This window comes from Microtus pennsylvanicus, chromosome 5 (assembly GCF_037038515.1).
Source record: "Microtus pennsylvanicus isolate mMicPen1 chromosome 5, mMicPen1.hap1, whole genome shotgun sequence".
NCBI lineage: Eukaryota > Metazoa > Chordata > Mammalia > Rodentia > Cricetidae > Microtus > Microtus pennsylvanicus.
Window position 1 is genome coordinate 62,800,283 of NC_134583.1, and position 121,896 is coordinate 62,922,178.

Here is a 121,896-nt window from a genome sequence, read left to right on the forward strand (position 1 = left end):
ACCAAGTCCACTTCACCTCCCTGAGAAGGGGAAGGAAAGGAAGTAGAAAACAAGTTTTACTCTGAAATAAGTGACCTGTTACCTCTGCTCACATTCCATTGGCAAAACGATGGCCACACTAGCTGCAAGGGAGGCTGGGAAATGTAGTTGCCTCTAGTAGCCTACAGAGTCCTTGTTTTAGTTTAGATATGAGGTATCCCTCACAGGGGCCTATCTATGTAGTGAAGGGTTGACTACTCAACTTGTGCCATGGGAGGTACTGGAAATTTTTCAGATGAAGTAGGCTACGAGGGGCTGTTTCAGTTAGGGTCCCTTTTCTGTCTTTCTATATCCTAGCCATGGCAATATGCCCTCCTGCTATAATGGACTTAAAGGCCTCAAACTAAAACAAGTTCTTCATCTCCTTTGTAGGCCATGTGTTTTGATCTCTTTGACAAAAACATGACTAACGTGGTCCTATTACTCAGAAAAAGGAAAGAGAAGATTTTAGGGTAATTAAGGAGTCTCTGCCAAACACAGCAGAGTCCACTACACTACAAGGGAGTCTCTGAGCGATGCTCCATGTGTGCTTCGATAGCTCCAAGGTAACATGGGCCCGGAAAGGAAAGAGACAAAAGGAAGAAAAGTCAATGAATCATGTGTAATTGACATTAGTCTATTTTCTGTTGCTGTAACAGAATACCTGAGACTAGGTAATTGGTAGAAAAATAGAGATTTGTTGAGCTCATAATTTGAAAAGCTGTGTAATCCAAGAGCGTGGTTCTGGCATCTGCTCAGTGTTTGGCAAGAGTCTGTTTCTCATATCCTAAGGTGCTGAGGCAGAGCAACTGAATTCGCTTGACTCTGGTAATGCTAAGTGCTCATTGTCACCTGGACAAGAATCTAGACTCACCTGGGAACTGGGTCTCTGGGCATACCTCTGGGGGTTATCCTGATTGTGCTACGTGAAGTGGGAAGACCAGGCCATTGTGGGTGGTACCGTATCCTAGGCTGGAGATCTTAGACTACATAAACACAGAACAGGGTGCTGACCCCCAGCACCCGTGCATTTGTTGCTCTGCCCTTCTGACCTCAGATGTAACGTGGCCAATTCCTTCGAGCGCCTGCTGCCTTGAATTCCCTAACAGAATGAGTTGTGTCTTGAACTGTGAGCTAAAAATAAGCGTGCTGTCTCTTGGGCTGTTCTGCTCTGCATATTCTAACACAAGAAAGAGAATTAAGACAGGTCTCCTGTGCTCTTCTCCTGAAGCCACTGCTGCCAAGGAGGGAGGAGCCCAGCCCCAGGGTTTCCTCTAGCCCTGACCTCTCAGAGGCCCAAGTTGAAACACCATGAACACCAACACTGGAGCGTGCCCAACTGTGGACTTTTGAGGGACACATTCAGACCACAGCATGACAGATTGCCAGTTTGGGCAAAAAGGACCCAAATACTCAGGGACACTTTGTGTCCTTCTGAAAAACTAAAGACTGAGAAATTTATCAACAATAAATACACCCTACTGCTTAAGGGAGTGCCTGGGCACTCTGACTGCTTCCTGCCTGAGAGTGGAGACAGAAAGACAGAGAAACAAGGCGGGCACTTGAGGTGGGATGCTGTCGGCCAGTATAAGGACCACCCAGCATTTCTGCTGCTAAAATCTGACAAGGGCCAAGGGGATGCAGCATGAAGCACCAAAAGTAACATGGAGAATCATGCATAGAACCAAAATGATGGAAATGGGAAGAGTTTCCTTCACATTCACACATGCCCAGACTATGGGCTGGGAATAAATTATCCTTTCTCTAATCCTAGCAATGATTCATAAAATGAATGATTTTATCAGAGCCAATGAGGCAGCTCAGTGAGAAAGGGTGTTTGCTACCAAACTTGACAACCTGAGTTCACATGTAGGAGAACCAGCTCTCCAAAATTCTCTTCTGAATTCCATACTCCTTGTGTGTACACACACATATCCACACTTACCTACACGAATAAAAACTGTGTGTGAGGGGAAATGACCTCCCCACAGTTCTCTTGCTCTGATGCAACCCACGCACAAAGCAACGTGGGAGTTCCCAGATTCCGTGTCTAACCTTAGCTGAGCACTCACTACTCAGCCCCCAAGTTAAGTTACCCTTTAATGGTCTTGTGGAGTCTAGCAACCTAAGCCAGAAATAATAGGAACCCTGGATAAATATTAACCAGAATTATTTTTCACTTGAGTGTTTATGACCTTTCCTGGCTACCACAAAGGAAGGGGTGTATCACACAAAAGCTACTCTTGGGAGCCACAGGTGTAGCTCAGAAGTAGAACATGTGCTTAGCAGGTGTGAGGCCTGGGGTTCCGTTCATGTCACACACATACACACACACACACACATATATAAAGCTAACATTATTTTGGACTGAGGCCCAAGATTTTGTTTATCAAGTGGTGGAGCCAAAATTTAACCCCCAATTTAGGCAAACCGATTCCCAGTCGACAGACTAAGCTGCCATGAACTACACCCCTCTAGGGATGTTAACTGGAGGCTTCTGTCTTATCATAATGGGATTGTGGGCACAACCATAAAATGCAGCACTAGGAAGGACACTTGGGAGTGCCACGGCCCCTGCAGGCATCCACAACCAAAAACAAACAAACACAACCCTCTGGGGCAACCCATTATCCTCTATCCCAAGTCAAAGTGAATCCTTAGCACTGAAGACACCACCTTGTCAGTTACCACAGCCAAGTGCTCCCAGCAGATGGGGAGGGCTGAGTGGCAGGGATGAGGCCAGGCCTCTGCAAACACTGAATAATGGTGCCGGAGTTTGAGAACCTCGGAATGAGCTGTTTCAGCTTGGTTAGCTTTTTAGGGCATTGCAAAGAAATTAGATGTGGAGGGGGGCAGGTGCAGCAGGGAGCAGCCGCTGGGGCTGGAAGGCTGCCACACCACCTGCTATGGGAGAGAGCCGAGGAGGAAGCTCATTAACCATCCCCGGATCATTACCTCCTGCTCCCCAGGGGCACAATCACTGAGTGTGGACTTTCAGTTCTAGAGGTCTCTCTTCAAGGGTCTCTATGGGCTGGAAGCAGGGCTCTCTGCCCAAGAAGGGATGGTACAAGCAAATCTTCCAGAAAGAGCCATCTGTAATTACTGTTTGGAACATAACAAAACCTGGTGTTTCCTGAAAATATTGTCTGCCCAGCTGGGGAAACTGAGGCTGGGGCTCAGAGAGGTAAATTAATTTTTCTAGAGCATACAGTTTGAAAGTGGCAAAGGCAGAGATCCAAGAAATCTTTCTGCGTCCCCAGATCAGAGTCTCAACTGTTACACTGCCTGGAATCTTATATAATAGATTACAATAATTCCTGTAGCCAATGAGGGCATCCAGGAGTGGGCAGAATCGCCCTCCACTGCAGGCAGAGACAGGAGGATGAGTGGCCTGGAAAAGCTGGTCAGCGTGCAGGGCTTATTGCAGGGGGCACTGGTGGTTTTTATTAAATAGGTAAATCTATTCATCTTTATTCACAGAGTGTCTCTACTTGCCAGGCCCTGGAGATGGAGAGTTGACGGAGGGCAACTGAGTCCCGGCTCTTGTGGAGAAGACAGGAAGGAGACAGTGTTAAATTCTGTGTCAACAACCTCAGAGGGTGCTGGGGAGGAAAGAGACAAGCAAGATGACATGCCCTGGGAAGTTCCTGCAAGTGGGTGACAATTGTCTGGAGGTTATATGGTGAGTGGTCACCCCAGGAAAGATCCAGGGAACTGGACCTCAAGACAGGGAACAGCCAGAGATCCAAAGCAAGAACAAACTGGATACTTTGAGATCTGCACAGAAGCTGGGGAGTCTGAAATATCGAGTGTATGGGAAGTCTTTGTCACTGCCCCACACCAAGGCCAGATGTCCCTTCTCGGTCTCCTCTGCCCGTCTCCCTCCCATCCCAGGGGTGGAATGCAGAGCTCTCTTAGGCAAGTTCTCTACCACTGAGCTACATCCCAGTCCTGGTTCTGACGTTCTATTCTGAGTCAGAGTCCCCGAGTTGCCTGCCTGGGCTTTGAACTCATTGTAGTACAGGAAGTGCTTGAACTTCCTGCCTCAGCCTCCTGAGTGGCTGGGATCGTAGGCCTGAGCCACCAGGCCTGGCTGTAGTTCTAAGTTTCTTTACCAGGTTTGCTGAGTAGTCTCTGAACTTCAGGTGCCCTGCATAGATCTGGACACAATACTGATGCTTAACTGAACTATCTTTCCTGCTCATCCTTCAGTTGGCAATGTGGCAACTGTTGGCAGAGTTTGGTTGCCAGCCCCTCTGGTCCCTGGAGTCAAAAAGTTACACTTAGCTTCCAACAAGATGAGCGCCACAGTCTTCCTAGGCTTTGCTCTGGGTAGCAGGTTGTTGAAGTCCTCTTCTTGCCTACAGGTCAAGAAAACAGCAAAATTCTGGACCTTCATCTGCCTAGACCATTGTTCTCAACCTGTGGGTCAGGACCCCTTTGTCAATATTTACATTATGATTTATGACAGTTGCAACATTACAGTTATGAAGTAGCAACGAAGTAAATTTTTGACTGGGGGTCACCACAACATGAGGAGCTGTATCAAAGGGTCACAGCATTAGGAAGGTTGAGAACCACTGCTCTAGAGCCTTCTCCCGGAGCCATGTGGCTCACTGACACACCTCTCTTAAATCCTGGGCTCTGGGCATTCTTCCCTGATTGCTCTACCTTTCACTCCAGCGACTTCTACTCCCTCCTGCTTCACTTTTCTGCAGGGTGTTCATCCCACCTCACTGTTCCATCGTGGTTACACATTTACCTTGCTGGCTGCCTCTCTCTGCATCACAAGAACACACACTCCACAAGCTATGGTGTTTGTTGCAGACACAAATGAATGGATGATAACAGATGTAACTTCTCAAGGGGCATGAGCTAAATCATACTGTGCCCCCCCAATAAAACTGCTTTCATTTCAATAATCATATCCAACATTTGCTGGCCAGCATTTCTAGAAGAAAGCCATTTCAAGAAGTAGGCTAAGTATTTAAGCTTTTGCCTTGTTATCATTTTGAATTCCTGTTGGCAGGTTTAGGGACATGCTGATCTTTCCGAGTTCACAGCCTTAAATGTTGCTGCAGCTTTCTGTGCTGTAGGCTTCATCTATGGAACAGAGCCATCTAGTGAAAAACCTCAACTCCCATTGCTTTTGTATTTGTAGCTTTCCTTTTAAGGCTGAATTTAAATGAAATCTCAGTCTTTTTGTGTGAAAATGACTGGCGTGTAGATGCCTGAGCTTGGGCCACAGATCCCACAGTGAGAAGCACTGGGCTCCTTTTTATGAAGTTCAATTGATTTAAAGTTGGTTTCCATCTGGAAACTTTAGCTGAGGGGCTCGAGGGCCACATGCATGGTATCTTTCAGATTTTCTCAGCAGGGCTTTAAAATTCTGAAATGATGGGTAGTCGAGTATGAGAAGATAGGGGACACCCCCGCCACATGCAGCATGCTGCCTGTTCCTTCGCTCCGTGATAACACCCTGCCCCTATACCCCCTCCACTCAGTAATAGTGACTCAGACTAGTAGACTAAAGGCCCAAGACTCTTAGACAGTACATTATCCTGTAGCCTCCTTTTCTTCACAATGATTGGTTCAAAACTGAGCACATGACCCATACCTGACCAATCAACAGACAGTATTCCACTGGGCAGTGAGTAGGAGCCCCTCAAAAGTCCCAAATCAAATCTCATGGAACTGACTTGTGTCTAGGGTCTGTGACTAAATTAGTCATTGTGGCCAGGAGCATTCGGGTCCTGTTTGGATAGACTTGATCTATGCCCTCCTCGAGAGTCAAAGGGACGTGGTTCCACTTGGCTTCCAGATCTCCTAGACTTGTGGAACTGGTGTGCACTCGTGTGGCCACGCACCCCACCCTGACTGTGAGTGGCAGCATAGGTTAGTAATCTTGTGTTGGGTGCCCCCATGGAGCACACTAGACCATGGCACTAGATTCATCCAAGCAGCCCAAGCTCCAGAAGTCAAGGTCATTGAGTTCTCTCTCAGATAGGGGAAGACAGGGATTAAAGTATGAGCTCAGGCAAGAGCCTTGCCTCCTCCCCTCCTCTCCCTCCACTCCCCCAACCACTGACACTCAAAGAACCTTTTCACACATGCTTTAGAAGCAACAGAGTTCACAGACCGTTTCCCCCTGTGATAACACTGCACAAATACACACAATATGAAAACCAAGAGCTGGGCATGGGCACAATTCTCCATTCTTTGTAGGTATCACAGTTTCATGTTTTGGTGTGTCCTGTGAACGCAAGTCTACAACATACATTGATTGTGTGACCATCAGTATAGTTGATATCTATCAGCACAGAGCCCCGGTGAGACCTTTTGCATCCATAGGCTCCTGCCTCCTCCTGAGCTCTCCTCTCAGCAGCCACCATTCCTCCGTTCTCCATCCCTGACATATCAAAACCATAGAATAAGAATGATGTACCATGAAGCCTCCCTGAATTGGCATGGGGGTTTTGCACTTAGCATAGCTTCCTGGAAACTCAACCTAGTGGTTAAACACATTGGCACTTTGCTCCTTATTCGTTTAGATTGCTGACGGGGAATTCACAGTACTGACGACACTTACGGGTGGCCCACAGTCTGTTTAACTGTTTGCCAATGGAGACCATTTGGGTTGTCTCCTATGAGGAGTGCTTATCAATGAAACTGCTATGAACAATCTTGCAGTGCTCATCAGTCTCCACCTCTCTGGGGAAAACGGGACCCTTGTAATTTTGTAGGAAATTGTCCTCCCCTTTTGGAGAACATGTCATTCTATTTTGCCACCAGCAATGACCAAGATTCCTAGGCCCTCCGCACCCTCAACAGCCGTTAGTGTTCCACTGTCTTGTATTTAGACCATGACAATAGATGTGTGGTGTCATCTCATGGAGAGCTATTTGCATTTCCAAATGGCTGATGGTGTTGAATATCTTCTCACAAACTTTTGCAAGGAAATTAACCTTGGTATCATATTCTCACCTAATAGGTGGAGGGTTAAAAATTAGGACAATAATTTATTATAATATTTGCTGTATTGAAGTTTTTGGGTGAGTTCTAGAGACGAACCCACTGGATGATTCTCCAAGAAACACTAGGAGCTGAGGAGATGCTCGGCAGGGAAAGTGCTGACCATGCAAGCACAAGGATCTACACTCAAATCCTCAGAACCCGCAGAAGAGCCAGGTGCAGCTGCACATGCTGATAATTGCAGGGCTGGGGATCAGGGACACAAGGATCCTTGGGGCTCATGAGCAAGCCGGCCAATCAGAAACTGAGCTTCAGGTTCAGAGGGAGGAAAGACATGCTGACATCACCCTTGGCCTCCACATGCACCTACACAGACAGGCAGAGACGGGTGAAGAGGTATAAGCTGTAACTAGTTTGGGGATGGTGGACACACCTATTATCCCAGCCTTAACAAGAGGATTGTGAGTATCTTGTGGGAGGGGGCCTTATAAGAAACATTAACCATTTTTATTCTGTAGAGAAAGGTAAGAAAAAAAATCTAACAGAATCCCACCCCATTAATGTTGAGAATCCTCTCCCTATACCTCACTGTGTTCTCACTACAATAAAAGAGACTATCATGCTTAATATTACAGGGTGGCCACAAGGACGAGACAGGTGAGACTTGGGAGGAATTAACACTGGTGTGTGCTCAGTTCTCTATTCCCTGGCATTTAGCCTGTCAGAGGCTCCAAGTAATCATTATTCTCTGTATTAGTTACTTTTCAGACAGAAGCAGCTAATGCAAGGAAGCACTTACTCTGGCTCATGCTTCAGGGGATAAGGCCCATCTTGGCAGAAAGGGTGTGGTGCTGAGTGGCTGAGTATGCAGTGACAGGAGCTTGCTGTGTAGCAGATGAAGAAATGATGAACTCGGACCAGAAGTGGGTCAGGCTATCACCACGTCAGGTAGCCACGCCTCTCATCCCAAAGGTTCCATCCACAACCTCCCAGAGCACCACCAGCTGGGGAACAAGTGTTCAAACACACGCCATTTTCACACCCAAACTATAGCTTTGTCCAGCTGACATTTTCTGCCTCTCTAGCCATCCCCCTCCAGTCATGAGAACCTCTGCTGGGACAGAGCGTGGGACCTCAGGGAGGACTGTTCCTTCGAGAATCGCTGTTGCATCGGGGTGGCCCACTGTTCCCGGAGAAGAAACAAAGGGCTTGCCTGTGGAGTAGCGTGAGATCACATTTATCTGAGAAGCTTCCAAATGAAAACTAGCATTTGTACTTATTGCATTTCACCTCCAAATTTGATTACACTTCTCTCCTGCTGTAAATCTGCCTTCCTCTCTGCCAGCTTATTATTAAAGCCAGGACGGAATTGGTAGAGTGATACGTAAAATTTCCATCTTGGCTTTGACATCCCAGGAAGTTACGAAGCAATTACAGCTGCTGAGCCGAGGGCTCTGATGGATCACGGAGCACAGCAAGGGAGGTAAGAGGCCAGGACCTGGAGGGAGGGAGACAGTGAGTTAAGAAACAAAGACCAATTAAATAAGACCATCCATTTTAATCTGCATGTTTTGCTTTATACTCCCTGTAAACAGAAATGTGAATGGGTCCTGTTCACTGGCATGAGTGTGGTGTGGGAGTCTTGAAGACAATGCCGACCTTTAAAATGGTTTCAGAAGCTGAAAATTCTGAAATTTGAAATGTCCCAGGAAAGAAACAAACAAGATGATGACCTGCTCAAGTGTCAGAAGTTCTCTTGTAGATGTCAACAAAAAGCCACCGACACATACTTTGGGGGTTGTGGATCTAGTAATACCAGTTCCAGCTCTGGGAGCAGGCACCTCTATGGCTGAAGCCTCATGTCACCCATCAGAAGGGACCTGAGCTTGACCAAAGTGTGAGGAACTTTGTCATACCTTCATCATCAGGCAACAAGCATAACAGCCTGCCTGTGCTGACTACAGATAGAAATACATAGTGTCAAGATGCCAAGCTTGGGACCCAGCCAGGAGTTCAGTGGTGTTTGGACAGAGACACTCCCCACCCCAGTTGTATAGATGACCCAAGATACCTAGTTCAAATAGACTCAATTTAATCGTGCCTGTCTTTCTGGAGAGGTCTTAGCTTCCAAAACAGTTGAATTTTACTTTCCCTCTTGGGCTTGCTGGTGTTCCTCTCCTATAGGCAAATGAATGGAATTCAGTACCATGGACAGTAAGGGTCCTGCCTGCCTGATTACTGACTGACATATGGATGCCTTCCCTGAGCACTGCTGCACCTGGTTCAAAGACATCCTACAAGCTGTAAATTTGATTTAGTAGCAGGCCACCATCTTATAGCTCTCACTCCCATCATAGAGGTCCTTTGATTCCTAGTTCTTATTTCATTTCTTCAGTTTGAGGCAGGACTTCCTCCAGAAGCAATTCCTCATCTTCTCCTTTGAGGTCTGCTCGGTCTGTAGGTGAGATGAGGAAAGAGTGAGGCCATGAATGGAAAACTAACACAATTTCTGAGAGCAGCCATGTTGGATGAGGCAAGAGACATGTGGTAGAACGCCTAGCACATTCAACCGCCAGGAAAGTTAGGACCAGAAAGCGGCAACTTGCAGTGAGTGAATCAGTGTGGTTCAAGAATAAGACCATGAGCAGTGAGGGGACACAGCACATCCTCATCCTCCCTGGGACGAGAGGCATGCAGCAGGAGGTAGGTCACTTCAAAAGATCTGAGCCAAACCACCAGCACGCTCATCTAGGAAACAGGAGTAAGAAATAGAAGAATGCTCAGGTTAGTGGGTAAGGAGGGGTGTGTCCAAAAAGGCAAACATTTGTTTACCTCTCCCCCGCCCCCCTGCATCAATATGGCCTGGGATCTGGGGAGTGGAATTCTAGCAAAGGTAGCTGTGATAAGCACCAGGGGGTTCCCAAAAGAGGGGAAAGCCTCTGGGCATTCTCTCGCTCCATTCTTCCATTCCTCTACAACAACAGCTGGGAAACTATATGCCTAGGGGACAGATCGCTAATGAGACACAGAATGTACCTGGGAGAGTCTCAAAAGATGTGCTAGCTGGGGTGGGAGGACGGGAGGTCGGGTCTTGGCCTTCAATCCAAAGGAAGGCAGAAAGCAAGAGCTAAGCACAGCATAGCTCCGCTTGGCAGCGATCAACACCTGCTAATTCGTTTGCCACGTCTGACTCCTAGGAACACCTGCTCCTCTGGTCCCTGTGCATCTGATGTTGTCCTTGAAACCAGAATCCCAGCTTCCCAGGGAGGAGGCGGCAACAAAAGCAGCTGGCAGAAGTCCCAACTGACCCTCCCTCCCCCTTCCAGCTTGATATCTTTGCTGGAGAAGGCCAGTGAATAAGCTGCTTCCTCCTTCCCTCCACACCTGAGGTTCTATGTGGCCTGTGTTCTGAGTGATCAGACTGGGGCTTCAGACCAGAGGAAGGAATTGCTGCTTATTTCTCTGATTCTTTACACTATGCTTCTAAATCTAGACTAAATCATACTGCAGAAGGTTTCCTAATTGTCCCTCTATCTCTGTTTCTCAAAGTATGGCCTGGGAGAAGCAGTCTCTGAGATCTTCCTTGAAATGCCAGCTGTTAGGTTCCACTCCCATCCTACTAAAACTGAGCTGGTGTTAGGGCCAGTCTGTGAGCAAACCATTGTGAACTGAAGCTCCATGGAAAAAGCTATATCTGTGTGAAAGGATCTCCAGACTGATGGACTTATCAGAACATAGTGAGTTTAAAGACTGGGGAGCTGGCTCAGTTAAGTACTTACTGTGCAAGCATGAGGACCTGAGATGGCTACCCAGAACCAACATTAGAAGTCAGATGTGATGGCGTGCACTTGTAATCCAGTGACTGGGAAGTCATACCAGCCTAGTCCAATTGATGAGCCCCAATGTCTAATAAGAGCCTATCTCAAAAAAAAATTAAATAAAGTGGTCAGCTCCTGAGGACTGACACCAAGGCTTACCTCTGACACCCACCCCCTCCCCTACAGTAATACCCACGCCCACACCTCACAGTAACAGGCTTGTTACTTAGTAATTATGGAAAGTCTGGATGCTGGATGCTATAGATCAAGAAACAAAATTATCCTGGGCTATCTTTGATTTTCTGAAATGCCACTTATCATTCACATTTTCTCAGAAAGTTCTGAGAATCTCAGACAATGTGTTTTGATCATAGTTACCCCTCCCCCAACTCCTCCAAAATCCACTCATCCCCTCCTTTAACAGCCCAACTTTATGTCCTCTTTTTCTTGTTTTTTTTTTTAAGACTCATCAAGTCCAATGAGTGCTGCCCACATATTGGCATGCCACTGGAATGTGGTTGACCTATCACCGGCCATTAAAGAAAACTGACTCTCACCCTCATAGCAACTATCAAAACCCAACCGATCCTCAGGTGGGACTCTATGCTGGATCTTGTTCAAGTTTTGCACATGCAACCACAACCACAACACTAACATATGTGTGCAGCTGCCCTGGTGTGCCTGGAAAAGAGTGTTTCTCTCCGTATAGTCATTCGCAGCTTCCGGCTCTTACGTTCTTCAGAAATGATCCCTAAACATTGGTGGGAGGGGGTGGTGGCGATACAAGTGTCCCATTTAGAGCTGGACACTCCACAGTCTCTTATTCTCGGTACCTTTCGCCAGCTGTGACTCTGTGTTAATCACTCTACTGTAAAACGATGCTTTCCTGATGAGGAAATGGGCAGAGTGCTGAGTAGTCGGGATTTGGTTTAGTACTATGTCCATATTAGTCAGGGTTCTCTAAAGGGACAAAACTGATAGAATGGATGGATGGATAGATAGATAGATAGATAGATAGATAGATAGATAGATAGATAGATAGATAGATGATAGATAGATAGATAGATGATAGATAGATCGATGATAGATAGAGATAGATATATAGATAGATGATAGATACATAGATAGATAGATAGATAGATAGATAGATAGATAGATAGATAATAGATAGATAGATAGATAGATAGATAGATAGATAGATAGATAGATAGATAGATATGGATTTTTTTATTTTGGCTTACAGGATGTGGTCCAACAATGACCATCTCACATTAAAAAAGCCAAGAATTCAGTTGCTGTTCAGCCTATGAGACTGAATGTCTCAGCAGTTCCCATCTGATCCTGGAGGCCTTGAGGATTCTTAAAGAGCTGCTGGTCTTCAGTCTGTGCTGGAGTCCTGAGGAAGCTGGTGAAGAAAAATGCAGAAATAGGGTAAATGAACTTGCCAGCAGGAGTAAGGGCAACTGGGCACAAAGGAAAGAGTCCTTATTCCGCATCCTCTTATCTAGGCTGCACCAGAAGGTGTGGTTCAAACTGAGGGTGGGTCTTCCTGCTGCAAATAATCTAACCAAGAAAATCCCTCCCAGGAATGTCCAGTAGCTTGGATGAGTTGAGTCCAGCTGCAGTCAAGTTTGCCACCAAGATTATCCATCATAGTACATTTAGTAGAACAATCGTGGTAGGTGCTTCCCTAGGACTTAGGAGATGTCTAGCCACATGGTTTTGGCCCTGATAACAGCTCTAAGCATGAATTCCATCTTGGAAGTCTTAAACCCCACCAGAAAGTGGTTGATCACTCCCAAAACATATTGTACCAGTGGACAAGTCTTGCCAGACCAGTCATTGCTGTTGCTCATGGGTTCACAGTTGATCATGGTTAATGATTAATTTCTCCACGAGTAGCATGCATAGCCCCTTCCAGCACTATGACATCTGACTAGTAGGAACAAAGCTTCCAGGTTGGTACCAACTTGATTTCTCCATGTTCCATCATTCAAGTAGGTGATACCTTCAGGATGGGTCTTCTACACACACACTATAGGATTCCACTTTAAATATAGATATAGATATGGAAGCTTCTTGTAATGGCTACTCTTGGTTATCAAATTAACTACATCTGGAATTTACTAAAACCCAAGGCACTGGGCATACCTGTGAGGATTTTTCTTTTTTCATTTATTTATTTATTTATTTTTATTGAAAATTTCCACCTCCTCCCCTCTTCCCACTTCACTCCACTCCCCCCTTCCTCCTCCTTCCCCCTCCCTCTCCAGTCCAAGAAGCAGTCAGGGTTCCCTATCCTATGGAGCAGGGAAGTAGATATCTTAATTAAGGGAGCCATTTTAGGGTTGGCAAGAGACTTGACTCTGGAGGGGTTTCCAGGTGTCCAAGGAGATGTCCCCAGCTTGTTCCTTGGGCAGCAGAGGAGAGGGTGCCTGAACTGGCCTTATCCTATAGCCATACTGATGAATATTTTGCATATCACCATAGAACCTTCATCTGGCGAGGGATTTTTCTTGATCAAATAATTTGAGACGGAAGATTCATCTTAAATTGGTGTGACACCTTTTGGTGGCAGCTTATATAAAGGACATGAAGAAGAAAGTACTTGCTGTTTTTCTATTTGCCCTCACTCTCATGGGCAAGTTTTCTTCACTGGTATTATTAGATCCTACTTCTTTGGGATTCCAGCATATACTGGAGACCAGCAGATAAATCCAGTCTTGTTGTTAGATTAGTTGGATGACTTATAAGTCATTCTAATAAATCCCGTTTCTATATAGAAAGTGATTCGTCCTATAAGTTCAATTTCTCTAGAAAACCCTGGCTAATATACTTCTATAGTAGTAGATTTTCATAAGATTTTTTTGAAAGATCTTTTTTTGTAAGATTTTACTTTGAGCCACCATCTCACACACACACACACACACACACACACACACACACACACACACACACACACAAATATTGTGGAGACTTATTATGGGTTATGAAAATTTGGCCACAGCTTAGGCTTGTTCCTAACTAGTTCTTATAACTTAAACCATATTTTTTTAATTTACATTCTTCTATGTGACCCAGTTACCTTTACTCTGTCCCCATCCTTCTTCCTCTGCATGTGGCTGGCAATAACCTTTTCTTCTTCCCAGGGCTCTCTGTCTCCAAAAGTGCTGCCTCTTCCTGCCTAGCTAATGGCCATTTGGCTCCTTATTAAACCAATCACAGTGACACATCTTCACAAAATGTAAAGGAATATTCACAACATTTCCCCCTTTTTGTCTAAATAAAAAGGAAAGGTTTTAATTCTAACATAATAAAACAAAACGATAAGAATAATTAAATTTACAATGTCCAGTCCATTTGCATTTGGCAAATTTAAAGAAAATATTTATTATCTATACTATGGCAAATTTAGAGAAAATACTTATTATCTATCTTACCTTAGTCCAAAGTTCTATATCTAAACCATTTTCATCATAACATGTATTACCATCCTAAAAATATCTTTTGAGATCTTAAAACATCTTTTCAGATAAACTTAAGCTTTTATGTTTTCCAACCTTATAAACTTTACATCTCTTACATAAGTTTATTTTCTGAATTTGGTAACACGGGAAACTAGCTCAGTCAGTAGAGTATGAAACTCTTAATCTTAGGGTTGTGGGTTCAAGTCCTATATTGGATGCCATGTGTAGGCATATTTTTCTTTTGGGCTGCCAGATCACAAAAAACAAGAAGAAGATTTATTATTAACTATGAAAGCCCGGCCTTAGCTTAGGCTTGTCTCTAACTAGCTCCTATAACTTAAATTAACCCATATTTTTAGATCTATGTTCTTCCACATGCTCATTACCTCATCTCCATTTTGTCCATTCTGCTTCTTCTGCATCTGATTGGCAACTCCACCTTTCTTCTTCCCAGAGCTCTCTCTGTCCAGAAGTCTCCCTATACCCCTGCCTAGTTATTGGCCATTCAGCTTTTTATTAAACCAATCACAGTGACATATCTTTACAGAGTGTAATCAAATATCTCATAATATTTATTATTAGTTATCCCTTCCTTTATTCCTTTGTCTGTCCTACCCTTCAATCTTCCACCGAACCCTTTCTCTTCCATTATTACCCTTTACCTCTTTTTTATTCATATAATTTTATTGATTCTTTGAGAATTTCATATCATGAACCCCAATTCCACTCATTCCCTGTCCCTCCATATCTGCTCTTCACCCATATAGTGTTTCACACAAAGGAAAACTGCAAAATAAAAAGTTAATTAATTAATTAATTAAAACCACAAATAAGAATATTAATTTAAAAACAAACAGTTAAAGACATAAAACCAAGAAAGCAAACAAATAAACAAAAACCCCACTTGGATACTCTGTCTTTCTCACCTCTCCATCACCTCTTCATTCATCTTGGTGGCACTGGGAGCTGCTGTGTATCCTGAAGTTGACCCTTTTGTCCACATAGCTTTACTTGCAAATGTTAATTGTTTACTGTGTTCTTGGTCAGGTGGGTTCAAGGTCTCTGGCTTCTGGTATACCATCAAATACTGGACCCTCATGGAAACTCCCTCAGATATCCTGCAGTTGCCCCAAGTTGTGGAGATCCTGTGGCTATAGTTCTGTGGGCCAGTTCCTTCACACATTCAAGCTGGTCACAGATGGGTAGATGTTGGGAAGTGCCCACTCAAGTTCTGGCTGTGTGTCTAGGTAGTAGCTGGGTTGTTTTGACCGGGCCACAGGGACCACCCTTCTTAGGTGAGGGGTAGAGCTAGCTCTTCACACCTGTAGTAGGAGGTTAGACCAACTTTCCCAAGGGGTGGCATGGCTCTCCTATTAGGGTCAGCTTTCCCCTGCCAGGATCATTGGGGTCCATTATCCCAGGGACCATAAGAAGTGGGGTCAGCTTTCTGATGAGAAGGGGGCAGCTCTTCCCAGGCCAGTGAGAGACAGGGCAGTTTCGTGAAGCCCTCATACTATAACACATGGTTCGCATGGGCCCCTGTGGTAACACAGACAATGAACATCAACTCAGACACCAGCTGTGGCAGGACCACAGACCCAGATGTGGTCATTGGCAACAGCCCGGGGCCTGATGTCACCATGATTCTGGGTGGCAGCACAAGTCAATCAGATCAGCATCACCCCAGGTGCAGGGTGGCCCTCAAATACCAACATGACCCCAGGTGGCAGCCCAAACCCCAAGCATCTACATCGCTTTGGTGCTAACAGGAGCCATGGACATTAACACAGACCTTGGCTGCATTAGGGCCAGGAACCCTTAGACATGGCTCTCAGTTGCAACTCAAGCCCTGATGTCTCCATGACCCTGGGTGTGGCAGCTCAGGCTGCTCAGATAGGGATGGCCCTTGCAGTAGCATGGCCCTTGGGCACTAATATGACCTCATGCAGTGGCCCAGACCCTGGCATCCTTGCTGCCTTTGGTGGTAACAGGAGCCATGGACATCAACAAAGACCATGACCGCAGCAGGGTCATGTACCAGACATGGCCCTTGGCAGAAGCCCAGGCAGGACCAGACATCACCATGGCCCCAGGTGGTAAACAGGCCTTCCACCTCAGCCTGTTCCTTGCCATCTTCAAATCTGCCTCTCTCCACAGGACACCAACCTCTCTGCCTCTCTCTCCTATGCCTGCTGTACATTTGCTCACCGCAATGGCACCTGACTGCCCATCATCCTTGCCTAGGGCAAATGGCTCTGGGCGTGTCTGCATTTTCACCTGCTTGGTTCTTACGTTACTGAGCAGGCTCATGGTTTCTTCTCCCCACCTAGGGCAAAACCCTCATTTTACCTCTTCCTACCACTGCATTCTATCTCCTCTTTCTTGAAAGCCCTGGCTCCTCTGTCCCCTGACTAATTTCCTGAGCTCCATAGGAATCCCAAACGAAACACACGTATCTAAAGATTCAAAATTAGCGTCTCCAGATGAGGAGAACATGTGATATTCGTCTTTCTGGGTTTGGGTAACCTCACTCAGAATAATTGTTTCCAGCTCCATCCACTTACCTGTGAATTGCCTATTTTCACTTTCTAGACAGCGGAATGGTGCTCCGTTGTGTAGAGGCACCACACTGTCGGCACCCGCTCATCAGCTGGCTGACCTCTGTTTGCATTTCCTGGCTGTTGTGAACACAGCAGCAGTGAGCGTGGCTGAGTCACCTCTGTTGTAGGAGAGAGTCCTTTGGGTGTGGCCCCAGAGTGCTGTAACTAGACCACATGATGGTCTTTCTGGTCTCCTGAGGAACCTGCACACTGATGTCCACACTGGCCTCACCGGTCTACAATCCCACTAACAGCTAATAAGTCTTCCACTTTTGCCACCATGGGAGAACCAGCATTTGCTGTCTTTTGGGTTTGTTCTTGTTTATCTTAGCCATTTTGAGTGGGGCAAGATGAAATCCCAAAGCAGTTTTAATTTGCATTTCCCTGCTGACCAAGGATGTTTGATCATTTTAACACTGTTGCTCGTCATTCGTATTACACTTTTGGAGAACTCCCTGTTTAGTTCCATGCCCCAGTTTTTAAATGTGTTCTTTGTTTTCTTGATGCTTAGTTTTCCTTTTGGCTATCAGATAAAAGAAAGAAAAAAAAAAAACCCTTTCAATGTATTCACTCAGCAAACCTCTAGCTTCCACCATCGCCAAAGTAAGAATGTCTCCAGATAGCATCTGAGACCCATAGAGAAAGCTCCCTGCTTGGCTGTGACTTACCTGTCTGAGGCCCCGGACCAAGGGCTTCTGGTAAATGCATTGATGTATAACTTTATTTTCTTCTGTGACTAGGGAAGCTGCATGTAATCTCCCACAGCAGAATAGGTCAGGAGGGCAAAGTGAATCCATTTCCTGGATGGATTCACTCACATGAGGCTCAAAATAAACTCTCTTCTTCCCTTCAGAGCAAGCACTGTGCTTGCAAGGACATCCTCTGCAGCCGGTCTGGAAGCACACTACAACATGAGAACATCTTTCTACAGGAGTGACAGAAGGAGAAGAGCTAGGCCACCATTCCAATTGGTCTCCCTGGCTGGTAGTCCACTCTAAAGCAGTGTACCCAACCTTCCTAATGCTGTGACCCTTTAACACAGTTCCTCATGTTACGGCGATCCCCAAACATAAAATTATTTTCATTGCTACTTCATAACTGGAATTTTGATACTGTTATTAATTGTAATGTAAATATCTTATATGCAGATGGTCTTAGGTGGCCCCTGTAAAAGGGTTGTTCTACCCCCTCCAAGAGTCGCAACCTGTTGGTTGAGAACCCCGGAACTTGCCCAGTTGGTCAGTCTAGCTGGCAGGGTCCTAGATTACGTCCATATTTTTCCTACAACAGAAAATGTATATTTGAACAATCTTTCACGTGCATCTTCATCGTCCCACACAAGGATTTCTCTGAGCACGCTCTTAGAAATAGAATCACTAGAGTGGATAATGTACACAGCGAGATGTTAATACACATGCAGAATGGACTTGCTGAAAGGGTGCGTTCCCAGCCTAGATAAAGAGCCATGCCCCACCTGCCAGCCTCTCTAGCATAAACCAAGTCTTCTCGGTGTTCTCATTTGCTCTTCCACTCTGAAAGATGGAGATGATGCTGCGTGCTGATTTGCATTTCTTTCAGCGGGGCACCGAGCACCTTTTCTCATGGATATCAGCTATTTTGGCGCTACTGCTTTCTGATTATCTCTGTTTGCAACAATCAAGGTGCCTGACTCCGTAATTCTGAAAAGAGAGAAAGGGGCAGAAAACACTAGGCCCCTTCTCTCCTGGGAAATACAATCTATCTAAGGGCACAGAGGTTTGAGTGTCACATGTAGGGTGAGAGGTTTGCACAGGGTAATGACATTGCAGACCAGGGGACACAGACTGCTACAACCGCAGAAGTCTCCAGACAAACCCTAGTGAGGTGTCACTGCACTGAATGATTTGCTCATGCTGAGGCTCCCAAACCACTGACTCCCAGCCCAGCCTTCCCTCTTCTATCAGGCACCTGTCCTGTGAAAACAGAGATGCTGGGTTTGGGTAGTCGCTGCCTCAGTCTCTCCCAGCTAGATAAGAAGCTCCTGTGCTTGTGGCCTTCTGCACACAGCCTTGTCATTGACCCTGGAAGAGGTGGTACCCAGATTTGGACCAAATGTGTTATCACAAGGTTGAGGAGGGAGCAGAGCCAACACTGCGGCAGCCACAGGTTCCTAATTCACAGGAAATGGAAACTTATCTAATAATAAACCTCCACACACAAACCTGACATACCCACACATTCATACACCTCAGACTAAATATACTAGTGTCCACTCATCCCATGACAACGGCTCTTCCAGGGCAATCTACTTTCAACTACCATGGATTATCTCTGTCGCATTACCTTTGAGTCCTATTACCTTGGAAAATAGGTCTTTTTGACCAGTATTCTTCCCCGCCCGTGTGTGTGTGTGCATGTGTGCGTGTGTATGTGTGTGTAAATGCATATGAGTGTGAGTGTACGGATACACACACCATGTTGAAGCCAGAGGAGGGTGATGGATATCTTATATCACTCTTATTCCCTCCAGACAGGGTTTCCCACTGAACTGGAAGCTACCTGGTTTGCCTACACTGGCTGGCCAGCAAGCATCCAGGGTCTGTCTCTACCACAGACTGCTGGGGTTACAGTCATTTTCAGCCACGCCTGGCTTCTTTACATAGATTCTGGGATTTAAGCTCGGTGCTTATGGTTGCACAGTGAGTACTCTTGCCCACTGAACCATCTGCCAGCCCCATTCTCGTTTCATAAGTGGAGCCAACACCACAGCAGATCAGTCGGGACATGTCAAGAACATGACAAAGGACAGCAAAGAAGGCTGATTACCCTTCCTCTCGTGAGGGGAAGAGTCAGAACCTAGACAGAATGGCACAATTGCCACGAGAAACAGAATTCCATCCACTTCTAGGCTGTAGACCATCACCATGGCATCCAGTGGAAGCCAAAAAGTACCACATGCTCCCTCCCACCAGCCCCTGGCCCTAGCCCAAGGCTGAATGTACTGAGACAGAATCCCATGTCCTGTGTGATAATGGCCGTGTCTACCTACAGTGTGAAAATTCATACAAAGACACTGTAGTGGCTGGCTATACTGCTGTTATATGGCCCTTCTGGTCTCTCCTATCCCCTAGGACACAGAGACTAAGGACTTCGCACAGGCTTACTCCAACAGGGCATCTGAAGAGCAGATCTTTTGCCTTATGAATCATAAGTCCCTCACAACATTCAAAGTTGCTTCCTGATGGTGTGAGCTCTCTGTGAGTTGGGATACAAAGCAGATAGACTACCAGTTTAAAGTGTTTGGCCATCATAGTGAATTCAGGAGCACCCAGATAGCGTTATTCACAAGCCCAGTTTTGGCCCCCAAAACTGAACACCTTTGCCCTGCTTTGGCCTCTTGCCTTTAGAGATCCCCAGGAGCTCAGCTGTGGGATGCTCAGGGAGGTTCCCAGGCCAGGTACCAATCCTCTCTCAGCCCACCTCTGCTTAACTGGGAAGAATAAAAGATGCCTGCCAAGTGCCTGCTTTACTCCCAACCCTACAAATATCCAACCCAAAGGAGAGCCCGTCTAATTTATTCTGAGATGATTTAAATCTATTTAAATTAAAAAAAACATTTCTGCAGCTTTTGAGCTGTAGAGAGAAATGAGAGGTGTGAATGACTCCGTAGAAGAAGATAAATCTATGGCTCAGGAAAGGGAGGAGATCAAAGGGGGCTTGAATTCTGGCTACTCAGCTGGCTGGATAGCCATTAAACAGGCAAGGACCGGAAGAGAGATCTCCGAGGTCAAGTGACAAAGAAGGAATGCTCTTGTTTGTATTGCTTGTTTATGTTTTCTGTGTTGAAGTGAATGAGGGATTCTGGAGGAAGAAGAGCTGCTAGCAATGAAACTGCAATATGAGGACACGGAGCTCCATGATAGGTTGGTGAGCTCTCACCAAAAAGCCTGAAGACCTAAGTTTGATCCTTGGAACCTACACGGTGGCAGGAGATAACTGACTGCTACGAGTTGTTTTCTTACCTCCACAAATATCAGAGAGAGAGAGAGAGAGGGAGGGAGGGAGGGAGGGAGGGAGGGAGGGAGGGAGGGAGGGAGGGAGAGAGCACTACACCAGTGACTACTCACCCAATGAGACTGTGGAGTAATTCCACAGCTTTCATGATATGGACTGATCACTTCAGGAAAGTATCAGCCCCAAAAGACCAGTGTGGCCCTTTAACCTCACCCACAGTGCCATAAATATAGCTCTGCCCCACCCCACCCCAAAATGTAAAGGTCTTATGAGCTCCTGGGACTCCAGGTTGACCATTCTGCAAGCTGGTACGTGGGATCTCTACCAGGACAAGTGATCCAGGAATGATCCACCTGTCTTTGTCCTCTGGAAATCCCACTTGCTTTGTTCCCTGAAGCAGCAGGTCACAAACAGGGACAGGGGACAAGAGCCAGATTCCAGATATCTACAGGCTGTTGGTGGCAGAGGAGGTTTGATTCATCTGGACATGAGTTTTGTGCGTGGTGATAGATGTAGATCTATTTTCATTCTTCTACATGTTGATATTCAGTTATGACAGTACAATTTGTTAAATATCCTTTCTTTTTTCCATTTTATATTTTTTGCTTCTTTGTCAAAAATCAGGTGTTCATAGGTGTGTGGATTAATATCTGGGTCTCTGATTTGGTTCCATTGGTCCTCCTGTTTGTTCTTATGCCAATACCAGGCTGTTTTCAGTACCATAGCTCTAGTAGAAGTTGAAGTCAGGGATTGTGATGCCTCCAGAAGTTTTTTTTTATTACAGATTATTTTGGCTATCCTGGGTATTTTGCTTTTTCATATGAAGTTGAGTACCGTTCTTCCGAGGTCTGTGAAGAATTTTGCTGGGATTTTGATGGGCATTGCATTGAATCTGTAGGTTATTTTGGTAAGATTGCCATTTTTACTATGTTAATTCTACCTACTCAAGACCATGGGATCTTTCCATTTTCTGGTGTCTTCTTCAATTTCTTTCTTCAAAGATTTAAAGTTCTTGCCATACAAGTCTTTCACTTGTTTGGTTAGAATTACTCCAAGATATTATATGCTATTTGTGGTTACTGTAAAGGGTGATACTTTTCTAATTTCTTTCTCAGTCCATTTATCATCTGTGTAAAGGAGGGATACTGATTTTTATTTTTAGTTAATCTTGTATCCTGCTATGTTACTGAAAGTGTCTATGAGTTGTAGAAGTTCCTTGGTGGAATTTTTTGGGTCACTTATGTAAACTATCATATCATCAGCAAATAGTGATAGTTTGACTTCTTCTTTTCCGATTTGTATCGTCTTGATCTCCTTTTGTTGTCTTATTACTCTAGTTAGGACCTCAAGAACTATATTGAATAGATATGAAGAGAGTGGACAACCTTGTCTTGTTCCTGATTTCAGTGGGATCACTGTGAGTTTCTCTCCATTTCATTTGATGTTGGTTGTTGGCTTGTTGTATATTGCCTTTATTATGTTTAGGTATATTCCTTGTATCCCTGCTCTCTCCAAGACCTTTATCATAAAGGGATGTTGTATTTTGTTGAAAGCTTTTTCCGCATCTAATGAGATGATCACGTGGTTTTTCTTTTTCAGTTTGTTTATATGGTGGATTATGTTGACAGATTTTTATATGTTGAACCATCCCTGCATCTCTGGGATGAAGCCAACTTGATCATGGTGGATGATAGTTCTGATGTGTTCTTGGATTTTATTTGCCAGTATTTTATTTAGTATTTTTGCATCAATGCTTATGAGTGAGATTGGTCTGTAATTCTCTTTCTTAGTAATGTCTTTATGTTGTTTGGGTATCAGGGTAATTGTAGCCTCATAAAAAGAGTTTGGCAATATTCCTTCTGTTTCTATTGTGTGGAACAATTTGAGGAGTATCGGTATTAGTTCTTTGGATTCTGAGCTGAAACCTTCTGGTCCTGGGCTTTTTTGGTTGGGAGATTTTTGATGACTGTATCTATTTCTTTAGCAGTTATAGATCTATTTAATTTGCTTATCTGGTCTGGATTTAATTTTGGTAAGTGATATTTATCCAGAAAGTTGTCCATTGCCTTTAAGTTTTCCAATTTTGTGGAGTACAGGTTTTCAAAATATGACATGATGATTCTCTGGATTTCCTCCATTTCTGTTGTTATGTCCCCCTTTTCATTTCTGATTTTGTTAATTTAAATAATCTGTCTTTTGGTTAGTTTGGATAAAGGTTTGTCTATTTTGCTGATTTTCTTGAAGAACCAGCTCTTTGTTTCATTGATTCTTTGTATTGTATTCTTTGTTTCTATTTTGTTGATTTCAGCTCTCAGTTTGATTATTTTCTGCCATCTAGTTTTCTTGGGTGAGTTTGCTTCTTTTTGTTCTAAAGTTTCCAAATGTTCTTTTAATTCACTAGTGTGGATTTTTTTTTTCAGCTTCTTTATGATATAGGCATTTAGTGCTATGGACTTTCCTCTTAACAATGCTTTCATTGTGTCCTATAAATTTGGGTATGTTGTGTGGTCATTGTCATTGAATTTTAGGAAGTCTTTAATTTTTCCCTTTATTTCTTCCTTGACCCATTGATAATTCAAGTGAATATTGTTTAATTTCCATGTATTTGTGGGCTTTCTGGAATTAGTATTGCTGTTGAATTCTAATTTTAAGCCATGCTGATCCAATAAGATACATGGGGTTATTCCAATTTTTTTCTATCTGTTGAGGTTTGTTTTGTTACTTAGTATGTGGTACATTTTTTTAGAAGGTTCCATGAGGCACTAAGAAGAAGATATATTCTTTTATGTTTGGATGGAATATTCTATAGATGCCTGTTAAGTCCATTTGAGTCATAACATCTGTTACTTCCCTTATTTCTCTATTAATTTTTTTGTCTGAATGATCTGTCCTTTGGTGAGAGTGGAGTGTTGAAGTCTCCCACTATTAGTGTGTGGGGTTTAATGTATGATTTAAGAAGTATATCTTTTACACATGAGGGTCCCCTTGTATTTGGGGCATAGATGTTCAGTATTGAGATTTCCTCTTGATGAATTTTTCCTGTGATTAATATGAAATGTCCTGCTTTGTCTCTTTTGATTGATTTTAGTTTGAAGTCTATTTTGTTAGATATTAGGATAGCTACACTGGCTTGTTTCTTGGGTCCATTTGATTGGAATTTTTTTTCAGCCCTTTACTCTGAGGTGATGTCTGTCTTTGAAGTTGAGGTATGTTTCTTGTATGCAGCAGAAGGATGGATTCTGTTTTTGTATCCAATCTGTTAGTCTGTGTCTTTTTATAGATGAGTTGAGTCCACTTATATTAAGGAATATTAATGACCAGTGATTACTATCTCCTGTTAATTTAGTTTTCATTGTTGGTGATGTTATTTTGTGTTTTCCCCTTCTTTGGGATTTACTACTATGAGATCATCAATTTTCTGTGTTTTTGTTGATGTAGCCAAGTTCCTTGGGTTGGGGTTTTCCTCTTAATACTTTGTGTAGGGCTGGGTTTGTGGCTAGGTATTGGTTAAATCTGGTTTTGTCATGGAATATTTTAATTTATCCTTCTATGGTGACTGAAAGTTTTGCTGGGTATAGTAGTCTGGGCTGGCATCTGTGGTCTCTAAATGTCTGCATAAAGCTTGACCAGGACCTTCTGGCTTTCATTGTTTCCATTGAGAAGTCAGGTGTAATTCTGATAGGTCTGCCTTTATATGTTACTTGGCCTTTTTCCTTTGCAGCTCTTAATATTCTTTCTTTATTCTGTATGCTTTGTGTTTTGATTATTATGTGGTGAGAGGATTTTTGTTTGATCCAGTCAATTGGTGTTCTGTAAGCTTCTTGTATCTTCATAGGTATAGCTTTCTTTAGGTTAGGAAAATTTTCTTCAATGATTTTTTGTTAAATATATTTTCTGTGCTTTTGAGTTGAACTTCTCCTTCTTCTATACCTATTATTCTCAGAATTGGTCTTTTCATGGTGTCCCATATTTCCTGGATATTTTGTGCTAAACTTTTGTTAGATTTAATGTTTTCTTTGACTGATAAAGTTGAAGGAGAGAGGGCCTGCTTTTCATCCCAGCTGCCCGGCTAGCTTACACCCAAAATAACCACACAGAAATTGTAATAATTAAATCACTGCTTGGCCCATTATCTCTAGCCTCTTATCGGCTAACTCCCACATCTTGATTTAACCCATTTCTATTAATCTGTGTATCACCACGAGGTTGTGGCTTACCGGGAAAATTTCAGCATGTCTGATTCTGGTGGTTCTATGGTGGTTCTCTGATTCTTGCTTTCTTCCTCCCAGAATTCAGTTCTGTCTCCTCTGCCTACCTAAGTTCTGCCCTATCAACTAGGCCAAGGCAGTTTCTTTATTCATTATCCAATGAAAGCAACACACAAACAGAAGGAACTCCTACACCATGATGAGTCTATTTCCTCTATTGTATGTTCAGCACTTGAGATTCTTTCATCTCTTGTATTCGCTGCTTATGCTTGCATTTGTGGTTCCTGATCATTTCCTCATGATTTTTGTTTCTATAATTCCCTCAGCTTTTGTTTTCTTTATTATCTCTATTTCAGTTTTTAAGTCTTGAATAGTTTCTTTCATATGTTTGATTGCTTTTTCTTGGTTTTCTTTAAGGGATTTGCTGATGTCTTCCAATCTTTGTCTTTTCCTCCATTTCCTTGAGGGAATTTTTCATTTCCTCTTTAAGGGCCTCAAACATTCTCCAAAAGTTATTTTATTAGATCATTTTCTTCTGCTTCATCTATATTTGGCTTTTCAAGTCTTGCTGTTGTAGGGTCACTAGTTTTTACTGGTGCCATGTTGTTTTTTGTGGTGTTGTGTGTGATCTTACCTTGTCCACCCATCTTTTCCTCTGATAGGTGTAGTTGGGACTGTCTGTGACTCTGGCGACCAATCTTCCAGGTGCCAGTGGATCCAAGGCTCAGATAGTTGCTCCTTGTGGTGCAGTCAGAGCCACAGTTCCAGTCACCTTATTGGTCACTCCATGTTTCTGGAGGTCACTCAGCACTCCCAGGATTTGCTCTGTTCCTGTGGAGTTTGCTGTCTCAGGCCTGCTCCGTAAATGTCCATGGTCTGGATCCACTCTCGCAGAGGTCCCTGGCTTGGTGTTGGTCCCACAAAGGTCTCTGTCTGCAGTGTACTCCCTTGGAGGTCCCAGACTTATGCCCGGACCAGCAGAGTTCCTGGATCAGGCCTGGTTCCTTGGAGGTCCCAGACTCACACCCAGACCTGCAGAGGTCCTGGCTCATGTGTGGCCACTCAGCTTTTTATTAGACCAATCAGGTGCCTTAGACAGGCAAGACAACACATCTTTATATAGTTAAACAATTGCAGCTTTAAAAAATGTAACACATCCTTGCCTAGTTAATGTAATATTCCACAATACTAAGTAGTATTTCAAAAATGGTGAAAATTCTTTATTCTTATCCCAAATGATGAGTATTTAAGTAAATGGACTTACTCTAATTTGAAGATTATACAATGTATAAAAACATCCCATGGCACTATATAATAAGCATGCACAATCACTATAGGCTAATTAAAAAGATAACTAAATAGAACATTTTAAAAACAACATGGTTGACCTGATAGTAATGGTGCACACCTTTAATCCCAGCACTTGAGAGACAGAGGCAGGCAAATCTCTGTGAGTTCAAGGCCAGCCTGGTCTACAGAGCTAGTTCCAGGACAGCCAGGGCTACACATAAAAACCCTATCTCAAAAAAAAATGGTTAAAAAAACCAAGCCTAGTGGTGTGTACTTATAATCCCCATGCTGTGGAGGCAGAGACAGGAGGACCCCTGGGGCTCACTGGCCAGCCGGTATAGCTACTTGGTGGGCACCAAAACAATGAGGGACCCTGTGTCAAAATAACAAGCTTGGCCTCTGCCCTCTACATTCATTCCCACATGCAAGAACATGTCCCCACATAGACATGTGCACACATAAATGCACACATACATACACATGCTCCACCTGATGACAGGTTGGGAAGTTTCTAAGAAAGGCAGCTGCCCTGAGTTCAAAAGTGCTTTATAGGTTAGCATGTCTGTGGGGAACCCCCAAGGCCTCAGTCTAGCACCCCATTGGTCGGGCTGAGCTCTCACTTTTACCTAAAACAAGGACTCACTTTTCTAGAGGCAGACTCCCATAAAACTGAAGCTGGTGCTTCCGTCATGGCTCTGAACTATCCACTGACCGTGAGGAATACAATTGCTTAGTCAGTTTGTCCTTGCTATCAAGCAAGTCATGTGAGAGGTCCCATGATGATACGTTTGCTGATGAAAAGCAAAACAGAACAAAATGAGTTGGATTACCTCCAAATATGGTGTCCATGATGAGCTCCACCAATGTCAGGGCTCTGACTTTACACTCAGCTGCTGATGTTACTGAGGCTTAGGAGAGAAAAGATGCTCCAGGCAAAACCCACTGTCGTTCTACTGAAAGAACTTCGACCTCAACTCTAGGCTCATTCTAGAGACAGTCCAAAGCCCTGCTCTAAAGCAAGGCGCCCTCCTCCCTCTATTACGCCTTGCTCTTGTGAAGGTATGGAGGTTATAACTGTTACCTTTGTCACTTGACAGGGCTTAGGTAGCCTAAGAGACAAACATCTGGACATGTTTGTAAGATGAGAAGGTACACTCTAAAGGAACTGGCTTTGTCCCGGGGGCTGGGTGCCTGGACTGAATCAAAAGAAGAAAGCTGAGTACCAGTACTCAAGCCTGCTCCTGACTATACTCGATGTAGCCAGCTGACTCAGGTTCCCAACAAGGCTCAAGAACTTAGCGCCTGAATGATCCTAGAAGAGCCAGGAAGTGTGTCACCTGGCTCTGTCCAGGATGGTTCCACCCATGGACCACAGCCTTCATGGTGAATCAGTACCAACAAGCCTGTGCATCTGAACGCAAAGGGCTTTATAAACCTTTGACCATGACCATGACGATCAGGCAGCAAGACTGGGGTACCACGGCTGTCACCAAAAGCACCATGCTTTAGTCTCAGCACTTGGGCCTCCTTTAAGAGGACAATTCTCCTCTGCTCATAGTCCTGTGTTCTGTGTCAGGGTTAATCTCACCTGCGGATCAAGGATCAGCACACAATCGTGCTCTGTTGATCCAAACAGACCATCTTGCTAGCCACCAACACTGGGAGGAGAATGTATACATTACCTTTGCTGTGTCTGCCTAGAGTCACGGGGAAGAGGAGCAACTTCTTGACTACCACCATGAACGGGATGTCATAGAGGCATGGGGCCTCTAAGATCCTGGGACTGCTGCAGAGGGAGAATTCTCTGAGAGTGAGGCCAACACAGGAAATCAAGTCAAAGGTGAAGGTGACAAATTCCTCTGCATAGAATTTCAGCTCCTCCATCTAGACACACCCTGCAGTAGATCCATCCAGCCTAGACTTTTCTATTACATAAACTTCATGATTCTCATCTCGCTCAAGCCAGACTAAGATGGGTTCTCTGATCCTTGAAACTCCAAAGACCTGCTTACAGTGCAAGTCGGTCCAGACTCTCCCCCATGACACTTCCCATTCCATGTCTGCTTGGCTGGTTTTGTTTTTTAAGACAGGATCTTGCTATAGCCAGGCAGGTTCAAAATCACAATCTTCCTACCTCAGCCTCTTGGGGCCGAGATTACAGGTGTGTGCCACTCCTCATGGCTACGTCACTGTCCCAGGTGGCAGAAGGGACTCTCCTTAAATAGAGGAGAAGGCATAAGAGGAAGTAAGGAAAAAGGAACCCGAGTTGGCACCTGCACATCCGAAGGGTCATGGGCAGGGGTCCTGGCTACAGGAATTTAGCAACGGATGATATCTTTATCCCTGAGCCCCATGTGTGACTACAGTGCCCCAGCAGGTATTTAAGCAGTTGCAGCAAAGCAATGCCTTCCCCCAAAGAGTCTGAAGTTATTTGCAAAGCCTCAAAGCTGAGCCAGCAGGGGGATTTTATTAGACATATTTACTCTGTAATCCAGCATCTCACAAGACATTCCGAAGTTTCATTTAAGCTGCTTTTCCCTCCCAGGCAGAATTCTCATGGTGGCTCTTAGACATAAAAAGATAAAACAGAGAATAAATAAATAACACCCCCAATTCCCTGTCACTACTGTCCTAACAAGCTTAGCAAACAGGCTCCTGTCTGAGCTCCATCTCACCCTCTTCATCTAGCTGATGAACACACCTGCCTCCCGCCTCCTTCCTCCTGGCTGAGCTGAGCCTTCTTGGGACTGAGAATCTCCATCCACCGCAGTCAAACCTTTAGATCATCATGGTCCCAGGTCTTCAGTTCAGGGCCAAAGGGCACTCCTATATTCCCGTCTTTTTGGACCCTTTTAATGGTTCCTTACCGGACTGCAGCTTAAATGGCTCATGGCATATCCAATCACAATAGAACCTTTCACTGTTTGCTTCCCTAACTCTCCCAGTTCTAATTAAACACTGCTTTTCATTGAGTGGGTGATTCAGTGATGCTTTGTGGCTGTCACTGAGGGTCTCCTGTAAGCAAACACAGGTGCTATGAGCTCATGAATGCTGTGGCTGGGTCCTATCCAGAAGACACTGTTTCAGTCTGGTCCTCCCAACCTCTCGTTCCTACCATCTTCCTACTTCTCCTTCTGCAATGGTCCCTAGGCCTTGGTGCATGTGTTAGATGTCGCATTTGTAGTTGAGCACTCCACTGATACCCTACTCTCTGAACTTTAACCAGTTACAAGTTTCTGCACTTGTCGTCATCCATGGCACAAAAAGACCTCTCTGATGAGGTCTGGGAGCTACACTAGTTTGTGGCTATAAATTCAGAAGGTGGTTTGACATTATGTCCATTTAGCCTGTGAGCTCACCAATCATTTGCCTTGGCCAGATTAATAGTAGCAGGCATACATTTCCTCCAGGGGAGTAGGTCTCAAATCCAATCAGAAAGCAATTGGTTATCCCCATAACATGTGTGCTACTATTGATCTGCGGACATATCTCCCCATGCTGGTCATTACTGTAAGTCCCACGGGGTTCATAGCTGAGTAAGGCTGCTGATGGCTTCTCCCCCAGCGGTCCTTGGTTAAGGCCTCTACATTCCAGTGGACAGCTGTACATCCATGAGCATACGGATGGATAGAACAAAGTGGACTCAGTGGGTTATTTTGTTTTTTAGAGAGGACACAAAGTTGTGAAGATGTGTGGAAGGGGGTGAAAGAAGGGGAGAAAGAGGAGAAAGAATAGGAGGAGGAAGAAAAGGAGAGGGATGAGGAGGGGGAGGAGGAAGAGAACCTTCCCTTTTGGGGATGGAGTTGGTAAGAGCAGAACATAGAATGAGCCTCAGCTCTTTCCTAACTGCTGGATCCTCTAAACGCCAAAATCGTGAAAGAGGAGGGCATTTACACCAGCATTCTGAAAGGGCCCTGCTTTACAGCACCAGAAAAGAAAGCTGAGCCAAGTGCTATCTCTAACAGAAGCGGAGGGGGGGGGGAGCACAGTGAATGACCAGGGTGTCACTGGCCTCAGTCAGCTTGAAAATTCTCTAGGATTCTGGGGATACCTTTGACTTTGTGAATTTGGCAACAATCCAGGAGACATTCTTGGGAGAAGGAGAGGGAATAGAGGGGAGAAAGGATTATAGCATTAGTTGGGTTGGGCAAGGTCATATGGTTCACCCACAGGCCAGACAAGCAGGAAGCACCCTCCAGCAAGCCCCCTGCAGATATTCCATCTTGAACCTGTTCCATCGTCTACATTTCTCACAGAAAAGTCGTTGTTTATCGTTAGCCTTCACATTGGAGAGCCTCATTTGATTCTAATATTTATGCATTCACCACAGTTTCGAGGCACACATATTTTATGCTTTGAGGGTTGTGTCAAACCACCCACTAGAAGACAATTTACCCCGCCCTGTTCTCATGCCTTATATTGAATCTGTGTGTTTTCTCCCCCACTTCAGGGGAGTTAAACTTTCCAGAGACGCATCTATTTTATTTTATTGATTTAAAGTTCTGCTTCTTGATTTGATTAATCAATCCTGCTGGCTTTTTGCTTCATGATTAATGTGCAACTCTTATCTGCATTAATTGCTTCCTCCCTCTGTACTTTTATTCTGCGGTTCATTTTCTACTTATTCTGACTTCTTAATTCAATTATTTTCCATTTAAACAAGTAAGTATGTTTATTTTAGTAACAACACCTTTAGAGTATAGATTTTAAATACCACACGTTTTATATAGGGTCCCATTGTCTTAAATATCTAAATTGTCTACCATGGAAGTATTGATTTCCACTTTAATAAAAAGCATATTTTATGTTATTTAATTTCCAAGCAGCTATTGTCTGTTTTTAGCCATGCTCTTGCTATTTAATGCGATCAGAAGTAACATGTATACATTCTTTTCTGGACCTTTTTTTTTAATTTTTGAGATTATAATATAATTATAACATTTCTCCCTTTGCTTTCCTCCCTCCAAACCCTCACACAAACCCCTCCTTGCTTTCTTTCACATTTATGGCCTATTTTTCATTCATTGTCATGGTATACATATGTATATATCCTAAATAGAAGCTGCTCAGTCTCTGTGTTACTCGTATGTATGCTTTCAGGGTTGACCATTTAGCACCAGATCAACCAACCAACGGGTGTGCTCTTCCCTGAGGAAGACTGCCCCTCCTACTCTCAGCATTTCTTAGTTTCCTGTGGTTCTTTAGATTGGGCTGAGACCGGCTTTCCCCCATCCACAGGGCACGTCTACTGTCCTTGTTCAGAGCATGTTTGGGCAGTTACATTGGTGAGACATTATGGGTGTAGCTTCTGACATTGCTAGGAGACACAGTCTCACAGCAAACTCCCTGATTCGCTGTCTCTTAAAATCTTCCCACCTCCTCCCTCTTCTGCTTTGCTCCCTGGGCCTTAGAAGCAGGAGCTGTTTTGCAGGTGTAGCCACTGGAACTGGGTGGGCATTTGTAACCATTCTTCATTGGGAGAATTGCTATGGATTTCTGTGTAAATGGTCCAGACACTGAATTAGTCAGAACAGGGAAGCAAAGCTGAAACAACAACCAACTTAAAAAAATGACAGGGGCTTAAATAACAAAGAATCTTTCAGCTATTTACCCTGACTTGTTGAGCTTCTAAACCAACACTGAAAGTGTCGACTCCCAGATCCTCATAAGAAGAAAAACTAAACTCATGTTTGCACAAAGCAGTGTGACTGGGCCTCTCATTTTCATCTGAAAGCATTTCTGCCTGATAAAAGAACTCAGTGTGTAAACAAGACATACAATTCCCATCTTCAGTGGATAACAATGCTTTGAAGGTATTTTGTGGATGACTGAAAGGAATACCAAATACACACCTGTAACTACAGAGCAGACGGTCAATGCTTCCAGCTTACCACTGATGGATTAAAAACATGAAACAAGGCTCCTAAAATGTAACAGTTGTTGAATTGAGTGACTGGTAAATAATAATCCACTGCACTTTCTATTTATATATGAAATTTTCTATAAAATACATCATTCATTCTCTTTACAAAAACAGTTTTCCAGTAAAACATTTTATCAAAGCTGTATCTATACCAACACTATTCTAGCCACCTTTCTGCATTACTATTGGTTCGTTACTGTTTTTTAAAACACCTTTTAACAATTGAGGTCTATAATTCACCCATTTAAAGCGTACAGTTTGTTACGGTTTCTGGTGCAGTCAAAAAGTCGTGAAGATGCCTCTTGTCTTAGGCACGGTTTCTATCACTGTGATGAAGCACCATGACCAAAGCAACGTAGGGAGGAGAGGGTTTATTCCGCTCACACATCCACATTGCTGTTCAGCACTAAAGGATGTGAGGACAGGAACTCAGAAACAGGGCAGGAACCTGCAGGCAGGAGCTGATGCAGAGGCCATGGAGGAGTGCTGCTTACTGGCTTGCTCCTCATGGCTTGCTCAGCCTGCTTTCTTATGGAACTCAGGATCACCATCTCAGGGATGGCACCACCCACCAAAGGCTGGACTTGTCCTCATTGATCACTAATTGAGAAAATGCCCTACAGGCTTGCCTACAGCCCTATGTTATAGAAGCATTTCCTCAGCTGAGGCTCCCTCCTCTCTGATGACCCTAGCTTGTGTCAAGCTGACATAAAACTGATCCCTCGTCAACTTGACACACAAACACATTACTATTAAGTCACAACCCTTCCTTTCTTGTTCATCCCCAAGATGACACAGCAATATCAGTATTAGAAAACATTCTACAAACTTAAAAAGACCCACAGTCTTTACAAATTAAACACTTTAAAATTCAATCTTTTTAAAATTCAAAGTCTCTTTTAAAACCTAAACTCTCTTTTAAAATTCAGTCTCTCAACTGTGGGATTCCGTAAAATAAAAAATAAATTAATTAATTAAATACATCCTTACTTTAAGAGAGAAGAATCAGAGCAGAGTCACAATCTGAACAAAGCAAACCCGAACTCCAACAGTGTAAATGACCCAATGTCCACTACCTGGAATCCTCTCACCATCTTCTAGGCTCCTCCCAGGGGGCGTGGGTCACTTGTCTGGCTCCGCCCTCTGTAGCGCACACAGTTTGTCTTCTGGACTCCGCTGGCTCCACTCCACTGCTGCTGCTGTTCTTGGCGGTCATCCCACAACACTGGCATCTCCGAAACATCAGGGTCTTCTGCCATAGCTGGGCTGCACTTTAACCAACAGTCTGCTATGCTCTCTTCATAATGCCAAGCCTCAACTTCTCTACATGACCCCTTTGATCCTGGATCGTCAACTGCCTCTGAGGCTGCACCTTCATGACTGGACTTTCCTGGCCTCTCATAGGGCCAAGCCTCAGCTGCTCTTCATGACCCCATCATGCCTTCAAAAGCAATATCACCTGAGTCGCTCAGACGCTACCAAGTTTGGTTGCCAACTCAAGGTTCAACCTTGGTTGCCTCTGGGACACAATTTCTGTATGCTGGCTCTTGGGAAACACTCCCCAGAAGATTTCACGTCAGTGATGCTGGCCTTGTAATCTCTGCTAATTTCTTGGTTCCAGCTAACCATCATCAGTTGTCACAGTAACTCAAAGGCTTCATTTCAATGGCGCCAGTCTCTTGTTCATCGCTACCGACTCGTCAGCCCCAGCTGGCCAGAATTGTCATTCTGTCGAATCTACACTCAAAACAGCAAACAGCCATGATAGAGCCTTGAAATTTCCCTCTGAAACTTCACAAGCCAAGGTTCCATCTTCTGCACTGCTTATCTTCCAAGCTCCTACAGAACATTCCACTGAGCTCTCGACACTCAATAGCTTTTCTATCCCGAAGTCCCAAAGTCCTTCCCCAATCCTCCCTAAAACATGGTCAGGTCTGTCACAGCAATACTCCCACTACACTGGAACCAAATTGTTTTTGGCAGAGTTTCTATTGCTGTGAAAAAACACCATGACCAAAGCAACTCAGGGAGGAAAAGTTTATGCCCCATATGTTTCAAATCATAGTTCACCATCAAAGGAAGTCAGAACCAGAGCTCAAGCAGGGCAGGAACCTGGAGGCAGGAGCTGATGCAGAGGCCATGGAGGATGCTGCCTGCTGGCTTGTTCTCCATGCCTGCTTTCTTATAGATCCCAAGACACCAGCCCAGCGATGGCACCACCCTTCATGGGCTGGACCCTCCCCCATAAGTCGCTAATTAGGAAAAAAAATGCCTTATCCTGTTCCTTGCTAGGTAGCACAGCAGAGGTGATGTCATTGACAACACACAGGTGTGATAGCCCTAGGTGTGTGAGAATAGGAAAGCAGCCACACCCCCTCATATGCCACCACAGCCTTCTGTGACCACCAACACCTTGACTCTGGGTCTGCCTGGCTTCCAACTCGCCGGTTTGTAGGGCTTTCCCCGTCTTTCCAGGTGGTTGACCTTTCTCCACCGGTCTCCCTTTCTTGGCTTCACTAATTTCTAACATCTGCTGTTCGCCTCTGCTTGCTTTCGACTTAGCGTGTTGTTTCCTAATCCTGGATGAGAGATCGTGATTTTGACATGAGGTTCTTTTTGGTTTATATGTTACATTCATATTTAGTTATTGTTTTACTTCTTTTGTCATTGCTGATGCTAATTTGAGACAGGATCTCATCTGACCCACGGCAATCCTCCTGCCTCGGTCTCCAAAGTGCTGAGATGAAGGTGTGATCTACCACATGCAGCTTTCTTCTTAAAACATAGGTGTCAGTAGGCAAAGTTTCTGTTTTGGATCCACTTCATATATTCTGTATGTTGCCCCAGCGTTTCACTGGTCTTGAAGCAACTTCCTGTGGTCTTGTGATTGGTTCATTCGTTGTTGAGGAGGAGTGTGCCATGTAATTCCCACATATTTGTGAATTCTCAAAATTTCTGTTATAGATTTAAATTTTTTTTAATTATATGGGAAGTCAGGGTGCACTGGCCGTGACTGTGGAGGTCAGAAGATGACTTTCAGGGGTCAGTTCTCTGCTTCCACCGTATGGGTCTCCAAGATTGAACTCAGACTGTAAGGCTTCGAAGCAAAAACTTTTTAGCTTTGGAACCAGCCCCTAGATACAATTTTTTACTTTTTTGTTTTGTTTTTTTGTTGTTTATTTGTACTTTTGGCCAGGGTCTCACTAACAGCTCTTGCTCTCCTGGAAGTTTTTCCTGTCTTGTTCTCACGGGGGCGCAGAGATGACAGCTGTCACCAATTCATTCACTCCACTTTAATGAGAATATATCCTGAGTCCAACACCTTTAAACACATTAAGGTTCGCTGTACAGGGTGCTGTGTGGTCTCCACTAGAGAACACCCCCGCGTGACCAGGAGAGTGTGTGCCCTGCTGTTGCTGGGTGGGGTGTTTCACAACTAGTAGAGACAAACCCCAGGAGACTTGCTCTAAATCTAATGATCTAGATCAGCAGCGTTCTCAGACTTCAGTTTCCATATTGATCTTCTATCTGTTTGTTCCATCCATCCAGAAAGTGGGGTATTGATGGTGTCCGTATTACCCTGATTTTGGCAGGACACAATGCCTACCGACCTATATTGAAATGTCACACTGGACCCCAAGGGGAAAAGCGCAACTCTTGTCAATCAAAATAAAACTTTTTAAAAGACAGGGTACTGAAGTCCCCAAACCATTTCTGGTAGATGACCTATTTCACTCTCATTTGGGTCCACGTCTAGTTCATATACTTGGGGGCTCTCTGGACAGATGACTACAGGATTGGCGCACCTTAGATGGGTCAGTCCTCTCCCGATACTGCTTTTTGTCTGAAAGTCTATAGCAATGACGTCCACCTCACATCCATCTTGAAGTCCAAAGCACCTCCTGTCAGCATAGAGTGCCATATGTTTCTCAGCCCAGCCTTACAATCTGGGTCGTTTCGCTCCTCTTGGATCGTCTAATCCGCTAACATTTATGGACACAGCTAAAGCCACAGATTCCTTAATGGAACGCTAACTTCCTTGTTTTGTTTCATTTTCCTGGAAAAGTTGCCTCAAAGACGCTACTCAGATGTAGGTGGCATTTGCTCTTGAAGGTCTGAGAGCATTTGTCTTTCATCTTCATGCAAAGCATGCAGCTTGAAAGCTATACGCCCTCGGGTCATTATTCTCCTTCTCGAAACCCGGAGCCTTTTGGTAGTCAGCTCTGCTGGGAGCGACACGGCACCGCGCCATCACTGGTCTGCCACATCTTACCTAATCGACTTTGGTTTGCCCTGGCTTAGTTTTTGAGGCAGTCTTGTGTAGCCCAGGCTGGCCTCACATTTGCTGAAGACAACCTCGATTTTCTGTCTCCCTACTTCTCCTTCCCAAGTACTGGAGTTACAGGCGCACGTATATATCATCTGTGTTCTGCAGTTCTGGGGACCAGATCCCGGGCGTCACGTATGCTCCAACTATGCCACATCCCTAGCCCCTTGCTTTATCTTTTGGTACAGGGTCTTGGTGTGTACCTCACGCTGGCCTCAAGCCTGAGATGTTCCTGTTCCCACCATCAACACACTGGGATCACAGGCCGTGCTCTGCTTGGCCACCTAAACATTTATATCAACCATCGTTGACTTAAACACTAACTGTACTTATCTAACTCTAATGCTCATTTGGTTTAATGGTGTATTTAGAACTTATAACATTCTACACAGAATGTCCACACAGAACTGAAGGTTTTCACAAAAATAAAGTCAAGAGAGGTCAATGCCAACCACCAAAAAAAAAAAAAGGGGGCTTTATTAGCCGTCCCTCACGCCGATGGACTATGAGTCCAAAAGAGAACAGATGCCGTGTGTCAGACCATGGAACTGTTTGTTTAACTGACTTCAGTCCCAGAAAAATGAGGGACATATGTCCTTTGGACTACAGCCTATTCTCCCTGTCAGTCTCTGAAAAAAAAGCCTTTCCTGCTCTATTCATAACACCCTGTCCAGTTAGCTACCTGGAAGGACAGGTGGACGTTCTCTACAGCTCTCTAGAATATCCGTCCATGCTTGAAAGTTCAGGGCACGTCCCTCTGGCTGCGCTGCCCTTCACAGGTTTAACAGGGAGTAGGTGTAGCCTTGTTGGAAGAAGTGTGTCCCTTGGGGAGGGCTTTGGGGTTTCACATGTCCAACCCAGGCTCAGTGGGTATCTCTCTTCCTGCTGCCTTTGGATCTGGATATAGAACTCTCAGCTCCTTCTCCAGCACCACATCTGCCTGCATGCAGCCTTGCTCCCCACCATGATGGTGCTGGATTATAAGCCAGTAACAATTAAAGGCTTTCCTTTATAAGAAAGCGGTCATGCTGTGGTCATGGTGTCTCTTCACAGCAATAGAAGCCCTAAGACATGTTTGATGGGGGGACTCCTTTCACCAAACCTTTGGCCAGTACCCTCTCAAGGCTCTGTCTCAGTGGGCTGCTGGCTCCCTGACAACGAATTCTCTTCCAGTTGATGCCTAAGAAGTCTGAGTGTGGCTGTGTCTCTTGCTTAGAGCTTTCCCTTTCATTAGAACAGTTCAGTGAGCTACTGGAGGGGAAGCATCAGTCATGTGAAGAAAAGCCATCATGTGGCCTCTGAGGCCTTTCCTCCAGTCACTTCTTTGCAGTTCCATCAGGACAAAAAGTCAAAAATAAGATTCAAAATGATGTTGGAGATCATTACATGAAGAACAGATACTGAGAGCTGGTTCTCTCTCTCTCTCTCTCTCTAATAAACCTAAACAAGGTAGAAAAAATACAATTATTTCTCTGCTAATCATGTGGATCAAGGTGGTTACTCGATTAGTATCTTTCTCTCCACTTGACTGTAAGCTACAACAACCCTAGTTAGTTCTGACTGTCGACTTGACACAACCTACAGTCACCTGAGAAAGGAGTCTCAACTGAGGGATTGCCCAGATTAGGCTGACTTGTGAGTCTATCCTGATTGCTAGTTGATGTAGGGGCCTAGCCCACCGCGGGCAGCACCATTCCCTGGGCTGGTGGTCATGGGCTGTAAAGAAAACTAGCTGAGCAAGAAGCAAGCCACCAAGCAGCATTCCTCCGTGGTTTCTACTTCAAGTTTCTACCCCAACTTCCCTCAGTGAGGCACTATGAACTGGATCAAGTTGAAGCCAAATAAACTTTTCCCTCTTCCTGCTTTTGGTCCAAGTGCTTTATCACATCAACAGAAAGGAAACGAGAAAAGCTCTGTAAAGGCAAAGAACGTACCTGCTCTGCCATGTCCTCCTATCCTTTACCATGGCCTTGGTGTCCAGGATACAGCGGGTAGTCCATAAATACCTGTGGAATGAATGAGAAACTCTGGGAAATACTGGTTGCCAGGTGGCATCTACAACAAAATGAAGGGTTTACTGGCACTGTAGTTCTGTGTTCTGTCCACAAGAGTTTCGCCTGGAAGATCATTAACTCCCAACATGGAAAGCAAGGGACCAAGGGCTCACCTTCTGTGTCTCGATCCTGGTGACACACTGAAAGCTGGAGCCAGAAGGGAAAAAAACCCGCGGGTACCCTCGAGTCAACAGAATATGTAAAGCCACGGCTATAGGAAACGCCTTAAGTCAGAGGTGCCTGAGATTTACGGTTCGGATCTGAAATGTCTCCACAGCCTTCATTTGAATGCTTGATCCACAGGGAAAGGTGTCCAGCCTGTGTCCCAGAGACCACATGCAGCCCCGGATAGCAATGAATACAGCCCAACATGAAATTATCAATCGTGAAGATTCATCTGTGATTTGCTTTATTTTATTTTACTTGTAATTCAATTGCATGGTTCTTGAGACGACAGCATCCCGTTACAATGTCAACAGGTTGAACACCCCAACTAGCAGGACCATGTGTGGCTTTTAGGAGGTGGGGGAAATAGGTCACCATGAGAAGACCTGTCATGGTTCTATCAACCCCTGGCTCCTATTCCGCATGAGTTACCTTTCACCACATGCTCCCTACACTGTGAGCTCCTCCGTGCTCCCCTCATTATGGGCAGACACTCCTCTGAAACCATGAGCCAAAACAAACTGTTCTTCCTTTCCACCATCTCTATCTGGTGATTTGGTCACAGTGGAGTAAAAGTGACTAACGCAGGACTTAAGAGACATTTGACAGTGGAGGCGAAAGGGCAGGAGGGCTGACCTGGTTACAGGATCAGAAAACACCTTAACAGAATCTAAGATGCAAAGGGTAGCAACATTTCTCCTATCCATTCCTCCCTCTTCCTCCTGTCACCCCCCACCTCCTTTCCCCTCTTCTTCCTATAATTCTGGAAGGTAAGGAAATCAGTGTCAAAAGAAGTATAGGTGAGACAGGGCACAGGCTGTACTACAAAACAGCCAGTGACATGGTAACTTAAAGAATTAGCTTTTAGTTTTCCTCCCCTGTCCAGAGCTGCAAGGCTGCACTGCCCGCCCACCCCTGACAGGTGCCTTCCATTGCTGCCCTAGGCAGTTTCCCCAGGAATCAAGAACTGGGGAAGAGAAGAGGTGGAGGGTAAACTGCTTCCCTCTTAACGATGCAATTTGGAAGTTGCACAGAGAACTTCCTCTTACATCACACTGGCCAGAATTTATGGGTGACCCTACTGACCTGAGACAAGGAACTGGGGCTTTGGTTGGGTAAAGAAGAATGAAAGGTGGAAGATGAAGTCATTAATCCAGAGGAATCAATGTGCTCCCTAGTGCCTCTTTCACACTTTCGTAGGCTAGAGGAAGAAGCAGGTTGGCCCACCCTGCCCTTCTGCACAGACCCTCTGGATCCAACATCACTGTCCTCCAGCCTACATCACTGCCCTCCACGCCTTCTGTGAGTACCTGACTCGATCATCACCTCCTCATGTACTTAATGGGACTGCGTTCCAAAGTTAAAGAGTGCTGTCATCAGAGAGAGCAGGGATTTTCAGCCTTACCTGCTCACTGGAACCACAGCATCATTTAAGGCCAATTTGATTAGTCTCCAAATTAAGTTCTGTGATTTAGAATTTGTATTTATCTTTATTTGTGTATGTGTGCACCTGCTTGTCTATATGTGTACCACATACATGCAAGAGCCCTTGGAAGCAAGAAGAGGGCGCTGGATCCCCATGGCCTGGACTTACAGGACTGTGAGACACTGGCGTGGTGCCTGGGTCTTCTGCAAGTGTAGCCAAGTGCTCAAAACTGTGGACCTTCTTCTCCAGCCCCAAAGGTCTGTCAGTTTGCATTCCCAAGAGGGAAATCTAATGTGTCAGAGGAAAGAGACCTGGGGAATTAATGTTTAAAAAATACAACTAAATTTCCACCAAGGACATAAAAGAGTTGTTCCTTTCTACTTCATGAGGGAGTGCCTTGCTTCTCACTGGTGGAACGAGAGCTGATCATCTTATAAACTTTGAATCATATGTACTATGTTCATCCTTGATAAGGGAGGGGTGGGAAGGCTTTGTGTTTCTGGGTATGTCTTTGGAAGAGGTGTGTGTGTGTGTGTGTGTGTGTGTGTGTGTGTGTGTGTGTGTGTAAAATCCAGATGTAAGGTGTCTTCAATCTATCTCCACCTTATTGTCTCCACCAAGACAGGCCCCTCGCTGAACCTGGAACTCCTCCGTTCAGCTAGACCGGATTGCCAGTTAAGCACCTGTCATGTCTCCCAGCGCCGTGATTGCAGGCACATGCCTATATCCATACTGTGCTCCATACTGTGCTTTTGTTTTTCTGTGAGTGTGGTGTCCTCATGCTCGCAGGGCAACACTTTGCTACCTGATCCATCTTCCTAGCCAGATGGCGTAGACTTCCCAAACCTTTCCCAAGTCAACAAAACCCTAATTCTCTTCTCAAAGCTTCAGCCTTAGGACTTTTCAAAACAGCAGTAAGCTAAGTTTCTGTGTTTTATGTCCCTTCTTTAACCTTTCCTCTTGAATAAAAACCAATGGTAGTAGCTAATCCAATGAATACATTTGTCTTGGTATTCTACGTAATGAAACAGAGCCACAAAACTGATAAAAAAAAAATATATTGTTCCAGATCACAAAATGATATGGCTGGGGTTTGAACACAGAACTCCAGGCTTCATGCTCCATGACTCCTGCCTCCATGCCTGAGTGTTCCTGAGGAAAGAATGGGGTGGTTCCTTCAAATTCTATGAAATTCGAAGGAGGGTGCAAAACTGCGTTATTTGGGACAATGGCTCGTGGGGACTCTAAAGACGCTGACAAGTTTGGGCTTGACATCCCAAGGTCTGAGCTTAGCTCCACCCAGTTCTACCTGTTTCCCCAGGTGAGTCTACTCTGGAGCCTGTGCTAGGTGATATCTGAGAAGGGGCTTCCTTCCTCCTTCTCTGTACCCAGACAGCTCGGCAAACACAAGCCACCTATCTGTGACAACAAGGTTTTGGCTCTCACCTGGCTGGCAGCCAGAGAGGTCCCGGCACACAGGCGGAGACTCTGCCCTCAGCCCAAAGGGCGAGGCTAGCTGCCAAGGCCCATTAACCCCAACACAAGGGCCCAGGGAGGTCTGTTTATGGGACGCAAGGGTAGCTGTTAAGTAGGAAGCGCTGTGGGCTTCACCCTTTTGTTGTTCCCTGTCCGGCATTGTCACTCTGACAGGCTTTGTCTGACACAGGGGCATTAATTTTTTATGCTGTCCTACTACAGACACAGCGATTAGACTGTGCTATGATGAAGGAAATTCGGGTGCAATTGGAATTCCGGAGATGCCGGGCTACGGGTCACATCATGCTCCACCTCAGCCTCTTGTCCCCACGACACTGCTGGCTGCTGCTTTACATGCGGTCCTGTGGCTCCACAGAGCCAGAGGTGACTGCTGAGGAGAGGGAATACAATATTCTCCGCCAGTAACAGGAAAGTTGATTAAGAAAAATTCACTCCCTCTATCTGGTTGCTGATCTCCTGTTTATCTTCATTTGAACCATCCTGGGTAGATGTGTTTTAATTGCAAGGCACTTCCATTCTTTTTCCGGAAGCAGGCAGGGCATACATTATAAAATAAATAAATGATTAAGAAACATCTAATTATTGTTATTAGTTTCTTACTTGGAGGGACTTCCAAGCTGCTGCTTATTAAAGTCATTCATCAAGGAGCCACCGTGCCCTTTCCAGAGGCACTGCTCCCAGGACCAACATGGGACTGGCTGTCTCCTGCTGCACGTGGGGCTTAATAAACATGGGCAATATTGATGGCTGCAAATTCCTCCCTCGGCCTAAGCTCCAGCATGATGGATTGATGCTTCCCAAACATGGAGACTATTTCTCCGGCCATTCATCAACCCCACCACAAACACAGGTGTCAGCCCGAGCCGACGTCAGACTCTAACCACCTCCCCCGAGCAGAGGGAAGGAAGCCTGCATTTCCCACCCAGGGACCTCATCAATTTTTCATGCACTGCAGTCCCTTGACTTGTTAAATATTTATAACAATGTCATTATTTACCAAACAAGCTACCCGGCTGTGTCAGAGCCCCCCAGAGAAAAACTCAGGAGTATAGAGAAAGGGCCCTCCTCTGAAGAAGCTTCAGGGCAAGGGTGGTTTGGCCCAGCAGGCAGATCTCTCGGCCTTTCTCTTGGTATGTGTCCTGAGGCATCTCTAAGGCTTTTGACAGGTGGCTGTAGGGTGGAGGTTAGCCCCCCTCCCCACTGGAGACCACAGCACTAGGAAACCAAGGAGAGAGCATTGTGTCAGGGTTGTTCCTACCAGGGACCCACCTGGCTGCTGGGGCTTCCGCGCTGACCTTTCTGGTCCCCTTCAGTCACTCCTCCGCATGACTGCACAGTCAAGAGAAAAGCTGTATGAGCCTTCCTGGCTGTGGAAGAAGAGAAGCCTGAAGACAGCAAAGAGCCTCAGTCATTCCGCAAGGCTCTCCTGAGTCTGACAGGGGCAGGAATTGGAGGGACACCATGTGGCCGCCTCCGAAGAAAAGTGCCCCCCCGCCCCCCCCCCCGTGCATTTTGTGACAAATCCCATGCCCTCAGGGGGAATGCCAGACGCTCCCTCCTCCACCTTGCTTGCTATTCTGTTCTAGGTGCTAGACCCAATGGTTCTAGCAATAGTCAAATAACCTTTCACAGGGGCCATCTAAGACCATCCTGCATACCAAATGTCTACATTACAATTCATAACAATATTGAAATTACAGTTATGAAATAGCAACAAAGATGGTTTTATGGTCGGGGATCACCACAATGTGAGGAATGGTATTAAAATGTTGCTGCCTTAGGAAAGTGGAGAACCAATGAGCTAGACCCAGATCTATTCAGTGGGAAGGGAGGAAGGGTTCTTAGGAAGCAGTGCCATCCTGAGAAACATTTTATTTCCTTGCGGGTGGGGAGGTCCGGAGGCTCTGGAAGGAGTTGGGGAGGGAAAGCTGTGATCAGTATATATTGTGTGAAAAAAAAAAACAGGTCTTTTTATCCAAGAGAAAAAGAACAGTGAGGAACTTGGCTGAAAAAAGGCCCTACTTTTCTCACCTGGGTGTTGTCACATTCTCAGAACTATGGCAGTCACTAAGGACAACTTTGAAAACAAAGCCACTAGGAAGAGCAGAGAGAAAAACAAATCCCTCCATTCTTGATGACACAGGTGAGGGAAGATGCTTCCTGGTATCCACCATGCCTCTGGACTTTGAATGAAGAGAGGTTTTGTTTTGTTTCTTTTATTGAAAACCCATTTTTTATACACTATTTTCCCCACCGTTAACTCCTCCCAGTTCTTCCTTCCCTCCCCTCCCATCCAGGTCCACACCCTTTCTGTCTCTCCTTTAAAAAAAAAGAAATAATAATAAGATACAATAAGATAAATTTTAAAAAAGACAAATCAGAATAGGACAAAACAACCAAACAAGAAAAAAAAAGACCCAAAGAAAAAGCACAAGAAACACATAAAGATGAAGAATTACACATTCTTGCACCAACAGGAATCCCTTAAAAACAAAACATGAAGCCATAAAAAATTTGCAAAGGAACTGTAAGGTGTGAAAAAAATCCCTAGTTTAACATTATGAAACAAAGAACCTCCAAAGATAATGTTGAGTTCACTTTGTGTTCGCAGTCTACAGCTGGGCATGGAGTCTACCCTTAAGAGAGGTTTGTTTCTCCAGTGAGACCAGACTCCTTTGGAGAAAACTAATTTTTCTTTTTCTTTTCTTTCTTATTATTTTATTTTTGTTTTTTCAAGACAAGGTTTCTCTGTGTAGCTCTGGCTGTCCTGGAATTCACTCTGTAGAGTAGGCTGGCCTTGAACTCAGAGATATGCCTGACTGTCTCCTGAGTGCCTGGATTAAAGGTGCATGCCACCACTGCCTGTCTGGAAAAAGAAAAAAACACCCTAAGTTTTCATTTGTGAGTGGTTATTAATTGGAGATAGTTTCCTGGTTAGGGATGAGGACATGTGTCCACTTCTCCTTCATCTCTAGGACTCCATCTGGTGCAGACCTGTGCAAACCCATGCATGCTGCCTCAGTCTGTGAGTTCGTGTGTGTGTGTGTGTGTGTGTGTGTACCAGCCCCATTGTGTCTAGAGGGCCTTGATTCCTTGGTATCCTCCATTCCCTCTGGCCCTTCCTACCTCCTCTTCTGTGGAGTTCCCTGAGCCCTGAGTGAAGGTATTTGATGGAGACGTCCCTTTAGGGCTAAGTGTTTGAAGAGAGGTTTTTAAGCTTGCCCTTACCCTTTGGAATGCCATGGCAATATAAAAGCTTCATAGACAAGACACACATGACGGATGGTGGGTCCAAGATCTGAGGAGAAATGGGATGTTTGCATGGCCAACATGCTGATGAAAGAGTGGCTGACCATTTCATAACGGTGAGCATTACTAAGTGGTCATGGTCATGATAAATGCCATGTTATGACTTCAGAAGCATCAAGCAAAGCACTCTGTTTCAATGGGATTCTCCCCGCAAAATGCAGAACCTTAATCAGCTCAGGAGATGATAGGAGACAAACCCTAGTTTGAAGGAGATCCTGTACAAGTGGCTCAAACACTTCAAATGTCAAGGTCATGAAAGGCTGAGGAACCACAAGACAACTAGATATGACATGGTATCAGAGATATGTTCCTAGATAGCAAAAAAAAAAAAAGAAGAAGAAGCAAAGATGCAGATATGTTGTGGAATATTACTGTAGCTGGGCAAAGATGTGTTACATTTGTTTATGCTGCAGAATATTGCTTTAACTGTGTAAAAATGTGTTACATTTATTCCTGCTGACTTTGTTAGTAGTGTAAAGATGTGTTACATTTGTTTAACAATGTAAGGGTGTGTGCTTAATTATGTAAAGATGTGTTGCTGTTTCACTTTGCCTGCCTAAGGCACCTGATTGGTCTAATAAAAAGCCCAAATGGCCAATAGCTAGGCAGGAGAGGGATAGGTGGAGCTAGCAGGCAGAGAGAATAAACAGGAGTTGAAATCTAGGCTCTTAAGCAAGAAGAAGACACGGAGAAAGAGAGGGACACAGCCAAGGTCAGAAGAGAGGCAGTCACTAGTCAGCTATGGAGAAGCAGTGAAAGTAAGATGTACAGAAGGAAACACAGGTAAAAAGCCCTGAGGCAAAATGTGGATGAGGGTAAATAGATTAAGTTATAAGAGCAAGCAAGAAACAAGTGTAAGCTAAGGCTGAGCATTCAAAACTAATAAGTACCCATGTCATGATTTGGGAGCTGGTTGGTGACCCAAAAGAAAAGGCTTGGTAGGCAGGTGAAATCCACCTGGAGTCTGTATTATGACAATGTTAGTGTCTGGCTTTGACCTTTGTACTGTGGTTATGTAGGCTGCCCCTAGGAGAAGCATAGCAAAGGATATGAGAAATCATGGAATAATTTTTACAACTTTTGTGTAAATCTGAATGTTTCTTTACCATTTAAAAAAATTATGAAAGAACACCCTCTAAATTCTGCTACCAAATTGTACAAATTTTATCAACTTCTGGATTTGCTGTAGTAGAGATTCCTCAAGGCTTACATAGAAGAGGACTGACTGTCTGGAGTCTTGAAGGAATCTTCTTCACATAACATCACGTACACTTGTCTATGTTACTACATCTTATTTGTCAAGTGCTGGTGTGTTAGAAGAGTAAAACCACAAATTTTGAAATAAAACAATTCAAATTTGGTTCCTATCCAAGATCTACCTTGTCCCTGTGAGTTACCATGATTTACTCTCTCTGGGCCTCTGCATAAAATTAAAATAGTGGCACCTACTTTGGTTACCTGCTGTTTAAAACCTCTGCAACGGCACTTAGCACGGAACAGACAAACAAAAGATCCATTTTCTGTGGTAACTGCATCCCACTCTTAAAGTCAGTGGTCAAATCCACAACCTTCTAGCCCACTAAGTCCTCTAAAATAAAATGCAGTGATGAGCTGAAAAACCCTGCAGATTAGAGGTTTGGTGGCCCAAGGACTTAGAGGTTCCTTTTGAGATGAGGAAGAACTTGCCCTGTAAGCATCAGAGAGAAAAGTTTCCTAGCAGAGAAAGCATCAAGACCTGAGCCCCAGAAGTAAAAAGCAGATTCTATCAGGACTGACAAAAGGTGATTCTAGCATCTGAATCTTGGTGCTCCCCTATCTGCCCCACCCTCTCATAATAAAGTCTAGTTCTACATGCAGTGGTATTAAGGGGTGGGGCCTTCGGGGGCGACCATCCCATGAAGGGAGGGTCCTTATTAATGAGATCTAGTGTTGTTAGATTATTTTGTAATTAATGCATTTAAGAAAACTGTCCTTATAAAAAGTGACTAGCTTAGCTGGCCAGTGGTGGCACATGCCTTTAATTCCAGCACTCAGGAGGCAGAGGCAGTTGGATTTCTTTGGGTCTGAGGACAGCCTGGTCTACAGAGCAAGTTTTAGAACAGAGGGCTACACAGAGAAAGCCTGTCTCAAAGAAAAAAAATCAAAACAAAAAAAAAAAGAGGAAAGAGAGAAAGGAAGTGACATAGCCTCTTTGCCCTTTCCACCACAAGAGGACAGGTCACAGGTATTACCCACTGGTGTGGGAAGTCCTTCTATCTATGAGTTGTTTTTATTGGTCAATGGATAAATCTGTTTGGGCTAGTGGCCTAGCAGAAATAGAATTTGGTGGGAAAAGTAAACTGAATGCTGGCAAAAAGAAGGCGGAGTCAGGGAGACTCCATGGAGCTGCCAGAGGAGAAAGATGTAAGTCTCCAGTTGGAACCTTGCCGGTAGGCCACGAACCTCATGGTAAAATATAAAAAAATAGAAATGGGTTAACCAAAGATAAAATAGCTAGTTAGCAATATGCTTAAGTGATTGGCCAAGCAGTGATTTAAATAATATAATTTCTGTGGGATTATTTCCTGACCCTGAGCAGCTGGGAAATGAAAAAGCGGCCTCACACAACAACCTACAAACAGGTTCCTACCACTGCATCTGCTGATGTCTGGGTCTTCCCAACATCTAGAACTAGAAGTGAAACATTTCCAGTGTTTATAAATTACTCAGCTTAAAGCATTTTGTTATAGCATCAGGGATGGACTGAGCCAGATGGGGCTGAGTGAGTGGATGGAGATGGAGGCACAAGAATGTGGGCTAGAGACCATGACAACTGGAATACAGGTTCATCGGTGGAGACAGAGGATAGGCTTAGCACACACCTAGGGAAGAGGAGCTGGATGGAGCCCACACAGAGCTTAGCAGTAAGGAATAGATTTCGAGGAAGGGCAGCATCAAGGATTGTCAGGATGGGGAATGTAGTGGGTGTGGCATTTTGGTATAGACAGCCACACTTTTAAAATAACTTACCTGGACTCTCATTTCCTCAGGAAGCAGGTCCCAAGTAAAATCAACTATTAGCATTTTCTAGGTCTCCTAGAGAGGTGACTAGAAGTTAAACTCCACTAAGTAAGGTTTACTTTATGGTGAGGTTTCTGGCTTGCTCACGGACACACTTGGCAGTACTCGATGTGTTCTTGCTGAATAAGCAGTGGAATGAAAATTTCGTCTATGGTCAACAGCCCGGAAGTAAATGGAGTCTTTTAAAAGTCAGTTTAGCTCCCGTTTTCCAGCCTAGGAACGGTGTAAGTTTTCCTTGGAGGGAAACATCAACACTGGCCAGAGCCTCTGTGGTATTCTCTTACACACTGCTTAGCATCAAATTAAAAAATGTCTCAGTGAGTAAAGTTCTGGCCACCAAGCCTGAGGACCTGCAAGAACACACAGCTGAAACCTGTCCTGACCTCAAACACGTAGGATCATGTCCCTGCCGCCACAAAATAAATAAGATGTAATATAAGAAAAACATTAAAGGATGCCGAGAAGTGGAACGAAGGTTATAACAGAAGGAAACGCACATGTGACTAGATACTAGTGCCACAGACGTAGGCTTTCATAACTATGTCGCCTATGAAAACCGACAGCCGAGTGGGGAACAGCACCAGATACCTAGCCTCCATAAATAACCCATGGAAATTCTAGAACTGAAAAAAAAAAGCAATCACCTAAATTAAATTGAAAACATAATGAGATATGTTTAACAGCAAATCAGACATAGCTAGAAGTTGACAGGTTTTGCAAATGAAATAGAGGATGCTCGGTTTAACTTTAGTTTCGGAAAAATAAGAGAAGCTGGGTATAAATATGCCCCATTCAAAACTTGAAACATCCTAAGATGTATCCAGTGTGTATGTGAAACTCCTATTTAATAGGATGCTCCTTCTTTTACCTGGAAAAATCAAACCCAGCTGAAGATGACTCATTTTGCTGGAAATGTCCAGAATAAAAAATAATGAAGATTTAAAAAGAATGAAAAAAATTCCCAAGAAGAAAACAAGTCAGATTCTTGTTATGGGGAATAAAAGACAAGGAACCCAAACCTTTGTCCATCAGAAGGAAGCTGGTGGAAAAGGAACCCTTTCAAAGAATCCAGGAAGAAGCACCCTGTCCAAGCAGTGAGACTGCTCACAGACTCACCAATGAAAGAAGCCCATGGAATGGATATCAAAGAACTTAATCTCCAACCCAGAGTTCCATTCTCAATGACAATCTTCTTCAAAACTGAAGGCGGGGTGTGGATGTAGCTTATCTGTAGAGTGTCTCACACCTGAAAAGTTGGAAGTCCCACCCCCTACACATGGGGAGGGGACTGGAACCCAAACAATACACAGTCCAAATTGCTGATAAACCAGGCAGAGGGAGAAAGAGGACAGTAGATAGCATGCAGAAAAGTGGCCATGTCTGGTGTGCTGGAAAGAGAGGAAGCTAAGTCGTACTCTGGAGAGGATGGCCGGGATTGGAGAGGAGAGGTGAGGCCCAGCTCAGACAGTGCCCTGGGGGGCAATAAGGAGAGGGCTGGGGTAAGCAGAGATGGTTCTGTGAGGACAAACAGGGCTGTAGCAGAATTGGTTTACATGTTGTCTATTAGTGTGCCTGTTGCTGTGATAAAACATCATGACCAAAGCAACTTGGGGAGTTAAGAGTTTATTTCATTTTACAGTCTAGGGAAATCATCGTAGAAACTCAAAGCAGGAACCTGGAGGCAAAAGCTGATGCAGAGACCATGTAGGGGCGTTGCTTACTGGCTTGCTCATCCTGCTTTCTTATAAAACCCAGAACCATCAGCCCAGGAATGGCACCACCCACAATGGGCTTGACCCTAGGGAATCAATTATTAAGAAAATGCTCTGCAGACTTTTACCTACAGGTCATTATGGTAGAAGTATTTTCTTTCTTTTTTTTAAAGATTTATTTATTATATAGAAAGTGATCTGCCCATATGTCTACCTGCAGGTCAGAAGAGGGCACCAGATCTCATTACAGATGGTTGTGAGCCATCATATGGTTGCTGGGAATTGAACTCAGAACCTCTAGAAGAGTAACCAGTGCTCTTAACCACTGAGCCATCTCTCCAGCCTCAGAAGTATTTCCTCAATCAAGATTTTCTCTTCCAAAATGAAACCTGTGTTAAGTTGACATAAAATTTAGCCAGAACATGTCAGTAATCAGGAGAAGTACCAACTAAACTTTTTCCTTCTTTTTATTTTATTTTATTGGTGCTGGGGGTAGAACCTAGGGCCCTGAGCATGCTAGTCACACACTCTTCCACTGAGCTACATCCCTAATCTCCAGACTGAAGTATTTACTTCCCAAAATAACAATTTTATCTCTAATTTGTTTCTCTTTCTTTCTTCTTCTTTTTTTAACTATAGAGAAACATTTTCAATTAGAAAATAGAAGACTATTGCTGCTGTTTGATCCTCGTCATGCCTAACGCAGATACCCCTCAGTCAAAAGCTTAACAGTCTTTTAATGAAAAAACATACATGGATCAATAAACACAAATGATTTCTTCCTTAAAAATATAAAGATATTTCTAATCAAATAAGAACTGAGAGAATGCACCATTAACACAAACTTAAAACACTAGCAGGAATTCTTCAGGCAAAGGGAAAGGTTGGAAGAGCAATGAAAGTAAGTATCCTGGTGAATCTAAGTGAACAGTGACTATGTAATGTTAACATTGTTAGATGCACACGGAATTAGATGCATGAGAACAGCAAAAGGTCAGGAAGGGCAAGAGGATGAAAGTGCTCTGAAGCCCTGAGCACTAAGGTGACGTTTCTCAGGCTCTCATAAATCCAGACGGTAATGCTAAAGGCCAGCACACACCTGTCACCTGCGGTGATATTTCATTTGTATTTTAATAAATATAGCTTGTCTGAAGATCAGAGAGTAAAACAACCACACTGATCAGCCTTACAAACCATGCAGTGGTGACACACTCCTTTAATCCCAGTAGCCACAGCTGTTTGCCATAGAAACCAGGCAGTAGTGGTGCACACCTTTAATCCCAGCACTAGAGAGGAATATAAGACAGGAAGAGACAGCTCTCACACAGTCTCATTCTGAGGATTCCTGGAGGCAGGATCACCATTTTGGACTGAGGTAGAGATAAGAGCCAGAGGCTGGCTGTTTTACTTTTCTGACCTTCAGGTTGAACCCTAATTTCTGTTTCTGGGTTTTTATTAATCGTGCTCCAGTCACCTCAGCACTCGGGGTTGCAGTGGCGAGTGGGAAGTCAGCATCAAGTACATGGTGAGAGCCTACCTTTAAGAAAGAAATGGCAGCTGAAGTCAAACGAGGAGATAGGTTTTGAGTATGAGTCCAGTTTGGGGCAGAGTAAGAACAAGGTCAAGTGAACCATCTGCAGCACAAACCAGAGGACATGAACTCATATCCATAATATCCAAGTGAAATCCCATGCGGGGTGGGGCATATCTGGAACCCCAGCATTGAAAAGCCAGAGACAGAAAGATCCCTAGAGCTTGGTGCCAGCTAACCTAGCCAAACCTGTGAGACAGTCTCAAAAAATCAAAGTGGAGAGCAACTGAGAAGGAAACCCGATGTCAATCAACCTCTGGTCCCCCTCATACAGGACACACATCCATCCACATGCACATGTACACTGACACACGCACACACCTTATACATGCACAAAGGCTTGGTGTTTGAAAAGAGTAAGGAAAGAGAGACAGATAGAAAGCAGGTGGTATAGAAGGAAGGTAGAAGGCGATCAAGTCACATAAAAACTAAAGTTAAAAAAGTGGGTGATACAAAGATCAAAGAAACAGAAAGATAATAGATAAAACCAAATACTTATATAACACCCCATCAACTAAATACCTCCTCATGTAGACACCACAATCTGCATTCCACAGGGGAAGACTCCCAGGCACAGAGAAGTTGAGTAACTTGTCCTGACTGTCCAACCCTTAAGTCACAGTCACAGGGACTAAGCCCAGCAGTCAGCCTTCCCTGTACAGAACCTCCCTACCCTCCTGCACCTCCACCACTCTAGGTCACCCAGATTCCTGCAGCAAACTCCTAACTTACTTCTCAGGTACCACATTGTTGTCATGGTGATTGTGCAAAGGCACAAACTGGGTCTCATCTCTTCTCCCAAATTAAACTGTTCGTGATTGTTATTTACTTTGGTACAAATGTAAGTCATATGAGGTTCCTTTAGATGGTCACTCCTCCCTTCTTTCACCGCTTCTTGTCCTACATGCCAGGAAGGGCCTCCTGGAGCTTCAAGAAAGTGGTTTCCCTTAGGTGGAATGAGAGCTATCCTGCAAGGCCTCCAGGGTTAGCCCCTCCTCTGTCACTATGGTCACGATGGCAACTACTCACTGAATCTTTTCTCTATGTCTGGTACAGCAGGGCAGGCTTAAAAAGCACCATTCCCCTTTAACTCCACCTCTAGACAAGAAAGTTGACTCAGACAAATCAGTTAGCTCAGTAATTCAGGGAAACACCACCATGTGCCCTCAAGAGGAAAAAGAGAGCAAATGGAAAAGGCTACCTCTCTGCATCTCCTTCAAACAGGCATAGCACTAGCTGATTGAATGCATGCAGAACATAAGGTAGGGAGGAGGTAGACTGGAGCACGGCCTGCAAGCTTGGAGAGGGTGGTCCAGGAGAGCTCTGAAGCAAGCTCATATTAGAGAGATGATGGAAGGGTAAGGAAATGGACCTTCTGCGTGCCTCAAAGCTAGTAGGCAGAATGCCTTGAGGAAGAGCAAGGAGGGAGTGCTGAAATGTCACATTCACTACTTTGACCCTGTGACTATATCCTAGTGTTGGGCTACAGAAACAGTGCTACAAGAAGGGGCTTGGGGGCCGGGCGGTGTTGGGGCACGCCTTTAATCCCAGCACTCGGGAGGCAGAGACAGGCGGATCTCTGTGAGTTCGAGGCCAGCCTGGTCTACAAGAGCTAGTTCCAGGACAGGCTCCAAAGCCACAGAGAAACCCTGTCTCGAAAAACCAAAAAATAAATAAATAAAAAAGAAGGGACTTGGTCTCTGCCTTGGAATGATATAAGTGTCATTCTTCTTCATGGGACCTTGTATGAATCAGAGGCTGGCAAAGCCCATCTGCATTTGGTATAATGTCTTGAGGTCTACTCTAGGAGACAGACCGAGTCCTTGGAACTGGAAACTGGATCTGAGTCTCCATGGGTTTTTCATAAACAAAGGGGAGACCTAGGAAATACCACCTGCCTGGTCTTGATGTGGGATTCCCCTCTGTATGCTGTGAATACCATTGGTTAATAAAGAAACTGTCTTGGGCCTGCGCAGGGAACAGAGGTAGGCAGGGAAAACTAAACTGAATGTTGGGAGAAGGAAGGATGAGTTAGAGAAGCCATGTAGCTCTGCTGGAGCCAGACAGAATGTTAGCTGGTAAGCCACAGCCATGTGGCAATACACAGATGAATAAAAATGGGTTAAATTAGTATGTAAGAGTTAACCAATAAGAAGCTAGAGCTAATGGGCCAAGCAGTGATTTAATCATACAGTTTCTGTGTGATTTTTTGGGGGATGGGGTGACAGGGAAATGAACAAGCGGCCAAGCAGCCTGCTGCTACATGGTCTTAATTACATATTGAAGTCTTGTACTACCAGCGACTCAGTTGCTCTTACAGAGGGCGAGTTCAATTTCCAGCACCCACATGGTGGCTCACAACCATCTGTCACTCCAGTTCCAGGAGGAATCTTCCTATCTGGGTGGGCACCAGGCATGCACAAACATACGTGTAGGAAAACATTCATACACACAAAACAGTAAATTCAAATAAAAAAAAGAAAAGTGGAGCTGTTTAAACCAGAAGAGCAAGCCAAATTAATGATATAGCTCTGATAACCATACAGGGTGATACCCACTGGACTACACATGCAGAATCTGTCAGGGAGGAGGTCCCTGTTCTCCCTGTGTAGTGAATGTTGACAAGGACAGGAAAAATGTGATGGTGAGCCAAGATCTCAAGAGACTGCCAAAGGCTTTGCATAAGGTAGACCCTATCCACCAGATCAATTCCTGGACAATCCACATGGAGATGCCTAAAAAGGAGGAAGAGCCAAACCCAACATCTGCTGCAGTCTGGAGCCCACCTGGGGAAGGGGCACTGGCTTGGGGTGACATGTTTTCAACCACTTTCTGCTGGCTTAGACCTCAAGTCTCTCATGGGGGCTTTAATACAAAGGAGACATGGAACAGGTCAAGGGGCTTTGCCACACTTTTGCTTTCTTCATGAAGATTTCAGAGCTAAAATGTGTTTGCAGACACTGAGCATTCAAGTATTTGAAAATAATCCTCCAAATTCACTGGCAACAAAGTGGCCTTTAGATATTTCTGTAAATATTGAAGTTATATATTTTATGGTATGTGAACATGTGCATGCATAATCAAACCTCTTTAGTAAACAGAGTGCTGTGCTAAGCTAAAGGAAAACCTTACCACTCCAACTTAGAGGAGGAAGTGCTGTTTTGGATGATCCAGAGTGGTCTACCCAACTCTGCCACGATGGTGCTGTGCTCCCATGGTACTCACTTCTCTGGGAGAAATGGCTAGCTGGAATATTTACACAATGAGCAAGGCCAGCTCAGAGATGCTATTCTCAGCTTAGCTCAGGCATTTCCACCCTCAGATAAGACATTAAAAACTGGTAAGCTGGACTTTTAAAATACACTGGAGAACACTGAGCTCTGTTGCCCCCAAGTGGTCATAAGTGATACAACATCACACTAGAGAATTGTCTTTGTAGGCAAGATAGCTAGAAAATAAAACAAAAACCTCAGAAGAAGATGGTTAAAAGCCAGGTTCTGGGAGGCTGGAGAGATGGCTCAGTGATTAAGAGCATTGGCTACTCTTCCAGAAGACGTGGATTCAGTTCCCAGCAGCCAGACAATAGATCAGTCATTAGAAACTCTAAACTCCAGGGGATCCAAGAGTCATTTCTAGCCTCCCCCTGGGGACTAGGCTCAGGCACAAATGGTGCACTTAGACAAATACAAGCAAAGCACTCATTCGCATAAAATAAAAAATAAAGCAGATACTATGTGTATAAGAGGTGAGAAAAGGCTAAGGAAAGAGTACTTTTTAATGTTACAATTTCCTCTTATCACCAAAGAGGAGCAATGAAGAAAATCTGTTGGAAGTGAGGCAGGATGTGAGCTCTTTCTATGTAGCTCAGGACATCTAGTCTCTCATTATATCACTCATATAATTGTTGACTGCGAACAAGTATGGATGTGATCTTTTTACACGGCAATTGCATGGGGAGTCGGCCAGTCTGTGTGGTAGTGTCCTGTAACTTGATGTTTTTATCTGAAACGCTGCAACTTTAAAGCATTTTGTTATACAAAATCAATGTAGTACAAATACTAGTCAACATTTAAAAAAAAATTGGTTCGGCAAAGGGGAGAAAAAAGGAGTATGTCTTGAAGAAGGCATGTGGTAAATTTATTATGTTTTGTTACATTTCCAGTTTTCTCTTAATTCCAATTGTATACTATATAACCAACTGCTGTCTCGGAAATAAAATGTTTTAAACATAAAAATATAAATTCTGCTTCTTAAAAGTGCATACACCTTGAATAATAAAATATACAAATAAATAACAGAAGGCAGTGACATACCTCATGCACTTGGCCTAAAATAATTTAAAATGTAGGATACACTTTCTTCCAGCCTGCAGGAAAGACACTCTGCCATCCTTTTACTGAAGAATTTATACAGAGCTCACTATGGCTCATGAATGACACCAAAGCGTTTTGTGTACAGTGATATGACATGCAGCTTTTAAGACAACTAGAGAAATAAATGCCGCTGTAAATACACAAGAGAATCAAGAAACCATTTTGGTAATGAGGCCCAAATTCAATTTTAACCAGTGGTGAGAGGCACAGTTGGTGAGCAGACCTACACAGAACATAAATGCCTACAGTAAAGACCGACAGAACCGCAAGTGCAGAAACACAGTCCCCCAGTCTGGAATAGCACCTAGGAAAGTTCATGCTGCGTGTTCACAGCAGCAGAGAGCTCGACTCTGGGAGGCCGTGTGCCAAAGCTGTTCCAGCTCTGATTTTTCCTGATACCCTTACTCCTTAAAATTTGAGCCACGTCAGATAAACTGTTTTTCTCCTTTTTGTAGGCAGCCTGATGTTCAATGGGATGAGGCCACACAGCACAGTAGATTATTTTGAAGATGGTATAGTGCACCTGGCTCACCACAGATTAAAACCAAACTTCTTGTGCCTCTGTAGTTAACATATACTGCCAAATTCCTGGATAGGTATTGATTTAATTACATGAAAAAATAGCAATGAGAGCGTCAAAATAATTTCAATAGAATGTTTCACATTTGCTTTTAAATTTAAAAGGACTCCTAGAGCTACATTCTGAGTAGGAAAGACCTAGAGTGGAGTGCAATCAGAGCAGGGGGCCCGTGCAGCCTGTGGTTTGCAACTGTGCTGTCAAAAGCAGAGCAGGGTCTGCATGGCCGGACAGCTAGCTTTCCACCGTCTTCTGCCACATTTTCTAACATGGAGTAACTTCCCTTCCTGCATGGGTCTCAGTCCGACAGCAGAATCTGAACAGAGGCTCTGGGAATGAATTTGGACCCCTTGGGGCACTCTGCTTGCCACCAGGAAGAACAATCCCCAGACTGGCAAGTAACATACCACCCATAAAATGCTTCACAAGTCCAAATCAGACCTTGAAGTCAGAAAGCTCTTGTCCCCTGAATTCGAGCAGGGGATTGACAGCTTCTTTTAATTTTCTTGTCCAACGCAACTTGAATTCCTCCTGAGTACTTTGTATGGCAGTGATGATTCTCGCCATAAACTGTTGGCAAAGAGATGGTGTACCACATTCTTCTCGATTCTGACTGGAATAAGGAGAGAAAGTCACCCAGCATCAAAAGCCTGAGAGAGGCCCACGCCTTCCAAGTCCCTTGATGATCCTAGTGACCTAGGGTGAATCATCCAGAAGAGGCCTCGGGACAGTATATGTATGAGATTCAAAGACATCTTTCACCTATGCTATGAGCCTCTGCCCCATCCCTGCCCCATGGAAAACAATGGTTTTAAATGAATGTGAGTCGGATCTAGACCTGAATCCATTGTTTAACACTACCATACATTCCACATCCTTAATCTTACTGAGACCAGTGAGTGGGAAGTCCCAGAGTCTTCCTAAACACCTCCGAGTCTCTACAAAAGCATTTAAAAATTGTTAGCACTATATGAAGCCACATCTCTCCTTGTGATGAACGACACCAGAAGATATAAAAAATTAAAATCTATAGAAAATGGCAGGTTATTTCTTAGAACAAAATACTTTAGGAAAGTCTTCAGGCTAAATACAATATATACACCAGTGTATGTTCAACATATCCAGTCCACTCCTGCTTGCAAAATACTATTTTACACACAATCTCACCAATGATAATTAAAAAAAAAAAGACTGTCAGAGAAAGAGACGCCAAGCAACCTAAAATTCACATTCAGGCTCACCTGCACTGATGATGAAGCCACGCTTTAAAAATCACAAATTCAAAAATAGAGCTCCAGGATCTGAGTTGTCTTTTTTTCTTTTTTAAAACTCAATGTTTAGTGTAGTTTCTCCGTATGCTTTTCAACCGGTTGCTTGCATAGGTAGTATGAGCATGCTTTCTGGGTTAGAAGGAGGGCATGCAAAACTGCTGTCTCTACTTCAGGGTAAAAATGATCGGTCATGCTCAAAAGGCAGCTAGGAAGAACACTTTGGGGTCTGATCACAAGGCAGCACGGGACCCCAAGCACTGACTGAAACAAAAGCATGATGTCCCAACTGAAGGTGCAGTCAGCTGAATAGCAATGAGCTCTTTATAAAACTCAAGCAAGAGCAGCCTGCATACTAGCAGCTAAGTTGTCTTTATGGTAGGCACTGGTTTGCCGGCAAATTTTTCCCTTCTCAACTCCAAAATCTAAGTATCAATGCACCTCCAAACCGTGTTTTATTGAAACTGTGCTTATGATTTTCATCCTAGCTCAAAAGTCCAAACCAGAACACTAATTACCTTTGTATTCAATGACAATGTACACAGGAAACTGTAACTTCAGCTATTAGTAATCTATCAAAACTTAAAGAGGGTTTATCTGAAATGAGCTTTGTTTACAACTCTTTAATCCATATCCCTTAAGCTGCCACTACTGCTCCCTTAACACACCACTCCTACTTATTAGTTAGACGGGTGACAGTGCATCCCATCCCTCAACAATCTCCATAGCCATCTCATAGAAACACAGAGGGTTGATTCTAATGTAAAGTGACCAGATACTAGATTTTAACCACTATACAGCACAGACAGCTCAGTCTGATCCAGTGGCCAGAAGACCACAATGTCTCCAGAGATAAACAAGGACACTTTTGATTTCCAAAATCTCAAGGAACCTCATGTCTTACCCAACCATAATCTGTTTGGGTGTTTCTGATGAAGACCACCACTTCACGGCAGGCCCTGTTTGCTTTGGTGTCTCCCAGGACTCCTCAACTACAGCAGACTGCTGAAGCTTTCTGTTTGACTTTGCAAAGCAGGCCCAAATGAATTAAATGTGGCACAGCACAGATATACCACATTGCTCTATTGATTGGACATGGCACTACTCACTCTCAGGCATCAGAAGAAATAAATGAGGTTGGCGAGGGTTGTAAGGGACATGAGTAAGCATCATCATGAAGGCAAGGAGGAAGGCTGGCTTAAGTGATGGTGTAGGCTCATGCGCAGGGTGTTCTACAGGAAAAGAGCAAGGATAAAGGGGGGGCTTATTTAACATCCCCCCCAAAATTACCAATGCATTATTCTGTTGGTTGGTGCTGTGTGCCTATGGGGAATGACTGCCCTAACCAGGCTCAGTATGTTCACTATATCCAAATCACTGGGGAAAGACTGCAGTAACCTAACCCTGCCAGAGAACTGAATGAACCAAGCAGCAATGCTCTCATAAGCTCTTTCACTTCAGACAACACTGTGAGAGCAGCCTTTTCTGGGTCTTAAACACACCCCAGCAGTAAGGAATTATATTGCATTGTTTCCCAACCTCACAAGCATGGCAGCTTCATAGCCTAGACAATGATGATTTTTTTCTATTAAATTAAATATGAAATAAGGACTAAATTCCATATACATACATCTTTTCAATTTTATTACATTATAGAAACTGTCTTTCTTGATCCCATGGAAAAGTAGAGACTTGAGGATTTTTCTGTTTTGTTTAAGAAAGTATGATACATGTGGGAGGGAGAATCCATTCCTACTGCATTCAAGAACAAACTATGTAGTACTGAGAAAATTAAACTAGCTTCTAGTCATCTTAATTATGGCAAAACAGCTTGTTATTAAAATCCTTTGTCTTATCACACTCTAATTCTAAGACCATTTCAGAGGCTCAAATCACATAAATGCTCAATTCCTGATACTGATGGCCTCACATTTGATGCTTTTTTAGAAAAATAAAAGAAAACACACTGCTGGGGCTGACCGTGTGCCACTGAACAATGATGACATGAAAAGGCAGCTGTCACCTCAGTCACACAAAGGGCAGAGAGCCTGAAGGCTTTGGGAAGCCACAAGGGGCGGGGGAAGAGGGACAGAAGCAGCCAGTACAGGACTGAGTGCAGTGGGCACTGCACACACACACACACACACTGGATTGTGTGGAGCACTGTGGTAACGTGCACAAAGCTGAACACCTAAGCCTCAAATACCACAAGGGCTGAAAATCCCAGTCACCCTGAACCTGCAAGCTACCAGCTAATGTCCATATTAGCAGCAAAATAAACTTAACTAGTGGAAAGTACTTCCCAGGAGGTATTCTTAACATAAAGAACAAAAGGACAGTGCAGAAATCACACCGCATGCACATATGCACCGCGGCCACGTCACAGAAATACTGAAGAGGGAGTTCGTGTGGACCTGGGAACCAGGAGCGTTAGTATGTAATAACAAATAAACTCAACATGCTATATTTAATGACAAAGTGACAAATGCTACTCTGAGAATCAAGACCACAATTCTCTTGATATTAAAAAATAGAAGAAAAAAAAAGAGGACACCAAAAAAACTGGACTGGAAAGTATTTCCAAGTAATTTCCACAAGGCTTGGAAAACTTTGTTTTACCTGTGAGAATCCAGAGAGGTTTGAGGTCCCCTTTTCATCTATAGTAACGCGACTGGCAACTACATGTCAGAGGGAACATATGCCAGACTCTGCTTGAGTTCTGGGTCTGAGGTTAACTCTTCAGGACAGAGCAGACATAAAAGAGCTATAGAGAAGCAGTCACAAGGAAGACTGACAGGTACGACCCAAAGTGCATGTGCAATGCTTTGTCTCACAACACATCACCACACCACCAGTGGCTCTTGGTAGGAGGCAACTTCTTTCTTTTCCAAGCAGCAAGACAAGGCAGTAAGCATGCACACAAGGGGAGCAGGAGATCCTCAAACTTCTAACAGAAAAAAGCAACATCAGGGGAGGAAAATGATAAACTCAGGCTTCCAGCTTGGAATAAAACTTTCTCTGGGAATCTTCCAAAAACATTAACTGTTCAGCTACAGTTCAAAATTCCAATGGCTTTAGCCAGCAAATTTAGAATGAAAAAAATATTAGTGACTAGCTTTCTGACTATCCAAAAATTGCCAAATCTTAGAACATATCCAAGGAGTCAAGACAGGCTAGGGTATGCATATAAATGCAGATATGAAGGTAGCAATAGATTTTCTGTCTACCTCTGAAACCTTTACCCATGGCAGGAGGAGAAAGGATAGTCACCCTCCCCCCATGTCATCTTTCTCTTGAACCCATTTATTAGTAATGCACATCCATCCTAGACTAGCTGAGTATATATACCTGAGAAACATTAGTGTTAAGATATTGCCCTTACAAAGACTGGCAGATGGGGCCAAAGTGCAGAAAGCAAGTTTTCCCTCAGTTTATGTTGTTGTTAGTGTCACAGTTTTTGTTTTGTTTTCTAAGCTCCTGATGGCACTCAACAATCTACATGAAGATAAATTCTGCTCAGATGAAAACCCAAGTCAAACAATTCATCTGTTTACACACTGATAGCTTAATTGGTTCACAGGTTTCCAAACCCTAGTGTCCAACCAAAGTCATTAGAGTTCCCAGAAAGAAACAGGTACAATTGCTAAAGGGACTATCCAGATTATTTTCTACGGTTATTCCAGTTAGCTTGGTATCAATGCTTTGCCTATGGCTGTTATTTGGTTCAATGGCAGAATAAGGCGACGCTTTTAACAATTTGAATTCCACACACACACACTCCTATTCTCTCAGTCAGGCACATAACCACCACCCCCCCAAAAAAAACCCAAAAAAACAAAATAAAAGCATAGAGGGCTTTGGTGGGAAGGGAGTTCTAAATAAATAACCATCTGTACAGATAAGACACCCGGATTGCAGAAGATCACTGGGGTTTCTGAGAAGGCCGTGCAGAGGTTTGCATGCTAGAAGACAGCTTTTTGGAGCCTTTCTCGGTGGCCAGCCTGCTACTGGGAGACAAAGGAACTCCGGAATCTAGCTGGGAAGACTTGGATCTTCGAGCAGATAGCAAGGAATGTTTAGCAGAAGCAGGGTCCTTTGAGACAAGCTGTTCTTTTCCAACTGCATTTGTGTTTGGCTGCTGGGAGCCTGGGGACTGATGGCCTTTCTCTGCCTTGTCATCTGTGGTGTTCTTACTGACGGACTTGACAGAGCTCCCACCAGCCTTTTTGGACAGCAAGGTTGTCTTGCCAAGATCAGTAGACCGCCGGGTTTCTTTCTGTCTCAAGGCTGACTTAAAGAAGGACAGTCCTTTGTCCTCAGACTTGCTGTCCCTCTTCAACCCAGAGCGCACACTTGTGCTAGGTGAGCGCAGGCTGGCCATGGAAGAGCTCCGAACGTGTTTGCCGTCAACTCTGTTGTCTCCTGATCTGGCCTGATTCACCCGAGGGGAGCTGGGTTTGGAGGTGGAGGTGGAGGTGACACTGGCTCTGTCAGAACCTAAACTTTGTCTGGAACCCTCTCTACTCAAGCTCTGGTCAGAAGTCCTACTCTTCCCAGAAGGTAAGGAGCCCCTGGTGGCAGGGCCTGGGGCTTTTTTGGCAGATATGGAGGAAGAAGAGTAAGTGAAGGCAGAAGCAGACTTTTGCTTCTGTGGTGAAGGAGATGACATGGATTCCTGGGACCTGGGGGACGATTCTTTTTTGGGTTGGGTAGAGGCAGGGGATGAATGCCTTCCACTGGCCCTGGAAGAATCTGCTTTGCTCCGACAGCGGGCAGGTTTCAAGGAAACCTTTACAGGAACAGGGGAAGAAGGGGATGGACTTGAAAGAGAAGACTCCTGGCTGGCCAAGGCTGGCCTCCCCTTCCGCATGCTCTTCTCTGGCTCAGCAGTGCCTTTGGAACTAGGGGGTCTCTTGGTTGTGCTCTCTGGCTTCTTTGTGAGGGAGTCTGGGTGGCTTGGAGGTTTCACCTCTTTGACTGGAGAGCTGTCAACAGAATCACTCTGATCCACATACGCAATCTGGTTATTATTATCAAAAGGATCAGAAATGGGGGGCAAGCAATCCCCTTGTGCTAGATTTTTGTTTGGTGTGTCTACAACATTGGAGTTCAATTTTCGAGAGTCTGACTCATCTTTGAACACACCTTCCATGACAGCCAATGGGGCCCGGCCCACAGCCTTGTGCTCTCGTCTATTGTGACTGTCACTTGGTTCCTGGTGACTACCAGAAAGGTTCCGTAGACTACCGAAGCAAGATATGGACACTTTGTCATCACCTGCCTCCCCAATCCTTTCAAGGGTGGAGGCAGACCCATGGATCGGGGAGTCCCCTGAGAAGCGGGAAGGAGAACTGGAGCGCATCTGTAGCTTGGCAGACAGGGACCAAGAAGGCCGCATGCAATTTTCATTGACGGCCAAGGGGCTGGTGACAGAAGATCTGGATGACAGGCTTTGACGCTGCACACTTCTCACAAATGGTCGAGTAGAGAAGCCTCCTGCATAACAGAGAAAATTCTGTCAGACTAAATCATCAAAAATTCTTAGTAACACTTAAGTGTTCCAAAAACACTTAAGACACTGAAGACAGAGCAAGGGCAAACCTGGGGGAATGACAGGACCATGACCTTCAATGCTGGCCTGTCTGCTAGAGTCAAGAATAACTGTGTGCTTTCAACCCTTCAAAGACCAGTTTCCTTATCTGCAAAATAGGGTCATGCTAACTCTCAAGTCGGCAAAATGCTCTCCATCTACTTCATCCTACATCAGGGTCAGTACGCTTTCTGGAAAGACCCCATCAGTCTATTAGGCTGTTCAGGCAACTGCTCAGCTCTGTGACCTTACCATAAAAGCAGCCACAGGTGGCACACAATCAAGCATGGATGATTATGTTCCAAAAACTATGGAAAAAGCAGCCATCTACACGAGGCCTCTGGCTATAATTTGATGACTGTTGGTCTAATTAAAGAATTAAATAAAATCTAAGAAGTCTGTGTCCAGCAAGGATCCGGACACTCCCAGATCTTCACTAAACATGAGCTTCTAACCCAGCTCCTTCATCTTCCTGAAGGACGCCTGGAAATCACAGAATGAATTCCTTGACCAAAATGATACACGAACCCATAACTCCATTGCATGCCCTGTGGAAGTAAGTCTGTAACAGGTAACAATAAAAGGGCACCAGTGGTAAGAACTAGAGCCTTGGACATGTTACATACTACCTTCGATGACTGGTAGACTAATATTTCCAACAGCTTAAACCTTTCCAAGACGAAGCTGAATTCTGCATGCCTCTGTTACTGCAGCTGTGGCCTTCGTGACTACTAAGAGTCAGGTTCTGTTCTATGTGACCCCTGAGCATGACTAAATGATGATGATGCTTAAGAAGATATTGATTTCACCAACCAGACTGCTTAAAAATAGATGGAGGTAAGCTACTTCTGGGTTTATTGTTAAAACAACAGCAAATTCCAAATTTACAGGACTGTGGTGAAAATAATGTCCACCTAAATAGGTATAGGTTCACTAGTCAGCTTTTCCTAAAATATTAGGAAAGAGAAAGGGCTTGGCAACAATAGTCCAATATATTCCAGCTCACACGGAAAAGAAGTAAAATGCCAAAGCGGGTAGAGCCAGAGCCAGGCCGCGGCTCTCCTAGTTTGATTTCTTTCCAACTACCTCCCATTTTGGCTTCATTTCATTTTCTCAGAATTACCCATCGCCCCTAGAAGCAGATTAAAGCAACTGAAATACTGGCAGCAAGTGAGTCTCTTTGGAAGATGAGTCACTGTCTTCATTATGGATGCTGAGCTCACTCTCTCCCACTTCCAGCTCTTAGTACTTTGGCTGCCCAGTCCATCCCATACCACCTGGGGTTGCTGATAGTACCAAGGGCTATCCTGTCAATACTCAAGCATAAGTGAAAGGTACCAAGAAAAAAAAAACCAAATACACAAAATGCATTTCAATATTTAATCAGATTTCCTCCAGTATTGATATTGTGACTATGTTTAGAGTAGAGGTCAAGCTGACCCAATGGTGTCCTCATTAGCTAAGAACACAGCTCTACATGAGGCAGTCCCAGGCAAGGTAGAACATCTCTGAGACCTAATAGCCATCCTGCAAATTTTAACAAAAAGTGTTTATCTGTACACTGGAATACAGAAGTGGAAAACAATGAAGGAGAAATCCCTGAATCATAGAGAAGCCACAACTCAGTTATGTACCCCTACTCTTTTGAGTTCTACAGTCTGCTTGTAAAAAGACTGTTCCTAAGCCTGCAGAAACTGTGCTTTGTTTATGAGTTGCCATTTTGGAAATCTGCCACCAAGATCCACACTCACCATCGTCTTCACTCCTTTCCCCAGTCATCTCCACAGACTCAGAGAGGGAAGCCAAGGAGGTGCGTCTGGAGGAGGCTGCAGAGGTCACGCTGGCTTGCTTGCTCCCTGGGAGCCGGCTCACCCAGTGCTCACACAGAGAAGAACTTGTAGAACCTGTAGAAAAGGAGATGGGTCCTAAGGTCAGCCAGGGTCCTGCACTGCACACATCCTGTCAAGCTGCTGCCAGTCAAGCCAGAGATTTGTGTCCTGGTTCCAAAGTTAAGAAAAACTCCCAGAACTAAGCATCCCTAGCAAAAATGAAGAAACTCCAGGCAATTCCTACATAGGAGGGTTGCAGAAACAAACTGCAAATATAGAATAAATGTTTTCAAAAGCAACACCTAATCCTGGCAAGGGAATAGTGAAACAGAAACACACAGCACAAGCTCTGAGCACTAGCAGTGCTACTGAACCACCCAGAGGAAGAGCAGTAATACACTGTTTTTCTTAGCTTCAACGTCTTTTGGACATTTTAAAGTCATTTTATAATACTAATGATACATGCACATGCATGCACCAGCACACACCCACACAGTAGGGGGTATGAATCTGCTATATGTTCATCAGTACTATCAATTCCAGGGGTTACCTTTAAATAGATGTTAGGGTAATAGTGTGCTTATTGACTACATGAAGCAGTACTGTCTTAAACAAACCTAAAGTGACTGTCGTTTCTTAGCACATCTCAGATTCTGGAATGGCCCAAGAGTCAAGTGAGCAGCGTACCCAGTGAGAAGGCCTTGCCTCCTTGCTTTGAGCATAAAGGGACACTGATCACCATTCCCTGCCTCTCCTCCTATTGATGTATTACCACATTTCAAGCTATTTTCTTAAAGCCACAGCCTGCAGCAAGAAGCATGCACCTTCCTCTCATCTGATTATCTATGGCTGCATTCATATTGTGTGTGGGACTCATTTCAACATTTATTAACATAATAGGCTGCATCTCATCAGCAAAACCAAGCCCTCAATCAGTTAACAGCAGTCAATCCTTCCCCCTAACATAACAGATTAATTTTATGGGAGAAAAAGAACTCTTTTTTTCTAATGGTCTTTACAGTTTATAGAATACTTTCACATACCTTAAGCAATGGTAAGCAACCAGTAACCCCACTGGGCAGGTGTTAGCAGATGGGACATGTTCCAAGATAACCTAAACCTCCAGGCACTTAACCAAACAAGTAAGTTATAAGTAGTTTGTCTAGGCTCTGTCCCACCTCTATGTGAACTCTGCTGGTCCATGATAGTTCAGCATCCACCCCAACTTCCTTGGTTGAAATCATATTAGTTCCCAGATTAAGTGGAAATGTGAAAATTAATCTCATCAAGCTTTCAATAATGAAGCCTTCTGAGACATCCTTTGGCCCAAGAATTACAAATTCCTGCTCTGGGAGAAAAAAAAAAAACCAACAACAATGAAAAACCAGGTTACCTGCCACCGAGCTATTAGCTGACCATGATGGGATGGCTGTCCGCCTCTGGTAGAAAAGTATGTAAGCTGTCTGTGTGCACACCTCATCTTCTGACAGCTGCTGCACATCGCTGTCATCGAAGCAATACCAGAGACCGTCCACGGAGTTCTTACAGTACGCTGCCACAGAGAGCCCACCGTCAGCACCAGCAAGGCCACACACTACACACTCTACCCACATACTTTACATTTACATATGTCCTTTATATTTCAGTTACATAATTAATTCAATAGCATTTTGAACTGCCCAAAGTAACAGAAAGAGATTAACAAAAACATAAATCCAAATTTCATATCACACCTAGGCAGAATGTTCCAAGAAATTCCTAAGTATTCCAATTTCATAACTATTTCATCTCAGAAAACTCATTATACTTCTAAGTAGGTCTCAACCAGGGACAATTTTCCTGCTAGAGCCATTTAGCAATGACTAGAACACTTTGACTGTCACAACTGAGTGAGTTAGGAGGTTGGGGTCAACAAGTATCTAGTGGATAGAGGCTGGGCATGTCCACAATGCACAGGAAGCATTCTGCAACACAGAATGTTCACTCAGTCTCACAGGGTGAAGAACTTTGGGTTTTGTTGTTGTATCACTTTAGTGCTTACTAATGACATAAAGTAATATGAACAGCCACCAACTAATATTTAAGACTTATCATAATCTAAACATCTCATTTAATTCTGAGATTTATCATTACTACAAATTTACACAGTCTCAGAAAGACTACTTACAGAGCTGGGGACATAGCTCAGCTGGAAAAGTGCTTACCAGGCAAGAATAAGAGCCTGAGTTCAAGTCCCACCACCCAGTCAAGTCATATCAAGTCTTAAGCTCCAGAAACCCTGTCTTTAAAACCAAACAAACAGCAAACAGCAACAAAAAACAAACAAACAAATACAAAGTAGGTGCACCTACTGGTACCCCTGGCCTCCACACACACTCCACAAATACAACCATATTATCCTACACACAAAGACCGCCTACCACATAGTTGTGCAGTTGGTAGAGGAAGAATATATGGCATTTGGGTTTAAATAATCCTTTGGCTTGTGCTTAAAGTCCTACTGTACCCTACCCTTTTCCTTCAGGGGAAGCCTAAATGGTCTATAGATATTCCTTGGCAAACCTGAGAACACAGAACTCAAGAATACATACATGGAGCCTTCCCCCCCAGTTTCAACTCTAAGCCTGAGATAGAAATAAAGAACATTTAAGTACCATCAAGAAAAAAAAAATAGGAACCAGCAAGAGCCAATAAAAACTACACTGGGAGTGTAGTTCAGTATTAGAATATGTGCTTAGTGTACCCAAGAACCTGGGTTCAATCACAAGCACCAAACCTATGCCAAAACCTTGAGGTCATGAAGTCAAAGTCATACTATTAAGCTGAATCAAGGGATCTTATAAAGCTTGGTTCAAAAAAGCAAATTATTATCACATTTCTCAAAATACTAAACACGGATGAATGCTAGAATATTCAGTAAATGCTGACACCGACTTAGGATGGCCTTCAAGGTCAAGGCATATACAATCCTGGTAGGCACCACAAGTGATTAAGCCAGTTCACTTTTGCAAGTATGGAACCACAGAGATGAAAGGGACCCAGGTGAGGAATTGTTCCTAACGAGACAGGTCCTAAAAGAGAAACAAAGCCTCAAAGTGTGGGAGGGAGATCAGTTCCAAACCAGAGAGTGAAATAGAGACACTCAAAACAAATGGAGTCATAGCAACAGCACTGGCTGGGCCAATGGTGTCAGGCCAGACTAAGGCACACATGGCCCATCTGGAGAGGAGGCTGCTATTCTGGAGAGGCGAGTGGGAGCTGAACTGCACAGGGGCCACACCCACCAAGAGAAAGAATAACCTTGCTCTAGTGCAGTCTGTTTGCTCTCAGGATAGTTTGTTTTTGGCTGTGGCATGGAAAGGCCACATAGTGACTTACTAAGAAGCAAAGTATTTATTTATAAATCTATTTGCTTTTCTCCCTAGCACTGCCTTCCAAAGTGCTACTCGAGCTGTGGCACGGCATGGCATTTGTCCACAAACGGAGGCACCAAAACAAAGATAGGCATTCAAAAACATCAAGCAATATGATACTGCTGTTAACATTTGCATTTTTACAAAACTGACTTATAAAGGGTTGGAGATGCTAAAATAGAAAATATCAAGGCCTTTATCACAGATAGTTTGAGAGGCGCTGTTCTAGAATTGTTGCACAAGTTAGCTATATACACAACATGCAATTACAGCAAGAATCGTCAAAGACATTCTAGTGAAAACTTAGAATATCGCCAGCTTAAAAAAAAATCTGCTAGGCCCATATGATGGAAAGATAGAACCAACTCACTCATACATGTATCCTCTGACATCTGCTGCACTACCATAGCCCAACACAAATAAGCAAATAAATGTAATTTAATAAAAATATGTAAAGCCGAGGGTTGTTTCTCTAAACTGTAACTGTCAACATTTAGAGATAAGAAAAGCAATGGTTTGCCTTAAGAACAGGAAAGGAAGAGAGATGACTTCTCATGACACATGGTGGGAACCCTACTGCTAGGAAGTCAGAGTCAGGCAGATACCTGGGGATCAATGGACAGCCCAGGTCAGTAAGGGACTGTCTCAAAACAAGATAGACAAAGACTGAGGAACAGTACCCAAGGCTGTCCTCTGGTCGTCAAACGCAAACCCAAATACACACATAGAACAGAAAAGAGGAAATAATATAGTGGCTCTCAACCTGTGGATCAGAATCCCTCCGCATGTCAAATGACTTTTTCACAGGGGTCACCTAAGACCATCAGAAAGCACAGATATTTACATTACAATTCACAACAGTAGCAAAATTACAGTTATGAAGTAGCAACAAAAATAATGAGGAACTGTGTTAAAGGGTTGCAGCATCCTGAAGGTTGAGAAGCACTGATTATAAAGTATGTGAGCACCTCCTAGGTAAAGGGCAATGAGCAGACAAACCCACTTCTGCTCATCGCTGTGCTTCATGGGCCCAGATAAAGAGATCCGGCCAGGTTCTAAGATGGGTCAACGATCTCATCCAAGCTCCTTTTACTAAGTCACACTACTTCTAAGGGTTTTCAAGTAGTTTCCAAAGTCTGTCCTAAATAAAGAGCAACATAATATTCTGAAATCTAGCACTGTCCTATTTTCTCTAACAATTCCTTGCCTAGATAGTATATATTTTGCAAAACGACTTCCTACCAAAGTGTAAATATTAATCAGAAATGTGGGCAAAGAGGTTAATATAGTGAGTGGTTAGTAGATTTCAATTACTTCTATGACCCTTTCCACTCTAAGAGTAAAGAATATTCAATCTCATGACTCAGCATCCGAGAACACAGACATTACTAGGAATGTCAGAAGAGCAAATATCCAACTAGAGATGCAATCATCACACAGTGGCAGCTATAAAAATACACAAAACAACAAACACTGCATTGCCATCTAAATAGTGTTTTTAAAAAGTGCAAGGTAAAACACATTTAAGCTACTAATGTCTTCTGTGAAGTGAGAGCACCTTGGGAGCCCTTTTTCTCCTTGCCAATACTTCCCAGACGAGCAGAAGCCAAACTGTTCTTGTGAACACACCCAGAGGCTGGGTCGTTCCTCTCAAAAACAGCTGCTGTTGGCAGAGTTAAACTAAAAGGGTTTCAAGAATGAGCGATTATAGCTAGTCATCCTCCTATCATCCTGAACTGAAAGAGAGCATGCAAAGTTGGGAAGGCTAAACAACACTATCACCTTGCCAATGCACGGGGAACTGGTGGCTAACTGCTATGAGAAGAATCTACAAAAAGAGTCATCAACATTAAACGTTTTAAAAAGAAAATAATACATGTTTAGTAATGGAAATGGTTGCTAGTCAAGTCACTTACTAGAACTACATTCTGAGAAGCTCAATGTTAGACAACTGTCATCAGACACTAATACAACTACAAAAGCTAAGATGCTACCACATCATTAAACAATATCATCTTTACAGGACCACTGTAAAGATGTGGCTCTCATCCTGAGCCCATACAGTAGTGTTGCACAAACAGGTTACCAATCTCAGACAGCTTCTCCTCCCCTCTCCTGGGTTTACCTCCACTACCACTTACTACACACATGGCAGTATCCTTAAATTTGATTTTTATCTGCATCTCTGCCTACTTGTTTCTACTCCTAAAAGATACACAGTGGGATTTAGTCACCTGTGATGTGATAAGAGTCTATTACAAGCTAATTACAAAGTGTTTAATATTATGAGTGAAACAGACCAATATATAGTCACATTAGTATAAAATAGTAAATGTATCGAAGAATTACTATTGATGAACCTTAAAGACATTATGCTCAATAAAATAAAGCAGTTACAAAGAACTAATAATACTGTGTGGTCTTATGTACAAGAGGCACCTAAAGTAATAAGTTCATCAAGTCAGAGTATGGGGCTGTCAGAGGCTGGAGGAGGGAGAGCATGGAAATTACTATTTAATGAGTTTCTGTTTGAGAAGATGAAAAAGTTCTGGAAATGGAGAGTGATGTGGCTATACAACAATGTGTTCTCAATGCCACCAAACTGGACACTTAACAATGACTAAAATGCTAAGTTTAATTATGTATATTTTAACCATGATTTTTTAAAGGTTAATAGCCTTTTATCTCGCTATGCCTGACAAGCCCATTTCACAATAGCATTCTTTCCACCTCTCTCTAGACTTCTTATGCTGAACAGAGTTGCTTTTATAATGCAAAAGTAAATTTACCCTTAAAAGAATAAAGACATCATGAAAGTGGCTCATGACCATTCTAAGTTAGGGAGATGCTAGAGCCTCAAAAGCATCACATAGCTATAATAGGGAGGCACGCTGGGTAAACAAGAGTGGCTCCTCAGCTGTCTCGTGCAAACATTCTCCCATCAGGTCTGCTCAGAGCTGGCAAAAGGCACACTGAAAGAGAAAGGAGGTTCAAAGCTACAAGCAAACGGCCTGAAGGAAGCGTCAGCACAGACACGCAGCCTCTCGCACTGCAGACCTGTGTAGTGCCCCCCTTGCATGGTGCCATGATGATTGCACACAGCATACAGGTCATAGATGTAGTCCTCAGGGTCCCTCCCGAGTCCATAGGGCCGTCTCCATGGGGACCAATGAGATGGCAAGCTCCAGCTGCTCTGACTTCTCTTAACCACATGAGGTGTCATGTCCAGGCCAGTCAAGGGGAACTTGACCATGTTCTGAAGTTTCATGCGTCTGTCTCCTTCCTGTTGCAAGAAGAAAAACAAGTTCTGATGACATTTTAATGCAAGCAGATGGAAGCTCAGTTTAGCATGAAATGTGGGCCCTGTCAGTTAAATCTCTTTGAATCACCTATCTGATTTCCCCAAGACACATAATAGGGAAATAGACTGCCAGTGTTAACTGTGTACGGGAACAAGCTTTAGTACCACTTAAAGTAGAACCAATGAGGATCAGCATGTTGGGGAAAATGAACCTCTGGATTTTCATTGCTTTATCTGTCAAAGCTTTTGGGAGTGGGGGAGAGGCAAGCTTAGGAGAAAAGTGACAATTTCAGGTGATTCACCCTGACACTTCTGTCAGATGCCAGAAGATAAATAGAGTATAACTACATAAAGGGCAAACCCAACACCCAGCAGAGAAGAGGTGTTCAATAAGCAGTGACCTGTTCCTCCCTACTTCTCCAACAAGCACATTTACTTGGCTGAACTTAGCTATTTAACCAACAATCTTGAAGAATCTGTATTTTCCATTAAACCCTTTGGAATATCCTTGAAACCTAAAAATCTGTTGAATGAATATTATTGCATGTTTTCTATGTCCAAGAGAACATTTAACAAACTAATCAGACATGGATGTGAACATTTCAAGGATTTATGATGGCTCTATTAAAGGAAAATATACACTCACAAGAGAAAAGCTCCTGAATGGGGGTCAGGATGAAGCACAGGGCCTTACTGTAGTGACGAAGGCAGCACTGAGGCTTGCCAGAAGGAAGTGATGTCACCAGAACTGAGAGTGAAGAACTGTGAGCAGTGTGTAAAACATGTTAGGAAGGGCAGTTAAGAAATCAATTAAGGCATGGGATAAAACTGGACTCTGAACATGGTGAACAATGAGAGCTGATGAGACGCCAAGGACAATGGCAAGGGGTTTTGATCCTACGTAATGTGCTGGCTTTGTGGGAGCCTAGCCAGTTTGGATGTTCACCTTCCTAGATATGGACGGAGGGGGGAGGACCTAGGACTTACCACAGGGCAGGGAACCCTGACAGCTCTTTGGACTGGAGAGGGAGGGGGAAAGGAGTGGGGGGAGGGGGAGAATGGTGGGAGGAGGGGGAGAAGGTTGGGAGGAGGGGGAGGGAAATGGGAGGCTGGGAGGAGGTGGAAACTTGTTTTTTTTCTCGTTTTCTCAATAAAAAAAAAAAGATTTAAAAAAAAAAAGAAATCAATTAAGCCGGGCAGTGGTGGCGCACGCTTTTAATCCCAGCACTCGGGAGGCAGAGGCAGGTGGATCTCTGTGAGTTCGAGGCCAGCCTGGTCTACAAGAGCTAGTTCCAGGACAGGCACCAAAAACTACAGACAAACCCTGTCTCGAAAAAAACAAAAATCCAAAAAAAAAGAAAGAAAGAAATTAAAAGACTGCAACTGCAACCGCAACCTCCTGAGCAATAACAGAAAGTCATTTAGTGGGAGGGTGACAGCAAACAGGAATAGATACACAAGGAATCCATGGAAAAGCCAAGTCAATCTGCACAAGTGGCTACCTAGATTAGATGATAAGAAGGAACGTCAAAGACACTACCATTCTGAGTCTGGGATTCTGGAAGGAAAAGTGAAGGAAATCCGTTAGCATTAGGGGAAGAAGACAGAGAAGGCTGGACTAGAAGTTTCAATCAATTTCCCATCTACAGAGCCCAAGCGGGATGCCCAAGGCAAGTGCCTGGGAACTAGGTGTGTCAGCCTTGCTCCATCTTAAGTCTGCGCACTTCTTCATCCCTATTGCAAAACTCTATCCTAAGTCGGCAGCAGCCTTCATGATGCCTGCAATACTTGAAACTTTTCATCTGCTACCCACCCAACAGTGAAAGGATCACTTCAAAACACACATTTGGCATTTGCTGCTTCTGTTCAAAGCTCTTCACTAAAATCTGACTGCCTACAAGGATATGTTTGAACAACTGCTCTCTATCTGCCTTTCTCTTCCATCTTAGCTCCCATCATCCATCTTCTGGAGTGTGTCACCCCACTGCCTTGTCTTCAGCCTCGTCAGGCCCCAGGCTCAGCATAAACTGCTCATTCTGTCGCATGAAGGTGCAGTCCTGTTTCTCCTTCTCATCTAGCAAACAGTTGCTCACTTTTCAGGCACAAATTCTCTTGAATTCAGGCCACAAAGGCTCACTACAGTTCACATCTCATCAAATTCTCTTACAATGGAGTTGTCTAGGACATTCTTCACCTCAAAAGGTAGACAGACTTTTTGGGGAAAGTGACTCACAAGGTAGTACAACAAAAAGCAGATATTTGTATCTATTACTCACTGTCCCCCAACTATATAACAGCTCCATGAAGCAGGGCAATACAGTTTATTAGTTTAGGTAGAAATAGGAATTCTACCTCTCTCACAAAGGATCTCTTCTCAGTCATAAAGTAAACACCCTAAAATTTAAGAAAAATATTTACAAGTCTAAAGCAAACCCTCAAGAATAAAGTAAAATACATACATAAACTACGTGAACAAAATATTCAGGATTACAGGATCACAGAATAGCCAAATTTTGCTTTAGAAAATATGACTATAGATAGGGTCAGTCAAACATGTAGAGACATTCAGACAGCATCAGTGGGGGAATCTAATAGGGTCACTAAAGAACCCACATAAACCACCAACAGGAGTCAAGAGAAACAAGGTCATGCTAGCTTTCTCCAGTGACAGGATTTTCTCACCTGGCGGAATCTCTTGAGGTGTATAATAAGCACATCAGGCAGAGTCCACAGGCTTAATGTGATGCTCCCCTGTTGCAGCTGCTTACAGTGTGGGCATCGCCATGCATCATCTGGAGCAAGCTGGAAACAAGGAGCGGACTTCCATTAGGCACCACATAACCAAAGTCTTTGTCATGGCAGACAGCTGAACTACTTTCTTGCCCAGGGTCTGGTATCACTCTGCATCTCTCTGGAAGCTACACAGGACAGCCAATGGGATAACACAATCACAAGTAGCACCTGGCCAGTGTGGACAAATCCACATGAGTGCTAAACCTCCCTCCCTCAAAGAATGGCTAAATGCTCTTGTTACAGAAGCACTGCAAGTCCAGCGTGTCCTCAAATGCAACTTATCACCTTTAGATCAATATGGACTTTCTTGGTCTAGAACATCATACCTGAGCATATTCTACTACTGCCAACCAAGGTGGAACATACCGGGCTATCCCAAGGCCCGAGCACTTCCCATTTCCTTCTTCCTTTTACCCCATTTGGGTGTTCCTCCATTTCTGAGCCTGACTCTTCTCTACGCTGACTTGCATGAACACACCATTCCAAGTTCTTACTCACTCTTACCAACACCTCATGTATCCTAACCATTCTCTCCTCCAGCAGCAAAGAACTGTTCCAAACAATCCTCCCCATATACTCTCAATGAGCTTTTCCAAACATCAGTCCAATACTCTATATCCAAAAACAGCATCTCTAAATGGGCGAGTGAGGACATGTAAATTAGAAGTATCAAATGCATGAAAAATCTAGCTAGAGAAGCAACATCCAACCTAGGTCCACACATGGAATGAGGTAAGGAAAGCTCTGGGAACAGAAGATAATCCCCACCATAATGTAAGAGAAAGAGCCAAAGTTATAAAATTGGGGAAATGGTTTAAGAGAAATAACCAACCTCAGAAGCCACCAGGATGCAGCACACCCCCAAACAATAACAACAAAATATGGAGCCCAGATGCATTCCCTTTAGGTAAGGCAAGAAAGAGTGGTGAGAACATCTGGTCATTAGTGCCATGTACCATGAGGTGATCAAATGACACCTGAGCAGAGGCCACTGAGAACCTCAGAGATAAACAGGAAGAGGCTTTGGGGGGACAAGAAGGCTACCAACAGAAAATCTGGGTAGAATAGAGAAGCCAGTCTAGTAACTTAAAAGGGAAGCACAACTAAAAAGCTCAGTTTTCATGATGATGCAATTCGATTACATTCACAGAAAAAATTGGCAGACAGGAGGGCAGAAGTCTGGGTAAATAGGAATGATCAGAAAGCCAGATGAAAGGGGCCCAGACTATCATCTAGTAAGCCCAGATCTCAAGCGGCATATTAATACTCCCCTTATTGGCTGTGTAGTCCTCACACTTTTGTCAAAAGTTAAGTTTCTGTCTAAATCCCAACATATTATAAACAGATACTTTAATGAAATATAGTATTTATGTCATAGCATCTAATCACTCTGATAGTTTCTAAAAACATTTCTCTGGTTTCTGTACTGACTATGAACTGCTGGAAAGCTCTCAGGTGAGGCAATTGCACTCTTGAGTATTCCTAGCCTATCAAAGTCTTCCTGGCAATGAAGGAGTTCGCTCTGCTGACATACAGACTTCCTTGTGGCAGGACAAGATCACTCTCTTCAGCATTCCCAACCTTTAGATTTTTGTTCTTTACATAAAATTAAGCCCAATACCTCATTCACAGGACAGTCCAAGTGCCCCCAAATAACTATCAGATCCCCCCTACATCAAACTTTTCTTCGCTATATCATGACTCCAGATGTATCATCCCCACCCTCTCTTCCACCTTTGTCCCAGTGTGCCATCCTCATTAACAGTACACATTTGAAGAGATGAGAAGAGCAGCACCAGCATCGCCACAGTTTTGGGCACTGTTTTTAAAGCCTCCGTGTACAGCACAACAGCCCACACCCGCATAGTACTGATCACCAGTACTGAGCCTGAAGATGGCTGGACCCCAAACTATTGTCACACAAACAACTGATTGCTAAAGTCTTCCTCTATATCTACACTGTTATTTTTAACCCCATATTAAACTTCCCACCACGTTCATATTCCAATACATACTTACCAAGCACTTCTTATGTGTCAAGCACCTCTCTTAGATGCAAAGATATTTAGTAAGAGACTAAGGCTCTCACTAGAGCTCACACTACCCTAACTCTCTCTCTCTTAGTTCTTTTTTTGTGGGGGAGGGGGGATTCAAGACAGTTTCTCTGTAGATTTGGAGCCTGTCCTGGAACTTACTCTGTAGACCAGGCTGGTCTCAAACTCACAGAGATCAGCCTGTCTCTGCCTCCCAAGTGCTGGGATTAAAGGTGTGTGCCAACACTGCCCGGCTCTCCCTTAGTTCTTGTGCTCCTGCCACACTGACTACATTTCTGTTTTCAACTATGTCAAGCTCCTTTCTACCTAAGACCTTTACCTCCCTTATATGGTTGTTTGCCTGCTCTAGGGTATGAACAAAATGAAGGCAGAACCATTGCCTTGGTCACTGAGTATCCAAGTGTTTTGTTTAGAACCCAATAAACTATAGGTTCTTGATAAACCTGTAAATGAATGAGCCTCTAGACTCTAGAGTCTAGAGCAACATGCCTTGCCTGCACAAACTCCCCAATCCAAAACAGTGAGCTGTTTTGTAGATCAAATGCAACCATTAGTTCAACTGCTAACCCTTAAGCTTTGTCCTGTTTTTAAAAAAACATCTCAAGTCAACTTTTAACAACACCCAGCGAAGAAGACAGTGAACCAAGAGTCTTCAATCAACCAGCTTCAAAGCCAACTGGCTATTTTGTAATTAAGCTAAAAATTGATAAGCACTTGTCCTTTGATAAACTATTTTTGAAGGAACTTGCTACAGACAGGTTGAAGGGGAGAACTCAATGAGATTCTGAAAATTATTTTGAACTATTTGAAGAAAATTTCTATTTGTTACAGTATGACCAAGGGGCCTATGTCAGGCTAATTTCAGTCCCTATTAGACCTATCAAGAAAGGTACTGGGTACTAGGTCTTAAGTAGCAAACTCCTCATAACAGAAGGCACTCATTCACTTTAAATGAGGTAAAATAGAATAAAGGAGTTTTAAAGTCCCTTCTGGTCCTGAGGTACCTAATTCCATATGTCCAGGAGCAAAAGGTGAACTAATAACCAAAATTATCCTGTTATGGTTTAATAAAGTATTCCCCGAAGGTACATGTACTGAATGTTTGGTCCCTGCCTGATTAGACTATTTTTGTAGATACTAGAACCTTGGGAAGGATCTGGCTGGAGGAGGAAGGTCACCCAAAGTAGATCTCTGGGGTACCTTTCCCCTGGGCCCTTCCTTCTCTCTCTCCTTGTTCCCTGCCAACCATGAGTCTAGCAGCCTTCTCCTCCACGCACTCCCATCTCCAGGATATTCTGTCTCCTAAAAGACCAGGAATAAATGAAGCAAAGGACCATGGCCTGAAACCATGAGCTAAAGCAGATCTTCCCCTCTCATGCCGATTATCTTGAGTATATCAGGTGTTCTGCCACAGCCACACAAAGTTAGACTAACACAGATCATGAAAAGCAAGATTAGATGAATTCTACACACTCTGGTCAAGATTTCCCATAGGCCTGGGCAACAAGGAAACTTATCCATCCATCTATCTGTCCATTCAACAATTAAATATTTACTGAATCCCCCCTATATGTAAACCACTGTGCTAAGTGGTCCAGCACACTATGATCCAACATAACATGATACGCGCACTGCTCTGTACTGGAGCCACTGTTACTGAGTACTTGAGATGGAATTTACACAAATAAGGAACCTAATTTTTCATTTTATCTGATTTTACTTGATTTAAACTTGAAAAGGTCCTGACACCTATTGTTTAGAGGACATGTGCACTAAATTGAGAAAAGTCGGGTTGTGTTGGTGGCCACAGTTGTAACCTCAGCACTCAAGAGGGAGAGGGAGAGGCCTGCCTTTGAAACCATCCTGCTCTACACAGCAATTTTTAGACCACCTAGGACTACATTATGAAACCTTGTACCAAAAACAAAACATCAAACAAAACAAAAATAAAACAAAAAATGTTGAGAAAAGTGTTCATTACTAAGGAAAATAACTTAAGACTTCCAAACTGAAATGAACAAAAAATATATATTGATCACTAAAAATAAAACAATTACAAAGGCTCATTTCTACAGCACTCCAAATACTCAAAAATTTAAGTCACTCCATATTAAAGCCCTAAAATGACTAACACTAAATATGTATGCCCACTTAATGTGTAGAGCCTATGGGAATGCAAACTCCTGGGGCATGGGATATGTTTTCCTGGGCAGGACTAATCTCACTGTCATCTTGAAGACCTGCATCTTACCCGTTCTTCTTTGGTGTAGAGTTGAAAACACTGGGATAAAGTGCAGGTTTGTGGCTGATGATGATGCTCCTTCTGCAGACGGACACTCTCTGCATCAGGGATATATTCATCTTCAGTGTTTATAAACAAGCTGCAATTCAGGGGATAGGCAGACTTATAAAACAGACACAAGAGCTTTTCAAAATAGCTATGAACTCATAGCCCATAAGATCAATGCGTAAGAATATAGCAATTCAACTCTCCTACATTCCAAAATATTTTTGGAAATTACTCCATCTGCAAAGTTATTTCAAGAGTTAACTTGGAGTTAGCTTTTCTCAAACTGTCCATGACTGTGCACATTTTGTTCTTAATTATGTGTATGTATATGTATCTATGCGGGTATGCACACCTGAGTGTAGGGGCCCACGGGGCCAGAGGTGTCAGTTCTCCTGCAGTTAGAACTACAGGCTATTGTTAGCCTCCTGACACAGGTGTAAGAATTGAACTTAATTCTTCTGCAAGAGCAGTATGTGCTCTTAACCAGAGCTTGCTCGCTCTCTCTGTCCATGCTGCTTAAATCATTCATTCTTGTCTAAGGTATCTGAGGACATGCATTTGACACAAGCTTACTAGTCTACAGCTGTACAATCCTAAACACATCTGATCCTGTCTGCTATAAGCCTACAAGAGCTAATGATCCTGTAACAACAACAACAACAACAAAAAATCCTAGTAAATCAACACACACAGCAATTAATGAACATATGGCTTTTCCCTCAGCAGCAAGTAAATTTTCTACAATTTTGAGCCTTGGAAAGAAGTCAGGAAAAGAAAAAAAAGTGCTTTAATAAAGGGTTAAAACACACATAAAATACTTATTTAATGCTAAGACTTGCATGTTACAGCTAAACTGAAAGATCTGTGTGCTGCCAAAACGGTAATAAAAAAAAAAGACTCACAAATCTTTTGTCTCCTTGTCCCATTCTACTACCAGTTTCACATGAGCGGTGCCACCTGGTCCACAGGACTTTAAGGCCCTAAAGAATCAGAGCAGAGCCACATATTATTTTCTAACAGAAAGATTTCATTTAAATGTCATTCTGTTCTATCTAGAATATAGTCATTATAGAAAATCTTAATAGTTCTTCATCAGAAAATGAGACCAAGGTAGCCTCTGATTTTGTACCTAGTTTACAAGCAGAATGGAAAATCCTTAAATTAAAACATTCAATATAGAAATAAGAGTGGAAGAAATTTAGCATCATCCCGTAAGTTTGCTTGCACACTCTTAGATATTATTTATTATCTTTCCAACTTTTGCCCATTGTCTCACCCACACAGAGACTAGACTCAGTTTCCTGGGAACAGTCTGCTTTCACACTTGCCCAAGTCCACCCCACTATGCCTACCTTATGTCCATGTCAACTCCCCTGTTACCTTCCTCCTCCATAAATACAAACCAGCCAATTCACTGGTCATCACCATTTTTTGAGACACTCATCACTAATGGCTAATATTACTAAACTTTTATCTTTTGTATGCTGTGAAATATTTTTAGATTAGTTACTTTCATGTCAATCAAATAGTGACATTTCAAACAAGACAATGTTGTTTAAAAAAAAATGGTAGTGGGGGAAGTGAGACATTGTCTCATATAACCCATGTCTCAAATTTTCCATATAGCCAAGGACAGCCTTCAAATCCTGATCTTCCTGTACTGGAATTATAGGTATGCACTACCATGACTAGCTTGTGTTTTTTTAAAAAGTATGTGTTGAAAAAAATCATTACAATAAAAATAATGCAACTTTTCCTATTTATGTAGCCACATGTGGACAGTCTATGTACATATACCTCCTAGTACAGCAGATAATAGAACATCATGTATTAAATCACAGGAGTAGAAAAGTAGAACAACTAATCCCATCAGAGGAGGAGGAACAATAAATGTTTTCACAGTAAAGGAATTATGGACAGTGTCATATGTTCAAATAATCATCAGTACAATGAAGACAAAGGCAGGTTTGGGGTAGTTGGGAGAGGAATAGCAAAAAGACCTGACTAAAGAGAAGTAGAGAGTTCAAACTACGGGATACAGGCTTTACCTTCTAGATCACAAGTTACCAGGTAAGGGCAATGACCAGGGCACAACCAGACCATTAGCCTGGAACACTTCAATCTTTGTGAATGAGAGTGTAATTTGTTTATCATTTACTTATTTATTCATCCATGCATGCATGCATACACGTTTGTGAGCATGTGTGCATGCATGTGTATTTTCTTTTTTTTTAATCTTCCTAACATGAGTTACTTTAATTTGAAGAATGCTCATAGAATACTTCTGTGCTGGCTAGTTTTATGACAACTTGTCACAAGTTAGAGTCATTAGAGAAAAGGGAGCCTCAACCGAGAAAATGCTTCTATAAGACTGGGTTGTGGGCAAGCCTGTAGGGTATTTTCTTAAACTAGTGATTGATGTGAGAGAACCCAGTCCAATGTGGGTAGGGCCACCCTGGGTAGGTGGTCCTGGCTTCTTTAAGAGAGTAGGCTGAGTAAGCTATGAAGAGCAAACAAGTAAGCAGCACTCCTCCATGGCCTCTGCATCAGCTCCTGCCTCCAGCTTCCTGCCCTGACTTTCATCAATACTAAACAGTAATGTGGAAATGTAAGCTTCGCCAGACTTCCTTTTGGTCATGGTGTTTCTTCACAGCCATAGTAACCCTGACTAGGACAACATTGTACCTAGTATGAGCCAAAAGTAAAACAAGAACTTAATTTCTTTTTTTTCTGTTTACTTGTTAGTTTTTAATTATTTGTTTGTTTGTTTTACATCCTGACCACACAGTCCCTCCTCATCTCCTCCTAATCGTTCCCTCTGCCCCCTTATCCACCCCTCCTCTGTTTCTGTTCAGAAAGGGGCAGGCCCCCATGGGTATCAGCAATGCACGGCAAATCAAGTTGCCAAGAACTTCACTTCTAAATGGCCTTAAAGAACTTAAGACACTTAAATGGAAATTATACCAGACATCAGACATTACATCAAATGTTACATGAGCACATGTGAGATTCTTGAAAATGGTTTTGTGTTTGTCTTTTACCTTTCTACTGTCGGGTGGCACAAGGGCTGTTCTTCCTGAGGCAGCAAGTAAGTTATTCCCACAACACTGACCACACGCAAACTGAATGGACATACCTATATCAAATGACAAATGAGAATTAGGCCGGACTTAGGCAAGAGCATGTTTCACAGTGGCATTTCCAAAATATATCAGATACAGCAAAACAGCTCACCTTACAAAATACTCCTCTCTAGGTTCAAGTCTCTTGCCAACCCCAGGGTGGCTCCCTTAACTAAGAATTGTGCTTCCGTGCTCCCCTATCCAACCTTCCTTTATCCCAATCATCCTTTTTTCCCCAAGTTCCCCCCATCCTCCCCTTCTCCCTTTTCTCTCCCCTTCTCCCCTTACCCCCACCCCACCCCACCCCCAAGATCCCAATTTTCTCCCCAGCAATTTTGTCTACTTCCCATAGCCAAGAGGATAACTATATGTTTTTCCTTGGGTTCACCTTTTTACTCAGTCTGAACATGGCGAACAATGAGGGCTGATGAGAAGCCAAGGACAATGGCACGAGGTTTTGATCCTACTTAATGTGCTGGCTTTGTGGGAGCCTAGCCAGTTTGGATGTTCACCTTCCTAGATATGGACGGAGGGGGGAGGACCTAGGACTTACCACAGGGCAGGGAACCCTGACTGCTCTTTGGACTGGAGAGGGAGGGGGAGAGGAGTGGGGGAGGGGGAGAAGGGTGGGAGGACGGGGAGAAGGGTGGGAGGAGGAGGAGGGAAATGGGAGGCTGGGAGGAGGCGGAAACTTGTTTTTTTTTCCCTTTTCTCAATAAAAAAAAATACTCCTCTACTTTAAGTACAAGGCATTCAAATGCAACTTATTTATCAAGTATTTAAATATTCCATTGCTTTCACTGAACACTAATTTAATGGTCTTTTATGGATACCTTAGCACAGTAATTTTTAAAGTTTACAGATAAAAGTTCTATACCATCTCGTGCTGACCATATGCCAGCTGTACTAGACAGGCACCATGACAGGATATAATATACACAGCAGTTCAAGGGGCCTTCTGCAATAGCAACTTCTTTCAGAAACTGGCCATAAGTCCCAACAAAACCAGTTTCACTATACTGAATGCTGCTTCTGAGTAAAAAGCATGCTCTACTGGAATAGCAAAATGCTTACAAACCTGGATGCTGACAGTAGGCCTCAAGAAATACTTCATCTTCTCCAAGATCTCCTTCTGCAGAAGGTCCCATGCTACTGTCTTCTCTAGGTGCAGGACAAAAGGCAGTCCAAATCTACCACACAAACAACAGGGTCACCTTAAAACACAGCAATCCCTTATTCTTGGTCTTTTTAAATTAGATCACAGTCTAACTGGTTTTAGGACAGTTCTCAAACAAAACAAAAACTAATAATGGTACTCTCACAGAAGACAAGGTCAGAAGAACTGCTTAGATCTCTCAGGTGAAGAAATGGCCTGTGAACATGACCAACCATGTACATCAAAAAAGTGTCAGGAACATGCAAGGCTAGAAGGTCTAAGAAGCAGGTAGCCACATCCTGGTACTGACAAGACAGGCACTATCAAGCGACACCTGATGTCACTTCCTAACTAGGGCAGAAGTCAGCTGGGCTCTGCCAGGTTCCTATACCACATAAAATAAGAGACAATACTATAGTTCTCAGTCTTAGCTATATCTGAAGTCACCAAAGGAACATCAAAAATCTCTGTTGCTCAAGCCAGCTCTAGAGATTCTAATGAAGTCAGTCTGGAATGTGATCTAGAACTGAGGCTTTTCTGAATACACCTCAGGTAGTTCCAATACACAGTTAAAGTTGAGGACCATTGTTCTGGCCTCAGCTTCAATTCAGTACCTAGTTGTTAAAGTCTATGTTTTGATCCCTGAATGTCTCCATCTCTATACACCCAGATGCAGACCACACTCCCTCAGCACAGAATACCCTCTCCATCCTCCTATGTTCTCTGCTGCCCATCTGTATGATACCCTCATTCCCCACAAACCACAGCACTAGCCACTGGGTTATAAACACTGCCTGACTTTCCATCCTCATGTGCTGGCTAGGTTTATATCAACTTGATACAAACTAGATTCTTTTTGGAAGAAGGAATGCCAACTGAGAAAATGCCCCATCATATTGGTCTGTGAAGCATTTTCTTGATTAAAGACTGATGTAGGAGGGCCCAGATTACTGTGGTCTTGACCTGGTGGTCCTAGATAAATGCCATAAGAAGGCAGGCTCAGAAAACTATGGTGAACAAGTCAGTAAGCAGTATTCCTTCACAATTTCTGTTCCAGATCCTGTCTCCAGGTTCTTGCCCTGACTTCCCACATAGATGAAGTGTAACCTTGGAGCTGTATGATAAAAGAGACCCTTTCCTCACCAAGTTGTTCATGGTCCTGGTATTTTACCACAGCAAGAGAAACCGCTATTTAGACACTTTACTAACAGACTGATGGCTAGAGAGAAATGTACTTACCTTAGCAGCCTAAACAACCAATGCACATAAAACAGAAGCTGTTGGATGAATCAGTCACAGCATGAATGACAAATCTAACTAAAAGATGAACTCTGTGAAGACTCGGGTGGATGCCGAGTGGTAAAAGAAAATCATTCGTAAAGGCCATCTAGTGACTTATTCACAACAGTAACACTGAAGCTATTTGCCTGAAAGTCTCCATGGATGAAACAGCTTCCTATCACAAGACAATGATTCCACTCTAAGAGCCTGGTACCACAAAGGGGATTTTATAGGTCTCAATTCCATAAAAATACTACAAGCTCCTTTCCATTTATTATCTTAAACATGTCACACTCCTAGTCTGCATTGGGGCCCCCTCTACATGGGACCTCTCCCCAGATGTTCCCACAGCTCACTCCTTCTCCTTGGGACACATTCCTTCCAGTGAGATGCCTTCCTGTGTTCTGGTTCTAATGTAGACCCAGAGCCTCTCCTTCACACACACTACCATTTTAGCCTGTGTCAGTGTCTTCAACACGGTGACAATTACCTGAGGTTAAAAGTGTTTACTAGGTTTTGGTTGACCTATCTCGGATGTCAGCTTCATGAGAAAAGGGAACCTCTACATTCCCAGGGTTTAGAACAATGCCTGAACACTGTAAGTATCAACATTCTTGTTAATATCATTAATACATGTGACATTTTTATGTTTATGTTACCACCCAAGGAACTTATTTCAAAGTGAAATTTTAAAAGGCTCAAATAATGACTATCCTGACTAGTAAAAACAGACAAACAAAACAAAACAAAAAACCCTTTGAGTCCTTCTGAAACATATTCATCTGCTGTTCCCATTCAGGAGACACTTCTGTGATAAAGCTACTTTGAAGATATTCTATGGTTCCCATAAATTCTTAAAGAGGGCATCAGAGAAATTTGAGAGATTTCTGACTCCTGTATTTCTGTTAGAATGCTGAATGAATAATGGTGCCATCTGCCAAAACAGGAAATATTGGAAGAGAAAGATAATGAGTTCAATTTGGGACATAAGTCTAGGGAACATGTATCATCCAAAGAGATATGTTAAAACTTTTTTAAGTTTTAAGATACAGGTTCAGAATTCTAAGAAAAGCCTAATACACACAGGACATAAGCTCTCAAAATCTAAGCAAACTTTTTTCTTTTCTTTCTTCCTTCCATCCTTTCTTTCTTCCTTTCTTTTTTTCCCCAAGATAGGGTTTCTTTGTGTAGCCCTAGCTGTACTGGAGCTTGCTCTGTAGACAAGGCTGACCTCAAATTCACAGAGATCCACCTGCCTCTGCCTCCCAAGTGCTGGGCCACCACAGCCCAGCTTAAGTAAGCTTTAAAATAAGCACCTTTCAAATACTAACACACTAATTTTATAACTTTTCCCTTCCTAATACAACAAACTAAACCAACTTATACAAAGATTCCTTCTAAATAACAGAATAGAAAATTAACTGCAGCTAGGCATAATGGCACTTGGGAGCTGCTAGAGCATCAGGAGTTCACGGGTAGCCGGGGACACAACGAGTCCCTATCTCAAAACCAAAACAAAACTTCCACTAAAAGTAGATTTTTTTTTCATCCCTCCTTTCAAAAGATTTTAAAGCATATAGCCTCAAAAAAGTCAGTATTTGTTAGGAAATAGTCTGGTTTTTACCTTTTCCCTTGCTGCCCCGTACAGGCCCGGTTACACACAAGCAGAACAATCTTGTCGTTTGCCACTTTGGTGGGCAAGTCCACTTTCCCTTGTTTTGCTGCTGTTGATGGTGGGGAAGATAGTCTGTGATGATCCAAGCCAAATTTCAAGTGGTTTAAATTGTTATTTAAGTGAATGCCTGAAACAGAATAAAAACAGTTCAACTTATCTCTTCAAGATTCTTTTCATTTATTCATTACAAGAAAAAATAGAAATAGAAATAATAAGAAACTGTCATTTTATAATTTAAACACAATCAAAAATAGGGACAAACACTCTACTGTGACATTACTCATCTAGCCATCAGGCTAGGTGTCCGCATTCATCGTTTCCTTTAAAGCAGGCTTCCCTACCTTTAAAATTGGAAATTGGAATTTTCCACAAGTCAAAGTCAGAAAGTTCTGAAGCGCAAGTTTACTGGAATAACCCACAAATATAACTCGAAGTTAGGTCCAGTAACCAGTCAAATGCATTCCAAAAGCAATGTAGACAACATTTAGAATCATCTACAAGGTTTCACTAGCAGTTTCTTGCCCCTGATTATCACGATATAAAACTGCACTTACTGATCCAGAACTGTTGTGAGAACATAACTAGAACAGATCAACCCATATTAGCAAGAACACAAACGCCTGACAGACAGCACAAATCTTCAGTGTTCTACAGCAGAGCTTCCTGTTATTCAGGGCCATGCATCCAGCTATTCAAGACCTATAACAAGACTCTGTAGCTAATTAATGGCAATATCTGTTAATCCCTTTACTCTTTCAAAAGGATGTCACTTAGTGAAATGTGCGCTCATAAGAGGAACAGACCTTTCTGCCAACACTACCAACAATATAGCACTAGAAGAAGAAAATAGAAAAGTTTATAGAAAAGCATTCACAGCACAGTTCTGGCAGTATGCTAAGTAGCCAGCAATCCAATAGCTGCTGTTAAGATGCAGCAGCATTATAATAATTTGAATGACAAGTACATAGGTAATATCAAAATAAACTCCAGATAATTAAATATGTAAAAAAAAATCACTAGAAATTAAAAACCTGAACTTTAATCAAGCTACTAAAAGAAAGAACACATTTTAGGCATAAATACCATAAAGAAATCCCAAAGAAACAAGAGTAGATATCACTTTATAATCATTTTAAACTGTGATTTGGAAAAATAAAGATAACAGAAACCAAATCTGAAACAACAAATTACCTCATTCCTGGCAAAGGTAAATGTATGAAGTGATCAGGATTTCTAGTGAGATAAGGGGACGCTGTTCAACTGCTGCGAAGATCACTCTTCAAACACAGCCCTGTGTTTCCTAACAGATGGGCCCTGGGGCCAGTGATTTAACCTCTCTAATTCACAGCTGTCACTCCCAGAGTGAGGAACATTCTCACATGTTGCTACTGAGCACTCATAATGTCTCTACATCATAGTCTAACAAATGCTTGAAAGTGGTGCACCCTTCAACAGAGGCATGTTCTAGACAGAGTATGAGATTCATTAATGTACAGGAACTCAATATGATAAGATAAACCGAAAGCAGTCTAGGAACAGGGACTGAACTGGGGGATGTTCCAGCTAAAAATCACTAGCTGGACTCTTGCTGCATATTAGAAACTGCTAGGTATAAAAAGATAAACCATCACATGGCCAGCACTCCAAAGAATGCCAGTATAGAGAGAGAGACAGAGGAAACAGATCGTTTCCATATACTCATGCCAGATGAGCAGACACAATAACTGGAGCTCTGTAATCCAGAGTTAGCCAACATGTCCTTTGCAGGCCCATCTACTTCAAGTCTTGGATCCCAGCTAAAAACGCTATAAGAAGCAGTGCAAACCTAAGGAAATAAGGCTTCACTAGAGGAAGCAGTCACTGGGGACACTCGGACTCAGTTATTTGTCTTTCTATCTTGTTGGTATCTGACTCTGTACAAATGTATTTTTTATTTAGTTACAAAAGAAGTAGGGACTATTCTTTCAGTTATACCTTTTTATTTCTTTTAAAGGATTAGTTTTGAGATTTCTCTCTTCTACTGTCTTTGTCTTAAATTTGTATTTTTATTTATCATTGAGCACAGAAACAAAAATTCCTGTTGCAATGAGATAGATACAGAAAAATAACAAAAGGGGAATAAAATACGGGAACAGTGATTTACTAGAGGTAACAGTGTAAAAAGAAAAAAATTCACCTGATTGAATGGGAGGAAGGGCATTGAAGGATCAAAGTGAAAATTCACGTTAGAAATAGAAGAACCCAAATAAAAAGTTGTTGCTAACATTTTAAAAAAAGAAAAAGAAATCAGCCTTGCTCTGAGTAACTTGGGGAAGGATGTCTTTATAGTGTGCTTAAAAATTTTCAAGAGTAAAGAAAAAGGAATAGGACAGAGATTAAACACACACATACAAAACTAGAGAACTCAAGTAGCTTAAAGCAAATTTGTAGAAAATAGGGAGAAGAGCTGGTGAGGTGGACCTTCAGGTAATGTAAAAGCATGTAAGAAATAATAGGCACGTGAAGGGGCAGATGTTCAATACACAGGAATCACATGTGGGGTTCAAAAGGATCACTACTAGTAATAAAAGAAATAGAGATTTTATTAAAAACAAGAAAAACAAACAAAAGAGAATAAAAATCTAAAAACCCAACAGTATGTACACTTAGTCACAATTTTTAAAATTGTATACTATCATACAGTAATTCAATGTCCACAGTGGTCAAATCTGCAAACTCAAGTGTGTTATAGAGACATGATCATTTACCTCTTTGACTGAGAATTCCTTCAGGTCTAAATATTTCTGGAGTCTCAAAGGCAAAAATGCAATCACTTTCATGAACCGTCTCCAGGTCATCTGTGTCACTGAAGGAACGATGGAACCCATCATAGTACATTTCAGTTAGCACAATCTAAAAGATGGGGAAAATGTGAACAGTTGGGTAACTAGAAATTCAATACAAAATGATCTTCCAGTCCTGCCCTGACCTTCATAAGACCATCAGTGGGGGTTACTGGATGTCTTCTAAGACCACATTTTTTTATTTTTATCCAAAATGTGTTTATTGGGGTGGTTCCCACTCCTCTCCAATCCGGTGCTTTTCAGTGCTGCTTCCTCCTGAAGGAGCATCCTTCCGTCAGTCTTGCTTTCCCGCGTGTAGGCTGACAGAGGACAGTGGAGCAGCCGACACACAGGACTACCATCTGTGCATGGCTAAAGACCGTGGTGATTCTATAGCATCCTGGGCACTTCACATCCATAAAGTAGGAATTGGAGCTCTGCACCAGGCGCTTTTTCTTGTATTTCCTCTTTTCCTCCTCTGGAGAGGGATAAAGGAGACCCTTTGCGAGAGGCATGTTCTCATAGGGAGGTCATCACAGCCGGAAAGGCTAAGACCACATTATTTGCTGGCAATGAGAGACTCTCAGAAGTATAATGGCCTCTATGACTGTGTAGCAATACACTCTGAATCCAGAACTCTGTGGCATCAATCCAGAGTTCCTCCAAGTTTGGAGACAGATTACACTCATTCCTCTGTTTCACAGGAGGAAAAAGGAAATAGAGACCTGCCTAAGGTTTTGCATGTTTTCAGTCTCATGGAGAAGACAGACTATATCTGAATCTAAGACATTCTTTCATATCATTAAATTCTCTTCTTTTCAGATTAAAAAAAAAGTCAAATGATCATGGCTATCTATATTGGAACACATAAAATCAACTCGAATGCCCAATGATAGCAACTAGTTTAATGTAGCCCTGCTGACTGAGAAAGCTACTAGAAAAGATGACCTGCATATATCTGCATCATGAAGCCAAAAAAACAGCTAAGAATGATGTGTAATAACTCTATTTTAGAAAAGATTATAGAATAACCCCAGAAAAAAATCTAAAAAATTCTATATAGCACAGCACTAAAGCTAGTGACCTTCTTAGCACTGACACTTAAGATACTTTTAATTTCAAAGTTATATTTTAACAAAAAAATAGAAAAACAAAAGACATGGATGAAAACAATGGCTACATTTAAAGCTTATGCTGCATGTTCAGCAGTACTGGCCAATGCAAAAGTACTAGACTGGGCAGAGCAAGAGAAGGTTCGAGGTCTAGTCTGCCATCAACCAGCTCTGTGTTCTTGAACAGGGCCTTCTTCAACAGAATGAAGAGGCACCACTGGGCACCAACTGCCAGTGCCCCTCCCCATCACCACCTCAAGAGTCCTGGCATTCAACAGATCTGAGGTGAAAAGGCTGGAGGTCTGTTTCACAAATGACCCAGAAAAAAAAAGAAAAAGAAAAATTCTCTTGGCACATTTCCTTCTAAGAAATGTTATGTTTATGCCGCTTTTCTCCTGGTGAGAATGGAAGTATAATCCACCTCTCCAGAAAGCTGAGGGCTAAAGCAAACTCGTAATTCTATCACCAATTTATACCACATGTGAGAAGAGTGAGACAGCACTGAGGCTCTACAGACACAGCCGCATTTGCCTTAGATACCAAGACCTCTCTTCTTTCTGCCTTCCCCTCCCTGAAGAGGAAAAAGGATCAAGCAGCAATTTAAAGTAAAGAAAATGCCAACATTTCATCATCGTGCCAGTATTCAGCCTATGAAAATAGAAGGGAAATGCTATACTAAGGCAACACTGCTTTAAGTGAGTTTGCCCAAATGGGGCCAAATGAGGCCAAAAAAACAAAATACCTTTATTATTATCCAAGTGATTATATAGAAGCTTGCAAAAGCTATCCAGGAAAAAGCTGTTTCACCAGTAAGTCATCCTTCCTTATAAATCCTAAAGAATGTTTCCCCATAATGTTTTTCCAATATAAACTGTGTGTAAAATATGTTAAGTCCCCAACAAGCCAAAATAATTTTCTTGTTCAATTTAAAAGTAACTACTTATCAAAGATGTGTTCCCCTTCCCCTTTCCCATCCCCCAAAAGCGGAAACCCAACTTTTCCCTATCTAAACAAAAGACTTTGTAAGGAAACAAAACAGAGTGGCAGGTACAACTCAGATATAGAGCACTTCCTAGCAGTAGTAAGGCCCTGGGTTCAAACCCCAGTGCCACAACAGGGGCTGGAACGCAGCACAATGAACATACACTATATACAGAACATCATACTAGCAGGATGCCCATTCTCACCACCATGACAGAGAAACCTCTGTCAAATCCCACAGTAGTATGAAAGATTACATAATTACACTTTACAAAGAAAGCCACAAGGTCTTGCACAAAAGTTTTCCTTTCATATATACAATTAATTGAAGCAGGCGAAGGTTTTCCATACACTGTATTCTTTGAGTCTGGATTTTCCCCCATCCAGCCATCCTCCCCACAATATTAAATTTCTAACATGTTTGGCAGAAAATTGAAAAAAAAAAATCCAGATAAGGAGAAACCAACAGTATAGTGTCTCATGTATAGTTGGTCTTAGCAGATTATTACCTGATCAGTGGGGATCTTTGTCTCCACAGACACAGCTTCCCGAAGTCTGGCAACAGTCCCAGACAGAGGCACAGCCACACCAATCCTCATGCAGTGGGAACATTTCCCTTGATACACTACAGTGACATAGAGAGGCCTGTGCAGATCAAAGTCAGATCTTCTCATTAGTCACTTATTTTAGCTAAAATACAGAAAAAGTGAAAGAAACCTAACCTGAAATCAACACGAAAACTAAAATGAGGCCTGAGACAGCTCAGGTGCCTAGCATGCATAGTCCTGCATCCCCCCAGTATGACGTAAACCAGAAATAGGGACATATGCCTGCCACTGCAGCACTTAGAACCTAAAGACAAGAGAGTGGGAGTTTAAGGCCAGTCTCAGCTCACAAGTTTGAGGCCAGCCTGTGATACATGAGCCTCTATCTAAAAACAAAAGAAACTGAGCTAACGCCCCCTTTATTTAGAAGCCAAATGGGAAAAGTTTCATTAGACCTAACTAGAAAAACTACCAAACAAGTCAGAAGATCTTTGAAAAAGCAATCTTCATAAAAATATTTTTCAAGAAACATATTCATAATTGGTTCTATCTTTTTCTTCAAAATAGTCTAATTTCTGGAAACTCTGAAAGTCTGAAATAAGTACAAGAAGGGTCTCCAGAGAACCTAGGACTAGTGGGGGAAAATGGGCTTTCCTGTACCATGTGCCTGCTCAGCCTGTACACTCAGACAGGCACTTAGTGTCAAGAATGTAACAAGGCTTGTGTTCATTACCATTAAGCCTATTACTTAAATTAAGGAAAAGGCCTTCACAGGGGGCTTCAGAGAAGTGCCCCATCACAGCAGACTGTTAGTTTTATACATACATTCTTACCTTGTGTGGGGTAGTGGAATTGGCAAAGAAATGCACAGGAAAGGGTCAAAAGTGTTGCTCTGTTTCTGACAATGAGGACATGTCAAAGAAGATCTTTGAAAACAAAAATGTAAAACATTCACATAAGGTCACACAGAACTACATCAAGCAGACAAAACAAGAGGTAACAAACATATATTTGCTCCTACCTGTACTGGGCTTGAAAAAGTTCTTGTACAAAAGTGCTACACACAGGAAAAGATGGTCCCTCAGGCATCATATCAGTCTCTGATGGTGGCTAAAAAAAAAGAAAAGAAAAAACACAAATACTCAACTTCCTTTATAAGCTGTACATGGACCCCAGATGCTTCTGTACACAGCACACAGCCTGCAGGTCACATGCATTCATTCCCTCGCACAGACAACTGCACTTCTCTAGCCTGCTGGAAGACTGGCCAGCTCTCCTCCCTAGAAAGTTCCAATCTTCATCTTGATGCTTTATCACAGTCTGCTTCATGGTTTATTTAACCTTTTCATGTCCCTAGCTACGAAGCATCTGCTACCACATTTAGAGAACATTATACAGGATGTTAGGGCAAGTAAAACAGCGTCCAGCCTTTAGGATGTCTTAATATGGTAACAGAGTCAACCATGTAGACACAGTTATGAAAGTACAGTGTTCAGGAACAAAAGGACCTTAAGTCAGAATAATCCATTAACTTTCTAAAACCAGAAATTTTTAAATACAGAACAGACTTGTCACACACTTCAAAAGCTCCACAGAAGTACTCTTCCTACTCTATGAACCACTTTACCTATAATATTAAGGCTGCACGTGGAAAAGCTATATATGTGAACTGCTATGTTTTTTAGTAAAACCCTTCCGGACTCAGTTCCTATGCTCAAATCCAAGTCTAACAGCAGAGGTATTCATACATTTCCTTTTTGACTGTGTACTTATTCTATTGATCTATACAGTATGTGTCTTACTAGAATAGAAAGCATCTGGTCCTCTTCATCAGACTATGAAGTCCTTAGGTACAGTTGTCTTTTACTTTACACTGGCAGCACAATAAGCAGGTAAAATATCCATGAAATGCCCACTTAGTTTTACACTCACCCACAGCTAGTCAGTCACTCTACTTAATGCAACAAGCCCTTAACAGATGTTTGCGAGAAGACTTCCCTCTCCTTAGCCTTTTCCCCACTCCCAGACTGTACAAGGAGCAAATGTACATGCACTCACCTTCAGAGGAGGCTGGCCACTCTGCTTTACAGCATGATTGAGGTCTTCATGAACTCGATCCAAAAGCCATAGCAGAAACTCCTGGGCATCATGCTGGGAATTTCCTCGATACTGCAGAGCATTCTTTGATACGATACTCTATGCAAGGAAATAAATCAGCACAAACAGTTCTGAGTTCCTGGCTCTGAAGACAAACTATCATAAATAGGGATATGCAATCTTAAGCGTGTCTCAAAAAGACCAGAGAAAAACAAACAAAACCAGAGAAATATCCTGATGCATGAAATTCAGTCAACAGCAAGGTACTAATGTTAACTTCTCACTTACGACACTGACCTGGCATGCTAATGACAAGGAAACTAGTGTAGACTTTGAAAGGACTCATGCTACTTCTGTTGTTGTTTCTATAATTCTAAAATTATCCTAAGAATTAAGTTTAGGAACATATTTTTTATTAATAGAGCAAGTGTATAAACAGCATGTCATGGGAGTAGAACACAAGATAGTGAAAGAGTTGATGGACAGTGATGACATCTCTGGAGATGTCACTTAAGCCTTGAAGGGGCAAAGGCAGGGATCAAAGTGGAGGCAGCAACATGTTTAAACACAAAAAAAAAAAAATAAGAAAGTATGACGCCTTCAAAAAAGACCAAGAAATTCAATAGACCTGAAAGAGCAAGTCTGCAAGACAGATCAAGAGGAATGAGTAAAGACAAGATTAGCTCAGGAAGGATTTTAAAAGCAAACCTAAGATGGCACAGGAAACCAGGAAATGGTTCTAAAGTGAACTGGCTAGGACCATGTGCTGAGAAGAGAAGCTGGATACAACTATTCCAAAGTAAAAGGAAGTATAATGACCTGTTAGAAAAGAATGCGTGCAAAACATTTTACATATAAGTGAAACAAATAAGCACTCTAACTTTGGCTATGAGTATTTCATTTAGAGCAGGGGGAGTGTGCACAGTGACAAAGCAGTTATGAAACAAAATGAGGGAAGAAACAACAAAGGTCTAAGGCAACACCGTGAAGACACACAAGACAGCAAATTTGCAAGAGATTTAGAAATGTGGCAGAATCAATAGAATTTGTGATCCAATTTAGGTATTAAACCTCTATCTCACCCATGTCTTCTCTGATGGTAGCTTTTGACTACATTAAGATAAAACACAAAAAGAGAAAGAGAGTGATGAGCTCTCTTTGAAATCCACTATGGCTGATACTCCATAGAGACTCTAAGAGGAGAAGAGGGCAGACAACTGAGAAAATACACTTCTAGGCTCAGTACAGTTTACAATAAAGACAGGGATGCAGAAGTCAACAGATGAGTGACTATAATCACATATATCCCTGAGGTTGACCAGTGATGTCACAAGACATTAAGCCAGAGGTGAAAACCCAAAAGACACATCTAGGCTTGGGAAGACATCAAAGGAGATGAATTAAAAAAAAAAAAAGAGCTGTGGCCAACAGCACAGAGCTCAAAGAACCAAATGAAGAGTTTCATGAAGGAAATGATCTACCAGTATTATAAAAGGTAGAGAATGACAAAGCAAACCAACCAGCTACGAATGGGGCCAGAGAGACAGTTTAGTAGTCATTTGCCATGGAAAGGATTGTAGAAACAGAGCTGTCCTCTGACTTTCACACAGGTGTGAAACATCCCCACACACGTCATGCAGCTGCACATACACACAGAGAGAATCGCAAACTGCCTGCTATAGTTCCAATTAAGAAAAATAATAAAAGACCAAAAAAGAAAGAAATTGTAATTTGATTGTGAAGAAATGTCACAGCTTAATGACTAATTACATGTAAATAACAAGCAAAAAATTGATTTATAAAATATCTTAAGATTCGGTTTGGGATGAAGTCGAAGAGACATTAGAAATAATACATGTGACACCAACAAACAAGAGAGTGGAGTCAGGCATAGTGGCTCACATCTAATATGCAAGCACTTAGGAGTCTGGGACAAGAGGATTACTGTATGAATTCAAGGACAGCCTGGATACAGAGACTGACCTGTCTCAAAAAGTAGTAGAGGGAGGACCTGATAACAACACAGCTAGAGAAATACAATGTGGATGCCATCCAGAAACAATATGCAGGGTGGGACAGATACAGAACTGCCTTCACTACAATACCCAACTTCTCCCATCAGAGGCCAAACTTTTTCCTTGGTCTTTATTTTTACTTCTTCCCTGGTAGTGTAGTGGTTAGGATTCAGCTCTCTAAATTTTTGCTTCTTCAGTGCCTCTGGACATCTCTACTGTGAAAGGTGTTGGCTTTTAGTCTGTTCCTTCACTTACATCAAAAGAAAGCTTTTGGTATGTACAGTAGAAGAATGAGATAGGATTAAAAAAAAAAACACAAACTAGGACATCTTTTGTAGACCAGCTGCTGACTGAGTACGGAAGAGAAATAAGTAGCTGGTGTTAGGAGGTCAGTGGAGCTAAAGCAAAAAAAACAGGAATATCATCAAGGTTTTCTATTTCTGACTTGGGTAATGATCAGGAATAAACCTGAAAATGAGGGACCATAGAGTTGACCAGCTGCTGACTAAGTATGGAAGAGAAATAGGTAGCTGGTGTTACGAGGTCAGTGGAGCTAAAGAAAAAACCAGAAATATCATCAAGGTTTTCTATTTCTGACTTGGGTAATGATCAGGAATAAACCTGAAAATGAGGGACCATAGAGTTCTGAACAAGCTGAGTTTAAGGACTGAAATTTATGCCCTGGCAATACTGAAGCATGCATGGGCAGCCCATACATGGCGGTTCTGTTGAACTTGTCCTTACTGAGTTTCACGGTCTACGTTGATGAGGATGCCTGACCAGGTCTCTTCCTCAAGAGGGTACAAGATCTCGTTACAGATGGTTGTGAGCTACCATGTGGTTGCTGGGAATTGCTGAGCCATCTCTTCATCCCAAGTTTGAGGCCTACATCACCCCAAATGAAGTTGTTCAAAGTCTGAGGAAAGATATCTAGGTGGGTGAAATAAATGAGAAAGACATATGACTATCAAATGAGCACAGAGAACAGGCCATGGGGTATCTAGTGAGAAGAACAGTCAACAACCAGGCCAGAATCTTGATGAACATGAGCATAAGAAAAGGAAGTAAGATTGGTCAAAGAAGTTCACACAAGTTGAACCAAAACAGAAGTTCAAGGAGATACAAGCAACAATGCAAAATATTACAGAAAAGTCAAGTAACAGACACTGGAATGCTCATCCTCTGGGATGGCAAACAAAAGGGTCACTTGCCCATTTGATCTTAGTGAAGCAAATATCTATCACAGCAGAAGAAAAGTAAGCAAACTGGAGTTTCCACAGACCATCTTTCATATCCCAGATGCTGACTTGATTTGTGTAAGCAAGGAAAGAAACTGACTATCCAGAAACAGCTAATGGAAAGGAGAGATCTGAAGACAATTCTTCAATTCAAACAGGGAGGATTAAAAAGAGAGGAATTCACCTTAAACAGGTGTTGGGAGGTGGGGAGTCAGCCAACAGAAGCAAGTAAGCAATGGAAGTCCTAGACACCGACAGGTGAACTATAGACAAGAAACCTTTCCCACCCGTTTGCTTTGCATGTTTTACTTCATGGAAGAAACAGAAAACACTGCTAAGAGCTCTTACATATCTTGGGAGAAATAACAAGTCTAAAGCATGTAGCTAGGCCATAGCAACTGCCAGATGCACAAAGAGTTTCTATTCAGATCACATTCTTATTTTCTTCAGCTTGTGTATCCCAGAAACAAATTAACCAAAATTACAATCTTCATTATATCAATGAAACTTTGCACACAGCAGTCATTGAAATTTCAGCGTCAAGCTGGGCAGTGGTGGCACACGCCTTTAATCCCAGCACTTGGGAAGCAGAGGCAGACGGATCTCAGTGAGCTGAAGGCCAGCCTGGTCTACAAGAGCTAGTTCCAGGACAGGATCCAAAACTACACAGAGAAACCCGGTCTCAAAAAAAAAAAAAAAAAAAAAAAAAAAAAAAAAAACAAGAAAAGAGAAAGGAAGGGGAAGGAAGGAAGAAAGGAAGGAGTTCCAGAGTCGGGTCAGCTTTTAATTCTTTATCAAGAATTGCGTTGTTTGCCTATGTTTCTTTTATTATTAAATTTTTTTATTTGTTTATCCTTCTTACCACTCAGATCTTCAACTCATCTAGACTCACCTACCAATCATTATGTACCAAGATACTGTAATATATTACTTAGTAAGATAGTTGTCAAACAAGACTAAACAGGCAACTGAACCCATACTGGATCAACCCCACCCTCAATCACCATATCACAAACTGAAGAACTGAAGGAAAAGAAAATCCCACTGGACAAACACAAAAGTTCCTCTTCCTGCCACTTTTAGCATCTCAGCAGGGTGATATCTCACCAAGGACACACATGGTCTACTTATCTTACCTCTTTCCCCAGACAAAAAGAAATACAGAATAACAGCCAATTCTTTAGTATGTGCCTCAGAAAAACACAAGTAGAAGTCAGGACTCCTAAGTGCCTCCAGCCACCACAGATGTGATTCACTGAATGAGTGAGTAGGAAAGACCCGGATGGCCAAAATCTTTAACTGGCTCAAGCCCTACAGCCCTGGCAAACAATTTCATCACGTTCTGAGTCATATCTGGTCCTACCTCGATTCTCCTTTTAAGATTCTTTTTCACTATTAAACCTTAATGTATTTGATGTACTAAACTTAGTCACTATATTTTGAAAGTTTTTTTTTTGTTTCTTCTTTTTTAAGACAGGGTTTTTCTGTAGCTTTGGTGCCTGTCCTGGAACTAGCTCTTGTAGACCAAGCTGGCCTCGAACTCACAGAGATCCGTCTGCCTCTGCCTCCCAAGTGCTGGGATTAAAGGTGTGCACCACCACCGCCCAGCACTTTTTAAGTTTTAAATAGTTGATTATCACTATCATCTGCTGAATAATAGCATATATTAAAGCATTAAAATTATGCAATACATTGATTCTGTAAAAAATAAAACATGGGCCTTCTTAAATTCAACTTTATATATTTGCGTCTGTTTTATAGAATCTGGATATTTCTGTTTGGAAAATATTATACTAAGCCATTGGCTTAAGACCTATATATCCTACCCATAATTAGACCAACTGTCTCCTCAATTGGTGATCCTTGCGGACACTTACCAAATAAGTCAAAACACATGCAAGCCTCTAAGCTTCATGATAACATTTTTTTTAAAGGAGCATTGTTTTCCCTTTGAAACAAAAACATAGCTCAGAAAAGAAAAATAGTCTACACTGGAGCTATAACCTCCAGACATGAGATTCTATGAGACAGCTTCATAGAGCCGTACGAACAAGCAATATCTCATGCCCCAGGAAAGATACCAACTGGTCATAAATATTCTTTACCTGACCCCAAGACAAAGACAAAAACACAGTAATGATATTGATTTCCTCTCATGGGAAACAGGTATCACAATATTGGTCTGATATGACTGCCTGATCAGAAGTTAGGCTACTCTTCTAGAAACAAAGTGGTTTATAAGATTCATCAAACCAATCACTATCTACTTTTTTTGCCAGGAGAGTAGAATTTATTTCCCAGGGGTCTGGGTACTAGCACAGTAAGATGGCTCAGCAGGTAAAGGCACTTGACACCAAAGCCTGATAAATCTGAGTTTGATCCCTGGAATCCACATGATGGAAGGAAAGAACTGACTCTCACTAGATGTCTTCTGACATCCACATACACACAAAATTAGTGAATAGAATTTAAAAAAAAAATCACAGAAGTATCAGGACAAATGTATAGGATAAGCATTCCTAGTCCAAAATATTCCAAAATCCAAAAGTATGTGTGTATATGAACATATACATGCATTTAGTGTGCATGCCTGTACGGGTACAAAGGCCACAAGATATTTCCCCTTATATTCCCCCTGGCCCCCGTAAGACAGGGTCTCATGGTAGCCCTTGCCTGGTCTTGAAATAGCTAACTATGCAGACTACTCTGGCCTCAAACTCAGAGATCTGCCTGCCTCTGGTTCTCTAGTGCTGGGAACTAAAGACATTTACCATTACCATCACACCTGGCATCTTTCTTTTCAGTTTTTTCACTGAGCCTAGAACTAGGCTGGGAGCCAGCAAGCCCCAGATATCCTTCTGTGTCTACCCCACACAGCATTAAGGAAACAGACACACACAGCTATGCCCAGCTTATATACTGAGATGCCTCCGACCCGACCTCTACCCACTTTACTCTCCTTCCTCAGAAGGATGAAGTAGGGACATGTAGGGACCCTGGTGAGGGAAGAGAAAAAATATGCAGATTCTATCATGTGAGTTCTCAAAACCATGAAGACCCAAAGCACAGGTTCCCAGCCCCGGCTGCACATCAGTCATCTGGGAAACCAGACAAACCTTAATTGTAATTTTTTAAGTGTAATTTTTTTTTGTTTTTTTGTTTTTTCGAGACAGGGTTTCTCTGTAGCTTTGGAGCCCGTCCTGGAACTCCCTTGGTAGACCAGGCTGGTCTCGAACTCACAGAGATCCGCCTGTCTCTGCCTGCCAAGTGCTGGGATTACAGGCATGCACCACCACCGCCCGGCTCAAGTGTAATGTTTTTTTAAATGACTCTACTTCTAAAGTGAAAGCAGACTGCAATCAAAACTGACCAACCTGGAAAATCTCTGATTGCAACATTTGTTTGTTTATTTGTTTTGTTTTCTGTTTTTGTTTTTTTGAGACAGGGTTTCATAGCTTTGAAGTCTATCCTGGAACTAGCTCTTGTAGACCAAGCTGGCTTCAAACTCACAGAAACCACCTGCCTCTGCCTCCCAAGTGCTGGGATTAAAGGTGTGCGCCACCGCCACCCAGCTGATTTCAACTTTTTAATCACCAAAGGTTATGAGAAGTTTGAGAGAGACCCCTTAATAACTGCACGATGTCACTTAAGATAATATTAAATGTCAAGATCTATGAGTGCCTATATATCTGGCTCAGGGTAATTATCTATAGAGGTTATTTCCTACAGAATTAATCCTATGGAAAATTCCATGCTACAATATTAGTAGTCACAAATGAAAACCTTTGGTGTGGTGGTGCACACAACCTTTAATACCACCACTTGGGAGGCAGAGGCAGATGGAAGATCTCTGGTCTACATTGTGATTTCCAAGACATCCGTGGCTATGTGGAGTGATCCTGTCTCAACAGCAAAAGTAAAATTTGAAAGAACTATGAAGTAGCTTGTCCAAGGCTAACATTACTCTTCAAGCTTATCCTAACTGAAAAGCCTTAAGACATTTCTCTCCATGACCTTTCCTTGGTAAACAAAGTACCTTGCAACAAATTGTAACCCAGTGTTTCAATTAAGGCTCACATAGGGCTTAAGTTTTCTCACACTGAACATCAACTGTCCAGGCAGACAAAAACAGGTTTATATTGAATAACAGCTGTTCTCATCCAAAGGCTTCTGGAAGTTTAGTTGTTAATTTTAAATAAATCTTTGCTCATCTGTTTCCATTTTATTCTCAGGTGCATTTTTTCTATTGTAAGTACAGTCTTGAGGGTCAATGAGAAGGCTCAGCAGGCAAAGACACTTGTGGAAGACTGACAACCTGAGTTCAATCCCTGGAACCCACTAAAGGTAGAAGGCAAAACTGTACCACAAAATGGACACTTAGGCACATAGGAACATATACACATATATAAAATAAAAAAGCAAAATATAACCCAAAACAAACAAATAATAACCTGGAACACAAATGCAGTTTATCTAACTGGGGAGTTATCTAAAAGGTATTCGGGATACTTAGGAAGACCAAGTGGCAGCAAGAAGACTTCTCTGCCCTAGCAGCTTAGGATGCTAGAGAGAGCAAACAAGAAACCCCTGTCTCTCACCAGCACAAGCTCTGCATCTCACATTGCTCAAGCTGCTCTGTGGATTCATCCTCACTGTCCTCTGCATACATATGGCGAAGGGAGATGACTCCCAGGGTTAGTCAGCTCAGGTCACCACAGAACGTTTATGTATCCAATAAAGCAAAAAGTAATTCAAAAGTATCTTCTTTTCACCTTCTTGGTATTTCCAAATATACAATTCTTCCCAACTACAGAAAAGCAAAGCCTTTTTTCTTTTTCTTTTTTTAAAGAAAGGTGGGAAATTTTGGCTTAGAATTTAAAAACAAATACCCAAACATGACACAACAAAAAGGTCATAAGGGAAGTGTAACAGTCATAAACAATTAAGTGTCAAAGAAGAAAACTGGAAAAGTCATTTGAATATCTAAGGAACTAATATATATTGCTACCACAAACATTAAAAACGTTTCATTTTAAAAGCATCAAAATGTACAACTTAAGTTTACACAATTTAAAAGAACTGGTATCTCAACAAAGTATTTAATAAAAAAACAGATTTGCAAAGCCTTAAACTAAAATTTTCTGTCACGGGTTTACAAGCTATCAACTTCCCGACCTTATCACTGGGGGGCAAGATGACACTCCCATTATAAAACAACTGAGAGAGGGAAAGAAAAAATGAACTATGCCATCTACTCACTGGCTTACAGAGGGTAGGAATAAAGTTAAGGGTCCTTAGCACAACAGGGTCAGCTTCCCAATCTGGTAGAGAGAAGCCAGAAGAGAAGCCAGTCAGTGTTTCTTGAAGCAGAAGCAACCTATTCTTGGGAGGTTGAATAAGTGGGAAAGGCAAGGAGTGAAAGGTGGCAAGGCCAACCTTACTTAACTATCCGTAAGACCAAACATGCATGTACAGCTGTCCCTCTGGAGACTGGTTCCACAACATCTGTGGATACTGAAACTACAGATGTTCAAGTAACTTATAAAAAAAGTACTTGCATTTAGCCAATGGACATCATCATATAAAAATTAATTTCTAGATTACTATGAGATATAATATAGTGTAAGGGCTATATAAATAGTTGGTATACTACTGTATTGTCTGGGGAACGAGTAACAGGGGAAGCTTATACTCACTGAATACAGATGCATTTTTCTTCTCCCTGGAAAACCCACAGGCTACCAGAAAATAGACTAAATTTCTTCAACAAACAAGAGGAAAAAAATATAAGAGAGAAGGAAAACCTACACACACACACACACACACACACACACACACACACACACACCATATATCCTCCTGATTTTGGAGATGCTGTTATTTGATACCTGACCTGTATTTCTGGCTAACGTTTTTTAAATAAGTAATCCAAACTATTGTAAAGATACTCTTGCTTTGAATGCTTTCTCTTCTACTGCATTTTTAGAGTTAAAACATCTATTAAGAGTCACAAAGAGATGCTATTCCTAAGCAGATCTATAAAGTTTCAATACACATCATACATTTATAATGCCATAAATCCAGGATAAACCCAGTAAATCTTAAGTGGCTAAGAATGCTTTAAAGTCACAGGTCACGCATCTCTCTCCACACCCAAAACCAGGCCAACTCTTCAGGCTCAGGAAGACAAAGTCTCCAAACCAGTCACAGGCACTCTGCTCTGCTCTGCTCATTCAGTCTCACAATGTGATCTCATTAAACCAACCCAGTTTTTTCCTATTAAAGAATACTTCAGAATCTTCCCATAACCTATGTCCAGTCTGATCCAATTTTAACCAATTCTATTTTGATTAAGTCTTGGTCATCTCCCGAAAGTATGAGGACACTAAACGTAAGAATATATGGCTATTTGAACACCAAAGGGAAGACTGTGGAGTCAGAATAGAGTAATACCCTAATGTCAAAATATTACTATCACAAAGATACACTTACTTCTACTTTCTAGACCTGGTTGATGGCAGGACACCTGCCTACCATGAGTGATGTCCTAGCATTGACACTCGCTCTGCCAGATGGAACTCTCCTACCTCACAACTACCCAGAGAAATTCAAATTTTCCACTTAGCAACATAAAAGAAACCTTTTTAAGTTTCAGCAGAGACATTCTTTCCAACTGCTAGTAAACAGTCAATCCCATAAAACTGGGTAACAACATGACTTACGGTAACTCCTGGCAGGAATGCCATCACTACTTAGTCTAAAGAAATAAATAAAAGATGTATGTAAAAAGGTTCGTCATAACCATAATTCATTTAAGCATCCCCAAACAGAGATTACTATGTTCATGAGCTAAAGAATGTTTATGACAAAACTACTCAAAATACAATATGGAACAGAAACTGCATAATGCAAAATTATATATACAAACACACATACATAAAAGATTAATATCAATTATGATATAGACATGTTAGAAAGGAGTTTGACACTTCTTGGCCAGTTATACAAAGTTACCATACAACCTAGCAATTCTAGTCCTAGCACATACCCGGAGAAATAAAAACACACATCCACTCAAAAACCTATAAACAATATGTTCCTAGCGGCACTATTTGTAAGTCCCAAACTGGAAATGACCCCCAATGTCTTTCAAAGGACCAAAAGGAAAGAAAAAAAAAAACCATGAATACAGGTGAGAAGAAAAGGTGCACACCTGAAATACCAGCATTTGGGAGGCTGAGGAAGGAATGCAAGTTCTAGGCTAGGTTGCCTGATTCCAGGCCAGATTAGGTTACATAAACTATCACAAAAAAAGGTGGACTCTTCATATATAACTATCTTTGTTGTGCAAAGGAATAAGATACATGGTATAAAACAGTAGCCTTTTAAAGCAACATGCTAAATGAAAGACAGAAAAAGGGCCACATATCACAAGTTTATGGGAAATATCCAGAACAAGTACAGCTATGGAGACAGAAAGTAGACAAGGGATTACCGAGGGCTGCAAAGTGGGGAAACAGAGGGACTGCGAGTTTTCAAGGTTCTAAGGGAACGCAGAATTCTTGAACTGTGGTGGTCGCAAACCCCCTGAAAAATCCGAAAACCTGCTTGTATGTCTGTATACCTAAAATTCATAATTTAGTATGTGTACTGTACCTTAGTAAAATTATTTTTTAAATATATACACACATACACACACACACTTTGTATCTAATTCAAAATAAAGGTGAAGAAGAAACAAAACTAGTCAAGGAGAGAAGCTACCTTTGTGGTGGAAAAAGCCACTAAGGGAGAGCAGGTGCTTCTAGAGCACTGGTAACGTCTTTATTTTGTACCTGGGCAAACCATCAAGCTGGACTCTAATGACCTGTGTGTGCACTTTTTGTATGTATACAACAATCTATACAAGTTTAAAAGTTACCTTCAAAAAGAAAAAAAAAACACTAAAATGTCTTCAGCTATACTCTTGGGCTCTAGATCTACGTATTTCCTACAGATTCTGTTTACCCAGATACTTAGCTAGAAGCAGATCAGAAACTGTCAAATACAGGTGTGAAGCAGCAAGCCATAGTGTCTCCCAGGAAGAGGACACAGCAAGAGAATGCTGAGAATGAAGGGTGCTGGTGCAGAGCAGTGGGAGCAAGTACCAAAACACAGAAATGAGACTCCAAACAAAACAGCAACCTAGAGCCCTTCACCTATATGGCCCAAAAGGAATGCCCCGTGTCACAGAAGAGGGACTCAACAGCTAATGTTTGTATTAAAGGACCCTAGTCAAAGACAGCACAAAGTGTCTGAAAAAGTATGTATAGCATGTGATCCAGCCATCCCTATAAAAAAGTTAAAAATCTTCAGGACAGTTGGTATTTAAATAATACTTGAAAGAGTCTTTCTAATTTTGATTAGATAGATAGATTAGATAGATTAGATAGATAGATAGATAGATAGATAGATAGATAGATAGATAGATAGATAGATAGATAGATAGATAGATAGATAATTCAATAGCACAGAACATATCACACTGAGAATTACACCCAGTGGATTATCCAAGACCCACAATCTTTGAATCTAGTTATATAATGGTAATAAAAGAAAAACTAAGGAAACGGGAGCTCAATAGCCTGCCAAAATCTCAGCTGCTCCAGGGTTCTGACAGTCAAACACATAGGTTCACAGATTTTCCAAAGGAAAGGAGTAGCTCCCAACCATAGCCTCCCTTACTCTCAACCCAGCATGGTGTCTGATGATGACTACATAACCAGGAGTATCCAGGAAAGAAGCAAGCTACAACACCCCAACCAGCTTCCCAACATCAAACAGAGGAAGGGCAACTGACCTCTCCTCTTGCATGAAGATAAAAAGTCCTCTCTATCATCAGGAAATGAGGCCTCTTTCCACTCTTTCTCCTACTGTTAAAATCCCCAAATTATTTATTCATAGGTATTTCCCAGGAGCAATTGCTTCTAAAGGAGTTTGTCTTTTAATTACTGAGGTTTATTGTAACTTACAGGAAATAAAGACTAACACAGGGATATTTACCAAGGTATCACTGAACTGTTAAAAGGGGGCTCTTACTTTAGGGCGGATTGAAGGATAGTCTAAACTTAATGTGTCTTTATAACTACTGAGAACGAATGTACACAGGAAAGATAGATTTAGCATTAACATTCTCCCACTAGCATGATAGCTCTCAAAAAAAAAAGGATGAATGTCCTTCCCTACAGATTAAAAACGGTCTGTCTCAGTGGTGCTCAAAGGGAAAGGACAGGACTAGTTATGTGGCAGGAGACTCATGGGATGAGAAGTCTGTACAGAAAATGCTCTTTGCATAATTTATAAAGCAACTATCACTGTGCATATCTCTCTTACAATACTGTAAAGAATATAAAATAACCCCCTGTGCAGGGCATACAGCAGGCACTTAGGTGACAAACACACAGATGTGCAACTACCATTTACCCAAGTTGGAGAGGCAAAATCAATACAAACCATCCACATACATCTGTTTGTACTTGAACAATGGAAGAATAATTCATAAAATTTAGAGAGAAAGGACAGAATTTAAGGATTGAAGAAAAACTTAAACAGATCACACTTTGTGGAGCTGACTTCAAGTCATAAATTCTACTTTTCACATAATGCAACAAAAGTAAACTTTAGACAAAAGTCCTTCAAAATCAAATGCAAAACAAAACATGGTTTTAACTTTATATCCAGTCGACAACAAACTCCAAGTGATTTTCAAACACGGCAACAGAGCCAGCCCTCAAAGCATCTATGGTGTAGACACTGCAAAGTGTTTCAAATGTCCTTTGTTAGCAGCAGTACTGGATTATTACTGAGATGGGTGCACAGTGTAATGAAGCAACAAGAATCCACAAGCTGGGAAGTCAATGTGGCGTAGTCTTAGAAAACTGGGAATCAATCTACAAAACTCAGATATACCACTCTTGGGCATAGATCCAAAATATACTCAATCATACCACAAGAACACCTGCTCAACTATGTTTATAGCAGCTTTATTTGTAATAGACAGAACCTGGAAACAGCCTAGACATCATTCAACTGAAGAATGGATAAAGAAAAAGTGGTACATTTACACATGGAGTATTACTCAGCTGTAAAAAACAAGAACACCAGGAAATTTGAAGTCAAATGATGGAACTAGAAAAAAATCATCCTGAGGTAACCCAGGCCGAGAAAGACAAGCATGTTATATACTCACTCACAAGTGATATTAGCTATAAAATAAAGAATAACTAGGCTACAATCCACTAACCCAGAGAAACTGGGTAATAAGGAGAATTACCTGATCTCCCTAGGAAGGGGAAATAGATTTCATGAGTGGACTGTGAGAGAAAGGTGATGGGAAGAATGATCAGGTTGCATGGAGGATGATGTAGGGACAGTACTGAAAGAGACTACTGGAAGAGAGGACATTTCCAGGTCAGGTAAAAACCTGGTGCAAGGGAATCTCCCAGGAATCTACAAGGATGACCCCAGCTAAGACTCCTAGCAATAGCAAATACATATCCTGAACTGGCCATCTCCTGTGACAAGACAAGACCTCCGGCAGAGGGATTGGGACCCCAACCCAGCCACATAACCTTCAACCCACAGTCTGTCCTGCTTATGATGTGCTGGGGGGAGGGGGGTTAATGGTGGCCTAGAAATTGAGGGTGTAGCCAAACAATGACTGGTTTAAAACCCATGCCAGGAGAATAAACCCACCCTGACAACTGCCTGAAGCACCGGGACCCATAGACTGAATGACAGAGACCCAGAATAAAACCAAACATGACTGGAGGGGAAAAATATCAATGTACCAATGTCTAATGATGTTCTGCTATACACATAGATTGGTACCTCACCCAGCTGTCATCAGAGGGGTTTCATCTAGCAACTAACGAGAACAGATACAGACCCACAACCAAGGTGGAGTTTGGGGAATCCTGAAGAAGAGGGGGAGAAAGTGTAGGAGCCAAAGGACTGAAGGACACCATAAGAAAACTCACATAATTAACTAACCTGGGCTCACAGGGGCTGAGACTGAACCGACAGCCAGGAAGCCTACATCGGACTGACTTAGGCCCTCTGCATATATATTACAGTTCTGTAGCTTGTTCCTCTTGTGGGATTTCTAACCGTGACAGCAGGGGCTGTCTCTTACTCTTATAATGGCTTTTGGGACTCGACTCCCCATACTGGGTCACCTTGCCCAGCCTTAATACATGGGGAGGTGCTTAGTTTTGCTGCAACTTGCTATGCCGTGTTTTGTTGATACTTGTGGGAAACCTTCCCTTTCCTGAACAGAAACGGAGGACTGTATTGGGCGGGGGGTGTGGGAGTGTGGGGGGGTTGGGAGTGGGGGGGTGTGGAATGGGAGAGCGGGATTGGAAAGAAAGGAGGGAAGAGGAAATGATGAACTGAATGTAAACTTAAAAAATATCATTCTGTTATCCAGGTTAGCCTCAAACTTAATGATCTTCCTATCCCAACCTCTCAAAGGCTGGAATTACAGGAGTAAGCCACCATGCCAAGCAAGAACGTATTGTAATTATGTCAGTGTCATAAAATAAAACTGAACTAAGAGGGAGAAAGTCCCTTGCCACAGATCTCAGGATCTGAACCAAATTTTCATACACTTCACTCAGCCTTTAACTGTACTCCACTGCTTTCCAACACAGAGAAGGGACTGCGTCATGAAGAAACTTAAATGCTAAGAATGCACACTGCATTCTGTATGTAACAGTAAAGGCAGTAACAATTTCTGAGATGTAATTACAAGCAAACTCTGAGAAGTCTAATCTGGCAGCATTACAAACTTGAAATTGGAAGTTAAGAAATAAGGAAGGTAGACTGACTCCTGCAGTTATATAACTAAGATATAAGGTGTCCAGAACTAAGAGCTGGAATTGTGTGCAGAAGAGCTACCAAATGCCTTTCCTCAAAACAAATCTCTTATTTTACTGTAAGGCATGCCTCCCAAGCCACATCTCTTTTCTCTGCTATTCCACCATCAGCTGCAGAAATGGAAGTTTGTCAGTCAAGATTATGCAATGCCCTACCCCAAGGATCCCATAATGAAACACTAACCCTTAGGTGCAGTCAGCCTAGAACAGAGTCATTACCTGCCCAGACTATGAGACTCATTTGACAGAAAAACACTGAACACTTATCTGGCATCTGGACTGACGGAAGCATCATGCCAATGCACACCCAGGGCCCTTCATATATGAGCCATGGGCAGCTCACTGAGGACCAAATACAAAATACAGCATTCTATTCCATTTCTACTGTAACTTTAAAAATAGTTATGTGTGCCTTATGTAACAGGGAATATGTTTCATAATTTTACAAACTGAATCAGTATCCCTGGTGGAACCTTATCTAATCCACCAACAAAAATGTTAGGATAAGATGACACCTGGAAACCTGCGAGGTCACGTGGAACTCCAGGACTAGAAAGAGCAACTCGGTGTTCAAGTGCAGCAGGGAAGGGTAGCAGCACATCTGATGTCCAAGAACTCTTAAAACCACACAGGGTATTTGGATTCACCTTCTTACTTAGCTTCTCTAGTACCCTGTGTGGTTTTAAGAGTTCTTGGACATCAGATGTGCTGCTACCCTTCCCTGCTGCACTTGAACACCAAGAAGCTAAGTAAGAATGTGAACCCAAAGACAAACACATAGGCATCCTCATGAATATTAACCTTCATCAGGCGATGAAAGGAGACAGAGACAGAGGAGCACGGGACAGAAATCTCAAGGTCCAAATCAGGAGCAGAAGGAGAGGGAGCATGAGCAAGGAAATCAGGACCGCGAGGGGTGCACCCACACACTGAGACAATGGGGATGTTCTATCGGGAACTCACCAAGGCCAGCTGGCCTGGGTCTGAAAAAGCATGGGATAAATCCGGACTAGCTGAACATAGAGGACAATGAGGAATACTGAGAACTCAAGAACAATCGCAATGGGTTTTTGATCCTACTGCACGTACTGGCTTTGGGGGAGCCTAGGCAGTTTGGATGCTCACCTTACGAGACCTGGATAGAGGTGGGCGGTCCTTGGGCTTCCCACAGGTCAGGGAACCCTGATTGCTCTTTGAGCAGATGAGGGAGGGTGACTTGATCGGGGGAGGGGGAGGGAAATGGGAGGCGGTTGCGGGGAGGAGGCAGAAATCCTTAATAAATAAATAAATTAAAAAAAAATAGAGAAAAAAAAACCACACAGGGTAGAAGGAATGGCTCCAACGGCCTGTTTAATCCTTGCACTTGAGTAAAAATGAAGATATTCAAGTGGCCTTAGTTGACAGCAAGGACCCATATTATCCCCATTCATCATTTCTGTGACATGTACTGAGTGCTAGTTTCGACACCAGTGAATCTCAACCTTCCTAATGCTGTGACCCTTTAATACAGTTCTTTATGTGTGGACACCCCGACCACAAAATTATTTTCATGATCACTTCATAACTGTAATTTTGCTACTGTTATGAATTGTAACGTAAACATTTTTGGAGACAGAGATTTGTCAAAGAGACTGCAACCCACAGGTTGCGAATCGCTGTTCCACACTATACCCTCCTCACACTTCCTCATTCAACGCTTACAAAAACCATGTAGAATTGCAGCCCAGTTCTGCTGCTCACTAGCACAGAATCCCAGCATCTAAAACAAATTTAGGACAAGAGTAACAATAAGCCTTCTTTCTCAGAACTGTTGTGAAGATTAAAAATTGAGTGTGAAATCACTTTGTAACTAATATGGCTCAAAATACACACAGTCTTTTCATGACTATGAGTCTTTAGTTCTTAACATGTGTCTACCCTGTGTGTATACATGTATGCCTTCAGGTCAAAGAAAGCCAGAAGAGGGCATCAGATCCCCTAAGACTGGAGTTGCAAATTAAATAATGTTAGAAATTAAACCAGGGGATGGACAGAAAAGAAATAGAAGAGCAGTCAATGTTCTTAGCCCCCGAGCCGTATCTTCAGTCCCATGCTCCCCCAAATACATAAAGTTATGCCTTATTCTTAAAGATTAGAACAAAAGAGTTAAAATGTACTGATCTGAAGATAAGCTGCAACACTGCTTTCAGTAGGAGAGATACCAACAAAGTCATTGTCTGACCAGCCCTCTGGAATCTTCTGAAGCATGAATTGTTTGTTTGTGGATGTACTGTTTGCTGCCATCTGAGCTTAACAACTGGAGGGAAGAAGCAACAGATGTTCAGCGACTGGCCAGTTCCTCTAGGCACTGCCTCAGTGCAGGCACAGAACAATGGCTTCTACACAGACAAGAAACAATCACAACACAACAAAAGACTCAAGATAACCCCATGTGCTCCCTGAAAAAAAAATGTTTGTTATACAAGGAAAAAAAATTATTTGAAGAACGTTGAATGAACAATTAATAACAAAGCAAACAAGTATTTTTGAAGGAAGAGGCAACAGATGACCAATGTTACTCAATTTTTAATGACTTCTCTTCTACTACTATAAGAAAAAAGGTTTGGATTTGTTTTGTTTAGTTTTGAGTATGTGGAAACTATGAGGTCATTGTTTTTCAGAGTTTTTACTATAGGAAACAGCTGTGGGGACTATACAGACAGAGAACACTGCCCCATTTAGTAGCCCCTCCTTGGGACAAGGGTATAAAGAGACAGGAAAAATCCATCAAACCACATACTATATCAAAACAGAAGTGACCGAGTCAAAGCAAAAGCCTAAAGTACACAAAGGAAGATGTAAAACAATACACTGGGAACAAGTATCTATGTTACACCAACTGTTTGGTTCACGCTGTTTGTTCCGTGGGCAGATCAGACTGGCCAGCTCCTTTCAACTTAAATTGATTCTTGCACACCTCTTGAAAATGCTCAGCATTCAACAAATACAGCATTAAAAATGGGTTTGTCTAGGTTTCTAAAAGTTCAAACACAACTAAACTCACCTCTCACCTCCAGAACCATTTTCCACTTTGTTTACCAGTCTTGAAAAGTGCCACCCCAATCTACCTTGTCTCAAGAACCTTCCATATTATTTTCAACTCTTTCTCCTTCATTCTTCCCATATAAACCTGCCAAACACTCTCAACTCACCTTGCAGGGCATATGCCGCACATGTTCAAATCAGGAAAGGGGAAAGGGGAAGGGGGAAAATGGGGGAAAGGAAGAAATTAGGAGAAAAAAGGGGAAGAGGAAAGGAGAAAACGGGAGAAAAGGGGAGAAGGGGAAGACGAAAGGGAGGGGAAGGGGAGGGGAGGAGATACAAGGGGAGGGGAGGGAAGGGAGTAGAGCAGTGACAGGAATGGCACTCTTCTGCACAGCAACTCATTCTCTGGCTTTATTTGCTCATAAGTTCTGTGTACTGAGACCTGGCACTCCATCTTCTGATTTCTTCCCTGTGCTCTGAAAGTTTAAAGCCTCTAGTGAGGTCTGAGACTTGGCCATCATCAGCACATCCACACTGCTAACAATCTAGTCTGCAAGCTGTTCTTAGTTGTGGCTTCCTCACTCGGTGCAGATTAACCAACAGTGTGTACATTCCAAAAACCGGGAATGGGAACTTGATGCTGAATAAGACGTAATCACTGCCCACTGCACAAGGAACTGGGGGGGAAAAAAAAACAATGGGTTAAGAAATCCAAATCCAAATCCCCTTGAGTTTCTCTTATTCAAAAGTTCATACAACATAGGGATTATCTGGTTCCCAGAAGAATGTATGAATAAATGTATCTAATCCTGTTATCCTTTGGGGAACAGACAGTTCTTTATTACCTCAGTTTCTTCTTAGTTACTAGTTGACGCAAGCTTTCTCACTGTGTCGTTACTAGTTTACAATTTTATTGAACGCTACTGCATTTGTCAATGGCAAGCAAGTATTCAGTAGGTATAGTTCTCTGTCTAAAATTAATATAGATACTTAACATTAAAATTCACACAAAATAAATGTTTAACTTGAAAAAAATGAGAATTTTAAAGAAGAGCATGAAAGAGAATAAGCAATATTTAATATCAACAGAACTAATGGAACAATGCAAAATTCATAAATGCATCATCAAATGCTAAAGAAGCCTTCTGCCTAGAAGCAGGGTGACAGTAAGGTTTTATGAGAACAATAGCATCAGTTAACGCTTGCTGAGCACTGAATGCAGGCCTCCTGCCAGGTTCTTCTCTCATATATTCCAAAACGGGTTAGGAAGTAGATATACTGCCATCTCCACATTACAGATGAGGAAGTGAAGACCAGAGATGCAAGCCTCAAGGTCTCAATGTAAGTAGAAGAGGGGACTAGAACACAGGCCACTACTTCCCTATCTACACTTAACCACTTACCACACTACACAAACCTTAGTGTAAATCCCACATCATACAAGGCTTACTCGGGCAAACTACTAAATTACTAAAGAAAGAACTATTTTGAAACATAAAAGGGGAAAAGTATCAAAATCTGAGCAGACAGCATAACCAAGTAGGATTTATTCCTGATGTGAAAGGAAGGTTCCACATACTAAAATAACAAGCAATGTGAAAAACCACACATTACAAAATGAGAGAGAAGGGAGGCAGGAGCATCTCCAACTGATACAGAAAGAAACATTAAGGCTTTCAATAAATTAAGGAGGAAAATAAGTCAACAAGCCAGTAGAAAAGGATACTTCTTCAAGACAGGGGCAATGACATTCAACCCTGGGAGCCTGAAAGCAACTGCTCTAAGACCAAGAAATAAGACAAGGATACCACTTTACAATAAAGGGGGGGGGGGGGGGGCAAAAATATCAAAATTGGAAAAAAGCCGATCTCTGTTCATGAATGATGTCCCCTTTTATGTAGAAAACTGTAGATACTAGGAAAATTCGCTGGAACTAATAAACTAATTAGCAAGGTTGTAGGATACAGAATCAACATGCCAAGGTCAATTACATTCTTTTATACACTATTAATAAACATCCAAAAAGAAATTAGCACTTCTAGTTATGCAACTGAGAGTGTAGCTCTCAATTCAGCAGCAGAAAACCTTTAGTATGTCAAAGATCCCAGATGCCATTCCCAAATCAAAGCTATTCCACTTTCAACTGCATCATTTAGAACAAAACATCTAGAAACAGTTTTAATCAAGGAAGCAGAAAAAGACTGCACTAAAAATATAAAACACAGCTGAGAGAAATAAAACATGACATAAATAAATAAAATTCTCCCATTTTTGTGGACTGGAAAATTGACATTATCATTACAATGATACTGCTACCCGACACAATCCACGGGATGAATGTAATCCCTAACGTTTTTTTCTTCAGAAATAGAAATCCTTAAATTTGCCAGGAGGTGGTGGTGCACACCTCTAATCCAAGCACTTAGGAGGCAGAGGCAAGTAGATCTCTGTGAGTTCGAGGTCAGCCTGATCTACAGAGCAAGTTCCAGGACAGCCAGGGTGGTACACAGAGAAATCCTGTTTCAAATAAATAAATAAAATTAAAATGAATGAATAAATAAATAAATAAAGTCCTTGAGTTCATACAGAATATCAAGAGACTCTGGAAACCAAAAGAACTTGCAAAGGATAAAGGTGAAAGTATCACAACAGGTTTCCAAGCTTACTACAACTACAGTAATCAAAACAGTGTGGCACTGACATCAAGACAAACATCAGACAACAGAACCAAATCAAGCTTAGACATATACATAATCAGTTTTTTGACAACGATGAGGAAAAGACAATCTACCTCTGCATGCGTCTCAGATCCAGCCAGCCCTATCTTTCACCAGGCTCGTCACAGACATCTACTGACTAGTTTTCAAATTTCTACTCTGTTCACCATTTAGCACCATGAATGAGCATTTCATGTTTGAACACACTCATGCAAGAATACTTAGAAACCAGTAGCAACTAGCCTTCGCTCAGAATGAAACCTAAGTATTTCACCTTGGCCTACAAGACCAGTGAGACCTACCCTTTCCACCTTGTCTACCCCAGTCTCCTGCCTCCTCCCTGCATCACAAACAAGGCCTGTCAGACTTCTAAATGCACCTCCAGGTCTTTCCAATAACACAGCCTTTTGAGTCCATTTTGCTCCCAACCCGTCTGGTCAAATTCATTATTCTCACTCATGTACCTTATCTTTCTCTTAGTTCTTAGGATTTAAAATTTCTTATTTGTCAGTGTTCACTGGCTGATACCCACCTTCTCTCTGACAAGTTCTGAGAAGGGACTATGTTGCCTGTGCCTTCTTATTTTACCACTGCTGTATCACTGTGTTTAAACACTACATACCCAAAGCCTAGCTAGTATAGTGTTAGGAACTTCAGTTTGTAGAAGTGTTAACTGCTTACAGTACAGCTTACAATCCAGTCCTCTGAACTGCTACTGAACCTTCCATTAGAATTCAAAATCGCTTCCTTATAAACAGATGAGTCCTCTCAGGGCAAGAACTTTGTTCCATAACCTTTACATTAAACCCTCTATTACCAACCTCTCACCTCAGCTCCTTTAAACACAATAACTGAGCAGACACAGTGTGGTTTAAGTCGGATGCCATGTTTTAAACATGACCCCCAAAGCTCCTGGTTTTGAAATGCAATCCCCATTATAAATACTGAGACCTTTAAGAGGCAATTGGGCATGAGGACCCTGCCCTCAAGAATGGATAAACATCATTATCAGAGGAGTAGGTCCCTGATTAAAAAGATCAAGTTACATCCCATTCTTATCTTCCTTCCTTAACACCCCAAAATTCACAAATTCTCAGTCCCCTGCCATATGATGACAGAAGAAGCCCTTTGTCAGGTGTGGGTCTCTCAACAGCGATTCCCAGTCTCCAGAATTTTAATAAAATTCTTTAGAAATCACCCAGTCTGTGGTATTACAATAGCAAAAAGAACCAGAACATCAGCAAACATGGAGTTCTACAATTGTCTGTGTATTTTATTCCCCAAGTAGCCTTCTTAGACAATTTCTTTCTCACTTCTTGCACCTGGTAAGACATGGCACACATCAGCTCATGCATTTAGAGTCAAAAAGGGTTGTTTTTAAGCAAGATCTCTCAAAGTACCTAGGCCTCAGGAGCAATGGCACACATTCAAAGCTGGAAGCAGATGACCTTATTTTCTCTGCAATTCTGTACCAGTCTCAGAGGGAAAAAATGCTGCTTGTCTCAGCATGTCCACCGGGCCTGTTCAAGTGCTCTGCTGAGACCTGTCATGCCAGTGGCTGAGCTGATAAGGCCACTCCAGGCCCAAGACTCGTGTTTTGTTTCCTGCAAACTTGGAAGGAGTCTGCAGAGCACTTCCATCAGTACATCACTCTGCTGCAGCTGCCCTTTGAGAGCATGGTTTGAAAACTGAGGCTACAAAACTTATCTATCTCGGTTGAAAGTGCCCATCTGTCTTTTTCACTTGTTACTAAGAGCACTGAGTACTAGAAATCAAAAGGCAATTCATAAGAACCTGAACAGTTATGCTCCTGGTAAAATTAAAGCAATATGTTGGTTTCCCCTAAAAACACCAGAATGAGTATTCAGATTTTAAAACCATTTATTTTCTCCTCTGTTTCATAAAGAAAGGTGCTGACACAAGGGTTGAGTCTAAGTTTTACCCTTGTGAGCAAACTCATGCACACACATGCACAAACAAACACCAAATTGCAAGGTAAACAGGCTAGAGACTGGGAAAGTTAGGGAAATCTGGGCTGAAAACAGACAAAATGCTTCTCCACCTCACCAATGACATCTTGGGCTAAATCATGGGGTCACACTGCAGTATACAGAATTCCCGAAATCTACCCCCTAGATGCCAACAGCACCCTCACCCCATGTGGTGTAACAACCAAATATGTCTCCAAACACAGACAAATGTCCCAGGAGATTAGAGACATGTGGCACAGAAAAAGGTAACAATGCTCTGACTGCAAACCAACATTCTAAGAGCATGAAAAGCTATGTGTAACCCCCCCCAAAAAAAGATGCAGGCTGAATCTAGAGAAATTTCTTGAAGTATATCAAAGTTGGGCCAGAAAATTTGTCATTCTAGCAAATGAAAACACAACTTTCACAACCATAGTCCAAACCAGAAGCAAAGCAAAACAAACAAACACATTTGACTGACAAGTGCCTTAAGCACAAAGCAATGTGGTTAGGAGGAGGGAGAAGGAGGAACTCTAACTGAAAACTTACAGAGAAACATGACTAACCTGGAAGATTTAACATGATAAAAATCACAACTCCACAGTGAATGCTTGCTTTTCTAGACCTTAAGGCAAAATCAAGAAGGCGAACTGATTCTAACCACTCTGGCTCCAGTCAAGTGGTGGCTGCCTGAAGCCAAGAACTGAGCAGGACTCTTGAGATTCAGTGAGCCACTTGAATATGAAAAATACACAAATGATCGATGCTGGCCACAAACAGGCATCCATCTTCAACTTTCCTTACACTCAAAATAATATTCAGTAAAAAAAGGAAGGGGGAAACCAATCGTCCACAGAGAACAACAGACAAAAAGAGGGGGAAAGAGGAAGGGGGAAAGAGGCAAAAGGAGAGAGTAAAGAGACAGGGAAGGAGACAGAAATCCTATCACTCTCCTACTGTATCAGCTCTGGTTCCCAATGTTCAGAAGCTAAAGTCCAAATCAGCCCACAAAGCCCTTCATGATTTCTTTAAACATGCTTCTCCAAGGTGCTCTGCACCACTACAGCTAGCCATGGTGCAACCAACTACTAATGTCGCAGTCTTTCCTCAAAATATTTGCAATTTCACACTAGCCCTTATCACTTCCTGCCCCAGGAAAGTGTGCCTCCTTTTCTGTGATGTCCCCTCATCTGCTCAAAAAACAGCCTTTAGATAGGCGGCAGCCCCAGCATTGGGAAGCCTGTCAGAAAAGCAGACTGTGAGGCCCCACTCCAACAAATTGGGATTGGCTTTATTACAAGATTCTCAAGTGAGCTGTAAATGTGAGTCTAGTCGAGTACAAGTTCAAGTACAATATGAGCTCTCAGTGAACCTAAGTCCCACTGGATTCAACCCCTTATTGTGAGTTTCTGACCCATGGTCAATGAGGTACTTGGGTGAGTTGTCTAAGAGACTCATCTTCTGTATTAAAGCAGGAAACCCAAACACCTGCCTCTAGCATTTGTGGCAGCTGACACAGGTAGTCAGTGATGTGTCAGCAGAAGCCTGATGGGGGCCCCTAAGAGAACAGTTATTTCTCTCATAACTTCCTGACTTCCTACTAGAGCACAACGTGCAGCAGGTGTCGCTATCAGGCAACCATGAGGTGACAAACACGAGACTAAAATCCCAGCAACACTAAAGACAACAGAGTGGAAACAGGATGGCCTGGGTTAGCAGTGGGTTAGCAGTATAAATACAGTGAAGCCTCTGGAACACCACAGAACCACCAGATTACTGTGTCAGCCTGTTCAACATGTCTACTTCCCAGCACTCTCATTAGGGAATGCTCCTTCTGATCTTGAATGCATTTCCGTCTGAGTAAACTCCTAGTAAACGCGAGGTGAATTAATGGATACACAGCAAACTCTACTGAAGGTTCAGAAGTCTACAAAACGAGGACTCCAAGAATGTGTTCAACTTTGCCAAATAAGCCTCTAAAGTCTCTATTCTTCTAGAAGTATTGACCCATTTCTGTTGGTAGCTTAATGGATGTAAAAGTGAGCACAACCTCATAAAAAGCAATGGGAACAACCTCGAAGAATATGCTCAACTTTGCCAAAGTATGCCTATCAATCAGTCCTGCACATCTAGAATTACTAACCCATTTGTGCTCGCTCACAGCTTAATGGAAAAGCAACTGCAATGTTTACATGCTAAGATGCTGATGTACCAAAAAACTGCAAACTTCACACTAGGATCCCGCCTTGAAAACTCCCCACTGCTGTGGCTGCTCACGGGTAACTCTAAGCAAAGGAGAAGAGTCCTAAAAAAAATAGCATTCTCCTAGTTTCTTACTTTGAGACCTCTAACATGAATCTTTGTTTTTCCAGTCCCTATTTCAGACTAATATTTCCATTCAAAATCTCAAGATCAAACAGCAAAACACAGCAATATTAAGCAAAAAATGGTTAAAAGGAGTGGCGTACAACAGCAGTGTTGCTCCTCAGCAAAAAGGCAGGGTCTACCCAAAGCAGACCTCAGCTACACCATCATTAGGTCCTGCGATCCAATCAGTGAGAGTATTTTAGAGAGAAACTTGATAGCACCAATAGAAAACCAGTACCACTTGCCATAAATAGAAAACAAATAAAAAATCCAATAAAAGCGTAACCTTATTAAATTTAGCTCCTGTTGGGCTGACAAGATGGCTGGGCAGGGAAACATGACAACCTGAGTTCAAGCCTCAGAGCCCACACACCTAGGTGGGAAAACTGACTCCACAAACTGTCCTCTGACCTCCACACAATTGAGGCACAGAAACACAAAGTACATATTTTTTTGAGTAAACAATGCTGTTCACCAAAGTTTTTCAACTTGAAATTTGTTTTCTTACTTAAAAAGAGGGGGGTGGAAAGGTTGATCCCAGCACACAGGAGGCTGTCGGGAAGAGCTGAAAGTCAGCCTTGGACCAAGTAGCAAGACCGTCTCAAGAAGGCTGGTAGAGAATGAGGGTGCCAAACATAGGAAGAAAAAAAAAAAACAGGGCCAAATATCAAACTGAGGTGTTCTCCCAAGCACGAGAGATGAGAAAGGGAATGAAAAGAAACTGATTTTTTTTTCCTTGTTCTACTCTAGCAACTCTCATACCCATGGCCCACCTCGAAGTATCCTCTCTACAGTCTCCAGTCATCTCCTTGCTCAACGCGCAGTAAGACCCCCAACTCCTTAGGACCACCCAAATGACCCTCACCATCCGGACCTTGCAAACTCTGCTCACCAAGCCTATCCTCTCTCCAAGCGGACAGCTCCACCAGCAGCTGCAAACCAGGACCACCTCCCCCATCCGTTACGTCACCAGGTTCTGCCTCCTTCAAAGTACTAGCTGGCTAACACCTGGTTGATTTTACTTAAGAATAAAAAGAAACAGAGCACTGGATGTGTAGGGTCCTAGGCAAGCTGAAGCACTTTACGTATCAGGTTGAACCCCCTAAAAGTGCCCCAACTGGGTAATTTCATAGTGTCCAATGGAGCCTGTCAACTTGCTGGGAGTAGGTACCAGGAAAACGGGCAGCACAAACAGGTTCGGTTTGCTAGGAGAGAAGCAGCCGGATTCGAACCCTGCTGGATGCTCTCCCACCAACACCCGCTCCAAAAACTGCAGTTTCCAAGAAGGCAGGGTCTTGCCCCTGGCAACATCCATCCCCAAGGCGGATGATGGGAGCTGGCGCCTGTGTTCTGGGGCGCTCGAAGACAGGCTGAATGGTGGGAGGAACGCGTTCTTTTGTCATCTGGGTTATCTTCCAGAACTCTCTGAGCATCCAGCGCAGAAATCCTCCCGGCCCCGAAGAGGAGGAGCCCGAGAAGCGCCCGAGCTCCAGGGCCCCCGGGGCTCACCTTGAAGTCTCGGCTGTGCTGCGGGGTGTACTCCAGCGTCCAGAGCGCCCGCACCAGGTGCGCCAGCTGCTCGGTGACCTCGCCCTGACCGTGCGGGCCGCGACCCGCCGGCTGCTCCGGTTCAGGCGACGGCTCCGGGCGGCCCAGCCGGTACTGGCCCAGGGCCAGGTACTCGGCGAAGAGCTCGGTGTTGCTGAGGCACTGCAGCGTGGCGTTCATGAAGCACGTGTTGCCGTGGTTGCGGAGCCCCGCCACGCCGGGCACCGGCTCGGAAGCAGAGGCGGGCGGAGCGGGCGAGGCGGGCGGCGGCGGGCACGGCGGCGGCGTAGGCACGGAGGCCGGCCCGGGCGGGAAGCAGCTGCGGAGGCCGCCGCGGTCCGGGGCGGCGCCCTCGGAGCTGAGGTGCGAGAGCGTGGACAGCGTCTTGAGGACGCGGCTCATGAAGCTGCCCACCGAGCGCGCCGACGACGGCGACGAGGGCGCGGCCGGTCCTGGGCCCCCAGCTCCGCCGCCGCCCCCGGCGCGGCCGCTCCGGAACAGCCGCTTGCTGAACGAGCGCTTCTCCTTCCCGCCCGCCGCCACCGGCGGCCCGGGCCCGGGCGCCGTTACCTTGGACATGGCGGGAGCTGCCGAAGCTCATCACCGCGCCTGTCCGCCCGGACCGCGACCCCGCCACGGCCGCCGCCGCATCCCGCCGCCCGCGCCTCACCCGGCCCGGGGGGCTTCGCGCCCCACACCACCTTAGAGCGCAGCGGAGAGAGATAGCGAGAGAGCGGCGGCCGAGGGGCGCGCGTGCGCGCGCGGCCGCCCAAGGGGCGGCTCACGTGACCCGCTCGACTCGCAGCCCCGCCCCACGCTGAAGCTGCGCCGCCGCCATGTTGACTGTGGGAATAGTACTGTCCCTGCAGCCCGACCCTAAGACTCTAGACTCCGGGCGTGGTACTGCGGCGTGAAGCCCGAGACTGGCCATGTTTAGTGTGGGCATAGTCCTGCACGCTGGGCAGGCGCTGGGTGGTGGATTTTAGGGGTGGGTCTCTGGCTTTGCTCATCAAATGGAAGAGATCTAGGGAAAAGTACGGAAATCAAACTGCTCTTTACCAGGTAGTGAAAGAGCTCATGGACGTAACTTTGTCTTGTCCTAGGCAAGTTAACCCACCTGGCTCCCGAAGGACTGCCGCGTATCACCCGAACGCGGTCGCGGAGCCTGGTGCATTCTGGTGGGCTTTTCTTCCAGGATGTACATTGAGATTCCAGCAAACCAGTATTGTCAGGCTTGCCTTACTGAAAAGTTTTATTAAAAAAACAAAAACAAAACAAAACAGCCTTTAAATCCACTGAATTCTCCCATTATTCACTCATTCATTCAGTAAATAGTAACTGAACACTTAGTGTGTGTTCCGGATACTACAAGAATGAAACTAACTGGGTTTCT

The 121,896-nt window shown here is 43.0% G+C and overlaps 2 protein-coding genes across 2 annotated transcripts; both read right to left on the bottom strand.

The window, feature by feature from the left end:
- Positions 1 to 55,545: 55,545 nt before the first annotated feature.
- Positions 55,546 to 121,258, bottom strand: Usp31 (ubiquitin specific peptidase 31). Its single transcript, XM_075972088.1, has 16 exons — positions 120,465 to 121,258; positions 93,671 to 93,808; positions 92,634 to 92,722; positions 92,446 to 92,538; positions 91,577 to 91,712; positions 88,900 to 89,044; positions 86,102 to 86,279; positions 83,119 to 83,230; positions 81,960 to 82,054; positions 79,821 to 79,898; positions 78,880 to 79,009; positions 74,464 to 74,583; positions 71,538 to 71,763; positions 66,461 to 66,619; positions 64,990 to 65,142; positions 55,546 to 63,144 (listed from the first exon to the last, which is right to left on the bottom strand). The coding sequence occupies exons 1-16, from the start codon at positions 121,080 to 121,082 to the stop codon at positions 61,571 to 61,573; spliced, it is 4,044 nt and encodes a 1,347-aa protein (XP_075828203.1). The 5' UTR covers positions 121,083 to 121,258; the 3' UTR covers positions 55,546 to 61,570.
- LOC142849653 (small ribosomal subunit protein eS27-like) lies at positions 89,232 to 89,489 on the bottom strand. Its single transcript, XM_075972089.1, has one exon. The coding sequence runs from the start codon at positions 89,487 to 89,489 to the stop codon at positions 89,235 to 89,237; it is 255 nt and encodes an 84-aa protein (XP_075828204.1). The 3' UTR covers positions 89,232 to 89,234.
- Positions 121,259 to 121,896: the final 638 nt, after the last annotated feature.

What these genes read in the sequence shown, in the direction of transcription:
- LOC142849653 (XM_075972089.1), bottom strand. Translation starts at nt 89,489, where the DNA reads ATGCCTCTCGCAAAGGGTCTCCTTTATCCCTCTCCAGAGGAGGAAAAG.
- Usp31 (XM_075972088.1), bottom strand. Translation starts at nt 121,082, where the DNA reads ATGTCCAAGGTAACGGCGCCCGGGCCCGGGCCGCCGGTGGCGGCGGGC. An exon ending in ACGGGGCAGCAAGGGAAAAG is followed by an intron (nt 83,231 to 86,101) that starts GTAAAAACCAGA and finishes TTTGTGTGGTAG; the next exon opens with ATTTGGACTGCCTTTTGTCC. An exon ending in AGCTAATAGCTCGGTGGCAG is followed by an intron (nt 65,143 to 66,460) that starts GTAACCTGGTTT and finishes CCTTTTCTACAG; the next exon opens with GTTCTACAAGTTCTTCTCTG.